The sequence below is a fragment of the Onychomys torridus genome, chromosome 1 (assembly GCF_903995425.1).
Source record: "Onychomys torridus chromosome 1, mOncTor1.1, whole genome shotgun sequence".
Lineage (NCBI taxonomy): Eukaryota > Metazoa > Chordata > Mammalia > Rodentia > Cricetidae > Onychomys > Onychomys torridus.
The window spans coordinates 8,726,650-8,870,828 of NC_050443.1; the positions used below are offsets into that span (position 1 = coordinate 8,726,650).

Genomic DNA, 144,179 nt, shown 5'->3' on the forward strand with positions numbered 1-144,179 from the left:
TCACAGGCCCTAAGTGGCAGATTACACCCATCTGTAGTTCCAGTTCTGGGGCATCTGATTCTGTGGCCACACGTGTACATTTGCAGGCAACAACACTCAAACACATAAAAACTTTTAAAATTACATTAATTTATCTTATGCCTGTACCATGGCACATGTATGGAGATCAGAGGACACCTTTTGGGAATTAGTCTCTCCATTCATCTTGTGGATTCTGGTGACATTACTCATGTCATCATGACAGCAGCAATCACTCTTATCCATTGAACTGTCTCAACTCTCCACTTGTTGTCCGCAGGTTCTCTACTTTTAAATGTTTTACTTTGGGGATACAATCTCACTGCATGGCCTTGGCTATCCTGCAGCTCATTATGTAGAGCAGGATGGCACACAATCTCACTTATCCCTAGTTTTCCAAGCTACAGACCTTCCTGCTCTCTACTCCTGAATGTGGTTGATATATTGTGCACCCCAATAAACTTAGGATTCGTGTTACATCTGAAGGCTTGGAAGATAGGAATGAGTCATCACACCTGGCTCTCCTTCTTATCTCAGTCCTTGGTAGGAATATCCAAACAAACACACTGTCTCTCCCTCTCTGAGCCAGCTCCTGCTGCTGGGTGGAGAGCTACAGCAAGGATTAGAATTTCCCATCTTCCTGGGATATCAAGAGCAGGTTGTTTCCCCTGTTTTGTCCTGGGGTGGGAGAAGATCTCTTATGCTAGTGGATGAGTGCCACACCCTAGGGCTGAGTGAGGAAGGGTGGTCCCCTGCTGCTCTCCAGACTCAACAACGCTTGGAGATAGGCTTAACTTACTTCTCACAGATACTTTGAACATACATCACTTGGGGACAGAGTTCTTTCATCAGAATTATGTTTCACCTTTTTACAGAGCTGTTCTAGACTCTCTCGTCTCTTTGTTTTATCACCTGAGAAAGGGTTTCACAGTGTAGTCCTCGCTGTCCTAGAACTCTCTGTGTAGTCCAGGCTGCACTTAAACTCCAAGAGATTTGCCTGCCTCTTCCACTTGAGCACTGGAATTAAAGATGTGCAACGACATATTTAGCTCTTTCTTTGATACAGGCTCTCATGTAGCCAAGCCTGGTATAGGGCTTATCATGTAGCAGAAAGTACAAGACCTTGTATTCCTGATCCTCCTGAGTCTGTCTCCTACTAATCTACTCTCCACCCTTATTTATTTGCTGGATATCTACTCATCAACATGCCAGGATACTTCTGAAAAAAAAAATCGTTCTTTATTTAGCCTGGGTGTCACTGAATATCTACCAGAGAAGAGTACTTAGACATAAATTCAATCCAAAAGAAAATGTTTGAGCTGGAGGATGTTTGGGATCCAAGTAGAGCACTTTGCATTTCTCAGAGTAAGATTTTGAGCGCACGTACACACACGCACACACACACGCACAGACACACTGTGAGTGGTCTGCACTCACAGACTTCAGATAACAAGAACAGTGTACTCAGAAGCCAACCTATAGAAGCCAAAAAAGCAAGGTTAGTATATTTAGAGATTATGCCAGAATTATAGACTTTGATATATTAGGTTTTTGTTTTTCATTTTGGCAGGTATGGTATTGTCTACTTTCTGAGTTTTGTGGGCTAAACGGTACTTCCACCATGGAGTCAGTTCTGCTAAGGTCTGGGGACCTACAAAGACCTGGGGTCCTGTAACAAGGGTCTCTTGTAGCACACGCTAGCCTCAAATACTATATATAGCTGAGGATGACCTTGAAATTTTGGTCTTCCTGCCTCTATGAGTACTGGGATTATAGGTGTTGCTAGATATTGAAAACAAAGCTTCATGGATACTAGCAAGCTCTCTGACAAACCCAAAAAGATGTATTGTACACATAGCAATCAATATGTGGAAGTAGGATGGTCAGTAGTTGAAGGTTACCATGGGTAATATTGTGAGTTTGATGCCATCCCATGCTATGTTAAAACCTGTCTCAAAAAGAAAACAAAAGCATTGAAAACACCTGGGATTGCAGGTGAGTATAATTGTTAGAAGATGTAACAAGATAATCACACACCTTTTGAGACAATAGCAGCTTCTTGACTTTATGTATGCTGATAATGAATTTCCCCAGAGCAGAGCAGAGACAGCTGCAGTCCAGTACAGAAAATGAACTTGGGCTCAGCCAGGGAATATTAGTGAATATTGGAGAATGGATTCAGATGGAGCCACTGGACCCATAAGAAATCAGAATCTTGGCACTCATTGAAAAACAAGTATAAATCATGATAGGGCAGACAGAGTGTAGATTCTGTCACACATAGGGACAAGAGTGGTAGGTTCTGAAAGTTATTTGCCTGAAGCTTTCTGTTACCTTGAGTTATAAGGTGTCATCTAAACTCAAAAGGCACAGCCAGCCATTGAGAGTGATGAGTCATTAAATTAACAGTGAAGAGGCCTGCCTTCATTTATGTACTGGTTAATATTTTTGTTGATGCGGCTCAAAACCAGTGAATTCTGTGTACTAGGTAGTTAAATGCTCAACCACTGAGTCACATTGCATCCTCTCACTAGGGGAATTCTGTGAAGGTGTTCTACACTGAGCTGGATCCCAGATTGTTGTTGCTGTATTCCGTGTAAAGGCTCTTTCACTGTATTGTATGCTAATCACTGGGGGTTTTTTCCTATTTATTTTGAGACAGTGTTTTTCTAAGAATCCCGGGCAATCTTAGTGGTTTGCCACCTTATTGTTTTAGTCTGAGTACCTGTAAATTTTGTTTTATAATTTACAGTTTTGTTCAACCAAGTCAAACCATAGTGGTTTTGAGAGAGGTTCTCTTTATACCCCAGACTGGCCTTTAATTTTTTACTCTAAAGGTGTTGAGAGCCACCCATAGATATTAGTATCTCATTTTAGACTGTGAATTTGATTGTCAGCGAGGATAAATATGACCAAGCACAGAGAGAGATTTTAGTATCACCAATAGATAACTATAGTCCAATTGATCATGCACTCTGGTAACAATGACAGATATCTCTGTTTGAGACAGAATGTAAGTGGAGATCAATAAAGATGTGCTCAGTGATTGTCTATTCTAACCCAGAGCATAACCTTATGTTCTTCCTTATGATGGCTGCATCCCATACAAAGCACAGAGTATGGGTTAAAAGGTCTGTGTATAAATGTCACTCTACTTCTGGCCACTGAATCTTTATTTTGGAGGCTTGTTTGTTATTAATTTTATTAGTTGCTTAGGATTTTGTACTTTATGTTTTAACTATACTTCTCCCATTCTCAAATCCTCCCCAATATCCTACTTGTCTGCCCACCCAACTGGATGCATGAAGGTTTAGGCTGGCCTTCCTCATGGTAATCCTCCAATCTCAGCCTCACACTTGCTGATTTCATGACAGGCTACCCATACTTAACTGACTGTTACCATCTCGAAGGTCTTCCTGTGATTGCTCAGTCTTTTGTTCTTGAGACAGGGCCTCTTGAGACAGGGCCTCATGGATCTAGGCTAGTCCTAAATTCACTGTGTATGAGGATTGCCTTGAACCTCTGATACTTCTCTGATACCCTACCTCCCAAGTGCTGGGTCTATTGGTATGTATCAACATACCATATACCTTGATGGCCTTTTTTACATTTACTTATTTATTTATTTATTTGTTTTTTATTTTAATTTTGTTATATTTACTTTTATTCTTTGTAGATTTTATATAATGCATTCCTATCCAATTTATCTTCCCATCTCCTCACATCTGCCCTTTGCCCTTGCAACCTCCTCCAGTCAAGACCAATTTTAAAAGAAAAACCAAAATCAAACAAAACAAAACACCAAAGCAAAAATAAAAGGAGGAGGAGGAGGAAGAGGGGAAAGAAGTGGAGGAGGGGAAGGAGGAGGAGAAGGGGGGAATAATCTTGTTCTGAAAACTGTAGTGTACCCTGTTGAGATACAGTTTATCCTTTCATCCATTAAGCTTTATACGCAAGTGTTCATTGCCACAAATCATTGGTCTTGAGGCAATCTGGCTCTACTGGGGCTCTCCTTGGATATTCTATTGGAGCCTGCCAACAATCAGCTGGGCATCTGGGTGAGAGCTTGCAGATTGCAGAGACAAGAAGAGGAACAAAAGAGTCAGGAGTGCTGCCAGTCAATGCAGGACAGGCCTGAGTTTATTTCACAGCCAGCTTATATACAGTCTTGAAGGGAAGAGGTAGAAAAATGCACAGCACAGGCATTCAACCACTTTCTTTCCCATCCTTCCTTCAAGGAGCAAATAGTTTCATTTTCTATCTCAATGTACTTCTGGATGGCATCAGTAGCCTGTGTCTAGCTAGAAGTATGTTCCTTCCTATGGGCTAATCAGGACTTTCTCACAGCCCTGGAGCAAGCAAACCTGAACTCTATTGACTCAGAATAGACTTCATATTCAAACTGAGTCAGTTGTAGGCTCCCACAATATTCTATTGTCCTCTGTTATGTAGATACTGCTGTTTTGGATATGTAGGTTTATCCCCTTCACATTATCCAACAGTTCATAGGTTCAGTGGATATTGGGGCATGGAAACACAGCCCTGGTTCTGGGCCTGGGTTGTAGCTGGGTTGGACAGCTCACTAGCTGTCCCTCATCATCACTAGCTGTATGAGCTCTCCAGCATTGGCTGAGCTAGCTCACCAAATGCAGTCTACAGCAAGGAGAGGCCAATCCTCCTGCTCTCAGGCCATCAGAACCAGGTTTCCCTGATTCACCTTGCCAGGTACAGCTCTACTACTTCACCTAGACAAGGTGTAAGGCCCTCTCTTCTGGTTGCTATAGAGGGGATATGGTAGAGGAAGGTCAGCTCTTCTACTCTCATACCCTCACACTGGTTCATCTGGGCCCTGATGACAGGGTCAGCTCTATTATGCTGCCCAAGAGGGGTGCAGGGTCTGTTCTCTTGTTGGCTATAGCTGGTGTGGGCCAGGATTAGTTCTCTCATGCTCACGACTCTGGGGAAGCTCTCTCATCTGCCACAGATAGCAAGGGGCAGAGAAGGAAGTACATCTTTCTGTCTCCTAGGCCACCACATGACAGACAAGGTTGAGGCAGGGTCAGCTCTGTTGTTCTCATGCACTCAAGACTGTCTGTGTCCCGGGTTACAGGGTCAGCTCTAGTGTGCTTCCCAGGTGAGGTGCACACCTATAATGAGGGTAGAGCCATCTTTCCCATGTGCAAGGTGAGCTCTTCCCTGAGGGGTAAGGTCAGCTCAACTGTTGCAGCATCCACTGAGGAGCAGGACCAGCCATCCCAGGGCCAGTGAAGGGCAGGGACAGCTCAGCACATTATGCTTCCAATGAACGCATTGCTAACATAGGCCATGGACATTACCAACTACCCCATCTACAGCAGGACCATGGACACAGACATGGCCCTTGGCAGCACCTCAGGCCTGGATGTCACCACAGCCTTGGTGGTAGCACAGGCCACTCATGTCACTACAGCTGTAACAGCAGCATGGCCTCTGGGCACCAACATGGTCCAGACACTAGGCATCTGCAGAGCCTTCTGTGACAACTGGAGCTATGGACACTACCACAGATAGTGGCCTCCAAAGGGCCATGGACCCAGACAAGGGCCTATGTAGCAGCCTGTGCCCAGATGTCTCCATGGCTCTAGGAGGCCTCATGCCCTCAGACACCATCATGGCCTCAGGTTGTGGACTAGATATCAGGCATCTATATCACCTTTGTTGGTAACATAGACCACAGACATTAATATAGAATCTGGCAGTGGCAGGACCATGGACCCAGACATCATCCTAGGCAGCATCCCAGGCCTAGATGACAGTGCAGGCCACCCACACCATCATGGGCCTTGCAGCAGTGTAGTCCTCATACACCAACTCAGTCCCAGGGGCCATCCCAAACCTCTAGCATCAACATGGTTTTTGATGGTCTCAGGTGCCACAGACATCATCACAGACCATGGTTGCAGCAGGACCTCTGACCCCGACATGGCCATGGGCCACAGCTTTGGTCTGGACAATACCATGATCCCAGTTGACAGCCATGGTCACCCAAATTGGATTGGCTCTAATGTCAAAACAGTGCTTGGCACATATTGTAGACCAGACCCCAGTCATCCACATGGGCCCTGCCATCAGCATGGGCCAGCAAAGTAAACACAGACTCTGGCCAAGGCAGGGCCATAGACCCAGACCTGGTCCTTGGCAGCAGATTGTTGCCATACCCCAGGTGGCTGAGCAGGCCACCAATATTGGCATGGCCCTCATGGCAGCAAAGAGGGACAGATGGATTGCCCTGAGAAGGGGAAACAGATGAGATCTCCATGAGCAAACTGGGATGAGTGGGGGAAATACAGGGTAGAGGATGGGGGATGAGAACATAAAGGGAACAGGGTGGTCAAGCATGAACAGGGACAGAGTGGGAGAGCAAGGAAAGAGATACCATAATAGAGGGAAACATCAAGGGAACAGGGAGAAACAGTATTCTAGAGAATTTCCTAAGAATTCACAAGTAATACCCCACCTTAGACTACTAGCAATAGTGGAAAGGTGCCTGAACTGGCCTACTCTAGTAATCAGATTGGTGAATACCTTAACTGTCATCATAAAGGCTCCATCCAGTAACTGATGGAAGCATATGTAGAGATCCACAGTCAAACACCAGGCCAAGCTCATGGAGTCCAGTTAAGAGAGAGAAAAGGAAATCTATGAGCAAGAGGCATCAAGATCATGATAGGGAAACATACAGAGACAACCAAACCAAACTAGTGGAAACTCATGAAGCATGAACCAATAGCTATGGAGCCTCTACAGGACTGGACTAAGCCCTCTACATAGGCAAGTCAGTTGTTTAGCTTAACTTGCTTAACAGGCCCCTAGCAATGGGATCAACATACATCCATGGTGTATGAGGCAGCTTTTAGGAGCCCAGTGCCAATGGTGGGATACTTTACACAGCCTTAATTCAGGGGGAGGGGCTTGGACCTGCCTCAACTAAATATACCAGGCTCTGCTGACTCCCCATGGGAGCCCTTGCCTTGGAGGAGATGGGAATGGTGGGTGGGTTGGGGGGAAATCTGGGAGGGCAGGGGAAGGGAGGAGAGGTTCATCTGTGGTTGGTATGTAAAATGAACAGGAAATTGCTTAATAATAAAAAGGTTTATAAAAAGAAATAAATGTTTTAGATATATTGGCATTACCAAAGCATATACTGTATTCTACTGTACTGGAAACCTCATTGTAGAAAAAGGAGTTAACAGGTGTATGTAAAACAGCTGGAGTAGACACATGCCTTATTTTTGTGTTAAAAGCATAGTCATGTTTTCCTCTATCCAGAGAGCTAGATATTTCTAGACTGTACTGAGATGATTTCAGCACAGTGAGAATCACTTTTACGTCTATACCTAGGAAACAACAAAGGGAATTTTAGAATTTTCACCTTATGACTATGATAAGAATAATCAGTGGTTTACTAGGGTTAAATTAATAGATTATCAGAACACCATTGGTCAATGCTAAATCTCTGAATCTTTAAAATCTTAGTATAACAATATTATAGAATGAGGGAAAGAAATATGAATCAATTCTCATTTCTTATATACTTTTACATACCTTAAATCAATTTCTTAGACCCTTACAACTTAAGCACTCAAATCCTCATGCCTTTACAGTATACATTTACACACCTGAAATTACTTAAATTCTCACAATTTGAATAAACTTTAAAGTTTTTCTTTTTTTGACCCAATTATTGAAGATGAGTCATAAGAGGTTGATTACTCTCATTGTAAAGTAAGCTCTTTTAAATAAAGGAGCAGTAAAGGGTTAAATTGAAATCTGTTTTGTGAGTTTATCTCTTTCAGTGTGAAGCCTGTGAACAAGGTAAACTTCTTGCATGCCTTTTTCGGCAGGAGACCTAGAAGCTATGGGGAAAAAAATTAATGACTGATTTTACATATGAAATAAACTGACTGGGAATCTGAAGCTGTTGGGAGGAGCAAAGTGCTTCCTGCTGTTAAATAGATAAAGCTACAGCTAACAATTACCAACATCAGATGTCTGATAAGGATAAATTAGATCAGGAAGTATAATTCAAATACAAATTTAGTAAAAATGCAGAGACTTACCCACTAACTGGATGGGTTCCCGAGGCTCATAGAGGTTTATGTTGTTGGCAGTGGGCAGCAGTCTTCAGATGTGACACCATACAGCATTAGCCTTCTGCTGACAGACTGATGTCTGAGAAATTTTCCTGTGGAGGAGGGAATTGGGCAAAACTGACCTGTCTTGGCAAGGCAGGGTAGTGCGGTCAATCCAACAGTTAGCACAGTTTGTGCAGGGCCCAGATGACAAGTGAGGCATGGGGGAATTTTGCCATTTTAATGTTACCGTAATCAAGGTGGAGTCACCTGTGCTTCATCATCTTCTTTAGAATCCTAGAGACAGCTCTAGGATAGACATATTGCTGTCTCACAAAGAAGGCTTGTTCATTAAACATTGAAATATCATATTCAACAAATATTTGAGGAGCATTAGTGTCAGGACCTATTATGTTTACCTGATTTTTATACAAACATTATTTATTTTTAGTTCCTTACTTTGGGATTGGTCTTCAAAACATATACAGAAGGCTAAATAAAGTTTGTTCCTGTAAGCGAATTACATTTTTATTTATCATGACCATGAACACATTAAAGAATTTGATCATTTAAATGTGACTGGCAATTAACTCTCATGTCTTAATTATCTTTAATAATTTTAAAAAAAATAGTAGCTTTTTAAAAGATTAGGATTTTACCGTTTTTTCCCCTGTTAAGTTAAGGCCTTACAATTTTGAATTGAAGATCATTTAGTATCAAACTTAATCTTTAAACCATAAATAAAGTTGCAATAACAAAGAGAATAGATATATAACTTAAAGACAGTTTCCACCAGCCTGGGTAGAAATTAAGAATTTATAAACCTTATACATGAACATTTTATTCACCAAGCATATGTTATTCCTCATTTAACATTTTCTGGAAGCCTTGTAATGAACAGAACAAAGAGGTTAGTGGAGGAGCCCTTCATAACTTCAAGAATTTATGAAATTTATTGATCAAATATTCCTATTATTCATTCATTTCCTGTAACGAATCAAAATTTGGCAGAGGAAAAAAATATGGATATGTAATAAGCTTTAATGAAATGCCAAAAGAAATTAAATGTCTTATTTAATAGGAAAAGGCTATGGAAACTAACAAGTAAAAGTTTTGTGAGAAACACAATAGAGCAGATCCGATAGAATTAAGGACACAATTCCATGAAGACAACTGTCATTTCCTCTTTTCCATGTAGACTCTTCCAGGATGAGACCACGTTGAGATTTTAGTGAATTTTCTCCAAAAAATAGTATTTTTAATGTAGGTTGGTCATAAAACTTGATCTTTCTCCATAAGTCTTTTATAATTTATCATAGCGAATATACAAAACATCTGTTTCTTCAGCATTTAAACATAACTTTTACTCTGGGAAATAATTTTTCTTTTACTCACACTCATTATAAGCCATGAGTCCACGGGAGACCAGGTCATTGAAGGGGGAGACCAACTTCATTACTTGCCCAATCCTGAGTCATGACTTCATTATAGAGGATGCTGAGAAAGGTATCTAGGAAACACTTTCGAAAGAATATGACACATGAGGATAATGATAGTCTTTTCAATTCCTACATAAGAATGGTTCCTTTTTTAATCATGAAGTTATCAGCAATCAAAGATTAATTCTAAAATGAGTTTAATTACTTACCAGTAGATACCTAATTCCCAAAATCATAATGCATGAAAAGCTTTGCTAACTGTTGGACTAGCCTTAAGCAGGAAGAATTCTCTAGACCAATTTTCACTGTCCTTTAGTTGCTCTTCTCAGGACCCAGGAAAAATACCTTTTCTTACCTCTGGAGAGCTACTCTGAAGTGCTACTCCTTACCCGGGAGACTCAATATGTGGCTAGGTGGAATGAATCTGGTTTTAAGCTTTAAGCAATAATTATCTACAAACAGTTTTGACCATTATGATTCCATTTTTAGATACTGCAGGAAATAGAGATCAGGGAGCTGGTCATTCCCATCCATCCACTGTTTAGTTGACAGAACTTATATAAAGACATTATGACAATCAAGACATGATGAAGGAAACATATTCTGACAAACTTCAAAGGTTTTGGACCTCAATACTTCACAGTGAATGATTCCTAAATAGAATGCCATTAATCATTTTCACTGGTGTCCTTAGAAGGCATTAATCTGACACACAGAGGGAAGAAGACCTAGAGAGAAGCCCACTGTTTGCAAGCCAATAAAAAGCCAGGGAAGGTCTGGACAACAACATTTTGTGAGACCTGCCTCCTCAAAGACTATGAGGAAGTTCCTTTCCAACAAGAGTTAAGCCAAAAAGATTTAGAGTTATCCTGGCCCTGACACACCAGAGTGTGAGGAGATTTTTAGAAAGAATGAATGAAGAGAAATATATGTGCTTGTAAGGTGCACAGGATTTTGCATAATTAGACTGACAACTTCAAGTGTGTACCTTCAAAGACATGTTCCTCTCTTCTGGACTGATTGAAGTGGGCAGCCATATTGAACTTACTGAGATTCTGTTAGCTCAGCATCAAGTCTGGCTTATCAAGAGCCAGTGTGCTGTGGGAAACAATAGAGAAACTTGTTCTGATAATGAAGATATAGGAAAGCTGAGGGTAGAAATGGATACCTACAGTTTACCTTCTTAACAGATGACACTTATAGTAATATCAATTAATGGCATATTCTTTGAATATGGTATATCAATAATTACAACTTAATTCTGAATACATTATATTATCTTTAGTAATGCCACTGGGAATTTAAAGTTAACTTATGTGACACATAAGGAATATGATGTGATAAGGAAAAAAGCAGACTTCTACAGTCAGTCTTTTTGGCTTCAAGTCTACACCCATCACTATCATGCTGGGTAACATCTCAAGGTATTGGTGAAATTATTAAGGCCACTCCACATAGTTAAAAGGGAGGTTTATTTTGTGGGGTACTTACAAATGAAGGGGTAGGTTGCAGGGTCTGGCAAAGGTATAGCGCAGTCCAGTGGTATTCTCTGGAGAACTCTGCTCAGTCTACCTCCAGCATCCAGGGTCCCGGAACCAAGAGAGAGCCCTCCTCCCGATCCTTGGTCTTCCACTTCCTCCTTCGCCCTGCCTTGTGGGTGTGACCATTACCGAAGCCTCAATGGGGCCTGGAACTTCCAGGCCAATGCTGGGATGGCTATCCACTACATCAAGGACTAATTTTTTTCTCATCAGCAAAATGGAAACAAGGCCTGTACTTTCCTCACTCTTTTATGAATGCTTTCATCAATTCCATACTGAGTAAGCTCTATGTGTCTGATACGATTTGATGAATGAATCCTTTGCCAATGAAAGAAACATTTTGCTTTTTAAATATATTAGATACATATTTCAGGTATCTTTACAAAAAGGAAATTCATCAATGTGTCACAGTTAGGAAATAAAATACAACAAGGATGTGGCCTGCAGAGTTCTACATGGAAAGAAGATAGGAAAAGTTGGTCACTGGGGCATAAATTAGGAAACAAAAGAAAAAAAAGTGAGTACATGGAAGACATCATTACTCCAAAAACAAGGAACACACAATTCAATGAGAGCACTTGCACAATTTGTCATCTCTAATGTCAAACCAAAAGTCATACTAGAATGGAGCGATGAGAACCAAAGTCTGATAAAAGGATACTGTAAAAAGATCATGTGGGTTTTGATGCATCACCAGACACCATGATGATTGAAAACAGAAATTTTGGGATGTTCTCAGTATCTGGGTCTCCTGCACGTGATGAAAGTATCAATATGATTGACATGTAGCTCACAACAGTGTGCATCTTCAGCTCAAGGGGATCTGATGCCTTGAAGCTCTGCAGGAACCTGCATTCATGTACTCTACACACACAATTAGCATAATTTTAAAAATCTTTTAAAAGTTGCTTGCATGTTTTGCAGAACTTTTATAACTAATCACTAAAATTTAAAAAGAAGAATTGAAACCTGTTTGGATAATTGAGATGAGAAACTCTGTTGGACTGGACAATGTGATGGAATCAGGGGTAGTGGGAAAGCAGGAATAATCTCAACATCTAAAAGGTAGTGCTAGTGTGGAAGCTATTAGAGTGTGTAGCTGATATGATGAGATAAGAGAAGGGGGGATATTATTGCCACAGAGGTAGAAGATTGTTGTATATTATTTCAAGGGAATAAGATGTATTCTACAGGATGTCACTGGTACTTCCACTTTATTAACTGTGTGGTCCTTGTCAAGCAGATGGTAAGAGCATGTGAAGAAAGGACTTAGAACAGTGTTGAGACCATCATTAACCCATCTATGTGTCTGCTTCACATTTTCTAGGCATGACTGGACACTGGAAGAATCACTTTACAATAACCCAACCTGAAGTCTTTAATAAAGTATTCCAGGAAAAAATGGCTGGTTTTCCTCCAGGGCTGTTTCCATGGGAATAAATTTTTAAAACTATATATATATACACAGAGAGAGGGGGGGTTCTATTCTTGAACATTTGAATGACTGGGTGTTGTCACAGAATAAACCCTGATATTGAATTGTAGACTTTGGGTTTCTTTTTATATATGAACTGATGGAAGTATTAGAAGTGGTAATAGTAGTGGCAATAGTTGTAGTGTGTGTGTGTGTGTGTGTGTGTGTGTGTGTGTGTGTGTGTGTGTGTGTGTGACCATATTTCTGTGTACAGTGCCTTCAAGGTCAGAAGAGTGCATTGCTTCCCATGGAGTTACAGTTCTATATTGATTGCTATTAGCTGCCTGCTTTGTGTCTTGGGACTGAACTCAGGTCCTCCACAAGGACAGTACAGTCCTCTTGACCTCAGAATCATCTCAGAATCAGCTCTGAATCTTGGAATCTTGAGTCATCAAATAGGTCTTCTTTTATTATACTTTGTTATACATTATCAGATAACTGCAATATGCTTCACAGAATTCCAGCTTAAAACAATCCTTCTAACATTTTAAACATTAAAAAAAACTATAAGAAAAATTAAGTAATTTTTACTCTGTGACTTTTGTGCAAAAGAAATTAAAAATGTATTTTTAGAGACTTTGAAACTTCATTCAAACAGCCTAAGGTATAGTAAGACCTTTTATATTTCTGCTCAGAATTTTATATCTGTGTTTCACTTTTTCTATTTTTGGAATTTTAGTGGGTGTTTAAAATGTTGTGTTACATTATGAAACTTTGATACAGACATGCATATCATTGTAATTTATTCAGTATTTCTCCTCTATTGCCCAGTCCTGTCCTTATGCTCCTGTTAGTAGGTTCTGCTTCCACATTGTCCATTCTGCTTATGTGTCATAGAGACACACTTACACTTAAATCCAGATGTGCAGATGGGAACAGAATGCATTATTTTCTCTCCTTTTAATAATAAGTGGAAAGTTCTTCTGATAGACATGGTGGAGAACACAGCCAGGGGCATCTGGAAGATTCCAGAGCAGGGACAGAAAGAGGTAGACTGTACATGGCCAGCAGAATAGGCCAGGCCATGAGGTAGGGATCAAGAAAGGAGGACCAACAGAGAGGAGCCAAGAGAGAGAGAGACAGAGACAGAGACAGAGAGACAGAGACAGAGAGAGAGAGAGAGAGACAGAAAGAGAGAGAGAGAGACAGAGAGACAGAGAGAGACAGAGAGACAGAGAGACAGAGACAGAGTAAAAGTCAAAGACGACCAAGAGAGCCAAGAGGTGCATAGTCAAAATGTCAGGGTTATATATGAATTAAAAGCTGGGGAAGGGAAGCCCATGAGCTGGAGAAGTTTATGGTAGGGCCTGGGATGAGAAGAGCTGAGAGAACCCAAGATATCTGAGTGACCTCTAGCAAATACTTGCCCAAGGTGCTTGGAAGACAGTATGCACTTTATTATGCTAATAGGCACCAAAGTTAGCCATTTGCCCTGAGATTCCTTTGGTCCTGACATATCAGCCTATTTGTTGATGATGATGTTATCTATTCTGTAACTTCTTCTTAGCTGAAGTTAGGACACTGTCAGGACCTGGGCAGTTTAAAGTGCTGACAAAGGTTGGGAGGAAGGAGAGGAGTGTAGGCTTCCCAGGTTCTGTGAGACCGTCTGGGGCTAGCAAGGTGCAGGGAGCTTTGGAAACGTCTGAAAATTCTGATTAAGTCAGAGGCTCAGCCTGGGATACATATGGAAACATTGGTTCAATACAGAGACAAATTTATATGATTATTCTATAGATCACAATAGCAAGCCAATTAAACTTGAAAAAGAAAAGTCTCTGAGGAACTTCCAACTCCTGTCCAATTCTCAGTCAGTAGCTAGTATCCCAGCATTCAGGGGACCAAACAAATGAGTTCATAAAAAAATGTCCAGGCATACTTGCTAAAATAGAGTTGGAACCAGTGTTAAAAACAAACAATGTGATCTGCGTGTGGTGGCAGCTATTGCCTCTCACCCCTATACTCTGTAAGGGGGAGGGAGGAGTGTCAGGAACTCCGGGATAGTCCCTCCCATGTAAAAGACAAAAGAAATAATTCCTCAGCCAGGGCACAATTAAGTCATCAGGTAAAAACAGTGTAAAACAGGAGTGAGCTACTGACTCTATGTACAAACCTTAACACAAGGATGAGACCTGCAGTACTTAAGACAAAGGAGCATCCAATCCCCAACTCTCACATTCAGAAATTTCAAAAATGTCCTGGTCCTTGACTACATGGCCACTTCTTCCTTGGAATTGAGTGGTTTGTTGTTGTTGTTGTTGTCTTTTTTTTTTTTTTTTTTTTTTTTTTTGGCTAAGACCAAGGATTCTTGTTCCAGGAGTAAGAGCAGTTGTGTGGAGTCAGGATGTAACTCCAAGGCTGTGAATCTCCTGAAGTGTTCAGGTGTTCATGGGTTCATTGCAAGAGCTGCTCAGAAAATGATCTGAATCTTGAGTACCCTCTGTAACTCCGGCGGCTTCAGCTCTTGGAACTGGACCTTCAGCTGAGGCTCGACCCTCAGTAACTGTGGGAGACAGTCAGGGCTTCAATTGTTTCAGATTGACCAGAATCTGTAGCCCCAGATGGGACTTGAGACTCAAGCAGATCCCCTTGAAGATGACAACTGGAATAGTCCTGGTCGGATAACTGTGGGGATAACTGTCCAGGCTGGGGTTGACTTTGCTAATGGAGCCCACAGGGGATGTGCCTAGAGACTTGATATCTACATTGACAAAGAGAAGGACAGTTAAGTAATCAAGAAAATGGGATGACTTAGAAAACACTTTCAGTTTCCACTTCTCATAAGCTCTCCTCGGGAATATCGTGAGAATTCTCCACTTTGTATGTACCACCATGGTTCTGGATCCAGGCCTAGAAAGACAAAGGAGAAGTCAGAGGAATAACAGAGTGCCCCAACCTGGGCCACATGGTGAATATGCTGGATGGAATGCTGGCTGTAGCCACACACCCACGCACAGAGTTCTGAGGCCTTTGATGTCAAAAAGGAGGTAGCAAGGGAGGATGAGTAAGACTTGACACCAAAGGACTAAGGGAGGTTCAGCTAAAACAGTGGTTATAAAGCTGTGCATAAGGACCCCTATTGGAGTTGATGACCCTTCATAGGGGTGGCCTTAGAACATTGGAAAGATCAGATATTTATATTTATGATTCACAACAGTAGCAAAATTACAGTTATGAAATAGCAATGAAAACAATTTTGTGGTTGGGAGGAACCACAACATGAGTTCAAGGATAGCAGCATGATGAAGATTGAAGACCACTGAGACAGAGAATATATTAGACTGTGGCAGGCGATAATTTGACTCCATGGATGTACCTCAGTTGAAGCAGAATGCAAGGAACAGACCCAGATGCACATACATATATTCTCTAACTGTCCCAAGATGACATATGCAATAAAGTATCACAGGGACGGTAGGATTCTGAAACGTGTACTGGTAGCTAATGTGAGAGTAGTTATTCCAGCTTGAGGAAAGAGGAATAAGAGGAGGTCAGACCTGAATTTGGTGTGCAGTCATGAGATTCCTATCTGCCAGTTCAATGCATTGCTCCAGGAAGGGATACATGCATGCACTGAATAGCAAAATATTCTTGAAGCAAAAGTTTTGTTCCTTGGTGTACATATGGTTTCATTAGAGTCACGTGTTTGTCTCTGTGCATTAGAGTGCCCATGGAACCCTACCAAACATAAATCATTGGGGAACACAAGGACATTGCTGGACTTGGGGACACCTGGGAACTTTCCCTGTGTTTGAGAACCTGGGCAAGTATGCGACATGAATGCTCATGAAAACATTGTTTCTCGTGTGTTCCTGGGAGTGCTTGGAGTCCAGGGGACCTTTCAGGGCCATTGGAAACTTGGTAGTATTTGGGTTCCTGGGGACACTAGAGGATTTTAAAATATTAGGACACATAATTTCCTTATGAACTCTTAAGAAATATACAATGGGAAAAAAATAAAGCATTTTCAACAAATGCTGTTGGTCTTACTGGATTTTGCCCTTAGATAAATACATATAGATCCATATTTATCACCCTGCACAAACTCAAATCCAAGTGATTCAAAGACCACAACATACAACGAAAAACACTGAACCTTGAAAAATAGAATGTGGGGAATAGCCTTGAACTCATTGGCACAGCAGACAACTTTCTGAACAGAACACCAATAGCAGAAGCGCTAAGATTGGCAATTAAAACTGGGACCTCATGTAACTGAAAAGCTTCTCTAAGGGAAGTATACCATCAATAGCACAAAATGACAGCCTACTGAATAGGACAAGATTTACACCAACTCCACATCTGACAGAGGGCTAATATCCAAAATATATAAAGAACTTAAGAAACGACATCAACAAACTAAATAATATGAATTTAAAAACTAGGTATACATCTGAATAGAGAATGCTCAGCAGAGAAAACTCAAATGGCTTAGAAGTACTTCAAAAATGTTTGGCACCCTTTATCAGCATGAAAATACAAATCAAAATGACTCAGGGATTGCAGCATACACCCCCCATAAAGGCTAAGGTAAAAAATACAAGTGGTAGCAAGGTGTTGTGGCATGTGTCTTGAGTTTGAGCACTAAATAAGCAAGTACAGGAACATCTTTGTGAGTTCAATGCCAGCCTGGTCTCCAGGGCAAGTTATCAGACAGCCAAGTCTACAGAGAAACTCTGTGTAGAAAAACAAATAGATTTTAAAATAAAAATAAACCTTAAATGACAGCTCATGCTGGCAAGTATGTTCATAGCAGCTTTATTCATAATAGCCAAAAGGTAAAAACAATGTAGATATCCCTCAACCAAAGCAGGAATAGAGAAAATGTACTACATTTACACAATAGACCATTACTCAGCTGTTAAAAAAATGACATTATGAAGTTTGAAAACAAGTGGATGGAAATAGGAAAACTATCATCCTGATTGAGATAACTGAGACCCAGAAAGACAAACATGTTATGTACTTACTTATAAGTATATATTAGCTGTAGAGTATAATAATGCTGCAATACACAGAACCAGAGGCTAAATAACATTATAGTCAGAGGAACATTACACAAAACATTCTCAGCCATTACAATACTTTCTGGTTTTCCATGAATATTTCATGACTGAATTTGTGCAAAGAATCTAAGATCCTACACAAAAAGCAACTCCATCAATCTCAAATCACAATCACTGCTTAATGCAAATGATTATTTCAAAAACTAGTTGTGTCATTGCTCCTGAGTTTATGTCAGGCACAATGGCTCTACTATATTTCCCACAGGAGCCTGTGTGTCTGCTGCCAAGTGACTAGCTATTTTAAGGTCCTGTGCCTTGACTTCCCCACAATGATGTGCTGTGTCCTGGAACTATGAGCCAAAGCATCTCTTTCTCCTTCAGGTTCCTTTTCTCGGGGTGAAGTATCACAGCACAGGAAATGAAACTGAGGCCGATTTCTTGGTCTGAGTTAATGCCTCAGCCCACAGGACCTGGAGGAATATAAGACAGATGCTGCCAGACTCCAGCTACAATGCGCACTTTAAAAGGGGCCTCAGCTTAGACACCCAGGAAAAGAGGGAAGAGTGCTTGTGATGATAAAGAGGAACACAGACATCAGAGATGTCCTGACAGGAGGGAGAAAAGGCTGTATGGTGCTGTTCCTCCTCTGCTCTAGGAAGTTAGCAGGCTGGAGATGAGATGGAAGACAGGATTCAGGGCTTCAATCTCTTGTCTTTCCAGTACCGTGGTTCTCTAAATACCGTGTGATGGGAACCTCTGTTCAAGTTCCTGCTTGTACACAGTTTGTGTTCACAGACTATGTGGGTTACATGGACTGGCCACACAGATGGCATGGCTTCCATACTCCGTGCTGAGACATTAAAGAAGAGCACTGGCTGACACCAGGGCTGGTGATTCCTTGGTGTGGGCTTGGAGATATGGGATGGGGAGCTGCCTCCTATCAATTTCACTCAGTGACTTTCCTTGTGCTAGGACCTTTCATCTGACAAGATGAATTGCTGCCCTTTACTGTTTTGCTCCAGGATTATTTTTTGGCCTCTTATTTAACAATACTTGATTTTTTTATGTGAGAGTATGTGTGCATGCATATATGCATGAATGAGTGCATTGCAGGAATGCATATGTATATGCAAATATATGTACATGTATTCATACCTCATTTATCATGATTGATTATAGACACTCCTCAAGGTCTTTACTAAAAGAAGATAAATATAGAAATTGGATATGAGTAGGAAAATAGTCAGATGATCCCCTCTCACAGATATTGCCTCACATGTCACAAATCCTAAAGACTCCTCCAAGAAAACACTTGGACCTAATAAGTACTATCTACAAGGCAGCACTTTCAAATAACAACAATGAACATGTTGAGAAATAAGCAAAAAAATGCTGTTCACAATAGCTTATAATGTAATGGGACTAATGCTTACAGCCAAGAAATACAAATTAATTTCCCACCTGGCACTGAACAGGTTAACCCAGCAGAGCCCCTGGTTAAAGCTAAAACTTCAGGAGTTTTGGTGATTGGGTTTTGAATGTATTAGCTGTTTCCTGAAGTAAATTTCTTGTGTGCTTTTATAGCTTTCCCCTCTGCTTCTTTCTCCAAAAATTTTTAACAGTTTGATTAATCATTTATTGGGCACAGCTTCCCCTATGCATTTGGGGTATTTGGATAACATCCCCAGCTGTGTATGGAAACAGTGACGTTATTAAATTGCAAAAACTCTAGGTTTGGTGTCCCAGGTTTCAGCACAAAAATGTTAGTAAATTGCATGTTTTGCAACTCTGTGGGTTTGGTGCCCTGGTTTTCAGCACCAAAACGTTAGTAAATTGATGGCTGAAACTGCAATGAGACAGTTCATAACCCAGAAACCTTGAGCTGCTCAGAACAAGAGCTCTGCCCTGAAAGGGTCCTGAAAACCTGGAGTTGTGTAGCACAGCTCTGATGGCTGAAACTGCAAGGAGACAGGTCAGTCCTGGAGAAAAACATATCCTGGACACCTTGAGCTACTCAGAACAAGAGCTGTGCCCTGATGGTGTCCTGGACACCTAGAACTGTTTTACACAGTTCTGACAGATTTTCTGCAAAGAAACAGCCCAACCTTGGAGAGGATTTTTTTCTGACTTCTCAGGAGAGTCAGGTCTGGAACTGCCTCAGCAGGAATGGGTGTCCTGACTCTTTGGGATGTCCTGATGTAATGGGGGATGGTCTCCCTGCAGGATATAGCAATCCTGCTCTTCTCCTAGAGATTCTCTATAGCTGAGCTTTGCTAAGCCCCCACTTAAGGGGGCTTCCTAGAAGAGCTTTGCTTCTCTGGCCTAAGATGTTGCTTCTTTTGCTACACTCTGCAAAAAGGGGAAACCCCTGCAGAAATGTAGCAATCTCCTCGGCTCCGGATAAAAATGTTACTTATAGTTCTCTCTGTCCACTGAGGGACATCTTAGCAAAGATCTTCTGTTTACCTCCTCCTTGCCCTACCCTTTCAGCACTCTCTCTCTGTCTCTCTCTCTGTCTCTCTCTCTCTCTGTCTCTCTTCTCTCTGTCTCTCTTCTCTCTTCTCTCTGTCTCTCTTCTCTCTGTCTCTCTTCTCTCTGTCTCTCTTCTCTCTCTCTCTCTCTCTCTCTCTCTCTCGTTTTGTCCACTGGAGGACATCTCATTGAAAGACCCCCGAAGAGATCTCCCTTCAGGAGAGACCCCCGGCTCAATGAGCACGCAGCGACCACCGATCAGATGCAACAGCACGAGGTTTATTCAAACACAGGTACCTGGGGCAACAAAGCCTCTCGGAAGACCTGCGCGCCTCTGGGTTGGTGGGATGGGTTTTTATAGCAAGAAGCGCGGGAAAGCATTAGTCAAAGGGTTCTGATTGGATAATTTAAACAAGGCGCGAATGGTTACAAAGCTCTGATTGGACAATTCAAGTGAGGCGCGAATAGTCAAAGGGTTCTAATTCTAATTGGATAATTTAAACAAGGTGCGAATGGTTACAAAGCTCTGATTGGACAAATCAAGTGAGGTGCGAATATATAAGCATAAATCAAATGGGGCGTGAATTCAGGCTCAGGGTGGTTTGTGGGTTTCCTTGGTAACCAGATATGTGTGTTGACTCAACCCCTATCTAGAATTCCAGCTGCTCTGGCCCTCCCGCACTGACGCCAGGCAGTCTGCCCCTGACATCCTGCTTATCTCTACGCTTTTGCCTTCTAGCTGAATTCCTTTGTTCCCCTACGTGCCTCACAAGCTGGGGATTTCTAATGACTCTTAGGGGGTTTGCACAACAGGGCATTGACGAAGGTCTGGCTGAGAACAATCAGTATTAATCATAGGGTTGAGCAACATTTCTTATCGGCTATCTGGGCTGCGGTGGGGCCATTCTATTTCCTGGAACTGTCTTTTGTTCCCTTATAAGCCTTGCAAACATAGCATTACTATAGGGGTGCCGGGGGGGTCTTTCATCATCAAGATTCTTCTCCATGCCAGTGAATGAAGATTTTCACACCCCAAAAACTCTTTTCAGAAAGAGGTTTATTAGGAAAGGAGGAGTCCAGGAGAGTAGCTGCCTCTACCAGGGTAGAGAGAACAGCCTTCCTTTTCTAACTGACAAGACATGGCTGTTTTTTTAACAAGAAGTCCAGGGGTGGAGTCAACCCTGGGCCCAGGGTTCTACTATCCTGCTCTGTGACTGGTTGGTTTCACAAGTCAGTTGGGTAGGGCAGAGAGGGCTCTCATCTGGACTAAACTGTGTTTCTCTCACTGACCTTATCTGATCCATCCTTCCCTAGTTCCAGGGTCAGGGTGGGTTTTTTTAGCCAGCCCCTTTTCCCTACTAATCACATGGTCAATACTTGTTTCCCATAGCCAGGTCTTTGCTCCTTTCCCCAACATAAAGTTAGACATCTGCCTTCTTGCAGTTATCTTCATTGGCAAACATTTGGTCAGTGCTAAGTATCTAGGCAAAAGAATCTCATTTGAGACATTTGGTAGAAACCCAAGGACATAGCATTCCATCTTGTCTGACTTTGTTGATTCACAGCCTTTAGATAGATAGGGAGCAAATGTGCCCTGGGCTCACCCCATCTGAAGATAGGAAAGTGCTGCCCCATGCTAACCTCAAACTAACAAATTCTTAACTCCTATTTCTTTCACCTTGGTTTACAAATCAGCTTGTTATCTAATCACACTTATGAATGCAGTATTACACACGGATTCCCCCTTTTCCCTTCTTAGATTTCCCTAATTGATTTACGATCCCTCTCCCCCTCATTTGACCCGCTTCCCTTTAAGAGTTCACTGAGTTTACAAATCACCACCTCTCTGAGTCATAAGGAAATTCTGAGTGCTGATGGGATGTGTATAAAACTGGAAACTTAGAGACTCATGGAGAACTAAGGCAGAACAAAGAGAGAACTGCAGGGAAAGGTACAGAGAATCAGGCAAGAGAGGAGCAAAGTATGAGCGCTGAAAAGGGCTGTACAAAGAGAACAAAGTATGGACAATAAAGAGAATGGAATGAAAGAGCTCAGTGTACACAGACTCTTTTTATATCACTCAGATTGAATTTGCAGCTGGTTGTTCAATTCTTTCACTAACCCTGAGAGAGAGTTATTTGGGTCTGGACCCCAATAGCTCTTGTTAGACTAATTCTTAAAAAGGAAGTGAAAGTCATTTACAGCAAAGATTTAAGAAACCAAAAAAGCACCTAAAAAGAACAACATAAACTGGGATGAGCACCCCTCCTCCCACCCCACAATGCTCTCTTCACAGATGGGCAAATTTAGTTTTATAAAAATGGCTAAATTACCACAGGAAATGTACAGTGCATTTGTGTCCAATTATTATTGCATTTCTTTTTTGATATGTTTTAAGTTTATTTTATTGTAAATTTTGAGTGTTTTACTTGCATGAATATCTGCACCTTATGTATTCCTTGTGTTTGTTGAAGCCAGGAGCAATCACTGGATTCCTTGGAACTGCACTTACAGATGGATGAAAGTAATATATGGGTGGCAAGAATGGACTTGGGTCCTCTGGAAGAGCAACAAGTGCTCCTAACCACTGAGCCATAATGTGCCTCTCCCATTTTATGGTCTGCTTATAAATAAGAAATATGGTTTCCCACAAAATCTATGGAATCCTGACATCTCATAAGTCTAATCTCTTATTTCTCATCACAAACAAGATTTGTGTCTTAGTGTTTCTATTGCTTTGAAGATACACTGTGACCATGGCAACTCTTAGAAAACATTTAATGGGGTAGCTCAATTACATTTCAGAGGTTCAGTAATTATTGTCATGGTAAGAAACAAGTAAACAATCAGGCAGACATGGTGATAAAGCTAAGAGTCCTTATATCTTGATCCAAAGACAATAGGGAACAGTCTGAGTCACTGGAAATGGCTTAAGCATATATAAGACCTCAGAGCCTACCCCACAGTTCCTCCATCAAGGTCATACATACTCAAACAAAGCCACATCTGCTAATACTGTCACTTCCTTTGTGGGGCCATTTTTTCCTAATGACCAAAATTTGGTATATCAGATGAATTCAAAATGTTTTGTGGAATATTACTTTTACTATGGGAAGATGTGTTACATTTGTTTATGTTGCAGAATATTACATTATCTATGTAGATGTGTGTTACAATTGTTTATGCTGCATTTGTTTAAATATCTACAGATGTATTTTATTTGTTTTTTCTTGCCTCACTAAGAAACGTCATTGGTCTAACAAAAATCCAAACAGCCAGTAGCTATGCAGGAGAGGTGTAGGTGGGGCTGGTGGGAAGAGAGAATACATAGGAGGAGGAATCTAGAAAGAAAATTAGAGTGGAGAGAATGAGGAAGAAGGAGAGGCAGGTACCCAGGACCAGACAGACAGACAAGCAGGTCAAGTAGGACATACAGGATGAAAGAAAGGTAAAAATACTGAGGCAAAATATAGATAAGAGAAACAGGTTAATTTAAATTATAAGCGCTAGTAAGACAAACATAGTTAAAGCCGAGCACTCATAAACAATAATGAGTCTCTGTGTCATGATTTGGTAGCTTTTGGTGACTCAAAATAAAGCCTACTACAAAAAACAATTATGTTCTATAGTTGCTGTAATTATTCTGTACTGTTAGTTTCCATTATTTCCACAATCTTATGCAATATCAAAATAATAGGCCAGATCAAATTTTTATCCATAAGCAATTAAAATTTTATATATGCCTAATGTTTCCTATAGTTAATAATAAAGACATTTTGAAAAGCCATATGGAAACTTACTATTGTAGAAACTCCCTAAAGTTAATAAGATTAATTATATTTCATTATGATATATGGAGGAGATAATGCTCCAACTACAAAATTTAAGTGAATTGGTTGCAACAACTCTGGGTTTGCTCCCAGGTTTCAGCACCAACAATGTAAGTAAATTTGTTGCAACAGCTCTGGGGAAAGGAGTCCTCAATACCTGGGGAGTCAAGCAACATCTTGAGCTGCTTAAGACAACTCTGACAAGTGGAACTGCAAGTGGACAGTTCAGCCATGGAGGGCAAGGTATCCAGACACCTGGAGCTGCTCAGAAAAACAGCTCTGCCCTGAAGGACCTGGTCCTAGACACCTGGAACTGTTTAGCACAGCTCTGATGGCTAGAACTGCAAGGAAAGAGCTAAACTCTGGAAGGGACATTTTTCTGACTTTTCGAGAAAGTCAGGCCTGGAACTGCTACAGCACTGAAGGGTATTGTGACTGTTTAGGGAAATCAAGGTATACCTACATGGTTTGATACAGGATGGTCTCAGCTCAGGATATATCAATCCTGCTCCTCTCCTGAAGAGCCACTACAGCTGAGCTTTTCTCAGCCCCCACCTTAGGGGGCTTCCTAGCAGAGCTGTGCTTCTCCAGCCTAAGATGTTGCTTCTTTTGCTTCATTCTGCAAAAGGGGAAACCCCTCAGAAATGTAGCAATCTTTTCTGGCTCTGGGGAAAAGTGTTACATATTCAGCTCTTTCTTGCTCTGTCCACTGAGGAACCTCTCAGCAAAGTTCTTCTATTAAGCTCCACTTTGCTCTGCACTTTTAGCTCTCCCTTGTTTTGTCCACTGAGGGACTTCTCAGCAAGGATCTTCTTTATGCCAGTGAATGAAGAGCTTCACACCATAAACTCTTTTGAGAAAGAGTTTTATTTGGGAAGGATGAATCCAGGAGAATAGCTACCTCTAACAGGGTGAAGAGAACAGCATTTTTATTATTATTATGTGTTTTAATTTTACACATCAGCCATGGGTTCCCCTGTCCTCCCCCCTCCTGCACCCACCCCCACCTTCTCGCCATCCCCTCCCCTCCATTCTCATGTCCTCCAGGACCAAGACTGCCCTGGGGATTCATTTAAACCTGGGATTCAGTACAGGCAGGTCCTGTCTCCTCCTTCCAGGTTGAGCATGTGTCCATGTGTAAGCCCAAGGTTCCAAACAGCCCAGCTCATGCACTAAGGACAGGTCCTGGTCCCGCAGCCTGGATGCCTCCCAAACAGTTCAAGCTCTTCAATTGTCTCACCTATCCAGAGGGCCTGACCCAGCTGGGGGCTCCACAGCCGTTGGTTCATAATTCATGTGCTTCCATAACTGATGGAAGTGGATGCAGAGATCCTCAGCCATGCCCCAGGTAGAGCTCCAGGTGTCCACCTGGTGAGAAAGAGGAGGGACTGTAAGAGTGTGAATTGTTGAATCCAAGATTGCAAAAAGCATAGGGACAAAATAGCCAATTGAATGAGAACAGCATTTTTTTAAACAACTAGATAGGATGGTTTACACAGGATGTTTTGGGGGTGGAGTCAACTAGGGATTGACTTGAGGCCCAAGGTTCTACCATCCTGTTCTGTGATTGGTTGGTTTCACAAGTCAGTTGGCCAGTGGCAGAGATGGCTCTGATCTGACTGAGCCAAACTGTCTTGCTTTCTGCCCTGGTCTGAGCTATCTTTCCCTAGTTCTGGGCTCCAGGGTCAAGGTAATTTTCTTTAGCCAGCCTCTTTTTCCTATAGAAATCATATGCTACCAAGTAAAATCTCAAGTACCAGGGATTAGTTACATCTTTTGAGTAGTTGGTCAAAGGGGTCTCAAAGACCCCCTCCCCCACAATATAGGCAATTGACAGTGTTATTGGTTACCTTCCACAACCTTATAGTAAGGCTTATTCCTGAAGACAGAACTTAACTTATATCATTGAATATGGAGAAAAGGATCTGGTATACAATAGGAAGCTTCATCTAGACTGATTATCATTAATAGTACTGGAAGGTATTATGCAAACTTCAGGAGAAGAAAATCAATCATCAGTATGACACATCTACAAAAGTGAGCTGTCTTCAAGATATACTGGTGCAATAATGGCACAAACATTGTAGGAGAAATGAACAACTTTTTAGTTGAATTTAATTCCAGCTCCATCAGATAAAACCCATAACGAACATTGATTATGAGGCCAAGAACCTGATTTTACATAGGTTATAGACGTATAGCAAAATCTATTACTATAATTCTTTGAAGTGAGCATGGCAGTAATATGAATCCTGATTGCATATTGCTATTCCCATAGATCAGTGCACTGCTCAACTGTCATCATAAATGCTTTTTTTGGCAGTAGATTTTAATTAATACAGACACTCAAAACTGGACCATGTGTGTTAAGTGAGAAACTTGGAAGACTCATTCCAAATCAGAATGTTTTCATAAATTCCTTCTACCCATGGCTCTGAAATCTATGAAGAACTGGAGATGGATCAATAGTAGGAGCCAGTAATGTTGAATGAATTCAGTGAAACAGAGAATTCCAGAGACAAGAGAGTTTGTACATATATACACACATAGAAACCAGACAAATTTCTAGCATGGAGAAAGGTGTACACAAGGTCTAACTCCTAACCAAGAAGCTGTGTGCAATTGTTACCTTCTAGGAAAGGGAAAGTCAGTTTTCTCTTATGAAGTGTCACTGCAAGTATTAACCTTGATCAGCCTTATTCTAGTGTAGCCCTCATACTCAAGTGTAGTTGACAAATGTAAAACAAACTCCAGGTTTATTTAATGGGGGAGGAGAGGCTTCATTTAATTTTGGTTATGGGTTTTTTTTGTATTTTTATTTGTGCTTTTCTTTTTAGAAACGGGATAAAGTTGAATAGGTGGGAAAGATGGTGTGATTTGTAATATGTTGGAGTATGGTAAAAATTATGATACAATATATCACATTAAAAATTAAACAAAATATGTCAAAAGAATTTTTTAAAAGTACAAAAGTGTTGTAAGAAGGAGATTATCTGTGTAAAAACTATGCTATATTTAAAACTGGTCAGTGTCTCTGACACAAAAGTTCACAAGAGAAGAAATTAAAACAGCTAAGAAATAACTTTTCAATTGGTAAACATTTTTAAAATTAAGAAAATGAAAATTAAAACAACTTTGAGATTTCATCTTACTCCAGTGAGAATGGCTATTATCAAGAAAACAATCAACAACAAATACTAGTGAGAATAAATGATGGTGAAGGTGTGGGGATGTGAGAACCCTCATTCACTCTTAGTAAGATTGTAAACTCTGGAAATGATGTGGAAAACTGATCATACCACCCAGATACACTACTCATTGGCATATGACCAAAGGACTTTATATCCTAACCCACACATTCTTTCTTAGACATGTTCATTACTTCTCTGGTCACAATAGCTAAGAAATGAAAACTACCATATAAACAAACTGAAAGAAAAAACCGCATGATCATCTCATTAGATGCTGCAAACACCTTTGACAAAATCCAACACACCTTCATGATAAAGGTCTTAGAGAGATCAGGAATACAAGGAACATTCCTAAACATAACAAAGGCAATTTACAACAAGCTAACAGCCACTATCAAATTAAATGAAGAGAAACTCAAACTGATACCACTAAAATCAGGAATAAGACAAGGCTGTCCACTCTCCCCATATTTATTCAATATACTACTAGAAGTTCTAGCTAGAGCAATAAGACAACAAAAAGAGATCAAAGGGATACAAATTGGAAAGGAAGAAGTCAAACTTTCACTATTTGCAGATAATATGATAGTATACATAAGTGACCCCAAAAATTCTACAAGGGAATTCCTACAGCTGATAAACTCCATCAGTAAAGTGGCAGGATACAAGATCAACTCAAAGAAATCAGTAGCTCCCCTATACACAAATGATAAAAAGGCTGAGAAAAAAGTCAGAGAAACATCACACTTTATAATAGACACAAACAATATAAAATACTTTGGGATACCACTAACTAAACAAGTGAAGGACCTTTTTGATAAAAACTTTAAATCTCTAAAGAAAGAATTTGAAGAAGATATAAGAAAATGGAAGAACCTCCCATGCTCAGGGATAGGTGGGATTAGCACAGTAAAAATGGCAATTTTACCAAAAGCAATGTATAGATTCAATGTTATTCCCATCAAAATCCCAACACAATTCTTCACAGACTTGGAAAGAAAAATACTTAACTTCATATGGAAAAACAAAAGACCCAGGATAGCTAAAAGAATCCTGTATGATAAAGCAACCTCTGGAGGCATCATCATTCCTGACCTCAAGCTCTACTATAGAGCTATAGTGATGAAAACAGCTTGGTACTGGTATAAAAACTGACATACAGACAAATTGAATTGAATTGAAGACACTGACATTAATCCACACACATATGAACACCTGAATTTTGAGAAAGAAGCCAAAATTATATAATGGAAAAAAGGAAGCATCTTCAACAAATGGTGTTGGCATAACTGGATGTCAATATATAAAAGATTACAAATAGATCCATATCTGTCACCATGCACAAAACTCAAGTCCAAGTGGATCAAAGACCTCAACATAAATCCTGTTATACTGAACTTAATAGAAGAGAAAGTAGGAAGTACTCTTGAATGCATTATCACCAGAGATCACTTCCTAAATATAATACCAACAGCACAAACACAGAACACAACAATTAATAACTGGGACCCTTTGAAACTGAGACGTTTTTGCAGGGCAAAAGATACAGTCAATAAGACAAAAAGACAGCCTACAGAATGGGAAAAGATCTTCACCAACCCCACATCTGACAGAGGACTGATCTACACAGTATATAAAGAACTCAAGAAATTAGACATCAAAATACCGAACAATCCAATTACAAAATGGGCTAAAGAGCTAAACAGAGAATTCACAAAACAAGAAACACAAATGGCTGAAAGATATTTAAAGAAATGCTCAACATCCTTAATCATCAGAGAAATGAAAATCAAAACGACTCTGAGATACCACCTCACACCTGTCAGAATGGCTATAATCAAAAACACTAATGACAGTCAATGTTGGAGAGGATGCAGAGCAAAGGGAACACTACTCCACTGTTGGTGGGAATGCAAACTTGTACAACCACTGTGGAAGTCAGTATGTCAGTTTCTCAGAAAATTTGGAATCAGACTACCTCAAGACCCAGCCATACCACTCTTGGGCATAGACCCAAGGAATCCTCAGTCATACCACAAAGATACACACTCAACTATGTTCATAGCAGCATTATTTGTAATAGCCAGAACCTGGAAACAACCTAGATGCCCATCAACTGGAGAATGGATTAAGAAAATGTGGTACATATACACAATGGAGTACTGCTCAGCAGAGAAAAACAATGACAGCATGAAATTTGCAGGCAAATGGATGGAACCAGAAAAAAAATCATCCTGAGTGAGGTAACCCAAACACTGAAGGACAAACATGGTATGTATTCACTAATAAGTGTATTCTAGATAGAAATCAAAGAACAATCAGACTGCAACCCACAGAACCATAAGGCTCTCTATATATGGCATGGGGGACCCTAGGATGACTGTTGCTTATAATAAGATTTGGTTTTTACCAATTACTGTGCAACCCTGAATGAAACATTACACTATTAAGATAAGAATTTATACTGTATCAAGCTGATAATAGAAAAATAAATTAATTAATTAATCTAAAAAGATAAAAAAGAAAAGAAAAATTTGAACTATTAAAAAAATAAACTGACATATTTGGCTAAAGCAAAAAGGGGAAACTAGGGGCTCTTCATTCTTCTCCACATTCTATTCTTTCCCTTGTATTATATTTTTTAAACTTTTTTTATCAGTGAATTCTCCTGGAGTATCCACTATAGACAAGCACTGGAGGGCTCCTGATGTAAATCACCCTCTATAGCAATGGGAGGATCTTTCTACTGACACATGGAGGGGACCCGATCTGGTGTTGGTTGGTCCCAGGGTTCTGCTTATGTCTTTCCTCAGGACAATGAAATTCCTCATTGGGTTTCTGAGCACTGAGTGCACCCTGTGGCTGTAGCTGAAGCCCAACATGACAGAGACCTATTGGGGCTTTTTGAAAAACTCTCCCCTTCTGATGCCAATGGGGATTGACAGCCCTATATAGCCAGCTTTGGCAAGCATTAATGTAAGTCTAGGAACTGCAGCCATGCAGTTGGATTCTCCAGAAAGTAATGTATGCTAACTGCTCTTTCAAGCATGATTGAGAACATGCACCCAGACACATAGGAATTAAGGATAACACAGAAGATCACTGACCTCCGTTTATTAACAGTAGCATGCCAGCTAAGCATTTTCATTCTCACAATCCTTTTCAAGCTGGAGCAGTACCTACTTCTCAGGAATGACTCTGTGCAAGATTTGTGGCCTCCTGAAATTCATTTAGCCCTCATTGAAGATACCTTAAAATTTGTGAGCCTGAATGTAGTTCTGCCTGTGTTTTCTTTATGGTTCTTAGTTGTTATTTTGCAGAGCTGCCAGCTTAAGTCGTGCTGGGATCAAGAATAATGGACCTTGGCCGTTTGTGTTCCTGGAGTTGTGTCCATGCCAATGGATACCCACATGCTCCAGAAGAGAATTTGACATCACTGCTGCCATTGTTGCTGTTATAACAGTAGCGACCACAGCTACTACTGTTTCTGGGATTGCAACTTTATAATTGGTTACTGCTTCTAGCACAGTGGAGACCCTGGCATCAAAAGTAGCTACCACATTTAATTACTCTTTCATTCTATTGGGCATGACAAATTTAAATCAATAGTTATGTACATTTCGATTGGCTTTGAAAGTTATAAATTTACACACTCAAGTTCCATTTGCTTTTGGGATACCATCTTACAAGGACTCCAATTTGTAATAAGGCTCATTAAGGAAGGGAAGACTCAGTTGCCTTTAGCCTACTGTCTATGGGTGGGTTAAGACTTCAGTTGGTCTTTTCTGGGTCAAACACACAGACTTCAAGCCCAGTGCCACTTAGAGATCTTTGGCAACAGTTAACTCTGCAGCTCTCACACGATTGTGCCTGTATGATAATAAGTATTCCGAGACGGGTAATAAATACCTGGGGGGCTCCCACCAACCTAAGACAGAATGCCTGTGTGGCCTGGACAGGTGTCTCCATGATGGGTAAGGGGACCTGCTGACATCCCACGCAACCTAAGTCAGAAGCTCATTTTTTAAGTAAAAGGGAGGCGACCTGTAGGTCCCTGGCCCCCATTTTGGGTGACTGTTGCCTTGCTTGCTGACCTTGACCTTCATATCCTCCCTATGCTAATTCCCTGCGAGATTCCACCCTTCTGAATGCTTAATGGATGTTCCTTGTCTGTGTATCCAGCATATTGGGCATTAACAGCTTATATGCAAGATTATAAAACATCAGAAGCAGGGTTGTGGTTTTAGCTCAGTGGTGGAGCGCTTGCCCAACAAGTGCAAAGCCTGGGGTTTGATCTCAGCTCCAAAAAAAAAAAAAATCAGAAGCAAACTTCTGCCCTCCAGGGTTCTCCGGTTGTGCTGTAAGCCTGTATTTAAGACCTCCTCCCTCCTTCAATAAATGGTATTTGGCATTCAAAAAAAAGAAGGAAAGGGGTCAAGGTCATGATGGGGAAACTCACAGAGACAGCTGACCGGTGCTAGCTGGAGCTCACTGACTCTGGACTGACATCTTGGGAACCTGCATGAGACTGAACTAGGCCCGCTGAATGTGGATAACAGTTGTGTGGCTTAATCTGTTTGTGGGGTCCCTGGCAGCAGGACCAGGACTTATCCCAGGTGCATGAACTGGCTTTTTGGAGCTCATTCCCTGTGGTGGGACACCTTGCTCAGCCTTGATACAATGGGGAGGGACTAGGCTCTCCTTCAACTTGATATGCCAGACTTTGTTGACTACCATGGGAGGCCTTACCCACTCTGAGGAGTGGATCTGGTAGAGTGGGAGGGAGCAGAGGAGGCAGGAAAGGCCTGAATGAACTGTCCAAATCTGAGGGAGAAGGGATCTCCAGTCACTTCTACAGCACCTCCCATTGTGAGTGGGGTCAGCAGTAGTTCCAGTGGACTAAGCACCACTAATTACAGCTCCTTTTCCATTTCATCGATGCCTCAGATCCCTGTTGCTTCAGTTACTCCTACAGCATCTTTGTCAGGAGCTGGCACTTACACTACCTCTTCTTTGAGTACAAAATTTACAACCACATTGGACCCTCCTAATATTTGTAAAGTAATACCCCAACAATTACAGACAAGCAGCCTACCTTCTGCAAGTCATTTTTCACAGTTAAGCTGTGTGCCTTCCCTGATCGCCCATCAACAGCGGAGTCCACAAATTTATGTGTCTCAGTCAGCAGTAGCTCAAATTCCAGCCTTCTATATGGACACAAGTCATCTATTCAATATCCAGCATGCATGATTGGCTCCACATTCCCTGGCTCAGCAGCAAGGTTGCCAACCAGGACTCTCTCAGCCAACATCAGTTCCACAAATTACAATCACTATGCCCCACTGCAAGGGCAGCATCAAGCCCAGCTGAGTTTGGGGGCTGGACCTGCTGTTTCCCAGGCTCAGGAATTATTCAGTTCTTCAATTCAACCATATAGATTGCAGCCAGCCTTCATACAAAGCAGTCTGTCCCAGCCTTCTGTGGTCCTTTCTGGTATGGCTATCCACAACTTCCCAATGGTTCCTGTACCAGGAACTTGCCAAGGCACAATCAGGCCTTGCCTCTCAGCAGACTTCAAATACTCAGCCTATCTCCATACTGTATGAGCATCAGCTGAGGCAGACATCAGGACTAGGGAGTTCTCCGCTGATTGATACACATCTTCAGGCAAGAGCAAATCTTACCCAGGCCTCAAATCTTTATTCTGGGCAAGTACAGCAGCCTGGTCAGACAAATTTCTATAACACTGTCCAATCACCAAGTGCTCTCCAGCAGGTTACAGTACCTTTACCAGCATCTCAGTTTTCCTTGACTAATTTTGGATCTACAGGAAAGCCTCTGATTGCTTTGCCTCAGACACTTCAGCCCCAGTTACAACACACAACTCCGCAAGCACAGGCCCTGAGTCTGAGCCGTCGTGCACAAGTCAGGCAGCCTTTCAGAGGATTAATCCCTGCTGGAACACAGCATAACATGATGGCAGCCACAGGAAAGATGTCTGAAATGGAACTAAAAGCCTTTTGGAGTGGCATTGATATCAAACCAGGGACACCTCCAATTAGTGGCCAAGGCACCATGCCAATGTCTAGTCCATTCCAGGCTACTTTAACAAGTCCAAACAGCCAGTCTAGCAAAATGAACAGCATTGTTTATCAGAAGCAATTCCAATCAGCCCATACCACAGTGAGAATGACTCAACCATTTCCTGCACAGTTTGCACCCCCAGAAGAGAGCTGTGGGAAGAGCACTTAGCCACAAGATATTTGGTCCTAGGTGTTGGCAAAGGAGAGAGCAGAGGCTCTTCAGTCCATGCAACGGTTCTTCCTGAACAGCAACAGAGCAAACAGATAGGAGGCAAAGCCCAGAAAGTGGACAGTGATTCAAGTAAACCTCCCGAAACACTGACGGACCCTCCTGGTGCCTGTCAGGAAAAAGTAGAAGAAAAGCCACCCCCTGCACCCACCATAACAACTAAGCCTGTTAAAACTGGACCAATCAAACCTCACGCGATCAAAACTGAAGAAACAAAATCTTAAAAGCTTTCATTTATTTCGGGGCATTGGGGATGGGTGGGCAGGGAAAATGAAGTCAAATGATGCCAGCACTCATGGGGGTAAAATGGTCTGTGACATTATCCTGTGTAGAGCTTGAAGATGCACAAGGGGCATGGAGCACTGTACACTGATAGAGCTGCTACTCCAGTTAAAAGGAGGCTTTACAGGCTTGCACCTACTGTGTAACGTGTGCTTGGTTGACATGCATCTTCAGTCAGTTTATATAAAAGTGTGTCCACACATGTGTAAGTGCATACAGTTTAGACCTACGGAGCTTTGTGATTCAATGAAACACCAGAAATAGAAGGAAAATGACACCACCATGGCTCAGCTGGGCGCTGGGTGGTCCCATTGATAGATCAGCTGTGGTTCTTTTGCTCCCTTGTGTTCTTTGAATGTGTCTGTGGCTTGAAAGTAAAATGATGCTAACTGGTGCTGGGAAGAGTGAGAAAAAAATTAGAGATACATTTTACAATTGCAAATTGCTGACTTTGCTTCTGTAAACTTGCTTGCGTTAGACACTGACCCATCCTCTCCCTGGAAATAAGTAAAAAGTTTAAGAGTCCAGCCGTCAGCCTTGGGACAAGGTCTGCAATTATAGATTAAAATAATAATAAGTCTCTGTTTAAAAATTCCCCAAAGGGGACCCAAGATAAGAACCATCTGGCGAGTCCAGCAAACTAGGTCAAATGTCAGCCAATCATAAGCCTGTAACTATGCAAACTCCCCTCCAGAGTAACCGCTCCCCCTAGACCTCCCCTGAGCCAACCATGTTACAAAATTTCCCACACAACAAAATGATTACTGAAATATATGATGATTTTTAAATTGGGCCAAACCCGGGGCACCTGGTATCTTATGCTAATTTTGTAGTTTCTGCATTAAAAAATGCTTGTAACCGGGGTTGGTATTTAGCTCAGTGGTAGAGTACTTGCCTAGCAAGTGCAAGGCCCTGGGTTAGATCCTCAGCTCAAAAAAAAAAAAATGCTTGTAACCACTGCTCAGGGCTCTCTGACTGACCAGGACAGAGAGCCCACTTGCACCAGTGCTGAATACATTCCTCTCATGCGTGTTGCATCTGCTGGTTTGGAATCTTGGTTTCTGGGGGAGCCCTCTCATAGACGAAAGTACCCCAGGGGTCTGGGGTCTTTCAAGAGGAGCCTTATTTTTATTATGGCAGCTTGTTATTTTTGTAACATGGTGATTTGGTTAAACACAATAAAGTACAGTAGTGACTGATCTCCCCTTCTTCCTGGATGAGTGAGCAGATGATTGAATACTGATGTCAGCATTCTCAAGTGTATTCAAGTAGCAACATTTGACTTCTGCTTCTGTTTAAAATAATGCTGTGTTTTGATTGTGGTCTGAAGCTTAGAAGCACTACTTGGCATTTCCTTCCTTCCTTGGAGGTCTCACCATTTAAGCATAACAGATTTGATAAAGTGTTGGTAAGGTGAGGTCTTTCTTGTTTCCACTAGGTCATCTTCATATGAATCCAGTGGTTATAAGGTTTTGTTTTAGGGGTATTCTTTCATTTCTTTTCTTTTTTTTATTATATTTCTGTTTTAATTTTACACATCAGCCATGGGTTCCCCTGTCCTCCCCCCTGGACCCCACAGCCCCACCTTTCCCCCATCCCCTCCCCTCCATTCCCATCTCCTGCAGGGCCAAGACTTCCCTGGGGATTCATTTAAACCTGGTGGATTCAGTACAGGCAGGTCTAGTCCCCTCCTTCCAAGATTGGAGAGGCACAGGGACAAATAGCCAAATGAATGGAAGCACAATAATTATGAACCAAAGACTGTGGAGCCCCCAGCTGGATCAGGCACTCTGGATAAGTGAGAGAATTGAATGGCTTTCATTTTTTAATAACAGGTTTTAGCTGATGTTCATGAGAATGAGACCTTAGAACTGTGCCACTAGGTGAAAGGAAATCCTATCTAAAAGTGTGTTTCTCTACAGAGCTTATCATACCATCCTTTGGGCCCTCTGCTGGAAAAGTAGAATCAAGTCTCAAATAATGCCTTTTCAATTGTATCCTCTAGTATTATAGGTGTAGGACAGTACTGTATCATACCTCTGTGAATGTAAAATAGCTTGTACCTGCTTTATGATACATAGTAGTGACTGTGCTTTATCAGAGCTATTTTTGATGATGTTACTCAGAATGTTTTCTTTCCAGATGATAATTGAGAAAACAAAATGGTGCCAGGTACCGCAAGAGTAACAGGACTGTACTGTTTTCTGGGGTTTTGTTTTTTACTTTCTTTTTTTATGGAGTGTGCTGGATGTCTCTACAATATTTTTCAAGTGACTGCAGAACCTGGAAATTGGTTGCTGCTATAGATGCCTAACATTGGACTTTATATATATATACCTTTTGAATTTTTGGAAACTACCTGTTCTGTCAACTTTGGAAGAAAGTATCCCAGTTTACTGTATTGAGTTGGCATTGTACAGAAATTAACAGCCATATTGGTCTAGAAATATTGAACTTAATTTTTTTTCCATTTGTACAGGGGTAACACAGTGTATTAATTACATAAGGTCTTATCTATGTGGGTTTGATTACAAAAACTAATAAAATATTCTCTAAATTAAAAAAAGAAAGCTGAATTAAATTAGAGAGCATTATAAATTAAGTCCCATTGTTATGTCGTAGTACTTGTTATTGACTTTCTGGTTTGTGGTCATGAACTCAAGCTAACAAATGTTGCAGAATGTTCTCTGAATGTGTTCACAATCGCTTATGACAACAACCTTTGACTGGTTATTACATTATTTCTTCTTGTCAGTAGCTAGTATTACAAGGAACTGTGGGGTGTGAATTATTTCTTTGCCTGCACTATAAATATTACCACTCAACATTTGCTAGAAGCTGAAAAGGTGGATAAAGCTATAATCCTAACAGCACTCACGAAGATCTCTTTGCTCGGTCAGACTACCTTTGGTTTGAAGGGATACCTTTCCCTAATGTCAGTTATGAAAAAGAAAGACTTGAAGAACTTCGTGATAAGTTTGTGATCAGAGATGAAGATACAATCATCCTGACTTACCCTAAATCAGGTAAGAACTGTTAGTGAGAATGATCCTGAGAAGGATAGGGCTTTGATCCTCATTCATTTGGATGATGATTGGAGTGATCTATATATCTGATGTTTAAAATATTTGTGGGCATTGAGGGCTGTGTGTGAGTGCATTTTCACTCAGAAAAAGACCTCCAGCCTGGTCTGTGTGGGGAGAGGGTCTCTAAGCCATGTAAGCAATGCCAGTGGATCCTAAAGCAGACTCTGGCATTGTTCTGTCTCTGTGGAGGAGAATGGAAGGTGGAAATGAGGAAAATAAACAGAAGAAATAGCACCAAGATATAAAGGCATGGATGTAAGAACATGTGGAATATGTGGAGAAGAGGACAATGTCAGGAAGAAGAAGAATTACTGTGGACCTTGTCTAGGGAGTGAAAACAGTCTCAAAACTCAAGAAACCAAAAAGAAGCAGCATGGGATTTGGGGGAGAGATGTTTGCTGGGTGGCAGAAGCACTGGACAGAGGAAAGTTTTAGGTTGCTGGCACTGACAGTGAAAGAACCTGGAAAAGCCAAGGGCAGTGGAATGCATGAAGAAGGTTCATACAATGGCCCAGAGCAGAGAGCTAGAGAAATACCCAAGGACAAGTGAACATGTAAACATAAATGCAAGTGTGTGTGGAAAAGAGACAGATGGGGATTTATTCACTAAAGAGAAGCAATTCTCATACATATACTGCAGCATGGATGCATCTCAATTGCTTTGTATTAAAAGAAAGGAGCTCCTCTCAAATACAGAGTCCACAACTACATTGCTGTGAAGTATCTGGGAAAGTAGAACTCACAGCACCAGAGTGTAGAATGATGATGGCCTAGGGCTTGAGGGGATGTTCAGGTGGAATTAACTGAGTATAGTGTCAGTTTTTCCATGTGAAGCATTGGCAATGTACTGGATGAATATACTTTGTGCTTATAGCATGTGAACATAGTGAACACCACAGGTCTGTGTGCTTGGAAACAGCTGCACTGTAAATTGTACAGGTGTATACTTTTCTACTTGAGGCTTTTTAACAAGTACTGTTGAAATGAGTGACCATTACTTTTCCTTCTTCAGGAACTAACTGGCTATTGAGATTGTCTGCTTGATTCAGACCAAGGGGGATCCCAATTGGATCCAATCTGTGCCTATCTGGGACCGCGCACCCTGGATTGAGACTCAAAATGGATATCCACTATTAATCAGTAAGGAAGGACCACGTCTCATCAGCTCCCACCTTCCCTTCCATCTTTTCCCCAAGTCTTTCTTCAGTTCAAAGGCCAAGGTCAGTGTCCACTGGTTGAGAAATCTTTGACCAAATGTTCTTTGAACTTTATCTATCTTGATGGGCCTTGGAGATCTTGGTGAAATGTACTCAGATTGTGTAGGTTGTGGATTGGAAGCCGAGATTCTCATGCAGTAACTAAGTGATGCAGATGTGTCTCTACCTCAGAGTACCAAAATGTCAAGTACCACACAGTGGTCCTGGGCAGATATATAAGAGAAAGTGAAATATCAACTAGAGCATTCAGGAACTACACATACAAGTCAAGAAGAGGGCAAACTGTAGTGTACAGTGGACATTACTGTTTTGCTGTCATCAAAGTCAATTAGATAATCATGATTCTACATACATCCCATGAGAAGTGTGTGAATTAACACAGAGAGGGTTTCTCAAAGAAGAAGCAACCTGACCAGGCATCAGTGCTCTAATCACGGAAATTGTTCAGCAGTCATGGCTCAGTTGTACCCACTGTGTGTTGCTATATCTAGCTTTCCATTGAGATCAGTAGCCACAGATATCACACACACCCCTGATAGAGGATCTCCAGAAGGGAAAGAGATATGCAGGTTCTGACGTATCATAGTTTCTAGTTAGTAAGAAAGTTTTCTGATGCCAGGCGGTGGTAGTGCATGCCTTTAATCCCAGCACTCAGGAGGCAGAGGCAGGTGAATCTCTGTGAGTTCGAGACCAGCCTGGTCTACAAAGCGAGATCCAGGACAGGCACCAAAACACCACACAGAAACCCTGTTTCAAAACAAAAACAAAAGAAAAAAAATGAGTATATCTTCTTTAACCGGATGGTGTTGGCCCATGCCTTTAATCCCAGCACTCAGGAGGCAGAGCCAGGCGGATCTCTGTGAGTTCTAGGCCAGCCTGGTCTACCAAGTGAGTTCCAGGAAAGGCACAAAGCTACACAGAGAAACCCTGTCTCAGAAAAAAAAAAAGATTTCTGGAATTTTCTGCACCATAGAACTTAAAAATATTTTATACGTAAAATACAAAGACAAACGTAGAATTATTATCTCTTTGGATAATGTCAAAATAAAGTTGTGACATTATGTATATGTGTGTTATGTGGATTTGGCAAAATCTTGGCTGTAGAAATTGAAGTCTATGAAGTTGAATTCTAGAATAATGTTTCTAAGAGCATGGTAAAAAATATGAATTTCTTTTTAGTAAAATTATTATTTATTATTAATTTGTTTTTAATTGTTTGTGATTATAACATAAATACATGCAACATTCCTCCTTCTTCCTCTCTCTAAGCTTTCCTCCTTTCCTTCTTTCAAATTTGCAGTCTTTTTTTTCATTAATTGTTGTTACATCTGTATATAAATCTATGAATTTCTCAATATTTAAATACAATCTGCTCAGTAAATAAAATGTTACTTGTATGTATGTTTTCAGGGTTGAGCATTTGGAATTGCATAACCAATTGTTTTGCTTTTCCCAGGGAAAGTCTATTTTTCCAACTCTCTGCATTTCTGAGTTGCCTGTAGGTCTTTGAGTTCACTATTGTGCAATGACACACTGGTTTTGAAGATCTGCACCATGATTCTTTGAAAGTTATATTTGGTAATTACAGTTGTAGAAAACACTTTGTTTCTCATATTGAAGATATATTTAGCACAGTACTCATCTCTGTGTATATAAGATGTTCTTTCATAGTGGATGGATGGTTTTTCACACTGTAAGATTTTGATCTTTTATAACTTTAGGATCAGTCTTGAATTTTTGTTATTGTGGTTTTGTTTTTTAGTGTGTTAGTGACTTGAGCAATTTTGCTGTTACATGTTTGTAAATGAAATAAATTTATAAAACAGGATTATTACTATAGATAGTTTGCACTTATGTAAATATTTTGTCCAAATAAAAATAATGATTTTAAAAACATCATAGAGATTTGATAGACATTTCATATAAATTGTGCCAGTTAAAAGTTTTGAAATGGCAATTTTGACCACCATGTATATGTTTTTCTATTTAAGGTGATCTATGTCATCAGAAATCCAATAGATGTTCTTGTGTCCAGTTATTTTTTCTAGAGTAAGACAAAATTTGTTAAGTATCCAGAGTCACTGACAACTTATTTTGAATGGTTCCTCAATGGAAATGGTGAGTGTCCTATTAAATATAGGACTTGGGCGAGGCTTAGAGTCATTTTAATGACAAGGTGAGATATAGCTCAGGTTGGTCTTGAACTCTGTATAGCCAGGGACAACATTGAAACTCTGTTCCTCAGGCATCCACTTTTTGAGTTCTAGGACTAAAGCACCTATTACCATGTTCGATCAATTTAATGCTGCGTCTCACTCTCAAGATCATGTGTTTTATTTAACTTAATTATATCCCTAGCATTTTGTATATTCTGTAGTCTTCACTTAGCTCCATCTTATCCTTCTGTATGCAACCAATCTGTGGTTCCAAGTCTCATGACAATTATAAACCTAATTGTGAAGTCTTCCTGTTTTCACACACCACTACATAACAGGGCACAGCCACAGCTTGCCCCACAATACACCATCCCAACAACATTTGGAGTATCTGGTCTTTCCAGTACTAAGGTAGGTGTTATAATTTGTGGTATTCAATGAGAAATGCCTCAAATAGACCTTGACGTTTGAACACCTGTTTCCCACTTGATGACACTGTTTCAGAAGATTTATGAGGTACACTCTTGCAGGATGGTACATCACTGAGTGTGGACTTTGAGAGGTTCTAAATTCTTTTTTAATTAAATTTATTCATTTATTCTATATCCTGACCAGTTTACCCTCCCTCCTTTCCTCCAATACCCTCCCCGACCACCTTCCCTACCCCACCACCCAATCCACTCCTCCTCTGTTTCTGTTTAGAAAGGGGCAGGCCTCAGCACTGGTGTCAACAAAGCATGGCATATCAAGTTCAGGTGGGGCTAAACTCCTCTCCTTGGAGGCTGGACAAGGCAACTCACTCTGAGGAATAGGTTCCTAAAGGCAACCAAGGAAATAGGGATGGACCCCACTTTCATCACTAGGAGACCCACAAGCAGATCAAGCTACACAACTCTCACATATATGTAGAGGCCCTAAGTCAGTCCCTAGCTGTCAGTCCAGAGTCTGGGAGCTCCTATGAGCCCATGTCATTTGTTTCTGTGGGTACCCTTGTGATGACCATGCGCCACTTGTCTCATCCAATCTTTCCTCTGTCTCTTCCACAGGATTTCCTGAGCTAGTTCCAGTGCTTGGCTCTGGATCTCTCTATCTCTCTATCAAACACTGGAGGAAGGCTCTCTGATGACAATGTGGGTAGTTACAGACCTGATTACAGGAGATGGCCAGTTCAGACTACCTATCCACTATTGCTAATAGTCTTAGCTTGAGTCATCCTTGTAGATTCATTGGAGTTTCTCTTACCAGGTTTCTACCTGACCCCAAAGGCCCACCATCAAGATGTCTTTTTCATTACTCTCCCACTCCAACCATGCCCCCAACCTAATCTACCATGTTCCCATCCCAGTCAACCCAGGAGATCTTTTCTATTTTCCCTTCCCAGGAACATCCGTACATCACCATCCCCTGTGGCCCCTCCTTGTTACCTAGTCTCTATGGGGCTGTGGATGTAGCATGGTTATCCTTTAATTTACAGCTAATATCCACTCTTGAGTGAGTACATGCCACATCTGTTTTTTTTGTGTCTGGGATACCTCACTCAGGATGATTTTTTCCTAGTTCCTTCAGTAGCCTTCAAATTTCCTGATGTAATTGATTTTAACAGCTGAGTAATTCTCCATTGTGGAAATGTACCACATTTTCTTTGTCCATTGTGTGGCTGAGGAGCCCCTAGGTTGTTTACATGTGAAAAATGCTGCCATGAACATAGATGAAAAACTATTCTTATGGAAAGATTCAGCATCCTTTGGGTATATTCCCAAGAATGGTATCGCTGGGTCTTGAGGTTGAATGATTCTCAGCTTTCTGAGAAACATCCATATTGATTTCCAAAGTGGCTGTTCAAGTTTGCACTGCCACTAGCAATGGAGGAGTGCTCCCCAGATCCACATCAAAAGGTTAAGTTCTTAAGTCACTTCCAGTTTCTTGTCTCTGCTTCCAGCTTGTAGTTGAGATGACCTCTCAGCTTCCTGCTGCTATAGTCCTGCCTGCCACTTGTTGCCATTGTCTCCTTTCCCGCATTGTTTATTCTTCTCCCTCTAGAATAATAAGCCAAAATTAAGCTCTTTCTGCTTACTTAAGTTGCCTTTATTCATGAAGTTTTACCACAGCAGAAGAAAAATAACAAAAGTGCTTGTCCTCCTACCACACAACTGATTTGTGGATTCTCTTAGTCTTTTTTTTTTTAAATTGGCTTCCCATACATTATCCTGACTGTCCACTGTTTTGTTAAGGCACATCTTTTTTTTTTTTTCATCATGTCATATTTTTAATAGTTGAGTAATATTCCATTGTACAATGTACTGATTTTTTTGTTTTGTTTTGGTTTGGTTTTTGGTTTTTGGTTTTTTGTTTTTTGTTTTTTTCAAAGAACTTTTAATGAAATTATTTAATTTTATTCATATTATTTTAGTATGCAAAAACCTGAATCAAGATCGCTTTATGAGCCTCAGCAATTATTTACATTACATATTCTGCTGTGTACATTTTCTTTTTTATTTAATTTAATTTTACATATCAGCCATGGGTTCCCCTGTCAATCCCCCTTCCACTCCCAACTCCACCTTCCCTCCAGCTCCCCCTCCATTCCAATCTCCTCCAGGGGAAAGACTCCCCTGGCAAGTCAGATCAACCTGGTAAATTCAGTACAGGCAGGTCCACTCCACTCCTCCCAGGCTGAGCAAAGTGTCCCTGCTTAAGCCCCATGTTCCAAACAGCCAGCTCATGCACTAAGGACAGGTCCAGGTCCCACTGCCTGTGTGCCTCCCAAACAGTTCAAGCTATTCAATTGTCTCACTTATCCAGACGGCCTGATCCAGTTGGGGGCTCCACAGGTTTTGGTTCATAATTCATGTGCTTCCATTTGATTGGCTATTTTTCCCTGTGCTTTTTCCAATCTTGGTCTCAACAATTCACACTCTTACAGTCCCTCCTCTTTCTTGACAATTGGACTCCTGGAGCTCCACCTGGGGCCTGGCCAAGGATCTTTGCATCCACTTCCATCAGTTATTGGATGACAGTTCCAGCATGACAGGGTGTTTGGCCATCCAATCATCAGACTTAGTCAGTTTGGGCTTTCTCTCGACCACTGCCAGTAGTCTACAGTGGATGTATCATTGTGGATTTCTGGGGACCTCTCTAGCACTTTCCTTCTTCCTATTCTCATGTGGTCTTCATTTGTCATGGTCTTAACAAATATTGTAAATCCTATTTTCTTTATTGTCTCAAAAGCATTTTTATAGGCATGGATTCTTAACACTTTGCATATAGTTCAACTTTTATTGAGTTATAATAATTATATATAATAACCAGTTTCATGATGATATTTTCATACACGTGTGCAGGAATTTTTGATCAAATTAATGGCCCACTAACCTTTCTCTCCTGTTCTCACTCTTGCTGATTCTTTTCCTCTTCCCAAGTAACTCTGCTTTCTACTTCCATGTCCCTTTTCAGCATGTGTCTGTTTGTGACCCAGTGATGTCCATTGGGGTTGCTTACTGGAGCACAGGGAAGGAATCATTTACAGGAACATGAGTATTACACCAGTAGCTACTACACTGAAAAAAATACCTCTCCCTCCCCAGCAACCTCTAACTGCCTATAGACCATGGAAGAAGGAGGTCTCATGGACCCTCCCCTAACTACACTTGACTGCTCATAAAGCCACAGGAAAGTGGTGGTTGCTTGGGAGAAATTTTTCTCTCCTTGAAAGAGTATTTTAGGACCCAGTCTTGTGCAGTAATCGCAGCTATTAGGAGTGAAAGTGTACTGTGGCCTTGTCATGCCTGGAAGACAATATTCTACATCATTCTACTCCATATTTAAGATTTTACATCATTTCCATACCTTCTCCCTCCATTTTTCTTAAGGCTACATGGGCAGGGGAGTCTAGATCATATCATTTGTTGAGCAGTCAGCATTTTGGCCAACTTTGAGTCTCCAAAACTACCACTGCTCACTAAGAAAGGAATCCTTTTTTTAATCAAGCTAACAGTAGTGATACATAAGGAGAAACACAGCTATTTAGAGAAGAATTTGCTATGCATATCAAGTCCATTCAGCAGAACAACAGTGATAGCTTCATCACTAGAAGCTATTCCCATCCCAGCATAGATATTCAACCACATTGACTACACCATATTTGAACTCTTCTCAATCAGAAAATGATTGGTTACCCTGATACCACGATTCCCATTATTGCACTAGTGGACATATCTTATAAGGCTGGTTGAAGTATAGATCACAGTGTCCACAGCTGTGTAAGACTGTTGATGACGGTCTCCATTAGACTGCACGCTTCCTGGCACTATGAGAACTATTGCACAGGAAGGCATATTTCAGCCCATTCCCAGATTGTTTTCTTTATGTACTGTGATAAGAATATGAGGATGTGTTTATAAATAGGGTCTTAATAACTAGTTTTAGGTGACACTGACAACAGTGATAATTGCCTATATTATTTGGTTCCTCAGGTCTCTCTAGGCCACAAATTCAAGGGAGGTATCCCACCACTAGCAGTGGAGTTTTCATTTAATAACATATGACTCTTGGAACCAGTATTGTAGCTTGACTTATACTTTTTAATGAGCTTACAAACTAATGAGATTCCATAAGGCATTGTCATATAGTCTTGGTTTTGTTTTTTTGTTTGTTTTGGGTTTTTTGTTGTTTATGTCAGGGGGTGGAGTTTTCATTTTATTTATTTATTTGTTTGTTTGTTCGTTTTTCGAGACAGGGTTTCTCTCTGTAGATATGCACCATTCCTGGAACTCACACTGTAGCCCAGGCTGGCCTCAAACTCACACAGATCCACCTGCCTCTGCCTCCCGAGTGCTGGGATTAAAGGAGTGCACCACCGCCGCCCTGCGGTTTTGGTTAATTTTACCCTCATACTCTCACCTCATCTTCACCTTAACCTACTAAGTCTCTTGTTCCCTCCCTCCTCATTCATACCAGAGGTATTCTAGAATTTCTCTTTTCTTTAAGGTCTCTTTTTTCATGTTCCGCTTCTAATGCCCCCTTTCCAGTTTCTTGTCCTTAAAATGTACATCAAGTTAAACACACTAAGAATTTGTCTAGGATTTTTATATGAGAGAGAGTATGCAATAGTTGTCTATTTGTGCTGGGGTTACCTCATTGGGTATATTTTCCAGTTCTATCTATTTTACTAAAAATTACATAATTTCATATGTATGGCTGAATGAAATTTAATTGTGTATACACATTACAGTTTCATTATCTACCTTTCAATTGATGGCATGTAGGGTGAACCTGTTTCCTAGCTATTGTGAGTAGAGCTGCAATGAAGGCAGATGTTCAAACACCTGTATAGTTGTATCTAGTATATAGTAGATATAGTATATATAGATATACTATATCTACTATATATTCTAAATAGTTTGAGTATATACCTAAGAATTGGTAGTTGGGTCATATTTAACTTCTCTCTTCAGTTTTATTGTAAACTCCACAGTGTTTTCAGTAAGGGTTGGGTCAGATTGCACTCCCACCAGTATTTCTATTTCCCCACATTGTCTTCTTAAAATTTTAATAAACTAAGCTTTGTTATTAAAAAAACATGTAAATAAGTAAAAAAAAAAGATAAATCCAAATTAATGAGACTCTAAGCCTATAAACTTAATGAATATAAATTGAATATAAAATACAGTAAGATTTGACACTCAGAAGAGAAGCTGCTAAGAGCCACATTAAATGTTTCACTTTTAATATCACTTATATTGCATTCAATTTTCCATCATCATTACCAAAAATCCATGACAAATTTATAACTAGAACACAGTAGCCTCACATTGTCTTTCAACACTCTCATCCATTATCTGCATCTACTCCTTTCTCAACACCTTATATTTGGATTTTTTCTCTGTGCCCCACACTTCAAACATTTGTTGTCATCTGATGTCTTTCTTTCCCTTCTTTTCTTTTCTATTCTTTTCTTACTGTTTTTAGATAGGGTTTCTCTCTGAAACTTTGTAACATCATTTGTTTTCTTGACAATAGCCATTCTGACTGGAGTAAGATGAACTCTCTAATTAGTTTTATCTGTATATTCCTGACAGCTAATGATGTCGAATATTTAAAATGTTAAAAATGCACACAAGGCATGTTTTTTCTTTTTTGGTAACAGTGTTGAGTTCTATGGCCCAAATTTTGCTCCAGAATTTTTCCATAATATTGAGGGTTTGTTTTTTGTTTAGTTTTGATTTCTTCATAGATACTAGATACACATTGTCTTAGATCAAGTAGCTGGCAAAGAATTTCTTCCATTGTATGTTGCATAGTCACATGATTAATGATTCCCTTTGATTGATAGAAGTCCTTTAATTTCATGAGGTCTCATTTGTTTATCTGCCATATTTTCTGAGTGAGATGAGTATTATTTAGAAAGTCCTTAGCTGTGATTCCATTTCAAAGTGGATTTCCAATCTTTTTCTCTACCAGATTCAGAATTATGGATCTGCTATTGAGGTTCTTGATCCATTTGGAATTGAGGTGAATGCACGTGTGTGTGTGTGTGTGTGTGTGTGTGTGTGTGTGTGTGTGTGTTAAGAAAGATTAAGATATAAATAAACTCTTCTATACATAGTAATCTTGTAAGTAAATTGATTGCAAATGTGTGCATTTGGCCCTGGGTTCCAGTACCAATGTTGTGAGTAAATTTGTTGCAATAACTCAGGGAAAAATGCCCTTACTACCTTGGGGTCAAGCAACAACACCTTGGGCTGCTTAGGACAGCTCTGATGTCTGGAGCTACAAGGAGACAGTTCAGCTCTGGATGGCAAGGTATCTGGCCACATCAAGCTGCTCAGATCAACAGCTCATTCCTGAAGGTATCCCAGATACCTGGAACTGTTCAGCACAGCTCTGATGGCTGGAACTAAAAGGAGACAGTTTAGCCCAGAAGGAAAAGTTACCCCAGACTCCTCAAGGTGCTCAGAACAACAGCTTTGTCTTGAAGGTGTCCTGGATACCTAGAGCTGTTTATCACAGCTCTGACAGTAGGAACTGCAAAGAATCAGCCCAACCCTGCAATGGAAATTTTTCTGGCTTCTTCAGGAAGTCAGGCCTGGAACTGATTTAGCAGGGAAGCATATTCTGACTGCTCGGGAAAGTCAAGGTATACCTACCTGGTGTGATGTGGGATGGACTCTCCGCTGGATATATCAATCCTGCTCCTCTCTGAAGAGCCACTATAGCTGAGCTTTCCTCAGCCCCCACTTAAGGGGGCTTCCTAGCAGAGCTCTGCTTCTTGGCCTAAGATGTTGCTTCTTTTGCCTCACTCTCTGAAAGGGGAAACACCTGCAGAAATTTAAAAATCTCCTCCAGCTCTGGAGAAAACTGTAACTTTTCAGCTCTCTCTTGCTCTGTCTACTGAGGTCTTTCTCAGCAAAGATCTTCAGTTCAGCTCCTCCTTGCTCTGCTCTTTCAACTCTCCCTTGTTTTGTCCACTGGGAGATGTCTCAGGAAGGATATTCTCTGTGCCAGTGAATGAAGATCTTTACACCCAAAACTCTTTTGAGAAAGAGATTTATTGAGGAAGGAGGAGTCCATGAGAATAGCAACTTCTTCCAGGGTTGAGAGAACAGCCTTTTTCCTGACCAGAAAGAGTGGTTTACACAGGATGTCTTTGGGGTGGAATCAACCAGGGCTTTACCTGGAACCCAGAGTTCTACTGCCCTGCTCTGTGATTGGTTGGTTTCACAAGTCAGTTGGCCAAGGGCAAAGATGACTCTGATCTGAATTATCCAAACTGTTTCTTTCTGCCCTGATCTGTGCCATCTTTCCCTAGTTCTAGGCTCCAGGGTTAGGTTTGGATTTCTTTAGCCAGCTTTTTTCCCCTACAAATCCAGTTTTCAAAGAACTATTTACTAAATATCTTGTCTTTATTCCAATGAATATTTTTGATATTTTGTCAAAATCAGTTGCCTGTAGTTATGTGAACTTGTGTCTTCATTTTCTATTCCATTAATCTACATGTCTGTTTTGTATCAGCACAGTGCTGTTTTTAATACTATATTGCTATGGTATAACTTGAAAGAGGGTACTATTTTTTTCAAAGATTGATTTGATCATCTGGGGGAGGTTGTGCTTTCATATGAATTTGTAATTGAATTTGTTCTTTGGAAATTTCATACCTTGTATAAAATATTTTCTGATTATTGAAACCCTTCACCCTTTCTAATCATCCTCTGATCAGTATTAATCCCCATTCCCTAAATTTCTCTTTGAAAACTTTATGTCTCTTTATTTGTGACCCAGTTAGTTTAATCATGATTAGGATCATCTGTGGGACTGTGGGTTTTGTCCTACCATTTGTAACCTAGTTACAGCAGTGGGACACAACTAAAGACACTGACTTCTCATCACCTAGAATCCTCATCACTCAGTATCCAGCACTGCAGTAGAGAGCAGTAGTGTCCCATGAGTGTCCTCCTCACCCATCATGCATCATCAATAGGCCAGTCTTGTGCAGTCCCATTGCAAGCAGCCTCAGTACTATTGAGATCATGCTACATTTGAACTGTCATGCCACAAGTCAGCATTTACCAGCTCTTTTATTTCTCTTTCTACCTTCTATGTTCTTTCTACTCCCTCTTCTGCAGAGGTCCCTAAGCCTTAGAGGTAATTGCATAATGTTCCATTTAGGAGTGAGCATCAAACCATTCTGTATGAACTTTAAAATTTTTCTTATTTTAGTGTATATTGACACTAAGTTAATGATAGAGATTGTGTTGAATCTGGACATTGCAGTAGGATGGTCATTTAGATACCATTCATACTTCTGGGTACATTTTCCATGTCCTAATATCTACATCAGTTTCTGTCTTTAGTGTGATGAGGTTTCCCTTAAAGAAGACTGAATACTTGGTGCATTCATTACTTTACTATTGCTGTGACAAAATATCATTAACTAGTTAACTTATAGAAGGAACGGTTTGTTTGGAATTTATTGTTCTAGAGAGGGAAGAGTCCATCATCACTATGACAGGAAGCATGGCCCCAGAAGGAAAGGCATGGCAGTACAGTAGCACTGAGATTTCACACCTCAATCCACAAAAAAGGAAGCATAGAACAGTTGTAATGGTGCCACTCATTTGAAAACTTCAATCCTATCCAGTGACATATTTCCTCAAGTAAGTTTACACCTGCTAAACTTCTCAAAATATCAAGCAACAGGGAAACAAGTATACAAATGCCTAAAAATTATATGGGGCATACTTTTCAAGCTAGCATCCTTGATTAAATTTATTCTGATCTATTTTCTAAGGCAATAGTAAACAGACTTATTCTTATAATTTAGTTCTTAGTTTATTTGTCATTGGTATATAGGAAAAGTTTTGATGTTTATATGACATTATTGTACCCAGGAACTTTCGTAAAAGCCTTTATGAGATCTAAATGATTCCTGGTAAACTCTTTCAGCTCTCTTATTGATAGAATTGTATTATCTGAAAATAAAGATACTTTGACTTCTTTTCTTATTTGTATCTCTTTTGTTTGTGCCTTTTGTCTTTTCCTTCTAACATAGACTTTGGTACTACATTGAAAAAGAATAGCGGGAACATAGGAAGTATATATGCTTCTTTTCTTCCAGTTTTTACTGAAAATGCATTGAATTTCCCCCTTCTAAGTGGAACATTAGCTATATTTTCTAACATAAGGCAAATATTATGTTGAAATATATTTCTTTTATTCCAGATTCTTCAGGACTTTAGTCCTAAAAATGATGTAATTTATACAAAAACATTTCTGTTATCCAGCATGTTTCCTGTTTTTGGGTCCATTTATGCTATTTAATTTACATTTATTGATATGTGTATATTGAACCATCCCTGAACTGCCTCTCTGGAATAAAGTCAACTTGATTATGGTATATGGTTATTTAAATACACACACACACACACACACACACACACACACACACAAACACACATACATGTATATGTATATGTATGTATGTATGTATGTATGTATGTATGTATGTATATATGTAGGAATGAATGTATATTGTGTGGGTACACGTTAAACCAGGTATGCAGTTGGATAGTAGAGAACAACTTACAGTAATGTGTTCTTTCTTTTCATTATGTGGACTTATGTCATCAGGTTTGGAGTCAAATGACTTTACCTGTTGAGCCACTTAACTGCTCTTTGATGTATTCCTGATTTTAGTTAGAAACTATCTTGTTGAGAAGTTTTGTATCTATGTTCACCATGGATCTTGGTCTGTACTTTTCTTTTTTGTTGAATATGTGTCTGCTTTTAGTATCAAGATGATACTTTATAAAAGTGCTATGGTGGTATGCCCTCTTTTCCTTCCTTTATGGAACATTTCAACAAACTTTGGTCAAGTTCTCTGAAGGACTGAGAAAATTTATCTGAGCCTGAACTTTTTTAATTTAGAGATTGTTTTAAGTACTTCTGTAAAATCATTACTTGCTACAGGCCTGAGTATTTTATAACATAATTTTCATTGATTCCTTGGGAATTTATCATCATGTACCCCATTCCCACTCATTTCCTACATCTTCCATACTTGTCATCTACCCCTGTAACTTCCCCCCAAAAGAAAACAAAAAAATAATTAAAAAAAAAAGAAAAGTTGAATATTTGTTCTTTACTAAATAAGATATCAGAAGAGGTAAAAATCACCATGCTCATGGATATATAGAAAAAGCATAGAAAAAAACTGGTCATCTTCCTAAAAACAAGATACAGATTCAACATAATTCCCATCAAAATCCCAAAACAATTCTTTACAAAATTGAAAGAACAATACTCAATTTCATATGGAAAAACAAAAAATCCAGTATAGCTAAACCAATCCTGTACAATAAAAGAATGCCCAGAGATATCACCATTCCTGAGTTCAAGCTCTACTACAAAGCTATAGTTGTTAAACAATATTGGCTTAAAGAGAAAGACAGATTAGAGTAATGGAACTAAAGACCAAGACGTAAATCCATACACTGGTGAACAGCCAATCTTCAACAAAGAAGCCAAAAAATATACAAAGGAAAAAGGAAAGTATCCTTAACAAATGGTGCTGGCATAACTGTATATCGACAATTAGAAGAATGCAAATCGATCCACAGCTATAGTCCCACACAAAATGTAAGTCCAAGTGGATCAGGGAACTTGAAATAAGACCAGATGCACCGAATCTTATACAAGAAAAAATGGGGAACAGTCTTGAATGCATTGGGACAGGAGAAAATTCTTCCTAAACAGAACAATGAGAGCACAAGCACTAAGATAATAACAATTAATAAACTGGATATTTGCTTTATAGAAAATCTTCTGTAAATCAAAGGACACCATCAATGTGGACATAATTGCAACCCCATAGATTGGAAAAAGATTTTCAACAAATCCACATCTCACTTAGGGTCAATATTCAAAATATATAAACAACTCAAAAAACTAGACACCAACAAACTAAAGAATCCAATGTAAAAATGGATTTAAATAGAGAACTTTCCACAGAGGAAACCAAAATGGCTATGAAACACTTAACAAAATGTTCAAAATCTTTAGCCATCAGAGAAATGCAAATTAAAATAACTCTCAGATTCCACCTCAACCTGTCAGAATGGCTAAGATAAAAAACACAAGTAACAGTTCGCTCATGCTGGAGAGGAGGTAGTGTGAGGGAAAAACTCCTCCATTGCTCATGGAACTGCAAACTTGTAGATCCATTTTTAAGTCAGTGTGGAGGTTTCTCAGAAAACTGGGAATCAACCTACCCCAAGACCCAACTATAACCACTCTTGGGCTCATATACAATGGATGTTCCATCCTAAAATAGGTATATTTGCTCAACTATGTTCAAAGCAACTTTATTTATAATAGACAGAACCTGGAAACCCAGATGTCTCTCAAGCAAGGAATGGATAAAGAAAATGTGGAATATTACTCAACTGCTTAAAACAAGGACACCAGGATATTTGAAAACAAATGGATGGAACTACAAAAAAAAATCATCTTGAGTGAGGTAACCCAGAGAAAGACAATAATGGTATGGGCTCACTGATATGTTGATATTAGCCAATAAATAAATGATAATAGTGCTATGATCCAGAGACCAAGAAAGACTAGGTAACAAGGAGTCATGGTGGGGACACACAGATATTTTTCTGCAAGGGTAAAAAAGAAGAGATTTTTTGAGTGAACTAAGGGCAGGTGGGCATGGAAACGTGAGCGATCAAGTTGAGGGGATAAAGAGAGTTCTGAAAGATAATATAGAAAGGGATACATTTCATGGTCAGTCAAAAACATTGCCAAGAATCTCCAAAGAAGACTCTAATTTAGACTTCTAGCAATAGCAGATATGTTGTCTGAACTGTACATCTCCTGTGACCAGATTTGTGCCTAGCCCAACTGTCATCAGAGAGACTTCATCCAGCAACTGATGGAAACAGATGCAGACTCACAGGCAAATATTAGGTGGAGTTCAATGAATCCTGCAGAAGAGGGGGAGAAAGAATACTTGGAGCTACAAGGGTCAAGGACATCACAAGAATACTCACAGACTCAACCTGGGATCATAGGGGCTCACAGAGTCTGAAATGCCAAGCAGGTTGCCTACAAGGGACTGATCCTGACCCTCTATATATGTGCTATCTTTTGTATATTGGTGCCCTTTTAGGACTCCAAACAGTAAAAACAGGGGCTATCTCCAATTCTTTTACTGGTGTTGGGACCCTTCTCCACATGCTGGGTCACATTGCCTGTCTTTAATACATGGGAAAGTACTTAGTCTTATTGCAACTTGATATGCCATATTGATATTAATGAGAGTCAGGTTCTTTCTTAAAGAGAAATGGAGGAGGAGGTGTGTGGAGACTGGGAACTGAGGAGGATTCTCCTGGGGGAGATAATGGAAGGAGAGGACACAAGGGAAAACTATGACTATAAAGTAAAATAAGTACACAAATACATTTATTTTAAAAAGAAAAGGAAAACAAAACAAAGCAAAAATCAAACCATCTTTCTGACCCCTGTGAGTAATGACATGCTCTATCAATGGAAGTCTTCTCTCATATCAGCCCTACATGTCATGACTCCTATTACAACATACTTGTTCCACTTTGCTACTTCATCTTTTCCACCTCTCCATCAAATATTTGTTCATCATAATGGTATTGGGAGCGGAGGTGTTTCATGCAGTATACCCTTTTGACCAGACAGCTTTATTTGCAAATGTTGATTGCAATAAACTATTGGTCTGGTTCAGGACCTTTGGCTTCTACTACACTATCAATACTGACTCCTCTAGACTCTTCTCAGATATCCTACTACTAATTTTCAGAGTCATGGAGATCCTGTGGCTATGCTTCTGTAGGACCAGCTCCCCAGCTTCACCAGCAGCTCATAGATTAGGTAAATATTTGCTTGAACCAACTCAAAGCCATTAGATCTGGGCCTTGGTGGTTGCTGAATTATTTAGCACTAGTTTTTGCTCTGCCTTCCCCTGCCCCAGAGGTAACAGGTTAGGGGAAGACTAGTCCTGACTATTTTTAAGGTTCTTTTAATTTATATGTAGAAGTATTTTTCTTGTATGTTTGTGTTTGTTGCATATGTGTCTGGTGCCTATAGGGGCTGAAAGAAGGCATTGTGGGTTATCATGTGGGTTGTAGCTGGAAAGTTTCTATCCAGGTCCTGCCAAGCACCTGCAGTCCCACAGCCTACTTATAAAATAATCACTTAGAAGCTTATATTAATTAAAAATACTCATCTATTAGCTCAGGCTTATTATTGACTAGCTCTTACATTTAAATTTACCCATAATTGTTATTTATGTTTATCCACTTGGCTTAGTACCTTTTCTCAGCTCTGCCTTCACATCTTGCTTCCTCTGTGCCTGGCTGGGAACTCCTGACTCTTGCCAGAATTTTGTTCTCTACTTGTCCCACCTATGCTTCTGGCCTGCCTAATGGCCAATCAGCACTTTATTTATTAAGCAATCAGAGTAGCATGTTCACAGCATACAGAGAACTATCTGTGGGTAGAAGAAATTAAGCCCTGTTTCTCTAAAAGAACAGTGAACGCTTTTAACTGCACATGCATCTCACCATCCCTACTTGTTTATTTGTTCAAAATGTCATCTTAGTTTAATTTTGGTAATTTGTAATCTATGTAGAAATTCATCCATATGTTTTATATTTTCCAGTTTAGTGGTATGTTCTTAAGATAAACCCTAATAATTTTCTGATTTTCACTGGAGTTTGTCATAACGACTCCATTTTCATGTCTTACTTATTAGCTTTGGCATTCATTCTTCCTTTTGGTTAGTTTATTTAAATTTTTCAATAATGTTTATGTTATGAAAGAACCAGATCTGTTTCATTAACTCTGTGGTTTGTTTTGTTGTTGAGCTGCTTTGGTTTCACTAATTTTCATTACTGTCAGTGTTGTTTATTTTTTTCCAGCTAATGATCTTGGGTATGTGACTTGTTTTTTTTTTTTTTTTCCTACAGCCCTAAGGTGAATCATTAACTAAATTATTGGACATCTCTTTGATTTCTTAATATAGGAACACTGCCCTTTAAACATCTCTTTTAGTACTATTTACATTGCATCTCACAGATTAATGGACGTTGGGGTTTAATATCCATTTTATTGAAGGAGTCTTTCTGCTCTAGATTTTTTTTCAAGAAATCATTCATAATTACACTGTGAGTTGCTTGATGTACATGAGTTTGTTTACCTTCTGGAGTTTCTCCTGTTTGTATGTAGTTATCTCATTGTTGTAAGGTAGAATGTAAGGAAATATTTCAGTTTCCCCATATTTGCTCAGACATTCTTTCTGTCCTAATATATATTCTATTTTAGAGAAAGTTCCATGGATTGCTAAGAACAAGGAGTATTTTGCAGTATTTGGATACAATATTCTATAGATATTTTTAAGGAAATTTTACCTGTAATGTCATTTAATTATGTTTCTTCTATATTGGGATGAAGCTTTAATTGTTGGGAGTGGACTACTATGACACCTGGTGATAGTCTCTGGCTTTATACCTAATAGTATTTTCTGTATAGAACTGGGTGCACATGTGTATGGAATTGTATAGGTCTTCTCATGAACTGTTGCCTTAACCAGTAGGAAGTAAAGTTTATCATTTATCACTAGATTTACTTTCAAGTCTATTTTGTCAGATTAGATCAGCAACACTTGGTTGTTTTCAAGCTTCATTTTCCTTGAACACCTTTTTTCATCACTTCATTGTAAGGTTATATCTGTCTTTGATGACGGAGTACAACAAATATATACTTCCTACCTTTGTATTCCAAACTCCTAGCATGTGTTTTTTAATTGGGAATTGACATTAATATTCAGTTACTTAGTGATAGGTGCCTATTGATTACTGTCATTTTGATAATTTTTCCAAGGGTCTCAAGTTGTTTTCTTGTTTAACTGTTGTTCTAGTTTGCTTTATACTTTCTATGATAAGATGCTCTTGTCAGAAGCATGTAGGGAAAGAAAGTGTTCATCTGGCTTCCACTTTCACATCACAATCTATCTATGGGAGGTTTTAGGGCAGTATCTCCAGAAGGAACTTAAGCAGAAACTATTTTACTAATCTGCTTGCTAACTCATTCAGTGTTTCAGGCTAGGTTAGATTCTTCATACATCCCAGGACCTATGCTGTGGGCCCTAACACATCAATCATCAATTAAGGCAACAATTCCAACCCTTGGTCACAGGCCAATCTGATAGGGACAAAACCTTAACTGAGACTATCGCAGATAATTCTGGGCTGTGTCAAGTTGACTGGTAAACTTATGGTTTTGCAGTCTTAGGGACACATCTGTTTTTCTCTTCATTCTAAAAGGATCCTATAAATTTATTTTGTAAAGCTGTGTTGATGGGTATACATTCATTTTGCATAATTTTACCATGTAAAATTTTATTTCTCCTCAAGTTATGACAAGCAGCTTGGATGGGTACAATATTTGTTATTGATTGTCTTTTATAATTTGAAATATAGCTTTCCAGTCCCTCCTGCATCTTAAAAATCTGCATTAAAAAACTGTTATTCTGACAGACTTTCCTTTACATTAGACTTGGTGTTTCTCTCTTGTGAATTTCAATGTCCTTTGTTTCTTTAATTATAATATTAAGGGGGGAAGTTCTTTTCTGGTCTTGTCTATGTGGTGTTTGAAATTCTGCCTGTTAGCATCTGTTCTAATAAAAAGCAACTTAGAGAGGAAAAAATTTGTTTTGCTTACAACTCCAGGTTACAGTTTATTATTGATTGAGAAGGCTTGGCAGGAAGTTAAAGCACTATGTTCAGTCAAGAGCAGAAAGACAATAAATATGTTTACCCTTGCTTTCTTGCCCACAGCTAGCTTTCTCTTTCCTTATGCTTTTCTGGGCCCCTCTATTTTAGAATTATGCTCCCCACAATGTGTTTCATCATTCTACATTATCAATAAACTATCTGCACAACCTTTGAAAGATGTGCCCATAGGCTAATGTAATCTAGACTATTCCACATTAAAATTCTCTTCCAAGTTAGCTATAGGTTGTGTTAAGTTAGCACTAAAAGCTACTAAACACAACATCTGTTCATAACTACAGGGAATGATCTTAATAAATGTTTTCTACACCTATAAACTTTAGATTTCCTCTTTTCATAGAGTGAAAGATATATTGGAATTCCCACTCCTATCGTCTTATTATATTATCTTTGTTATTATTGCATTGTCCCAAGTCCTCCACCTTACCTTCACACTGTGATTTTGTCCTTTAAAATATCTTATTTATTGTGATCTGGTGTGTATGTATGCATGAGTATCTGTGTGGTGACACACATCTCACAGAGCATTTGTGAGAACCTGAGAACAACTTTGTGGAGCCAGTTGACTATTTCTAATTTATGTGGGTTACAGAGACAGTTTGGTCATCAGGTTTGCATAATAAGCACTTTTTTACCCACTATTGTTTCACAATGCCACCATTCCCTTTTGTACCTCTATTTCCTTCAATTACTGTTTATTTGTTATGTAGATCACATGTGCTAATTTCTACTCTTCCTTGTGCAATGTTTTCATAACTCACTTTTCAAAATTACGTCTTTAGTGGCTGGAGAAATGCTTTGGTGCTCAAAAGAACTTGGTATTTTTAGAGGAGGGAATTTTATTTGCCAGTATCTACATCAAGTGGCTCACAGTTTTCCATAACTGCAGTTTCTCATCTCTGCAGACACACAAACACACAGACTGATACTCATGTAGAAACACACAATTATATATAAAAGAAAATATAAAATAAATCTTTCAAAAATTATTTCATTAACTACAAGTTTCTAGGGCCTTGCATATTCTCTGAACATTCATATATAACATTCTCTGTCTCTGCCTCTGTCTCTCTCTTTCTCTCTCTCTCTCTACCTCTCTGTCTCTCCCTTTCCCACTCCCTCTCCACTTTCCCCTCCTCTCCCTCTCTCTCTACTTGTTGACTTATTTTCTTCATTATTTTAATTGTATTTATTAATGGTGTCATACACCCTTGATTCATTCATTTGGTTTTATTCAACTGCTTGTTGTACTGATGAGAATTATTCTTCTCAATGTGATACAAAGCACCATTCTTCCCATCTCTGTCTTTGAATCTCTCTGTTTTTCTAAGACCAGGGGACAGTAATTTACATTCCTGCTAAATGAACATTAATTACCACTCAGATCTTGTGATTGTTTATTTTTGGATACAGCCACTAGGTCATATCACTTGATACACATCAACAAAAAGGAAACAAAATGGTCAATACCCAGGCTGATTAGTATGGTGCAAGTCTGCAATTACAATATTCATGAGATAGATTCAAGTAAATCAATAGTTCAAGACCATTCTTGTCTATATACAAAGATAGAGTCAAGCTTGTTGAGATATCCTTTATAATCCCTTCCTCCAAGTAAACACTTATCTTTTAAAATGACTTCCAAGACAGAACCACTATTAATTTCCAGCTACATACATGTAATTAGCTTATTTTTGGTGCTCTCCCTAAAATGCTTTTGGCTTTTTTTCTTTGTTTCCAGACAGGATCTATTGTATCCCAGATTGGCCACAAATTCTCTATGTACTGGAAAATGACAATGAACCTCTGATCTTCTCTTGTCTTCACCCTCCGAGTTTTTGTATTGCAGATGTATGCCCCATTTGGCTTGGCTTTTAGGTTTTCTTTGAATGTGAATAGGTATGTGTGTTTACAATGGTGTGGTTACAAATGTGCGAATGTGGCTGTTCTTGTGCCAAAGCTTGAATGTGGAAGACAAGCAATAACATCAGGTTGCCTTAATTTCTACCCTGTTGGAGACAGAGTCTCTTTCTTCTTTTTCATCACTGTGTATGCCAGCTTAGCTGGTGCCAATATTCTGGACATTCTCCTTTCTCCCCCTTCCATGTCATTGAAGAAGCACTAGGGTAACAAAGAGAAACTTGAATTGCCATCTTTGAATGGTTCCTGAGGATTCAAACTCAGGTCCTCACACATGTACAGCAAATGCTTTCCTCTGAGCCATCACCTGAACCCAGCTTTCAATTTCTCTAAGTGGCTTAATTCTGTCTTGTATTATGAAATTTATCTCTCTCTACTGCTTCTCTGTAGATCATTTACCCCCAGCTTTAATCAAATTTTAGATTCCTTGAATTTATGTGTCCTACTACTGTGACCCTTGCTTAATTCTTAGCTTCACTCCTGACTTGATTCAGTTAGTTCTTCAGATAAACATGAACAATGCAAATATGCAATGGAAGCTGAGAAATGCAGGGAGAGGCCTAAACTAAGAACAGTGAAGACACTGTGACTGTTGAGAAAACATCACAATAGCCCTAGGAATGTAAATGAAGCTTTAGGGTGAGTATCAGGGTCCTGTGCTGTTGTTCCCTTTTGGGGAGGGGTCTAGTAAGCACAGAGTCAATGATATAGACTCTGGGAGAATGTTGAAACATGTCCAGTTTATTCAGAAAGAGGCAAGTCTTACATACACTCTACCCCACCCTGGAAGATGGTCTCAGGAATATGCATCTGCTGGTGTGACATAGCTGCCTCTCATTGGTCCAGGTCATCTCCAGATCATGTTTCAGCTGCTTTAGCTAAGGCCCTAAAGCAGACCCAGGTTGGCTTTTAGAAAGTATCTTTTTTTATTGATTTGGGCCAGCTGGCCCTCAAGCCTATTAGGGCTGAGATATTTCACAGGGGTGAAGGTGGAAGTCTATGCCTGGAAGGTCTCTAGTAGTCTGTGTTTAGGAGGCTAGGGTATTGAAGAATCAGTATTGAGAAGTGGTGGAAGCTTAGAAGTGGATGCCAGGGTGAGGAGATCTCCTTTAGAAAGGATTAAGATAGTTCTTTAGACATGATAGTAAAATAAAGTTCAACCATGGCCATGCAAAGTCTTACTGTATTGGTATGATTGATTTTCCCCAAAACATGCCTCCATCACTAAATCCAACCTGAAGGATGTCTCCATGAGACATCAGGAGTAAAGCTGTAAGATGATAAGATTACTAATGAACTTGATTTAATTAGCTCATTATCTGTGTGTATGTGTGTGGTGGTATTGTGTTCCCTGAAATATTGTGCACCCTAATAAACTTATCTGGGGTAAGAGACAGAACAACCACAATATTAAACATAGAGGATAGACAGTGGTAGCACATGCTTTTAATCCTAGCATTCCAGAGGCAGAAATCCATATGTTCAAGAATACAGCCAAGCATGGTGATTCATGCCTTTAATCCCAGAAAGCAAGCCTTTAATCCCAGGGAGTGATGGTAGAAAGAAAAAGATATATAAGTTGTGAAGACCAGAAACTAGAAGCATTTGGCTGGTTAGCTTTTAGGCTTCTAGCAGCAGTTCATCTGAGATCCATTCACAGAGGCTTCCAGTCTGAGAAAACAGGATCAGCTGAAGAACTGGCAAGGTGAGGTAGCTGTGTCTTGTTCTGCTTCTCTGATCTTCCAGCATGCACCCCAATAATTGGCCTGGGTTTGTTTTTATTAATAAGACCATTTAAGATTCCTCCTACATATGTGTCCAATATCACATTGTATATTTTAAATACTAGTTTTATTTTTCTTAGTAAAGCTGTCTGCCAATTACAGAAAAGTGAAGAATATCAGGAAGACATGACTTTCATTCTTTGTAATCAATATTTTCCTCTTCCCTTCCCACAGTGATATATGGATCATGGTTTGAGCACACCCGTGCCTGGCTATCCATGAGAGAAAGGGACAACTTCCTGATACTGAGCTACGAAGACATGAAAAAGGTAATTGTCATTCTTACAGAAATCACAGAGCCTTTCACAAACTCACCCCATGCAGAACCCCATATTTCTCGGTATCCCCATGTGAGTTTTAGATTGATGAAGAGTCAATAAAAGAGAAATTATGCCCTAGGTCCTTTATTGACATGCACCTGGAATTTTCTCTGCAGTCACATTATTCATCACCCACATCTTTACCTTATCAATCATCGGGGAGTGTGGGGTAGCTCACACTTGTGATATAGGCTTATTAATTCTGCCTGAATTAAATAAATTTAATTTATTTAATGTGCCTGCAACATATTTAATAACCTAATAACCCAGTAGTTTGTGGGAAATAGGTAAAGCACTTTCATTGCACTATTGTGCCCAACTGTATGTCATCCTCCCATAAAGGCAAGAAGAGGGACAAAGGCATGAAATCCATCTGTGAATCCTGGGAGATCACAAGTGCTGAAGTCACATGAACAGCACTAAGTGATACACACATCTGACTAGCAATGTACAGGATGCAGCCAGTCAGGGATGATTGTATCCTGTGCTCTGCAGTACAGAGAGTTCTGCATGATGACCTAGAATACATTGGAGATTTCAAAACTCTTCATAGAGAATATCTAAAATGTTTCAACATTTTGTAATGACATATGTCTAAATAAACTGATAGGCCATGTCCTTATCAGATCACTGCAGGTTTCATTTCATTGAAATGCCCCACAGAAATACCTCTTATTTTAAAAATTAAAAAAAAAAATATCTTGGCAAGGCATCACATAACTCTAAAACTAGCAATGAGAGAGAAAGAGTCAGAGTCAGAGGTTCTAGGTTATCCTTGTTTGTATTGTGGGTTTGAGGTCAACTTTGGCTAAAACAGGCATTGATTCAAAAGATCATTAATTTAAATAATTTTAAGTTCATTTATGTATTTTATTTTCATTTAGTTAAAAAATTCTCCCACTACTGATGGACACATAATAATGACACAAAGCACATAAACCCAAAGACAGTCACATTTGTTGAGCCACTCAAAAGTTTTAGTAGTTTAGAAGCTATCAGTGAAAGATAACCATCATTTATATATCACAGATTTTTTAAAAAAGGAATTTTTTTACTGAACAAGAAATAATTTGTGCAATCTGTCAGAAAGAGAAAAGAGAAAACACTTGCCCATCCATCCTTTGAATAGTTCAAAAAATTTAGTTAAGGAGGAAAAGAAGCAGTCTTTCAGCCACTGTGTACCTTTCAGAAGTAGATTCTGATGATGATGATGAAGGTTAATGAAAGCTGTAACTTCTTTGTCTTCATTTTTATTTCTCTTAAAAATTTTATTAAATAAAACAATTTTTAAATTTAAACATATTTTGATCATATTCTTTCTCTCCAAAAATTTCTTCCAAGTTTTCTCCTGCTCCTTCTCCACACAACCTTAAATTCTTTCTGAAAAACAAACAAAATCCAAATAAAACAAAACTCCCCCTGAAAGAAAACAAAGTAAAACAATAAGCAAAAAGAATAAAAACACAAAACTGCTACCAAATACATCCAAATAAACTGGAGAAAGAGAGAGAGAGAGAGAGAGAGAGAGAGAGAGACAGACAGACAGACAGACAGACAGACAGAAAGAAAGAAATATGGAGTCTATTACATGTTGGTCAACTACTCCAGTACATGAAGACTTTCCTGGAGTGGTTGATATATCCAGTGTCATTTCATTGAAGACAGTGGATTTTCCCTCTGCCAGCAGGTACAAATGACAGTTCCATTGTTAACCTTTACCCTAGTGGCTCGATTTTCATTTATTCATTTTTTAAAAATATAACAAAACTAAGTACAATTTGATGAAATAATAGTATCACCTCAACATTGGACATGATAAACCAAGGAAAGGAAAACAGCACAATAGAAAGCACAAGCAGAGACCCACATGCTTTAATACCAAGGAAGACCACAAAATTACTAAACTGTAGACCCTAACATATAAGCATAGGATTGGTGCAGACTGGTGTGGAACTTCCCATGCTGCTCTAGTCTGTGGGTTCATTTCAGCTTTTCTTGAATTTATAAGGATTGTCATGTTTTCTTAGTGTCCTCCCTCTTCTCTGGCTCTAACCCTCTTTCTTCTTCTTTTGAAGAGTTATCTAAGCTCTAAAATGAGAGATTTGATGGAGACATATCACTTATGGCTGATTGTTCAAAAGTATCTCAAACTCTATATATTCTCTGTGGATCTCTATTTTTCTTCTCAACTGTTTTGGGAGAAATCTTCTCTAATGATGGTTGTACAAGGCACTAATCTGAGTTAGCAGAACACCATGGAGTCATTATGTCACTAATTTTTCAGACCAGGAATATTTGATTTTACTCTAGGTCCCCAGACTATCTAGTCTCTGGTCAACAAAGCAGTGTCAGCTATGTGTTCCATCTCATATAGTAGGCCTTAAATAAAATCAAGTATTTGTTGGTTATTGGTGAAGTTATTAAGGCCACTCCATGTAGTTAAAAGGGAGGTTTATTTTGTGGGGTAACTTACAACTGAAGGAATAAGGTAAAGGGTCTGGGAAAGGTTCAGTGCATTCCAGCAGTGTTCTCTGGAGAACTCTGCTTGGTCTTCCTCCAGTGTCCAGGGTCCAGGAACCAAGAGATCTGGTACATTCGGTTCTTGGGTCTTCAAGGTTCTCCCTTGGCCCCACCTTGTAGGCATGACAGTTACTGAAGCCTCAGTGGGGGGTTGGAACTTCCAGATCAAAGCTGGAATGGCTACCCACTATAGTTGGCTACTCTCCTGAGCTTTGTGGCATCATTGCCTCAGTGTATCTTGCAGGTAGGACTATGTAATTGTAAGTTCCTGTCCCAACCACCTGGTCCCAAATAACCACCTCAGAGGTTGAATGTGATCTATAAATGCACAGCTAATAGCTCTGGCTTGTTACTAGATAATTCTTACCTTTATATTAATCCATTTCTATTCATCTATGTATTGTCAAGTGTCTCATGGCTTTACCTGTACTCTAATATGTCTTGTTTCCTGATCAGCTGGCTGGCATCTCTCCTGAATCTGTTCTCCTTCTTCCCATCATTCTCAATTTTGTTTTACCGCCTAACTTCCTGCCCGGCTACTGGTCTGTCAGCTCTTTATTAATGAATGTGAGTAATACATATTCATAGTGTAAAAAGTTAGAGAGAATTCTCCCATTTTTGTCTAATTAAAAGGAAGATTTTTCACCTTAATATAGTAAAACTATATACAACTAAAACAGTTATTAGATAAGAAGTACAGTAATAATATCTGATCCATTTACATTTGGCAAAATTAGAGAAAATATGTAATTATCTATCTTATCTTGGTTTGTCTAAAGTTTTGTTTCTAATTTACATTCTCTTATAACTAAGAAAAACTATGATTCTAACTCTTTTGTCTTTAATGCCATCAAAGACCCCAGAAGGGTGAAAAGTTACCTAATGGCAGGGACATCAGGTTACCTAGACAGTAACCCAAAGTTCCTCTGTAACACTGGGGCATCCAACTCTGGCATACAGGCTAAGCATATCTTCGAGGCTTTCCTGTTAAGCAGAGAATATTGAAAGACTGTCCCACACTATCTTGGCAAAGTGCACCAGTCCCCTTTCTTGCATCCTGCTGGTCCAGCTTAGACAGTAGCTGTCAGCAATTGAGGCAGTTACTTTACCTCTGTGGCTAGCTTTGGCCATACAGAAAACAAACTCCATATGGAATTTCTTTGATGTCAAACATCCTCTTTGAAGTAGTTGGTGCTTCCAGGAACAGACATGTCTCACTGTCAAGAAAAGTCTATGTTCTTAAAACATTTTAAATGTCATATTCTGTAAATCTTTGAAGTGTTTGAAGACTGCCTATCAATCTGAAATGTACCTATGTATACCTAGAAGACCTAACTAACACGACTATAAGTGTGTTATAATAGATGGCTATTAATCTGTATTTCTTAACTATATATTACATTTTAAAATTAGCTGCACAAACATAATACCTGAAACAAGTGATGAAATATACACAAATTATAACAAAAATAACTTTAAATTTGTATCAATAAACCAAAATCCATATCAACATAAAATACATATGATTAATACTTGTTTTTGTGATAAAGTAGATTCAATAGTCTACCATTTTATCTTATCATTTCTATATCCCTCCTTTTTCTTTTCAGAACAAGATTCCTGAATCTAATCTTATTGTTTAGCTTTTTTTCTGTCCATTATGTACAACCAACCTTTCAAATGATGACAATCATAATGTGTTATTGGGAGTGTGGGTGTAGTTCTCTAGATTATTTTCAGTTGATTTGGGGTCCTGGTGATCTTTTATGAGTCCTGGGATAATTTTGGATTAAGGTGAGTTCTGACTGAAGTTTTCTGTGAGGCTGAATCATCTCAGCCTGCTTCTTCGAAGTTGTTCTGATGCAGAACTCAGAGGGAACTGCAACAGAGGCACTCTCAAACATTGCATCATCAGGATAATCCTTTCCTATTGGAGATTTTTCAGGGGTCTTCCTCATTCAAACCTGATTTTTCTTAACCCCAAATGAATCCAGAGCTTTTTATTTCCTGTGGAAATAAAAGCAGAATATTTTTTCTAAAGTAATATATCTTTTGACCTAAATTTTGATGCCAAGATATTTTGAAAATATATAGCTTGGTATTAACTACCAGCTTTCAATATCAAATGTTTCTTTGCAGTTTTCATTTGTTGAAGAATAGTCAAAAATTTTACATACAACACAATAACATACAGTGTCCAGACTCTCTGTGTGTTTTCCATATTTATGTGGCTTATTGTTTAAGGAATTTACTTTATTTTAATACCATATTTTTTAATCAAGGACTACATATATTTTTCTCTCCCAAGCCTATGCATATTTTTAAACATACTGTGACCTGTTTAGAGTCTCTTTCTTTTGAATCTGTCCTTACTGCACATCTATAAACTTTTCTGTATGCATGAACAAAGAAACCTCTATGTAACATAGATCACAGAATGCTGGTGATAGCTCCTCCCCCTGGGTTCACTGAGAGTCTAGCGTCATGGCAGAGGCATATTTCACCACCAATGGGAGTCATGTTTGCTTCTTGATCTCTGGCAAGTTTCTGGGTCCATGCTGCTATAGAGTATCATGCTGCCAGTTGCTCATAAACACCATATAAGAGTTTAGGACTAGGGCCTCTTAAACAAACAACCACCCATTTTTGCTGCTAGCACTTAGCCTGAAAGCCATCTCTTAAAGGAGCTATGCATGTGCTCACTACCAGGAAACAGAATTCGCTGGAGAAAAAGTTGCTATCAAGAAGCCATGCTTGATTATATTCTTGTGTGTCTAGGATCCATTTTAATTATTACTAAGAATTTTTTTCACTTTTCTTTATTAAGAAATTTTCTACTCACTCCACATACTATCAACAAATCCCCCCTCCTCCCTCCTCCCATCCCCCAGCCCTCTTTCCCAAGCCACCCTGCATCCCCACATCCCCCAAATTGAGGTCTCCCATGAGGAGTCAGAAGAGCACAGCACACTGAGCCTAGGCAGATCTCATGCCCTTCCCACTGCACCAAAGCTGTGCAAGGTGTCACACCACAGGCACCAGATTCCAGAAGCCTGCCCATAGACCAGGGACAGATCCCGACCCCCCTGCCTGAGTGCCCCCCAAACAGTTCAAGCCAAACAATTGTCTTCCATATCCAGAGGTCCTAGTCCAGTCCCATGGAGGCTCTACAATCACCAGTCCACACAATTCATGGGTTTCCACTAGTGTGTCTGGTCATCTCTGCATGTCCTCCCATCATGATCTTGACATCGCTCACCTGAAGTATCTCTCCTCTCTCTCATCAATTGGATACCCAGTACTCAGCCTGGTGACTGGCCGTGAATCTCTGTATCTGCCTCCACCAGTCACTGGACAAAGGCTCTATGATGAATGCTAGTTTATTTGCTAGGCTGGTCACCAGAGTAGGAAAGTCCAGGCACCCTCTGAATCACTGGGAGAAGATCAGGGTGGTGTCAACCTTGTGGATTCCTGAGAGCCTCCCCAGCACCCTGCCTCTTCCTATTCCCATGATGTCCTCATCTATCATGGTATCCCCCTCCCTACCCTCCCACTCTGTCCCTGTTCTAGCTTGACCTTCCCATTTCATAAGTTCTCTTCTCCCAATACTTGCCCTCAGCCAGCCGCACACCCATTCCACTCACGTAGAACTCATCCAGTTTTCCTTAACAGGGTCATCCATGTGTACCTTTCCCTGTTAGCTAGCCTCTCTGGAGTTGTGGGTTGCAGTCTGGCCATCCCTTCCCTCCCATTTAATATCCACTTATGAGTGAGTACATACTATGTTTGTCCTTCTGAGTCTGGGTTACCACACTCTAGATGATATTTTTTAGATCCCACCCTTTGCCTGCAAATTTCATATCATTGTTTTTTTACTGCTGAGTAGTACTCCATTGTGTATGTACCACATTTTCTCTATTCGTTCTTCAGTTGGGGGGCATCTAGGTTGTTTTCAGGTTCTTGCTATTACAAATAATGCTGATATGAACATAGTTGAGCATGTTTCCTTGTGGTATTATTGAGCATTCCTTGGGTATATGCCAAGAGTGTTATAACTGGATCTTGAGGAAGACTTATTCCCAATTTTTCTGAGAAACCACCATACTGAATTCCATAGTGGCTGTACAAGTTTGCATTCACACAAATAGTGGAGGAGTGTTCCCCCCGATCCACATCCTCTCCAACATAAGCTGTCTCTTCAGTGTTTTTGATCTTCACCATTCTGACAGGTGAAAGATGGTATCTCAGAGTTGTTTTAATTTGCATTACCCTGATGACTAAAGATGTTGAGCAATTCCTTAAATGCCTTTCAGCCATTTGAGATTCTTCTGTTGAGAATTCTCTGTTAAGCTCTGTAGGCCATTTTTAATTGGATTGTTCCGTATTTTAATGTCTAGCTTTTTGAGTTCCTTACATATTTTGGAGATCAGCCCTCTACCAGAAGTGGGGTTGGTGAAGATCTTTTCCCATTCTGTAGGCTCTCATTTGGTCTTTTTACCATGTCCTTTGCTCTACAAAAGCTTCTCAGTTTCAGGAGGTCCCATTTATTAATTGTCACTCTCAGTTTCTCTAATACTGATGTTATATTTAGGAAGTGGTCTCTTGTGCCAATTTGTTCCACACTACTTCCTAATTTCTCTTGTATCAAGTTCAGTGGAACTGGATTTATGTTGAAGTCCTTGATTCACTTGGACTTCAGTTTATTCATGATGACACATATGGATCTATTTGCAATCATCTCCATGTTGATATCCAGTTATGCCAGCACCATTTGTTGAAGATGCTTTCTTTTTTCCATGGTACAGTTTTTGCTTCTTTGTCAAAAAGCATATGTTCATACAGTTTTGGCTCCTTTGTTGAAAATCACATGTTCACAGGTGTGTGAATCCACAGGTGTATGGATTAATGTCATGGTCTTTATTTTGAGTCTAATGGTCCACATGTCATTTTTTATGCCATTACCAAGCTGGTTTTATTACTATTTCTCTATAGTAGATCTTGAGGTCAGGCGTCATGATGCCTCCAGAGGTTGCTTTATTATACAGGATTCTTTTAGCTATCCTAGGTTTTTTGTTTTTCCATAAGTTGTTAAGTATTATTCTTTCCAAGTCTGTGAAGAATTGCATTGGGATTTTGATGGGGATTGCATTGAATCTGTAGATTGCTTTTGGCAAGTTTGCCATTTTTACTATGTTGATTTTACCTATCCATGAGCATGGGAGATCTTTTCATTTTCTGATATCTTCTTCAATTTCTTTCTTCAGAGACTTAAAGTTCTTGTCCTACTGGTCTTTCACTTGCTTAGTTAGAGTTACTGCAAGGTATTTTATATCATTTGTGGCTATTGTAAAGTGTGATGTTTCTCTGACTTCTTTCTCAGCCATGTTTTCATTTGTATATGGGAGGGATACTGATTCTTTTGAGTTAATCTTGTATCCTGCCACCTAACTGAAGGAGTTTATCAGCTGTAGGAGTTCCCTTCTAGAACTTTTGTGGTCACTTATGTATACTATCATATTGTCTGCAAATAATGAAAGTTTGACTTCTTCCTTTCCAATTTGTATCCCCTTGATCTCCTTTTGTTGTCTTATTGCTCTAGATAGAACTTCAAGTACTATATTGAATAAGTATGGGGAGAGTGGACAGCCTTGTTTTGTTCCTGATTTTAGTGGAATTGTTTTAAGTTTCTCTCCATTTAATTTGATGTTGACTGTTTGCTTGCTATAAATTACCTTTATTATGTTTAGGTATGTTTCTTGTATTCCTGGTCTCTCCAGAACCTTTATCATGAAGGGGTGTTTGTTTTTGTCAAAGCTTTTTCAGCATCCAATGAGATGATCATGTAGGGTTTTTTTTTGTTTCAGTTTATTTTTATGGTGTATTACCTTGACAGATTTTCATATGTTGAACCATCCTTGTATCCTTGGAATGAAGCCTACTTGGTCATGGTGGATAATTGTTTTGGATGTGTTCCTGGATTTGGTTAGCCAGTATTTTATTGAGTATTTTTTCATCAATGTCCATGAGGGAGATTGTCTGTAATTCTCTTTCTTTGTTCCATCTTTGTGTGATTTGGGTATCAGGGTAACTTTAGCCTCATAAAAAGAATGTGGTAATATTCCTTCTATTTCTATGTTGTGGGATAATTTGAAGAGCATTGCCATTAGCTGTTCTTTGAAAATCTGGTAGAATTCTGTGCTGAGACCATCTGATCCTGGGCTTCTTTTTGGTTGGGAGACTAGTAATGACTATTTCTATTTCCTTAGCAGTTATTGGTCTATTTAAATAGTTTATCTAATCTTCATTTAACCTTGGTATGGGATACCTATCCAGAAAATCATCTATTTCTTTCAGATTTTCCAATTTTGTGGAGTACAGGTTTTTTAATATGACCTGATGATTCTCTGGATTTCCTCATTGTCTGATGTTATGTCCCCCTTTTCTTTTCGGATTTTGTTAATTTGGATGCTCTCTCTTTGCTTCTTGGTTAATTTGGATAAGGGCTTATCTATCTTGCTGATTTCCTCAAAGAACCAACTCTTTGTTTCATTGATTCTTTGTATTGTTCTCTTTGTTTCTATTTCATTTATTTCAGCCCTCAATTTGATTATTTCCTGGTATCTGTTTCTCCTGGGTGAGTTTATTTCTTCTTGTTCTAGAGCTTTCAGTTGTACTGTTAAGTCGCTGGTGTGAAATTTCTCCAACTTCTTTATGTGGGCATTTAGAGCTATGAATTTTCCTCTTAGCACTGCTTTCATGGTGTCCCAAAAGTTTGGGTATGCTGTACATTCATTTTTATTGAATTCTCAGAAATCTTTAATTTCTTTCTTTATTTCTTACTTGACCCATTGGTGATTCAATTTGGCATTATTCAGTTTCCATAAGATTGTAGGCTTTCTGTAATTTTTGTTATTGTTGAAGTCTAACTTTAAGCTGTGGTGGTCTGATAAGACACAGGAGGTTATTTCAATTTTTTGTATCTGTTAACATTTGCTTTATAACCAAGCACATGGTCAGTTTTGGAGAAGGTTTCATGGGGTGCTGAAAAAAAGGTATATTCTTTATGTTAGGGTGGAATATTCTGTAGATATCTATTAAGTCTATTTGAGTCATAATGTTTGTTAGTTCCCTTATTTCTTTGTTAAGTTTCTGTCTGGCAGACCTGTCTGTTGGTGAGAGTGGGGTGTTGAAGTCTCCCACTACTAGTGTATGATGTTTGGTGTGCGATTTATGCTTTAGTAATGTTTCTTTTATGAATGTTGGTGTCCTTGTATTTAGGGTATAAATATTCAGAATTGGGACTTCATCTTGTCAGATTTTCCCTGTGATAAATATATAGTATCCTCCCCAAACTATTTCAATTGATTTTAGTGTGAAGTCTATTTTATTAGATATTAGGATGGCTACACTGGCTGGATTCTTAAATCAATTTGATTGGAAAGTCTTTTCCCAACCTCTTATTCTGAGGCAGTTTCTGTCTTTGAAGTTGATGTGTGTTTCTTGTATGCAGCAAATGGATGGATCTTGGTTTTGTATCCATTCTGTTAGCTTGTGTCTTTTTATAGATGAATTGAGACCATTGATAATGATGGATATTAATGACCAGTTATTGTTAATTCCTGTTATTTTTTTGGTGGTAGTGTTGTATGTTTCCCTTCTTTGGTATTTGTTGGTATGGGACTATCTATTGCCTGTGTTTTCACGGGTGTATCTAACTTCCTTAGGTTGGATTTTTCCTTCAAGTGCTTTCTGTAGGGCTGGATTTATGGAACAATATTGTTTAAATCTAGTTTGATCATGGAATATTTTGTTTACTCTATGTTGATTGAGAGTTATGCTGGGTATAATAGTCTGAGTTGGTGTCCATGGTCTCTTAGTATCTGCATAACATCTGTCCATGACCTTCTGGGTTTTGGAGTCTTAATTGAGAAGTCAGTTGTTATTCTTATTGGTCTGCCTTTATATGTTAGTTGTCTTTTTCCTTTGCAGCTCTTAATATTTTTTCTTTATTCTGCATGTTTAGTGGTTTGATTATTATGTGGTGTGGGGACTTTTTTTTGATCCAGTCTGTTTGATGTTCTGTAACCTTGTATTTTTATAGCCATTTCCTTCTTTAGGTTGGGAAAGTTTCCTTCTATGATTTTGTTGAATATATTTTCTGTGCCTTTGAGTTGGTATTCTTCTCCTTCCTCTATCCCTACTATTCTTAGATTTGGTCTTTTCATGGTGTCCCAAATTTCCTGGACATTTTGGGTCATGACTTTGTTGGCTTTGACTGATGAATCTATTTCTTCTACCATATCTTCAATGCCAGAGATCTGCTCTTCCATCTCTTGCATTCTGTTGGTTATACTTGCATCTGTATTTTCTGTTCGTTTACTCACATTTTCTACTTCCAGCATTACCTCAGTTTGTGTCTTATTTATTGACTCCATTTCAGTTCTGAAATCTTGAACTGTTTCCCTCACTTGTTTAATTGCTTTCTCTTGGCTTTCAAGGGATTTACTGGTTTCTTTCCATTTTCTGTTTGACTTTTCCTCAATTCCTTTCAGGGAACTTTTCACTTCCTCTTTTAAGATCTCTAATATCTTCTTAAAGTTATTTTTATGGTAGATACTTCTGTTTCTTCTGTGTTGGGATGTTCAGGTCTTGCTGATGTAGGTTCTGATGGAGCCATATTGGTTTTTATGTTGTTGACTGTATTTTTTCACTGGCATCTACCCATCTCTTTCTCCACTTTGTACAAGCAGTGTCTGTGTCTGAGGGAGCCTCTCTTGGTCTTATTGATACTCTTGATCCAGTGGGAGCTCTTGGTCTAGATGATGCTGATGGACTTTTTGTCTTAGGGAGCACCTCTTTGTTCAACTGGTGCTAGTGGGCTCTGTCTAAGGGAGTAGCTGCAGTCTTACTATGTGGTAGATGGTGGTAGTCTGACCTGTCTGCACGAGGTCTGCCAGCCAACTGGCCTCTTAGTCTAGTTGGGTGCTGGCAAGCTCTGTCTCAGGTAACAGTTTCAGTTTCAGAGGGTGGGTGGGATTTGGGGGAGATGGGGCTTGGGTTATAGGATCTGCTGATGGATGGTGGTAGTCTGTCCTGTGTGCAGGAGGTCTGCCTGTCAACTGGCCTGAAACTGGAACTACAATGGGTGGTAGTGTAGGGACACAGGTTTGTGCCCATGGGCCCAAAGCCTAGGGGCTGGGGTGTTTGGGTATAAGGATGAAGACTCACTCTTAATCCAGTTGAGTGCTGGCAGGCTCTGTCTCATGGAACAGTTGCAGTCTTGGAGGCTGGGTGGTGAAGGGGCACTGGTTTGTGCCCATGGGCACAATGCCTAGAGGCTAGGGTATTATGGTATGAGGATAAAGACTCACCTCTTAGTCCAGTCAGGTGCTGGCATACTCTGTCTCAGGGAACAGTTCAAGAAATTTTTATTATTAAGAAATTTTCTTTTTACTTTATATACCAACCACAGATCCTCCTTCCAACCCCCAGCCTCGCTCCCCAACCACCCATCATTACCACATCCTACAAGGTAAGGTCTCCTAGAGGGAGTCAACTGAGCCTGGTACATTCAGTTTATACAAGCCCCTTCTCCCCTCCACCAAGGCTATACAAGTTGTCCCACCATAGGCACTGGACTCCAAAAGGCCCACTCGTGCACCAGGGACAGATCTTGATCCCACTGCCTGGGAGCCCCACTAAACAGTTCAAACTAAACAACTCTCTCAACAGAGAGCCTAGTCCAGTACCATGAGGGCTCCTCAGCTATTGGTCCACAGTTCATGCATTTCCACTAGTTTGGCTGGCCATCTTTGTATGTTTCCCCATCATGATTTTGGTGTCATTTGCTCACAGATTCTCTCCTCTCTCGGCCTGGCTTTTGGCCATGGATCTCTGTATCTGCTTCTATCAGTCATGGGATGAAGTCTCTATGATGACAAGGAATGTAATCACCCATCTGATAACCAGAGTAGGCCAGTTCAGACACCCTCTTGACTTAGCCAGTAGTCTAAGGTTGTGTCATCCTTGTGGATTCCTGGGAACTTTCGCAATACCTTGTTTCCCCCTATTCCCATGATGTCTTCATTTATCATGGTATCTATTTCATTGATCTTCCAATCTATCCCTGTTCTAGCTCGAACCCTCTGTTCCCTATGTTCTCATCTCCCATCCATTACCCTCCTTACCTTGTTCAACCCTAGTTTGCTCTTGAAGATCTCATTTATTTCTCCTTCTCTGAATGACTCATGCATCACTCCAAAGAACCTCAGTAATATCTAGTATCCCTGAAAATGTAGGTTGAAATCTGGTTATCCTTTGCTTTACATCTAGTATCCACCTATGAGTGAGGACATACTATTTTTGTCCTTCTGAGTCTGGGTTACCTACAGTCAGGATAATGTTTGCTAATTCCATCGATTTGCCTGCAAAATTCATATCATTGTTTTTTAGTGCTGAGTAGTACTCCATTGTGCATATGTACCATATTTTCTTTATCCATTCTTTGGTTGAAGGACATCAGGTTGTTTCCAGGTTATATCTATTATAAACAATGTTGCTATGAACATAGTTAAGCATGTGTCCTTGTGGTATTATTGAGGATTCCTTGGGTATATGCCCAAGAATGCTATAGCTGGGTCTTGAGAAAGAATGATTCCCAATTTTGCAAGAAACTGCCATACTAATTTCCAAATTGCCTTTAAAAGCTTGCATTCCAAAGAAAAGAGTAGGAGTGTAGAGAGCTGCGTACAGCCATGCCTCAAAGATGGCACCGGCTTCCACCCTCCACCTTCCCGATGGTGAGCGCTCTCTGTGATAAACAACTCCATATTTGGCTAAGGCAGAGATTCTGGCTTGCTTCCACACACCTGGACCTATTGGTAGTGCCCACGTGGTGTATCAGGGTTGGCTACCCAGTGATTACTTAAGGCTGTGAGCGGGTTTCCCTGGGGTCAGAAGATTGTTCAAGGTTCCTGAATAAACTGATGAAAGAAGAGCCTGGTGTTGCATCTTCCTTGCTGGTCGAGGTGGTCATGGCTCTCTGGTGCCAATGCATTCAAGACTACTTCCTACTTTGTCTTCTATCAAGTTCAGTGTAACTGGATTTATGTTGAGGTCTTTGATCCACTTGGACTTGAGTCTAGTGCATGGCAACAGATATGGATCTATTTGCAATGTTCTACATGTTGACATCGAGTTACGCCAGCACCATTTGTTGAAGATGCCTTCTTTTTTCCATTGTACAATTTTGGCTTCTTAGTCAAAAAGCAGGTGTTCACAGGTGTGTGGATTAATGTCAGAATCTTCAATTTGACTCCATTGGTCCAGATGTCAGTTTTTATGCCAGTACCAAGCTGTTTTTATTCCTATAGCTCTATAGTAGAGCTTAAGTTCTGTGAATGTGGTGGCTCCAGCACTCGCTTTATTGTACAGTATTCTTTTAGCTATTCTGGGATTTTTTGTTTATCCATATGAAGTTGAGTATTATTCTTTACAAGTCTGTGAAAAATTGTGTGGCAATTTTGATGGGGCTTGCATAGAATCTGTAGATTGCTTTTGGTAACGTTGCCATTTTTAGTACATTAATCCCTCCTATCCACAAGCATGGGATATCTTTCCACTTTTTGATTTTTTTTTCAATTTCTTTCTTCAGAAACTTAAAGTTCTTGTTGTGCAGCTCCTTCACTTGCTTAGTTAGAGTTAGCCCAAGGTATTTTATATTATTTTTGGCTGTTGTAAAGGGTGAAGTTTCACTGGTTTCTTTCACAGCCCATTTATCATTTGTATATAGGAGGGCTACTGTTTTTGTTTGTTTTTGTTTTTGTTTTTGTTTTAGTTAATCTAGTATTTTGCCATGTTACTGCAGGAATTTGTCAGCTAAAGGAGTTCCCTGTTAGAATTTTTGGAGCCACTTATATGTACTCTTGTATCTTCTTCAAATATTGAAAATTTGATTTTTCCTTTTTGATCTCCTTTTATTGTCTTATTGTTCTAGCTAAAACTTCAAGTACTATATTGAATTAATATGGGGAAAATAGAAAGCTTTGTCTTATTTCTCATTTTAGTGGAATTGTTTTGAGTTTCCTCTCCATTTCATTGGATGTTGACTGTCAGCTTGTTGTAAATTTTCTTTATTATGTTTAGGTATGTTCCTTATATTCCTGAACTCTCCTGCACCTTTACCATGAAGGGCTGATGGATTTTCTCAAAGACTTTCTCAGCATCTAATTACATACTAGTGTGGGTTTTTTTTTTACTTTCACTTTGTTGATATAGTATATTACTTCCACAGATTTTCAATGTTGAAATATTCTTGCATGTCTGGGATGAAGCATACTTGCTTATGGTGAATAATTTTTGATGTGTTCTTGGATTAGGTTTGCCAGTATTTTATTGAGTATTTTGCAAGAATGTTCATGAAACACTGGTCTGTAATTCTCTTTATTTGATGCATCTTTCTGTGGTTTGGGAATCAGTGTAACTGTAGACTCATTAAAAAAAGTTTGGTAATGTACCTTCTTTTTTGTAATTCTTTTATTTATTTATTTTATTTTATTCTCCTTTTTTATTTATTATATTTGTGTTTTAATTTTACATATCAGCCATGGGTTCCCCTGTCCTCCCCCCTCCTGCCCCAGGCCCCATTTCCCCCCAACCTTTCTCCTCCATTCCGAACTCCTCCTGAGTGAAAACTCCCCAGGGGATTCAATTCAACCTGGTGGATTCAGTGCAAGCAGGTCCAGTCCCCTCATTCCAGGCTGAGCAAAGTGTCCCTGTGTAAGCCCCAGGTTCCAAATAGCCAGCTCATGCACTAAGGACAGGTCTGGGTCCCACTGCCTGGGTGCCTCTCAGACAGTTCAAGCTATTCAATTGTCTCACTTATCCAGAGGGCCTGATCCAGTTGGGGACTCCACAGCTTTTGTTTCATAATTCATGTATTTCCATTAGTTTGGCTATTTGAGCCTGTGCTTTTCCAATCTTGGTCTCAACAATTCACATTCTTGCAGTCCCTCCTCTTTCTGACAATTGGACTCCTGGAGCTCCACCTGGGGTCTGGCCAAAGATCTCTGCATCCACTTCCATTAAACATTGGATGAGAGTTCTAGCACCACAGTGAGGGTGTTTGACCATCTGATCACCAGACTAGGTCAGATCAGGCTTTCTCTCGACCATTGCCAGCAGTCTACAGTGGATGTATCATTGAGGATTTCTGGGGACCTCTGTAGCACTTTGCTTCTTCCTGTTCTCATATGGCTTTCATTTATCATGGTCTGTTATTCCTGTTCTCCCTTTCTGTTCTTGATCCAGCTGGGATCTCCTGATCCCCTAAGCTCTCTTTTCCTCGAACCTTGCCCTTCATTACTCCCACTGTCATCCATGTTGTTCATGTAGATCTCATCCATTTCTCTGTCATTGGGTGATCCCTCGGTCTTTCCTAGGGTCCCGTTTTCAAGGTAGCATCCCTGGAGTTGTGTAGCAGTCTAGTCATCATTGTTTTACATCTAGTATCCTCCTATGAGTGAGTACATACCGTGTTTGTTGTTCTGAGTCTGGATTACCTCACACAGAATGATTTTTTCTAGATCCATCCATTTGCCTGCAAACCTCATGATGTCATTGTTTTTCTCTACTGAGTAGTACTCCAATGTGTATATGTACCATATTTTCTTTATCCATTCTTCAGTTGAAGGGCATCTAGGTTGTTTCCAGGTTCTGGCTATTACAAACAATGCTGATACGAACATAGCTGAGCACAGGCCCTTATGGTATGATTGAGCATTCCTTGGGTATATGCCCAAGAGTGCTATAGCTGGGTCTTGGGGGAGATGGATTCCCAGTTTTCTAAGGAAGCACCATATTGATTTCCAAAGTGGCTGTACAAGCTTGCATTCCCACCAGCAGTGGAGGAGAGTTCCCCTTGCTCCACATCCTCTCCAGCATAAGCTGTCTTCTGTGTTTTTGATCTTAGCCATTCTGACAGGTGTAAGGTGGTATCTCAGAGTCATTTTCATTTGCATTTCCCGGATCATTAGGGATGTTGAGCAATTCCTTAAATGTCTTTCAGCCATTTGAACTTCCTCTGTGGAGAATTCTCTGTTTAGTTCTATAACCCATTTCTTAATTGGACTGTTGGGCATTTTGATGTCTAATTTCTGGAGTACTTTATATATTCTGGATATCAGCCCTCTGTCAGATGTGGGGTTGGTGAAGACATTTTCCCATTCTGTAGGCTGTTGCTTTGTCTTGTTGACTGTGTCCTTTGCTCTACAAAAGCTTCTCAGTTTCAACAGGTCCCACTGATTGATTGTTTCCTCTCAGTATCTATTTTACTGGTGTTATATTTAGAAAGTGATCTCCTATGCCAAGGCATTCAAGAGTACTTCCTACTTTCTCATCTATCAAGTTCAGAGTAACTGGATTTATGTTGAGGTCTTTGATCCACTTGGACTTAAGTTTTGTGCATGGTAACAGATATAGATCTATTTCCAGCCTTTTACACATTGACATCCAGTTATGCCAGCACAATTTGTTGAAGATGCTTTCTTTTGTCCATTGAACATTGCTGTAAATTCCCTTTATTATGTATAGGTATGTTCCATGTATTCCTGATCACTCCAAAACCTTTATCAAGAAGGGGTGCTGGATTTTGTCAAATGCCTTTTCTGCATCTAGTGAGATGATCATGTGGTTTTTTTTGTTTGAGTTTGTTTATATGGTGTATTACATTGACAGATTCCATATGTTGAACCACACTTGCATCTCTGGAATGAAGCCTACTTGATAATGGAGGATTATTGTTTTGATGTGCTCCTGGAGTCCTGTTGCCAGTATTTTATTGAGTATTTTTTGTGTCAATGTTCATGAGGGAGATCGATCTGTAGTACTCTTTCTTTCTTGCATCTTTGTTTGGCTTAGGAATCAGGGTAATTGTAGCCTCATAGAAGGAGTTTGGTAATATTCCTTCTGCTTCTATTGTATGGAACAATTTAAAAATATTAGTATTAAGTCTTCTTTGAAGCTCTGGTAAAATTATGCAGGGAAACCATCTGGTCCTGGGCTTTTTTTGGTTGGGAGACTATTAATGACTGATTCTAATTCCTTGGTGGTTATTGGACTACTTAAATGGTTTATCTGGTCTTGATTTAATTTAGGTATGTGGTACCTATCCAGAAAATTATCCATTTCATTTAGATTTTCCAGTTTTGTGAAATAGAGGTTTTTGAAGTATGACCTGATGATTCTCTGGATTTCCTCATTGTCTGTTGTTATGTCCCCATTTTCATTTCTGATTTTGTTAATTTGGATGCTCTCTCTCTGTCTTTTGGTTAGTTTGGATAAGAGCTTGTCTATCTTGTTGATCTTCTCAAAGAACCAACTCTGTTTCATTAATCCTTTGTATTGTTCTCTTTATTTCTATTTTATTGATTTCAGCTCTCAATTTGATAATTTCCTGGGATCTGTTCCTCCTGGGAGACTTTGTTTCTTCCTGTTCAAGAGCTATCAGGTGTGCTGTCACATCACTAGTGTGAGATTTCTCCAACTTCTTTATGTAGGCATTTAGTGCTATGAATTTCCCTGTTAGCCCTGCTTTCATAGTGTCATGTAAGTTTGGGTGTGTGGTGTATTCACTTTCATTGATCTCTTGAAAATCTTTAATTTCTTTATTTCTTCCATAAGCCATTAGTGATTCAGTTGAGCATTATTCAATTTCCATGAGATTTTAGGTTTTCTGTAGTTTTGTTTTGTTTTTTTTTTGGTTGTTGTTGTTGTTGAAATCTCACTTTAAACCATGGTGGTCTGTAGTTGGAGTTTTCCTGCCTGGCCCACAGTCAGGACAAATCTCTCTTACCCGCCAGTCCCACAGTCGCTCAGACCCAACCAAGAAAGCACACAGAAACTTACATTGTTTACAAACAGTATGGCCGTGGCAGGCTTCTTGTTATCTACTTCTTCTCTCTTAAATTAACCCATTTCTGTTAGTCTATACTTTGCCACATGGCTTGTGGCTTACCAGTGTCTTTACATGTTGCTTTTCATGGCGGCGGCTGGCGGTGTCTCTCTCCAGCCTTCTACTTCCCAGAATTCTCTTTTCTCTTGTCCCGCCTATACTTCCTGCCTGGCCACTGGCCAATCAGAACTTTATTTACACAGAGCGATATCCACAGCATTTCCCCTTTTCTTTTTTTTTTTTTTAAGGAAGGTTTTAACTTTTACATACTACAATTACATATAACAAAACAATTATCAAGCAAGAATTACAGTTACATTATTAAAGAAGATATCCTATCTTATATTGGTGAGTCTAAGGTTTTATATCTAACTTATCTTTTATCATAACTAAGCAAAATCATAACTATCTAGTCTTCAACCACTTCAAAGACCTCAGAAGGATATAATATTACCTGAGAACCGGGAGAAGGATGCAAGCAACTTTCGGGAGTATTGCAGGGTAGACAGAGACAGCTGGCAGCCTGAACAGTCACCTAATGTTCCTTTGTAATGTTGGGGCATTTGTCTTCAGCCCACAGGGCTAGAGTCTCTCAGTCACTTTTCTCAGTGTCCTGTAGAATGTCTGGCAGTTTCCTCTGTGAAGCAGGAACCTGAAGGACCATTTTGTCAAGCAAAGTTCAGTGGTCACCTTTCTATGGGTCCTGCATGTCCAGTCGATCAAGCAGTCCAGGCAAGAACAGTTTCTTGCCCAAATGGCTATTTTTGCCAAGGTGAAGATAAGATATGAAGTGTCTTCAATGCCCATCCTCCTCTCTGAAGTAAATCAGTGCTGCCAGGAGCAGACATGTCTCACTGTCCAGAACGTCTAAAGTTTTAAAAATATTTTAAATGCCATATTCTGTAGGTCTTTAAAGTATTTGAAGATTACCTATCTATCTGAAATATCTCTATGTATACCTAGAAGACTTAACTAACATGGCTACAAGTATGATTATCATAGATGACTAATTATTAATCTATTTTTAATTATCCATTACAATTTAAAATGAACTATATAAACATAATACATTAAACACGAGTAGAAATATATACACAATATAACAAATTAGCTTTAAGTTTGTATCAATAGACTAAAAACTATACCAATGTAAAACATTTTGAACAAGTTATTGTTCTTTAGAAGATCCTTAATCTACCCTTTCATCCTATCATATCTATATCATATCCCCTTTTTATCTTTAGAAAGAGATTGCATAAATAATCAACCAGTTTTAAATAAAAATGTTGGTTTTTCTCTGTCCCACACCAGAGGGTTCTTCTGATCTGGGACACAAGAATCTCTTAAACTTTTCTTTTAGCAATATGTCTGGGTTTAGAGAAGGAGTGAGCCAATTCCATCTCCAAAGCCAGCTTGATAATTTTGGGAATGTGGGCGTAGTTTCTCTTACTACTTCCTGCTGGAGGGGCACGCTGTATCTTATGAGGACACAAAGAAAATTTTAGGATTATGGAGTAGTCCGTGAGGGTAAACCTCTGAGCCAGTTGCCTTGAAACCATTCTGGATGTTGGATCATCTGGGCCATGGTGTCATTGGAGACCTTTCAGGTGGTCTTGGCTGATCAAACCTGATGTATCTTAATCTGGAACAAATCCATAGCCTCTGGCTTTCTGTGGAAACAAAAGCAGAGACTCTTTTCCAAAGCAACATATCCTTATTTCCAAAATTTACATATTTGTTTAACTCAACAGCTTTTACGGTCAAATCTTTTTTTGCAGTTAAAAATCCCAAAAACAAGACAAACCAGATTCTCTGTGGAATATCCATCTTTGTAAGAGTGAAACACTGCTGTGGCTGCTGGCTCCGCCCACCTCAGCTTCCCAACATGGCTGTGGTACAGTTTACCGCCAGCTTTGGGTCTGGAGCCATGTGTACCATCAACTATCAGAAGCAGTTCTATCAAAGCAGTGCATAACCCAGAAACCTTTAAAAAAAAAAAAAAAAAAAAAAAAAAAAAAAACTAGCAAAGGCTAAATCCACCATGCAGTAGAGTAAAGTGTCACTTGTAGACTCCTCATTCCCGCTGCACTACAGGTCAGATGCACACACCAGGAACCCGCCTTAGTAGCTCAAACAGGCAGGCTGCCTCTAACTTAAGAAAGACAACTAGGAAGCTGTTTTTAGCTCCGGTTTAATCTTTTTTTTCTCAGGTTTTAGGTGGAAACTCTTGACAACATGTTGGGTGCCATTTGTAGTTGGAGTTTTCCTGCCTGGCCCACAGTCAGGACAAATCTCTCTTACCCGCCAGTCCCACAGTCGCTCAGACCCAACCAAGAAAGCACACAGAAACTTACATTGTTTACAAACAGTATGGCCATGGCAGGCTGCTTGTTATCTACCTTTTCTATCTTAAATTAACCCATTTCTGTTAGTCTATACTTTGCCACATGGCTTGTGGCTTACCAGTGTCTTTACATGTTGCTTTTCATGGCGGTGGCTGGCGGTATCTCTCTCCAGCCTTCTACTTCCCAGAATTCTCTTTTTTCTTGTCCCACCTATACTTCCTGCCTGGCCACTGGCCAATCAGAACTTTATTTACACAGAGCAATATCCACAGCAGTGGTCCGATAGAACACAGGAGGTTATTCCAATTGTTTTGTATCTGTTGGGATTTCCTTTGTGGCCAAGAATGTGATTGATTTAGAGATGGTTCAATGGGGTGCTGAGAAGAAGGTGTATTCTTTTTCATTTGGGTGGAATGTTCTGTAGATATCGATTAAGTCCATTTGAGTCATAACATCAGTTAAATCCATTATTCCTCTGTGAAGTTTCAGTTTGGCAGATCTGTCCAGCAAAGAAAGTGGGGTGTTGAAGTCTCCCACTATTAATGTGTTGGGTTTTATAAATAATTTAAGCTTTAGTAATGTTTCTTTTACATATGTGGGTGCCCTTGTGTTTGAGGCCTAAATGTTCAGAATTGAGACTTCATCTTGGTGGATCTTTCCTACAATGAGTATGTAATGTCCTTCATCATCTCCTTTCATTGATTTTAGTTTGAAGTCTATTTTGCTGAATATTAAGATGGCTATACCAGCTTGCTTCTTAATACCATTTGATTGGAAAGTCTTTTCCCAGCCTTTTATTCTTAGGAAGTGTCTGTCTTTGAATTTGAGGTGTGTTTCTTGTATGCAGCAGAAAGATGGGTCCTGTTTTCATATCCATTCTGTTAGTCTGTGTATTTTTATAGGTGAATTAAGTCCATTGATATTAAGGGATATTAATGACCAGTGATTGTTCGTTCCTGTTATTATTTTTATTTTGGGTGGTAGTGTGTGTGTACTTCTCTTCTTTGGGGTTTACTGCTGTGGTGTCATCTATTGCCTATGTTTTTGAGGGTGTGTCTGACTTCTTTGGATTGGAATTTTCCTTCTAGTGCTTTCTGTGGGGCTGGGTTTGTAGATAAGTATTGTTTAAATCTGGTTTTGTCTTGGAAGATCTTGTTCACTCCATCTATGATGATTGAAAGTTTTGCTGGGTATATTAGGCTGGCATCCATGGTCTCTTAGTGTCTGCATTGTATCTGTCCAGGTCCTTCTGGTCTTCAAAGTCTCCATTGAAAAATCAGGTGTTATTCTGATGGGTGTGCCTTTATAAGTCACTTGGCCTTTTTCCTTTGCTGCCCTTATTATTCTTTCTTCATTCTGTACATTTAATTGTTTAATTATTATGGGGCGAGGGGACATTTTGGGAGTTCTAGTCTGTTTGGTGTTCTATAGGCTTCTTGTATCTTCATAGGCATTTCTTTCTTTAAGTTGGAAAAGTTTTCTTCTATGATCTTGTTAAATATATTTTCTGTGCCTTTGAGTTGGTTTTCTTCTCCTTCCTCTATCCCTATTATTCATAGGTTTGGTCTTTTCATGGTGTCCCAAATTTATTGACTTTGTTGGTTTTAGTGTTTTCTTTGACTGATGAGTCTATTTCTCCTACTGTATCTTCAAAACCAGAGATCCTCTCTTCCATCTCTTGCATTCTGTTGGTTATACTTGCATCTGAAGTTACTATTCATTTACTCAGATTTTCTATTTCCAGCATTCCTTCTGCTAGTGTCTTCTTCATTTTTTCTATTTCTCTCTTCAGGTCTTGGACTGTTTCCCTCATCTGTTTCATTGCTTTTTCATTATTTTCTTTCATGGACTTACTGTTTTCATCTGCTTTATTTGTCCTTTCCTCTACTTTTAATAGTGTTATTCCCATTTTTTGTTTGTCTGTTCCTCCACTTTATTTTTTATTTCTTCTATATAAGGTTCTAGCCTCTTCATGATGTTTCTTATAAGGTTGTTTTCTTCTGATTCTTCTATTCTATGCTGTTCAGGTGTAGCTGTCGGGGAAGTGCTAGATTCTGGTGATGCTGTATTGCACTTTATTTTGTTGTAAATGCTTCTGCCTTGACATCTGCCCATCTCCTTGTGGATTTGTTCTTGGTCTTATCAGTGCACTTTGTCCAGACATAGCTGACAGATTTAGGGAGCCTCTCTCTGGTCCAGAGGGAAGCTCTGGGCCAGATGGGAGCTGGGTGCTGGTCTTTGAGTCTCAGAAAGTGGTTGGGATCTCATTATCTTGTCCCAATGGGAGCTTGGACTGGATGGGTTCTGGAGGCTGGTCTCTGAGTCTCAGGATGTGGCTGGGGTCTCAAGCCGATAGGTGTGGGGTCAAAGTGTGGAGATTGCAGGGTCTGTCTACAGTCTTGGAAAAGGGGGACCTTCCCGCGGGGCCAGAAACTGGGGCCAAGTTTGCAGGTCTTCCCGTATGGCTGGTGCCCAGGGGTGGGACCTAGAGCCGGGAGGCCTCTCTGACTATAACCCCATGCACTCACCTCTGGTCCAGATGGGAGTTCCCGGGCAGGATGGAAGCTGGGGGCTGGTTTCTATGTCTCCAGAAGTGGCTGGGGTCTCAGGCAGATGGGTGTGGGGATAGAGAGTGGAGGTTGTAGGGTTCACCAGAGGGTCTTGGAGAGGGGAAACCTTCCAAGTGGGGTTGGGGGGTCCTGTCCTATGGCCAGAACCTAGGACTAAGTGGGGCAGGTCTTCCCTGGAACAGCTGGTGCCCAGGGCTGTGACCTAGGTGCGGGCCCCTTGGGTGTGACCCCAGGCACTCACCTCTGGTCCAGGACGGAGTTCCCTGATCTGTAATACTTAGCTCCAAATCTTTGTGTGCGAGTACATATGCTTGAGTAACATCACACCAGGTTCGAAGTTGTCCCTGCTGCTCCTTGAGCCACCAATGAAGATGTCCTCCTCCTCATCCCGATGGCTCTCAGCTGAACTGCTGCTCCAAAGCCTAAAATCTTAACCAGCCAAATGCTTGACTAGCCAAATGCTGCTAATGTACCTTCTGATTGTATTGTGTGGAACAATTTGAAGAGTATTGTTATTAGTTCTTCTTTGAAAATCTGGTAGAATTGTGCTCTGAAATCATCTGGTCCTGGGCTTCTTTTTTGGTTGGGGGACTTTTAATGACTATTTCTATTTCCTTGGGGGTTATTGGTCTATTTAAATTGTTTATCTGGTCCTGATTTAAATTTGGGATGTGATATCTATTCAGAAAATTGCCAATTTCTTTGAGGTGGAGTACAATTTTTTGAAGTATGACCTGATGATTCTCTGTATTTCCAGATTGTCTGTTGTTAGGTCTCCTTTTTCATTTCTAGTTTTGTTAAATTGGATGCTCTCTCTCTCTCTCTGCCTTTTAGTTAATTTGGATAAGGGCTTCTCTCTATTGTTAATATTCTTAAGGAATCAACTTTTCAATTTTATTGATTTCAGTACTCAATTAATTATTTCCTGGTATTTATTGCTCCTGGGTGAGTTTGATTCTTTTTGTTCTAGAGCTGTCAAGTGTGCTATTCAGTCACCAGTGTAAGATGTCTCTATCATCTTTATGTGGGCATTTAGTGCTATAAATCTTCCTCTTAGCACTGATCTCATAGTGTCCCCCAAGTTTGGGTATTTTGTAGCTTTCTTTTCATTGGATTATAGGAAATCTATGATTTGTTTATTTCTTCCTTGAATCAGTTGGGTATTATTCAATTTCTTTGATATTGTAAGCTTTCTGTAATTTTTTGTTGTGGTTGAAATCTAACTTTAAGCCATAGTGATGTGATGAAATACCATTTTTTTCCAATTTATTGTATCTGTTAAGATTGGCTTTTGTGAGCGAGCATTTGTTCAATTTTAGAGAAGGTTTCATGGGGTGCTGAGAAGAACATATATTCTTTTGTTTTAGAGAGGAATGTTTTGTTGATATCTATTAAGTCCATTTGAGTCATAATGTTTATAGTTCCATTGTTTCTCTGTTAAGATTCTGTCTGGTATACCTGTCCATTGGTGAGAGTGGGATGTTGAAATCTCCCATTGCTAGTGTTTAGGTTTTGATATGTGATTAAAGCTTTAGTAATATTTCTTTTTTTAATTTATTACATTTATGTTTTAATTTTATACATCATCCATGGGTTCTCCTGTCCTCCCCCCTCCCGCCCCCGACCCCACCTTCCCCTCAGCTCCTCCCCTCCATTCCCATCTCCTCCAGGGCCAAGACTCCCCTGGGGATTCATTTAAACCTGGTGGATTCAGTACAGGCAGGGCCAGTCCTCTCCTTCCAAGCTGAGCAAAGTGTCCCTGTGTAAGCCCAAGGTTCCAAACAGCCAGCTCATGCACTAAGCACAGGTCCAGTTCCCACAGCCTGGATGCCTCCCAAACAGTTCAAGCTATTCAATTGTCTCAGCTGGGGGGCCTGATCCAGCTGGGTGCTCCACAGCTTTGGTTCATAATTCATGTGATTCCATTTGTTTGCCAATTTGTCCCTGTGCTTTTCCAATCTTGGTTTCTTTTACAGATGTGGGGGCCCTTATATTTGGGCATAAATGTTCAGAATTGAGTCTTCATCTTGATGGATTTTCCCTGTGATAAATATGTAGTTCCTTCTTGATTGCTTTTGATTGATTTTAGTTTGAAGTCTATTTTATTAGATATTAGGATAACTACACCTGCTTGATTCTTAACTCCATTTGATTGGAAAGTCTTTTCCCAGCCTATTACTCTGAGGAAGTGTCTGTCTTTGAAGCTGAGGTGTTTTTCTTGTATGCAGCAGAAGGATGGGTCCTATTTTCAGATGTATTGTGGTATTGTGTTCCCCCAAATATTGTGCACCCTAATAAATTTATCTGGGGTCAGAGAACAGACAGCCACTAGATACAAAGGCTCGAAAATGGTGGCACTTATGCCTTTAATCCTAGCATTCTAGGGACAGAAATCCATCTGTTAAAGGATACAGCCAAGCATGGTGAATCATGCCTTTAATCACAGAAAGTGAGCCTTTAATCCCAGGGAGTGATGGCAGAAAGAGAAAGATACATAAGGCATGAAGACCAGAAACTAGAAGAATTTGGCTGGTTCAGCATTTGGCTGGTTAAGCTTTTAGGCTTTTGAGCAACAGTTCAGCTGAGACCCATTCAGATGAGGACACAGAGGCTTCCAGTCTGAGGTAACGGGATCAGCTGAGGAATTGGCAAGGTGAGGTAGCTGTGGCTTGTTCTGCTTCTCTGATCTTTCAATGTTCACCTCAATACCTGGCTCCAGGTTTGTTTTATTAATAAGACACTTTAAGATGTATGCTACAACATTCGTGGTATGAATTCATGAAAAGCTGCTTGCCTGTGGCCTTGTTGGCCCCTGCTTAGACCCAAGCTACCCTCAGCCAGTTGTGGTGGCACACTGGTTGGATTTGCTGAAGAAGGCACAGGCAGGAGGATCCCAAGTTTGAGGCTGGCCTAGGAGGCTTTGGCTGGGGCCTCGCTGCAAAGGTGGCAGCTGTGGAACTATGGAGGCAGCGACTGCTGCTCCAAGTTGCCGGCTTCTTCTCATCCTGTTGGTGACTATGGTTATGCTGCTACTTGGGACAAAGGGTTTACTACTGCTTGTTCAGAGAAGAATTACCTGGACCACTGTGTTACAAGAAAACACTAACAAAGGTCAGTTTGGAAAAGTTTGGCAAGACAAAAGGTGGGGAGAAATTGCTGTGAAGATTTTCTCATCTAGGAAAGAATGTTCATGGTCCTGAGAGACAGAAATTTATCAGACTGTGATTGCTCCAAACCACAGAAGAAGCACAAAAAAAAAAGAAAGAAAGAAAAAGAAAATCTACAGGGAACAATGACCACGCCTAACAGCAGCTTTGAAATCTTCAAAAGGAAGACAGGACCCCTCAAAGATGATTCCACATGGACTGTGGTCAAGCCATTAAGCTGATTAACACCAAGGAAAGATCAACTTTGGACTACAAACTACTCAGGACACTTTTGAGATGGCTAGCTGAGGTGATCCTGACAGGCTACTTGAACAAGGACTTGAAACAAGCCCTGCACTTTCTCATTATGCAGCAACTGGACAAATGATACAGGACTTGACAATTAACCCAAAAAAAATTCTTTTCAGTATCCCCTAAAGATGTCTTTACCCCCAGAAAGCATGAAGTTATTTTAGAAAACAATTCCCACATTCCCAAGATGTGGGGTGGGTAGTTTTTTGATCGTTCAATGACTTGTGGATATTGTCATTGTTTATGATGGTTGGTTACAAGTTGTTGATTGTTAATGGTCAGGAAAAGAGCTGAACAAGGAGATTAGATTCAGAGTGTTTGCTAGAAAAAAAGAGAAAGAAAAACGATAATATAGATATGAAGTAGATCATCGAATCTACTCTGAGAAAAAAGATAAAGAAATAATAGGATAAAAGGGTAGATCATTGGATCTACACTAAAAAGAAAAAGGGGAAGATATACAAAGTTACAAAAGGTAGACTACTGAATCTATCCTGAAAAGAAAAAAGAGAGAATATGAACATGATAAGATAAGAAGGTCAATTTTTGAATCTACTTTTAAAAAGGAACTACTTATTTTAACTAGGATAAGTAATGAAATTTTTTTTCTTTTTGAGTTTATCAGATGTTACTGGACTGGACATTGTTAATATATATAATGGAATTTTTATCTGAATTTTTCAAATGTTAATGGACTAGACATTGTTAATGTAATTCTTGACTGTATATATTGTATATACTTATTGGATAGTTTTTCTTGTATTAGTTATGTTTTTTCTTAATTTTAGACAAAAAAAGGGGAAATACCTGGCTCCAGGATTGTTTTATTAATAAGATTCTCTTTTCTTTTTTTTCTTTATTATTATGTGTTTTAATTTTATACATCAGCCATGGGTTCCCCCTGTCCTCCCCCCTCCCGCCCCCATCCCCAAGCCCCTCCCCTCCATCCCCATGTCCTCCAGGACCAAGACACCCCTGAGGATTCATTTAAACCTGGTGGATTCAGCACAGGCAGGTCCTGTTCCCTCCTTCCAGACTGAGCAAAGTGTCCCTGTGTAAGCACAAGGTTTCAGATAGCCAGCTCACGCACTAAGGACTGGTCTGGGTCCCACAGATTGGGTGCCTCCCAAACAGATCAAACTATTCAATTGTCTCACTTATCCAGAGGATCTGATCCAGCTGGGGGCTACACAGCCTTTGCTTCATAATTCATGTGCTTCCATTCGTTTGGCTACTTGTCCCTGTGCTTTTTGCAATCTTGGAATCAACAATTCACACTCTTGCAGTCGCTCCTCTTTCTCAAAAGTTGGACTCCTGGAGCTCCACCTGGGGCCTGGCTGAGGATCTCTGCATCCACTTCCATCAGTTATTGGATGAGAGTTCCAAGACGACTGTTAGGGTGTTTAGTCATCTGATCACCAGACTAGGTCAGATCAGGCTTTCTCTCGACCATTGCCAGCAGTCTACAGAGGATGTATCATTGTGGATTTCTGGGGACCTCTCCAGCACTCTGCCTATTCCTGTTCTCATGTGGTCTTCCTTTATCATGGTCCTTTATTCCTCATTCTCCCTTTCTGTTCTTGATCCAGCTGGGATCTCCTGCTCCCCTAAGATTTCTTTCCCTCAAATCTTGCCCTTCATTACTCCCACTGTCGTCCAGGTTGTTCATGTAGATCTTATCCATTTCTCTGTCATTGGGTGATCCCTGGGTCTATCCTAGGATCCCATTTTCTAGGTAGCCTCCCTGGAGTTGTGTAGCAGTCTAGTCATCTTTGTTTTATATCTAGTATCCTCCTATGAGTGAGTACATACCATGTTTGTCCTTCTGAGTCTGGGTTACCTCACTCAGGTTACATCACTCAGATGATTTTTTCTAGATCCATCCATTTGCCTGCAAACCTCATGATGTCATTGTTTTTCTCTGCTGAGTAGTACTCCATTGTGTATATGTACCATATTTTCTTTATCCATTCTTCAGTTGAAGGGCATCTAGGTTGTTTCCAGGTTCTGGCAATTACAAACAAAGCTGATACGAACATAGCTGAGCAAATACCCTTGTGGTATGATTGAGCATTCCTTGGGTATATGCCCAGGAGTGCTACAGTTGGGTCTTGGGGGAGAGGGGTTCCCAATTTTCTAAGGAAGTGCCATATTGATTTCCAAAGTGGCTGTACAAGGTTGCATTCCCACCAGCAGTGAAGAAGAGTTCCCCTTGCTCCACATCATCTCCAGCATAAGCTGTCTTCTGTGCTTCTGATCTTAGCCATTCTGACAGGTGTAAGGTGGTATCTCAGAGTAATTTTGATTTGCATTTCCTGGATAATTAGGGATGTTGAGCAATTCCTTAAATGTCTTTCAGCCATTTAAACTTCCTCTGTGGAGAATTCTCTATTTAGTTCTATAGCCCATTTCTTAATTGGACTGTTGGGCATTTTGATGTCTAATTTCTGGAGTTCTTTATATATTCTGGATATCAGCCATCTATCAGATGTGGGGTTGGTGAAGACCTTTTCCCATTCTGTAGGCTGTTGCTTTGTCTTGTTGAACGTGTCCTTTGCTCTACAAAAGCTTCTCAGTTTCAACAGGTCCTATTGATTGATTGTTTCTCTCAGTGTCTGTGCTACTGGTGTTATATTTAGAAAGTGATCTCCAGTGCCAATGCGTTCAAGAGTACTTCCTACTTTCTCTTCTATCAGGTTCAGAGTAGCTGGATTTATGTTGAGGGCTTTGATCCACTTGGATTTAAGTTTTGTGCATGGTGACAGATATGGATCTATTTGCAGCCTTCTACACATTGACAGTCAGTTATGCCAAATAAGATTCTTTAAGATGTATGCTACACACATCCATTCTGTTAACCTGTGTCTTTTTACAGGTGAATTGAGACCACTGATATTAATGGATATTTATGAGCAGTGATTATTAATTCCTGTTATTTTTTGGTAGTAGTGTTTTGTGTTTCTCTTGTTTGGTATATGTTGGTGTGGGACCATCTATTGCTTGTGTTTTCATGGGTGTATCTAACTTCCTTAGGTTAGATTTTTTTTTTCTTCTAGTGCTTTCTGTATGGGTGGATTTGTGGATTGTTTTAATGTGGTTCTATCATGGAATATTTTGTTTACTCCATCTCTTAGTGTCGGCATAACATCTGTCCAGGACCTTCTGGACGTCTCCATTGAGATGTCAGGTTTTATTTTGCTTGGTCTACCTCTATTTGTTACTTGGAATTTTTTCCCTTGCATCTCTTAATATTTTATTCTTTATTCTCTCTGTTTGGTGGTTTGATTATTATGTGGCCAGTGTTTTTTATTATTATTATTGTGTGTTTTAATTTTATACATCAGCCATGGATTCCTCTGTCCTCCCCCCTCCTGCCCCCACCCCCATGTTCCCACTTGTTTGTTTTTGTTTGTTTGTTTGTTTGTTTTTTGATGCAGTCTATTTGGTGTCCTGTAAGGTTCTTGTATCTTCATAGGCCTTTCCTTCTTTAAGTTGGGAAAGTTTTCTTCTATGATTTTGTTGAATATATTTTCTGTGCCTTTGAATTGATAGTCTTCTCCTTCTTCTATCCCTATTATTCTTAGGTTTAGTCTTTTAATGGTGTCCCAAATTTCCTGGATATTTTGTGTTATGACTTTTTTGGCTTTAATGTTTTCTTTGACTGATGAATCTATTTCCTCTATTGTATCTTCAACACTGGAGGTTCTCTCTTTCATCTCTTGCATTCTCTTGGTTATGCTTGCATCTGTAATCCCTGTTCATTTACACAGACTTTCCATTTTCAGCCTTCCCTCAGTTTGTGTCTTCTTTATTGCCTCTATTTCAGCTTTCAAATCTTGGATTTTTTCATTCACCTGTTTCATTCCTTTTTCTTGGCTTTCTTTAAGGGATTTATTGATTTCTTCCAATTTTTTGTTTGTCTTTTCTTTGAATTCTTTAGGGGCAGTTTTCATTTCCTCTTTAAAGATGTCTATTATCTTCTTAAAGTCATTTTATGATCTATTTCTTCTGCTTTGAGATGTTCAGTTCTTACTGATCTATCACCACTAGGTTCTGTTAGTGCCATATTGGTCTTTATGTTATTGAGTGTATTTTTGCACTGTTGTCTACCCATATCATCCTCCACTCCATGCAAGTGCTGACTGTGTCTGATGGAGTCTCTTTTGGTCTGATTAATACTCTTGGTCTAATATGAGCTCTTGGTCTAATCAGGCTCTTGGTCCAAGCTGTTCTGATAGATTCTGTGTCTCAGGGAGCAGATCTTAGTCCAATGGGCACCAGTGGGCTCTGTCTCAGGGAGCAGCTATTCCCAATTGCTGTAGAGTGAGACCTGTTTCCTGCTCCCAATCAGTGCAGGGTGGGCTTATGTCTCCCGTTTTCACTGGTGTCACAAGGAGCTGTTTTCTTGGTGGGGGGGGCAACTAGCCAGTCCCTGGGGCTCCAATGACTTGGGAGAGGGGCACAGGATGTGCCCCCAGGGCCAAGGGGTGAGGGATCTGGTCTGCCAAGTCCAGAAATGGGGCCTTACCTGTTCCAAATTGGTGCAGGATGGGCTTATGGCTCCAGTGGTCACTAGTGCCACAGGGAATGGTTGTCTTGGTGAGTTGGTGAGGCTTTAGGATTCTTTTTTAAGCTTTGTCAGGTTTTATGAGAAAATTTTGGTATACATTAGAATACTATGTGTAAAGGGACATTTCCTATTCTAACTGCCTAGTCCCAAATAACTGACTTAGAGATTGAATATAAATGATAAATGTTCAGCTGAGAGCTTAGGCTTGTTATCAGTTCAATCTTACATTTAAGTTAATCCATTTCTATTAATCTATGTAATGCCATGTGGCTTGTGGCTCTACCTGTCTTCTAGCATGTCTTGCTTTCTTGGTGGCTGGCTGGCATCCCTCCTGACTCCACTCTCCTTCATCCCATCATTCTCAATTTTTTGCTTTCCCATATAAGTTGCTGCCCAGCTAACTGCCTGTCACATTTTCATTAACCAACATGAGTAATACATATTCATAATGTAAAAAAGGATTACTCCATGGCAGACACCCTTGTAGATCAAAGGATTTGTGGCTGGCTTCATCTTTACATTTCTCTTTTGATATTGTGCAAAGCACATTCCTGTAACAAAGATGCTAGAAAGTAGGGATGAAAGCTCTATGTAGTCACCAGCTGAGCATCTCCATGTCCACAAGTTATGAAGGTGTTGTCTTCAGCAATGGCAACTTGCTGTCAGTTTGTTGAAAACAACTTATAGCCTGTGTTGTTAGGAGTTCTCATGAAATCTCTTTGGGCAACAACTCAATTAGGTGTAAACTAATCTCAGAAATAGAAAATTTCTTTGGTGACAAGAGATGAGGCCATTTGCAATACCATATCCCACATTATTAGGCTATATTATTTACATGGTCCTTATATGTGTGTATGTATGTGTGTGTATGTGTATATATGTGTGTATTCATTCATAGATATAGATATAGATATACACATATATAAAGAAGTTACTACTGTATTATGTTGCATATGTTCCCTCAAATGTCCCTTAGTTTTAGATGTATCACCTCATAGTCCCTCCTCCCAGTCTCCCTCCTTCCACCCTCCCTGCTTGATCCTACCATTGCAGCACTTAACTATTGATCCATAACTTGCCCTCTATGTTTTGATTTTTTTATAATCATTACATGCTGTAGGGACTTTCTTTCCTGATTCAGCCTATTTGGTGTTCTATATGCTTCTTTTAGTTTGATAGGCATTTCCTTCTTTAGGTTAGAGAAGTTTTCTTGTATGATTGTGTCGAAAATATTTTCTGTGCCTTTGAAAAGGGTTTTCATCTTCTTCCTCTCTTCTTATTATTGGATTTACTCTTTCTGTAGTTTCCCTGATATTCTGAACATTATATGATGGGTATTCTTTAGATTTAACCTTTTCTTTGACAAATGTATCTATTTCTTCTATTTTGTCTTTAATGCCTGAGATTTTCTCATCTGTTTCTTGTATTGTATTCATGAAGCTCACATATGAGGTTACTGTTTGAGTTCCTAAGTTTTTCTTTTGCAGATTTCCTTCAATTTGAGTTTTCTTGATTTATTTCATTTCTACTTTCAGGTCTTGAATGGTTTATTCATTTCCTTCCACTGTTTGTGTTTTCATAGATTTCTTTATGATATTTAGTCTTTTCCTCTATCATCTCCCTACATGCTATTTTAGGGTCAGTTTCTTATTCTGTATCTGTGGTGGAATATTCAGGGCCTGTTGTAGTATGGTTTCTGGGCTCTAGTGAAAACATGCTGTCTTGGGTGTTATTGACTGTGCTTTCAGGTTGGCATCTAGGCATCTAGGATTGGGAAAATTGTAATTCTACATGCTGATATCTGGTCTTGTCTTTATTGGGTTCATGCATTCTTCCTTAATTTTTGTTGCTCTGTCTGGTACTTAGGAGAGTGTAGTAGCTGTGTGTTGTATGGTAGGAAATTCTTCTGGGATCATGAGAATTGTGGCCACTGGGAGTTCCACCTAAAATGTTTCCAGATATAGAAAGCTGAAACTTAGGAATGAGGATAGTCTAGGAGGTTGTTATTATAAGGTCCATAGGAGGGAAGAGAGAAGCATTTTCCACAGGAGATGCTTAGTTAGTCACCTGAGAATGGGGCCACTGAAAGAGGTCAGGTCACAGCAGAAGGTTCAATATAAAGCTGTGAATGAGACTGAGGAGTAGACTTGGAAAAATGGAAGGAGAGATGAAGATCTGCATTTAGCCTATTTGCTTTCTTTGTCAGAGTGGCCTGTAGGTGCTTAGGGAGTGTCTTCTGGATTTCAGGATTCACTAGGACAAAACAATGAGTATAGAGAAGGAACTTTGGAGCTTGAGACTTGTGTTATCCATATGAAACAAGGTCATTTGGTGGAGGAGAGACTGTAGCAGGAGTTCTATACAGAGCTGAGAAGGAGACTAGGAGACTGGACTTGAAGGAGCAAATAGAGAGGGAAAGATATGCATTTCGCTTAACTGCTTCCATGCCCAGTTTAGTCTGTGGGTTACCAGGGAATGCATGATGGAGTTCAGGTATGGAAAAAATCAATGCATTGGTGTTGGGATATTAGGATGGGTCTGGGAAATACACTAGCTATGTGGGTGGCTGAGACAGGTGTTCTGCAGTAGAGCTGGTGGTAACACTGGGGAATTTTGCGTAAAGGAATGATGGGAAAGAGATGTGTAGTTACTTTACTTCTTCCCTGACCAGAATGATCTCTGGTTTCACAATGAGGGCCTGTTGGAGTTGGATGGTGAGATAGTACAATAAATTACAGAACTAAGGTTAGAAGATCTGTGGAATCCGTTCTAGGTTGGGGGAAAATTGCTACAGGTTTTCTGTGGCATAACTGGGCATAAGACTAGGGAATTGGATCTGGAGGAGCACAGTGAAAGGTAAAAGTCTACAGTCAACCTACCTGCTTCCCTGGCAGGAGTCAAAAAATAATTTTTAATGAAATATATTAAGGAGCATCAAAACCAGGAAAATTGGATTATTCAAAGGGAATTTGATCTCTTAATGATATCATCCAGGAACAGAAATTTTCCATATAAGTAGCAATACAAAAGACTCTTTTGTCTTCTGTAAAATATTTTACTTTCTCATCATAAAATTCAATATTCTCCAAGAAGCTTCCTTACTAAGATGTCTTTTTTGCATGGAAGTGCAGTCTCCCATAAGTTTTCTGTCCAACCATTCCACACATTTTTTTTCTGTTATTGCCATGGTTATTTACCTTCCCATGAAATATTTCCTAAATCTGTGATAAAATATGTAATAAAAGTTTTGAGACAATGATACCTTTAGAACCCCAGGAAAAGAGCTGAAATTCAAAGCAAAATCCAAGACTGTGCCTTCTTGTGACTAATTCCTAGTGTTAATCCAGTTGTGGCAGTGCACTTTTGTAATTCCAGAATATGGGTATCTGAAGTAGGAATATTGTGAAAGTGATGCCAATCTGAGTTACAGCATGAGGTAAAACTCAAAACAAACTAATAGCTCCCCAGAAGTATCCCCAAGTAATAATTATTGAAATCATTCTTATGAAAGTTTAAAACGATTATTTTCACTTACCCAAAGGGTGCAGTTTTACATGGTGTAAGCATTAACCTCTCTCAAATTCTTTTTACACATTGTCTTCTTTCCTGTGGATCATTGTCTAGAATTATTCCTACAAGTTTCTTTGGACATCACAGGGAGGTGGGGGGCGACACCTTTAACACCAGCACTTAGGTGACAAAGGCATGTAGGTGGATCTCTGACCTCTTTGAGCTTGAGGTCAGTCTGGTCTCCAGAGCAACTTCAATCCCACCAGAGAGGGCTCCATATTGAGACACCTCTAAAGAAAAACATCTCAATACATTTAGTAGGTGGGTTGTCACACACCTATGAACACATAACTGCAAAGATGGGAACAAGAGAATCAGCTGTTCAATGAATTCATCCACCATGAAGTAAGTTTGAGAACAGCATTGGTTATATGAGACCTTGTCTCTAATATCCTCTCCTCCCTAGAAGAAATTCTAGCCTCTGTCTCTTAGGGGTATACATCAGTCACATTGCAAGCCCACTCAATATACAAGTGCTGTGTGCAATTCCAACCCTCTCAACATTTACTGTATCTTTCCTAAACCTTTTTCAATGCTTTCTCATTTCATGTTGCCATTTCTTTCTTCACGTCCCTTTCTCATCTTCTATCCATAGTTCCTATCTCTTCATCTGCTCTCTCAGAGTTTTTTTCTTGATAACCTTCATTTTTGTTTCTTCTTCTTTTAGGACACAAAGAACACCATAAAGAAGATTTGTGACTTCCTAGGAAAAAAAATAGAGCCAGATGAGCTGGATATGGTCCTCAAGTACAGTTCCTTTAAAGCCATGAAAGAAAATAAAATGTCCAATTTCAGTCTCGTCACAGAAGTTATAGCTCCTAATGGTTTGGATCTCTTGAGAAAAGGTGAAGAAGTTTTTGAGCTTTAAATGATGTCAGGAGATGGGGAGGGCTTGTTATTCCAGTGAGACTATAGGAAAGAGTTGGGAATGTTTCAGAAGTCATTGCTCATCACATCATAGTTTCACACAGACCTTACAGAAGATTCATTCCATGGTGATGATGTGGGCTTCAGTAGCTCTGGAACAATTGATTTGTTCTGGGAGAGGATCTTGGGATTGCAGATAGTTGTGTCCAGTACCATAAATAGGAAATCAAAAGGGTAGACATGTTGCAATGAGGCTTAATAAGGCCCCCTATATCATAGAAATCTAAAGAAAATACGTAATACATGGGATCAAAGATATATTCACAATGATAATCACAGAAAACACTTCCATTCATGGCTGGACAAGATGTTGAACATATCAAGATTTCTGTCCCACACAAGGCTGAGAGTAGACCCCATAAAACTAAGCAAATTATTCATCAGTGTTACACCTCATGGTATTTACCAACCTATATTTGGATTGCTTCAGGCTCAGAGCTACTCAGTTTGTTCTGAATTGCCTCTCCAGAAATGGGAATATCCATATTCTCTATGTCTGTGCTGCCTATCAATGCTGGGTCACATTGTGGGTGTGGTTTCACAGCTGTAAAGTTGAGGGGCTACTGTACTAAAAAGAACCACGCTTAGAAGGTCACCTTTTCCTAATTACCAAATAATTGGTGAAATGGGACTTGGCATTGAAGAAGGAATGAATCACATGTCAGGTCTTTGGGGACAAGTAAAAAAAATGGTTATAGACTCAGCAAGTGGAGAGTTATTGGTTATGGGTTTAATTTTCTTCTTCCAATAATTTATATGCTTCAGTCTTAACCTCCAATTATCCTCCACCCTAGAGAGTAAGGATCAGGTCATAGAACATAAAGATATCAGGAGTATACAGGGAAGTAAGTTAAAATGGTTAGCAGATTGCAATTAACTAATATACCTGGTGTCCTCACAAGAGGAAGTTTGGACTCCTATGAGAGCACACATACATGTCACTTCAAGAATATCATCATCTATACACTATGGACTGAGACCTCTGGAGAATCCACTGCTATTGACTGAGATAACCTCAGACTGCTGTGCTCCAGACAGAGACAGAGTTGTCTGCACTAGAACTAAAAGTCCCACATAAGAAGAGAAGTTTCCCATTCTTAGATTTCCTGTAATGAATCAGAATTGGGAGGAGGAAAAACAGTATGTATACATAAAAAGCTTGAATGAGATGCCAAAAAGAATGAAATGTCTTATTTAATAGGGAAATGCTATGGAAACTAACAAGTAAAAGTTTTGTCAGAAATATAATGGAGCAGATGCAATAGAATTAATGACAAAATTCCATGAAGACAACTGCCATTTCCTCTTTTGCATGTAGACTCTTTCAGGATGAGACCACAGTGGGATTTTATATAATTTTCTCTAAAACATAGTATTTTTCATGTATCATATTGGTAGTTGTCATAAAACTTGATCTTTCACATAAGTCCTTTGTAATTTATCATAATGATTATATATGACATCTGCATCTTCTGCATTTGAAGATAACTTTTACTCTGGGGAATTACTTTTCTTCTACTCACACTCATTATAAGCCATGAGTCCACTGGAAACAAGGTCATTGAAGGGGAAGACCAACTTCATTACTTGTCCAACCCTGTTTCATGACTTCATTATTGAGGATGCTGAGATGGATATCTGGGAAACACTTTTGAAAGAATATGATGAATGAGGGTAATGTTGGTCTTTTCAATTCCTACATCCAATTGGTTCCTTTTATTTAATCATGAAGGTATGAGCAATCAAAGATTAATTATAAAATGAATTTAATTACTTACCAGTAGGTACTTAATACCCTAAATGATAATGCATGAAAAGCTTTGCTAACTGTTAGCCTGGCCTTAAGCAGGAAGAATTCTCTAGACCTATTTTCAGTGTCCTTTAGTTGCTCTACTCAGGACCCAAGAAAAATACCTTTTCTTGCCACTGGAGAGCTACTCTTTACCTGGGAGACTCAATCATCTGGCTACATGGAATGAATCTGGATTTAAGCTTTAAGCAATAATTATCTACAAACTATTTTGATCATTATGATTCCATATTTAGATACAGCAGGAAATACAGATCGGAGAAATGGTCCTTCCCATTCATCCACAGTTTTGTTGACAGAACTTTTATAAAGACATTGTCATAATGAAGACATGAGGAAGGAAATGTCTTCTGACAAACTTCAATGGTTTTAGACCTCAATACTTCACAGTGGATGTTCCCTAAATAGAATGCTTTAGTCATTAATAATTTTCACTTGTGTCCTTAGAAGGCATTAATCTGAGACACAAAGGGAAAAAGACCTAGAGAGAAGCCCACTATTTGCAGGCCAATAAAAAGCCAGGGAAGGTCTGGACAACAACCTTTTATGAGATATGCCCCCTCCAGGAAGTTCCTTTCTAAGAAGAGTTAAGTCACAAAAGAGTTTAGAGTTATCTTGTCCCCTGACACACCAGAGTTTGAGGAGAGTTTTAGAAAGAATGAATGAAGAGAAATATATGCTTGTAAGGTGCACAAGATTTTGACATAATACTTCTTACAACTTCATATGTGTACCTACAAAGACATACTCCTCTCATCTGGACTGATTCATGTGGGCAGCCATATTGAATTTACTGAGACTCTGTTAGCTCAGCATCCAGTCCAGCTTATCAAGAGCCAGGTGTGCTGTGGGAAACAATAATGAAGATATAAGAAACCTGAGAGTAGCAATGGATACCCACAGGTTACCATCTTAACAGATGACACTCTCATAGTAATATCAATTAATGGCATATTATTTGAATATGGTGTATCAATAACTACAACTTAATTCTGAATATGTTATTTTTTATTTATTAATACTACTGGGAATTTAAAATTAACTTATATAATACATAAAGAACACAATGTGATAAGGAAAAGCATACTTCTACAGTCAGTCTTTTTGGCTTCAAGTCTACATCCATCACTATCATGCTGGGAAGCATCTCAAGGACTAATGTTTTCTCATCAACAAAATGGAAACAAAGCTAGTACTTTTCTCACTCATTCATAAATGCTTTCAAAAATTCCATACTGAGTATGTTCTATGTGTCTGATATGATTTGATAAATGAATTCTTTACCAATGAAAGATACAATTTGCATTTCTATATATTAGATACATATTTCAGGCATCTTCACAAAAGGGAAATTCATCAATGTGTCACAGTTATGAAATAAAATACAACAAGGACATGGCCTGCAGAGTTCTACATAGAAGGAAATAGGAGAAGACGTTCACAGGGACAAAAGTTAGGAAACAAAAGAAAAAAGTGAGTATATGGAAGACATTAGTACTCTAGAAAGAAGGGACACACAATTCAATGAGAGAACTTACACAGTTTGACATCTCTAATGTCAAACCTAAAGACATACTAGAATGGAGTGATGAGACCCAAAGTCTGGTAAAAATGCATGGTAAAAAAAATCATGTAGGTCTTGATGCATCACCAGACACCATGCTGATTGAAAACAGAAATCTTGGGATGTTGTCAGCTGGCAGTATCTGGGTCTCCTGTATCTGACAAAAGCATCAAGATGATTGACATGTAGCTCACAACAGTGTGCATCTTCAACTCAAGAAGATCTGATGCCTCAAAGCTCTGCATGAACATGCACTTGTGTGTTCCTACACACACACACAATTTAACATAATTTTAAATATCATTTAAAAGTTGCTTGCATGTTTTGCAGAACTTTTATAAGTAAACACTAAAATTTAAAAAGAAGAATTAAAATCTGTTTGGATAATGGAGATAGGAAACTCTATTGGGTTGGACAGTGTGATGGAAGCAGGTGTAGAGGGAAAGCAGGAATAATTTCAACATCTAAAAGGTAGAGCTAGTGTTAAAGCTGTTGGTATGGTTGAATAGGAGAAGGGGGGACATTATTGCCAAAGAGGTAGAAGTCTGATGGATATTACTTCAAGGCATAAGATGTGTTCTCCAGGAAGTCACTGGTACTTCCACTTTATTAACTGTGTGGCCCTTATCAAGAAGATGGTAAGAGCATGTGAAGGAAGGAGTGAGAGAAGTATTGAGATCATCACTAACCCATCTATGTGTCTGCTTCACATTTTTTAGGCATGACTGGGGACTGGAAGAATCACTTTACAGTAGCCCAAGCTGAAGCCTTTGATAAAGTATTCCAGGAGAAAATGGCTGGTTTCCCTCCAGAACTGTTTCCATGGGAATAAATTCTTAAAACTGAATATATATATATATATATATATATATATATATATAGAGAGAGAGAGAGAGAGAGAGGGGGGGGGGGGGGTTTATTTTCCTGTCCTTGTACATGTGAATGACTGAGTATTGTCACAGAATAAACCCTGATATTGAATTGTAGAGTTTTGGGGGTTTTTTTAGATATGAAGTAATAGAAGTATTAGTAGTGGTAATAGTAGTGGAAGTAGTTGTAGTGTGTGTGTGTGTGTGTGTGTGTGTGTGTGTGTGTGTGTGTATGTATGTTTCCATATTTCTGTGTACAGTGCTTTCAGAGGTCAGAAGAGTGCATTGGTTCCCATGGAGTTACAGTTATATATTGCTATTAGCTTCCTGCTTTGTGTCTTGGAACTGAACTCAGGTCCTCTATAAGGACAGTACAGTCCTCTTGAACTCAGAATCATCTCTCCAGCTCTGAATCTTGGAGGCTTGAGTCATCAAATATTTGCTTCTTTTATTATACTTTGTTTATACATTGTCAGTTAACTCCAATACACTTCATGGAATTCCAGCTTAAAACAATCCTTGTAATATTTTAAACATTAAAAAAACTACAAGAAAATTTAAGTACTTTTTATTCTGTGATTTTTGTTCAAAAGAAATTAAAAAATTGTATTCATTGAGATTTTGAAACTTCATTCAAATAGCCTAAGGTGTAGCAAGAACTTTATAAACATATTTCTGCTCAGAATTTTATATCTCCATTTCACTTTTTCTTTTTTTGGAATTTTAGTGGGTGTTTAAAATGTTGTATTACATTATGAAACTTTGATACAGACATGCATATCATTGTAATTTAATCAGTATTTCTCCTCTATTGCCCATTCCTGTCCTTATGCTCCTGTTAGTAAGTTCTGCTTCCTCTTGTGTGTCATAGAGTCACACTTATATTTAAATCTGGATTGCACATGGAAAAAGAATGCATTATTTTCTCTCCTTTTATGGTTAAGGGGAATGTTCTTCTGATAGACATGGTGAAGAATATAGCCAGGGGCATCTGGAAGATTCCAGAGCAGGGACAGAAAGAGGTAGACTGTACATGGCCCGGAAAATGGGCCAGGCCATGAGGTAGGGATCAAGAAAGGAGGACCAAAAGAGAGGAGCCAGGGGAGAGAGAGAGAGAGAGTGAGAGAGAGAGAGAGAGAGAGTCAAAGACGACCAAGAGAGCCAAGAGGTGCATAGTCAAAATGTCACAGTTATATATGAGTCAAAAGCTGGGGAAGGGAAGCCCATGATATGGAGAAGTTTATTGAAGATCCTGGAATGAGAGGAGCCAAGATTCCAGATATCTGAGGGGACTCTGTAACAAATACTTGCCCGGGATGCTTGGAGGCAAAGTCAGTATGCACTTTATTGTGCTAATAGGCACCATATTTATCCATTTGCCCTGAGTTTCCTTTGGTCCTGACATATCAGCCTGTTTGTTGATGATGATGTTATCTATTCTGTAACTTCTTCTTAGCTGAAGTTAGGACATTGTCAGGACCTGGGCAGGTTGATGTGCTGACCAAAGGTTAGGAGGAAGGAGAGGAATGTAGGCTTCCCAGGTTCTGTGAGACCATCTGGGGCTAGCAAGGTTCAGGCAGCTTTGGAAACATCTGAAAATTCTCATTAAGTCAGAGGTTCATCCCAGTTGGGAATTCCATCAGAAGCATCTAATTTACATTGGTTTTCAGAAAGTCTAGGACTAGCTCTTTTTAATTTGTAGCACTTTGCAGTTTTTAACTGATTGGAAATCTGCTTGGACAGGTATAGACTAGAGAAATAAGGTAAAGTTAAGGAGTTTAGTGGGAAAATCTTTTTCTTTGGTGTACCATTGAATCTTCCAGACCTGTCCTCTTAGTAGTTGGGATGTGAAAATAGCCTGAAGACTAGGAGTAGCAAGAAGAGAGAGAGAGAGAGAGAGAGAGAGAGAGAGAGAGAGAGAGAGCGAGAGAGAGAGAGAGAGAGAGCTCTTAAGTACAGGCAGTAGGTAAGTGGGGAGGCTTAAGCTGTTGATTGAGAGGAGTACATTTACATACATACCTGGAGTCCGTTTGACCTGTGACAGGTGGATCCAAGTCATGACTCAGTGAAGCTTACATGAAATTTTTAAGTTTACACAAAGAGATAAAAGTTTTGTTGATATATTAGCATTGCCACTGCTTATAATCTGTACTGAAATTCTCACTGTAGATAAAGCAATTAACAGGTGCCTGTAAAATACCTAGAGTAGACTCATGCCTTAGAGTCAGGAAAGCTATTGTTTTGGGTTCAAAGCATGAACATTTTTTCCTCTGCAAAGGGGGATTGACATATAAAGATTAGAATGAGATGTTTTCAGCAGAATGAGAAGCACTTTTAAGTCTATACCTAGAAAGCAACAAAGGGAATTTTAAATTTTGAGATTGTGACTATGATGATAGTAGTCATTAGTTCACTAGGCATAGATTAACAGATTATCAGAACTCCATCTATAAACGTTAAAACTCTTATATTCATAAAACGATAGCATACAAAGAAAGAAATATATAAAGCATTTCTCATTTTTCACAATCCTTCTCATTCCTTAAATCACTTTTTTGGACCCTCACAGCTTAAGCATTCTCATCCTCAGACCTTTAAAACTTACATTTACACACTTGAAATGACTTCCTAAGATCTTCTGCCTAGGTGATGCTTTCTATTGCTGTGAAGAGACACCCTAGCCATATCAACTTTTATAGAGGAAAGCATTTACAGTTTCAGATGTTTAGTCCATTATCATCAGGTGGGAAGACATGGAGGTGTGTAGGAAGACATGGTGCTGAATAAAGAGCTGAGAATTCATCATCTTGATCTGTAGAGTACAGGAATTAAACTGTCTCCCATGCTGGAGATAGCTTGAGCATATACAAATAATATCTTTAGCCAGCTCCAAATCAGCCAACAGTGAAAGTCATATATGTTCCAAACATCTGTGTCCAAAATCCTTGAGGGAGAAATGTTATGACAGAAAGAAATGTGCAAGTTTAATGTTAAAATGTTAAACTTAATCCAACAAGGAAAACAAAAAACCAAAATGTAAACAAAAATTGCAGTTGAGTATAAGATAGCCATATTAACCAAAAAAAATGATAAGGCTCTTAAAACAAGCCTTCATAGTTAACTCATTCTTGGTGTCATATGGACAAAATGTTAAGCAAATATACTTCATATTTTGTACATTCATTTAATAAAGATTTAAAAACCCTATATCAACACATGACCATCATTAGGGTCAAATATAATGTACATTTCATTGGTAAATTTCACATGTTAAATTTTCATGTGCAAACCTGCACTCACACACACATTTATATGTAATTAAAAACTAAAATTTTTGTTTGTTTTTCAAGACAGGATTTGTCTGAGTATCCCTGGCTATTTTGGAACTTGCTCTGTAGACCAGGTTTTCCTCAATCTTAGAGATCCATCTGATTCTGCCTCTCAAGTTCTGTAATTAAAGGCATATGCCTCCATCACCCACCTAAAATAAAATATTTTAAGAAAATATATATTTTAGAGGGACACACAGAATGTCTTCTACCATTATCCTTGTGTTCTTCTTGTTTCATGTGAGGGCATATTTATGGAACTTGCACTCCATTATAGCACCCCGAATCACTCCAGATTGAAGTCTAAAATCAAGAGGGGAAATGTAATCACCCTAGAAGGAAAGGTTATATTATAACTCTGGAGTGTATGGAAGAAATCCATTTTTTTTTACAGGATATGTTAAGAATATGTTAAGGGAACTGGAGAAATGGCTCATTGGTTATAGAGGAATTATGCTCTTGCAGAGGACCTAAGTTCCATTCCTATTACCCATTTCAGGTGGCTCATAACTGCCTATCTGCAACTCTAAGAGATCCATCAACTCCTCCTTTGAACTATACATACACACACACACACACACACACACACACACACACACACACACACACACACAATTAAATATTAAATGTTTTTGACAAGTACATAATGAACTCCAATGGAAAAAAGTGAGAGGGATCCTTCAGACTTTAAATGTTTTATTTACACTGAATTACTTTTATTTGTATATCTGAGTGTGAGTATAAAGCATTGTGCATGAGTAGAAGTCAGAAGACCATTTGCAGGATCAGTTCTCTCCTTCCACATAATTTCAGGGGATCAAACTCTGATCCTCACAACTGGCCACTTCTGCCTTTACCAGCTGAGTGATGTTGCCTGTCAAATAGCATGAGGAGCCATGAACTGTAGCATGGACGTCCTAATTGTTGTTACAACCCCAAAAGGAATCTCTCCCAAGCAGTTAGCGCTGTTCAGTATGGGACTTGTCCTAGAGATCATGTGTCCCATTGATGGCAGACTTCTGCTGTTTGACACCCTGCAGGTGTCCACAGCTGCTGTGATTTCACATTTCCTACATCATGATGAACATATTAAGATATACTATGAGGACTTTTGGAAATTATTTGTTCAACAATTGTTTTCTTCTTGGTTTTCCTATAACCACTGACCCTTAACCCATTTCTTACTAAACATCCATAACATAAATATTCTCTTTATCCAGAACCCTAAGCTTAGGTCTGATTTTTTCTATCATCCTTAGTCTAGTAGTTCCTTTTAATTTTATATACTATAATTTGATATATTCTCTTCATTACATCAACTGGGGACTTTTTTTTGTTAAATGATTTTTGAGACAGGAACAAAATAACTATATAACCCTGGCTGGTTGTCAAATCTCAATGAAGAGCAGGCTGCCCTTGAATTCATAGAGATCCTCCTGCCTCAACATTTTAGGTGCTGGTTAACCATGCCAGGCTGTTTTTAAATTATAGCTACAGGGTTGAGGGGGTTTTGGAAGAAGGCTTGTTCACATGAGTACGTTTGCACAGGAGACCAGAAGAAGCCCTCATATACCCACAAGCGGTTCTTATAGAAGGTTGTGAGCTGCTCAACCTGGGTTCTGGGTATTGAACTCTGGTCTACAAGAAGAGCTGCAAGCAATCTTCACCTCTTAGTCATATATCCAGTCTCAGTATATTTTATTCTTTAAACAATTTTATCTATCAAAGCATTAGAGCATGAAGTCCATTATAAACACATTTAAAATGATACAAATTTTGATAATTCTGAGAATCACTTGAAATTCTGACATAATATCCAAGAAGAAGAATTTGAAAATACTGGGAAACTTTTTCCCACATTGTTATTCTTAAATGTATCAGTATTTGATGACTAGAGACAATTCTTATAAATTAAAATTAATATTAATACTGTGTTATAAGTAATCTGAAGGAAAATCATGGGAAAAGAGTGTATAATAACCACAGAAGGGATGTAGATCCATATAAGGAAGGAAAGAGAATGATAAATTAAGAGTATGTATAAAATATCATAAGGAATCATACTACAAAGAAATCAACATATAACACATAATTATATAGAGTTTTCTATGAAACTTTCTTTTTTATAAATGTGGGGGGAAAGGTCTACATTTCATTTTTGCAAAATTTCAAAACTCTGAAACTGCAACTGTTTCCTGAGACATAGCCTGCCAGTACCTGATTGGGCTTAAGAGCCCACAAGAACCAATTGAAGTAAGAAAAGCTCCCTGAGACAAAGACTAGACCAAGAGCAGCCACTGGACCAAAACTATCGATCAGACCAAGAGAGCCTCCCACAGACACCACTTGCACTAAGTGCAAAAATAGTCAAGAACAAAAAAACAATATGGCTCCATCAGAAGAGGATATGATATAGATATAATAGAATGAAAGGGTAGATTAATGAACTTACTTTTAAAGAGCAACAACTTGTTTAAAATGTTTTACATTGGTATAGATTTTAGTCTATTGATACAAACTTAAAGTTAATTTTGTTATACTGTGTATATATTTATTTTTTATATGTGTTTGTGATTGTATATTTGTGTTAGTGGGTATGTAGTTTGTGTGCAATTGGTTTGAGTTTAAATGTCTACATTGTATATTCATAAGTATGAATGTGTGTACTTGTTTATATCATGGGTATATGTGTACTCATAAGTGAACTTGCATATGTGTGTTTGTGTATGTGTTTATATATGAGTGTGTGTGCACATATATTTCTACTCTTGTTTAAGGTATTATGTTTGTACAGCTCATTTAAAATTCTAATGGATAATTAAAAAATAGATTAATAATTGGTTATCTATGATAATCATATTCATAGCCATGTTAGTTGAGTCTTCTAGGTATACATAGATATGTTTCAGATAGATAGGTAATCTTCAAACACTTCAAAGACCTACAGAATATGGCATTTAAAATATTTTTAAAACTTTAGACGTTCTGGACAGTGAGACATGCTTGCTCCTGGCAGCACCAATTTACTTCAGAGAGGAGGATGGGCATTGAAGACACTTCATATGAAGTTTATCTTCACCTTGGCAAAAATAGCCATTTGGGAAAGAAACTGTTCTTGCCTGGACTGCTTGATCGACTGGACCTGCAGGACCCACAGAAAGATGACCACTGAACTTTGCTTGACAAAATGGTCCTTCAGGTTCCTGCCTCACAGAGAAAACTGCCAGACATTCTACAGGACACTGAGAAAAGTGACCGAGAGACTTTAGCCCTGTGGACTGAAGACAAATGCCCCAACTTTACAAAGGAACATTAGGTGACTGTCCAGGCTGCCAGCTGTCTCTGTCTACCCTGCAAGACTCCTGAAAGTTGCTTGCATCCTTCTCCTGTTTCTCAGGTAGTATTAAATTCTTGTGAGGTCTTTGATATAGTTTCTGTGTGTTTACTTGGTTGGTTCTGAGCGTCTATGGGCCTGGCGGGTGAGAGAGATTTGTCCTGACTGCGGGCCAGGCAGGAAAACTCTAACTACATAAATCAGGAAGAAGGACATGTGGAATTTGAATAAAATCTCTTTATTGATTGAAAGATAAATGAAGAACAAAGTAGATTAATACAATTCACTAATAAAGAGAGAAGTTCATAGACCAGATATATTAGCTGTGGGAGCCCGTTTTCTGGTTCCTTGTGGCTTTACCCAGCAGGTCTGCATAGAGGATGACAAGGGCCATGGGCCTGAGTGCATGTGTCTGAAATGGTCTGCACTTGGCTGTGCTGGGGGAGGGGGGTCTTTTGGTCCAGCCCCTTGGCAACTCTATAAATACCCTGAGGCAGAGACAGTCAGGCCCATTGGGATAGCTTCCAGGCCCTCTCAAATCTGTCCTTTATTTTCTATCTGTTTATCTCCACAAAATCAATCATTCTATCTAATATTTCCTGCTGCTCACACTCAAGAAAACTCTGAGGAGCTGCGGGGTTGGTGGGTAAACACCCCACAATTAGCCTACACCTGGAATATCATAACTCAAGGGACAGAAAAGAGGTAAGCCAGAATATGTAGTCTAAACTGATCTACATCAAGGAAAGCTCTCACATGATATCTGCACAATTGTTACATATTGCATGTACATTAGAAAGTTAACTCCAAAATAAACAAAAACAACCAAAAATACTGTCACTGAAAACTTCTAGTCTTGTGTCCAAATTCTCAGCCATTAATTGTGATCACACACATTCCACAATAAAAGCAGGTTGACCCTGAACATTAAAGGCCAGCCTGGGATACACATTATTATTATATACACCACTCCAGTGAGTCCTAATCTTACTGATTCAATTATAATTGGTTTTTGTTTTTTTTAATTCAAGGTCTTCCAATTATCCCAATTGACCTGCCATTGACAATGTTGACCAGCCTGGCCTCAAACTTATAGATATCAATAGTGCTCATGCTCCTGAAGGCTATCACTAAAGCAGTCGGTAACCAGGGCTCTGAGAGGTTTATTCACTATTTTCCAAATGATTATGGAAGGAGTGACAGCATTGTGTGAGAAATGGAAACTAAGAGAATATTGGTCCTACCATCTTGGCTCTGATGTCCAGAATGAATCTGTGCTCCAATGTTGCCCTGTTTGGCAGCCATTACCAAAACTGTTAGATCTTGGGAAAAAATATGGAAGTTAGGGCCAGCAGACTGGCTGTCCCAGAGCTTACAGTTCTTAAGTAATCTCTAAACACTCTAGTGACCTGTGTCTCTGGTCAATGATTGAAGAGATGCTGTTGGAGACAACAAGGTTTCACACGCCAACGTAAAAAATCTATGCAAGAGCCTATTCTTTCTTCTGTTTTATTGAGACTCGGGCTATCTACATAATTCTTGAGGCCCTGTAATCATGATATGCTAGGCTATATTCAAACCCAGATAGATCTCCTGACTCTGCATCCTTTCTGCTGGGATTAAATATTTAGTTCACACTCATCATCTTAATAAACCCTTTGAGATTACAATGGCCTGCTCAGGCTTCCACAATTTTAATTTAGTGGAGGAATACAGTTTGTGAATGTAGCATTGTAAGTGCCCACCAGGTCCAGAGGAGGGGTCAGACACCTGCAGGAAATTTTGGCCCACAGAACATGGATGCTGGGACTTAAAGTGGGTCCAAAGTACATGCTTTTTTCTTAGCCATCACATGAACACATCATGGATTTTAATTTGCTCAATGTTGTGGCCCATTATAAACCAGTAAGAAAGATATGTGGTATTTGATTAAAATCACTTTATTGATTGAAAGACAAGAAATGGATAACAAAGTAGATTAATACAATTCACTAATTAGGAGAGAACTTCATAGACCAGGTATATTAGGTTACACCTGGAATATCATAACTCAAGGGGTAGAGGAGGTCACCCAGTATATATAGTCCAAACTGATACAAATCAAGGAAAGCTCTCCCATGATATCTGCACAGTTGTTATATACTGCATGTGCATTAGACACAGTTAACTCCAAAAAAAAATACTGCCACTGAAAACGTCTAGTCTTTTGTCCAAATTCTCAGCCATTAATTGTGATCGCACACATTCTGCAATAAAAGCAGGCTGACCCTGAACATCCAAGGCCAGCCTGGGATACACAGTATTGGAATTTGGTCTCCACAAAGGAAAACAATGTGTGGTAGCAGCAGCCTGGGATCACGTTACTCCAGAAGTTGAGGACAGGAGTGTCAGGATGCTCAGGAACAAGAGTTCTTAAGAGAAATCAAGGAGAGAGAAGTTCTCAAAGAAGTCAGGTGGGGACACTGGGACTATGGAGGCATCCAATTCACACAAATGCTGCAGAAACAGCTGGTCCTGGATGGCAGTGGGGTCTTGAAAATCCTTAGTATCTGGAGTGCTGTTGTCTGATGGAGTCTCCTTTACTCTTTCATCCTCCTTGGTGGCTGTCTCTGGAGCTGCTATTGAGGATGTCCTGGATTCCAGAGGTTGTGTTGAGTCTGCATCATGGGCTGGAGTTGGGCTTGCGGGAAATGCACAGTCTGCTGACTGACCTGGGATTCTGTCGCCTGCTGCTGGGACTTCATTTAGAAGACACTCATTGGTCTGAGTAATGCAGGAGATAGATTCAGGTTCTGTGAATATGTGAGAGTTGAGTGGAGGAGGAGAGCTGACACCCAATGGTCTCTCCTGCGTGTGCTGTGAGCTGCTAGACCCAGGAAGAGGGACAGAAACTTTGCCTAGACCAGACCTACCACTTGATTGGTGGCCATTCCTCCTGGGTAGTTCACTATTATTTTGTGACTCCCTCTGCTCTCTGCTGGACTCCCCAGGGACCCTTTCAAGGGTGCACAAACTGGATTCCTGGTCTGGAGAATGCTGGTCAGGCTCCTGGCAGAGGAAACCTGCACTCATAGATGAGCCAAGAGAGTCACAACTAGCGTGGCAAGCTGGCCTATCGGGAGGTCCACAGCCAGGATTCACAGGAAGTTCTCCAGGATTCTTCTGTTTTGCCTTAGCTCGTCTCTTCTTGAACCACACCTGGAGACACAAGGGAGAGAGATCAGGAGAGGCCAGGCGCCCCAAGGAGGTCCCTATATGAAGATGATAGATGAAAAGCCTGGAGCTCGGTCTACCCAGCACCTAACACAGATCTCTAAGGTTCCTGGAATCAAGAAGTAGGAAAACTGGAAGAGATATGACCTGAGATATGAGGGAGCTTCTACTAGAAGCTTGGAATTTGGAGGGGATCCCTGATGTCTAGGCCAATAAGACACTTTGGGGCATCATTATCCCCCTGCATCACAGCATGCTTCTACACAAAGGGGCTGAGGGGCATTCCAATCCACCCTGGGATACAGCATCATTACCCTGATACAAACTGTTACTGGGTCAAGTAGCCCCACTAATGCACAGCTACAACTAATAGATGATTCATGGGTGTGTGGGAGGCTCCTGGGGGACAGGCTATCATAATGGAAGAAAGTGAGACATAAGGGGACAAACCTTGATAGTGTGCTCCTTTAAGCCAAACCTTTGAGCCAGGGCCATGCATTGCTCCTGGCTCACATATTTGGCTTTTTTAAAATGTTCCTCAAGGACAAGTTTCTGTTCCTGTGTGAACAGAGTGCGTTTCTTCTGCTGCTTCCTAGATTCACTAGGTGAATCTTGTGACCTTGGTGTGACCTGAGACTCCAGGAAACCCTGTTGAAATGGTGGAACTGAGGCACTCGGGGAACCTTGTGTATCTGAGTTCACTGGAGAACTGCCTGAGTTGTTACTAGGAAGTACACTGGGGCTTCCACTCACACCAGGCAGCAAGGAGGATCCTTGAGGGACTTGAAAGCTGGTGATTACAGGAGAGTTTGATTCCATTGTGAGATCTTCCTACACTGGAGAACCTGGGATTAAAAGCAGATCATAGAAGCCCCACAGTCATAAGTCCTACACTAATTCTTTGCCAAAAACTGCTACAGGCTTCTTGCAAACTTCAAACTCCAAACACCCATTTTAGCTCCACTTGCTACCAAGCCAGCTCCAATAGCTCCCACTCTCACCCATCACGGTACCCCCCCAACCAACCTTGAGGCCTCACCTCACCAGGAAATCAGGAGGTTGCTGCAACTTGCTCAGAGCCCTCTCAGTGTTTGAACACTAGTCTGAGAAGCAGGGCTTAAATACCTTCTCCAAGGTGAAAATTCAAAAAGCTCCACCCATCTTTTGGCTCCTCCCATACTGCAGGCCAGCTAATCCATTACTCCCAACCACCAGTATATGGCCCTCAATATCGGCATCACTCCAGTGAGTCCTAATCTTACTGATTCAATTATAATTGGTTTTTGTTTTTTTTTTTTTTAATTCAAGGTCTTCCAATTATCCCAATTGACCTGCCATTGACAATGTTGACCAGCCTGGCCTCAAACTTATAGATATCAATAGTGCTCATGCTCCTGAAGGCTATCATTAAAGCAGTCGGTAATCAGGGCCCTGAGAGGTTTATTCACTATTTTCCAAATGATTGTGGAAGGAGTGACATCATTGTGTGAAAAATGGAAACTAAGAGAATATTGGTCCTACCATCTTGGCTCTGATGTCCAGAATGAATCTGTGCTCCAATGTTGCCCTGTTTGGCAGCCGTTACCATGACTGTTAGATCTTGGAAAAATTATGTAAGTTAGGGCCATTTTTGTTTCTACATGCCGGTTTGGGACACCAGACCTGTGTGTATTGGAGATGGAGAAAGAAACTGCAGAAGTTGAAGACTAGCCTAGACTAATGACATATTAGTTCCAAATCCTGCCTTGGATACATGAGATCCTGTCTCAACAGGAAAAAGTCCCTCAAGCTGCCACAGACCATCCATAGGGAGACCACCATTGCGGGAGAACCAGGGAGAAGGCTCAAGGAGAAGTCAGGAATCAGTGAGGAGAATGACAGACAGACACATGTGTTGATGTGCTGCTGCAATTTTACTTCTGTATAGGCAATGCTTATATACTTTTACAATCGAGGAACTTGGCAGGGGGTTACATCAGGCCATTATTTTTTACAATTACTCAGAATCAGCAAGAAACAATAACAAGAGACATCCATGTCTATTTTTGTGTATCACTTCTGCAGCGGGAGTACATTGTGGCTATTGTCTGAGGGCATGATCTCAGAATTTTGTGAAATCTGTCTCGCGCCAGTGACCACATCTATGGGGAGCCAAACTCTTGCCAGCCTGGGTTATATTTTACTATCATATGCCCATTTGCTTTCCAAGCCGTTCTTCATAATTTACCCATCTGTTCCTAACTTTATCATAACTTCCTGTATATGGGAGCGGCTCTAGGTAACTTCCACCTTCAGGGGTCCACCTAGGGGCTGTCCACCAGCTCCCTCCTAAGAAGTACTGTGTATACTCCCCGGGAAGTGTGTGCTGGGGAATTTTCTCTAACTCTTTCTCTCTAGAAGGGTCTGGCACGCTATGTTTATTCCCTCGTAACATTTTTATTTTTACTTTCATTTTTGGGCTCTCTGGCTGTTTCTGACAAGAGCTCGCGCTGCTCTACTCTAAACAGGAACGACCCCAGAGATATATTTGAGGAAGTCTTTTGAGCTTCCTTATACACTGGTCTGATAAATGGAGGTGCTCCGGGTACAGGTGACCTGGGTCAGTCATGTTGGTGCCGACCTGTACTGGTTGTGCTGTTAACTGGAGAAGACACAGATAAGACATACAGAGAAAGATCGTGATTAGTGCCAACAAGGACTGTCGTCAAGGCCATTTCGTTCTCCAGGGCTTCCTGGGATCCTCAGGCTGCATGACGATTGCTGATTGTGAGGGGAACCGCCTGAGGCCACGCTCCGGGAAGCTCCAACCTCAACCCTTCAGCTGCTGGGCCCCAGCGCAGCGGCATACTTGCTACAGCTACACAGGTGTCACAGCTGTGGGCGTAGCATCAAGCAACAACAGACAAAAAAAAAAAAAACTCTCCATGAGTCTCGAGAATTTCACAAGAGAAAACAAATCATGAACCATTAGTGTTATCAAGCGTTACCTCATAGCAAAATCTGAGGACCTAGACCTGTAATCCCAGCTACTTGTAAAGCTTCACCAGGAGAACTGCCAGTTCACCAAGGACAGACTGGGCTAGTGTGACTTTGGGATCAACCAGGGATATGTGGCTTGAACTTTTCATTTGAAAAAAAAAAATGGGATCAACATTTGAAATTTATCTAGTGATACAGATGCCTCTTTGCATTTCCACTCTGTATAGGACCCTGATTCAATCACCAGTCTTTAGAACATCAGGAAGGGAAGGAGGAGATAATGCATGGTATTATTATGTTTTATGAGGAAGGCATGACAAGAAACAAATGAGATGGAATGTTTGAGGTGGCTTGAGATGAACATTCCAAACTCATCTTTGCTCCTATGCCAGCACCCTAAGAAGACTTTTTCATTTTTCTTAAGAAATTATCTACTCACTTCACATACTATCCACACATTTCTCCTCCTTCCTCCTCCCACCTCCCAACCCTCTAACACAAGCCACCCTGCATCCCCACATCCCCCAAATTGACATCATGGGAGTATGCAGGGCTCAGCACACTGGGCCTAGGCAGGTCCAAGCCACTTCCCACTGCACCAAGTCTGTTCAAAGTATCACACCACAAGTACCAGGTTCCAGAAGCCTGCCTGTAGACCAGGCACAGATCCCAATTTTCCTGCCTGGGTCCCCCACAAACAGTTTGAGCCAAACACCTGTCTACCATATCCAGAGGGCCTAGTCAAATCTCATGGGGGCTCCACAGCCACCAGTCCACAGTTCATAGGTGTCCACTAGTGTGGCTGGTCATCTCTACACATCCTCCCATCATGATTTCAAAATTACAGTATCTCTCCTCTCTCTCATCAATTGGATTCCCTTAGCTCAGGCTGGAGCCTGGACGTGGATCCATGTATCTGCCTCCGTCAGTCACTGGACAAAGGCTCTATGATGGCACCTAGGTTATTTTCTACGCTGTAGAGTAGAGTAGACTGGTCCAGGCACTCTTTTGACCACTGCCAGCAGACCAAGGTGGGGTCAAACTTGTGGATTCCCAAGATCCTCCCCAGAACGCTGCCTCTTCTTATTCCCATGATGTCCTCATCTATCATTGTATCCCAAGAAGATTTCTTTGAAAGTCTTTATATGACTTTGAAAAATTACATTTTATGTAATGTGTAGTTTCTGGAATCACTTGGGGAGGTCAGTGGACAAGATTCAATAATCTCTTTTTGGCAAGTGCCTTTAACAGTGAGCCATCTTGGTGGACACAGAAAAATAATTACTGGTTTTTATTTTTAGGAGAAAGTGTATTAAATATATTTAAATTACCTTGGCATAGGATCTACCTTTAATCCCCAGAATCAGAAGGAAGAGTCAGGTCGAACCCTGTGAGTGGGCTAGCCTGATCTATATAACACTTTCTAGGAGAGCTTGGAGCTCCACAGAAAGACACTGTCAAGCAACAAATGTATAGCAAGACATAGAAATGAAGCTAGCCTGAAGATCAGGAGAGAGACCTAACCACTAGATTAAACATAGAGGCCCTGCAGTGATGGCACACACCTCAATTCTAGCACTCTTAAGGCAGAGACCCATCTAGATCTCTGTAAATTCAAATTTACCCTGGATTACATGTGATTGAGTCAGTCTAAGAGAGAAACAGAGCAACGTACTGGTGGCACACACCTTTAATCCCAATAGTTGAGAGTCACAAGTCTTTAATCTCTGCTCTTCAGATTTAATGCCTTTGCTACTAGTATTTGGGAAGCACACACGCCTTTAATCCCAGCACTCAGAAGGAAGTGATGTGTCTGGGTGGAGAAAGGTATATGAGGAGTGAGGAGACAGGAACTTCGGCTGAGGACTCAGGGGCTTGCAGTCTGAGGATTTGTGGACACATGACCCGTCCAGCAGGTCAGGTTATTTGAGGGTCTCGAGGAGGGAACCACCTGAAAGCCAATGGGGGTGAGAGGAGAAGGAGACCAGGCGCATAAAGAAAGACAGAGTCAGTCTGAGTCGCGTCAAGGTCTCGTTTATTGGCAGGATGCTGCAGCTTATGAGGAGGATTTCAGGCAGGGAGGGGGAGCAGGGAAAGGAGAGTGGGGGTGTTTTTGGTCCCAGGCTCTTGCAGCTAGCTGATTTACAGTTTATTCCAGGTGGCCTATCTAAACATTTTTGTGGTTAGGCCAAGGACGCCCTGCTTTTGCAAGACTCCAAGAAGCACAGAAACTCAAGACATAACAGTCCTGGGTCAAACAGTCCTGGGTCAGTCTCCAACAGACACACAATGTCCCACCCATTAGGAATGAGGATTCTGCAGTGGTGAGAAGTTCCTCTAGTGACTGGTTCCTTTGTCTCTCATCTTTCCCCATTTACCCCACTATCTGGCTCCGGATTTGGCATTATAAGAACTTTAGAATTTGGGCAATAGCTTTGTGTAGAAAAATCACCTTTGCTACATTTTGAAGCTCTTCTCAGCCCACTTGCAAGTTTCTCTGCTGTAAAGATGCCTCGGATTGTGATCCTAGGGGGCTGGTGGAGAAATACCAAGGATGATTTTTTTTTTTTTTTTGCCAGACCTGAGGACCGAACCCAGGGCCTTGCACTTGCTAGGCAAGCGCTCTAACACTGAGCTAAAAACCCAACACTCTTTAAATTGTTCCACATACTAGAAACAGAAGGAATGTTACCAAACTCCTTCTATGAGGCTACAATTACCCTGATTCCCAAACCAAACAAAGATGCAACAAAGAAAGAGAACTAATCTCCCTCATGAACATTGATGCAAAAATAGTCAATAAAATATTGGCAAACAGACTCCAAGACACATCAAAACAATTATCCACCATGATCAAGTAGGATTCATACCAGGGATGCAAGGGTGGTTCAACATGTGTAAGTCCTATAAATGTAATACACCAGATAAAAAAAAACTGAAAGAAAAAAACCACACAATCATCTCACTAGATGCTGAAAAGGCATTTGACAAAATCCAATACCACTTCAATGATAAATATCCTGGAGAGATCAGGAATACAGAGAACATACTTAAACATAATAAAGGCAATATACAAAAAGCCAACAGCCAACATCAAATTAAATGGAGAGAAACTCAAAGGAATACCACTAAAATCAGGAAGAAGGCAAGGCTGTCCACTCTCCCCAATAAGACAACCTAAGGATATCAAGGGGATTCAAATTAGAAAGGAAGAAGTCAAGCTTTCAATATTTGCAGATGACATGATAGTATACATGAGTGACCCAAAAATTCAACCAAGATATTCATACAGCTTATAAACACCTTCAACAGTGTAGCAGGATACAAGATTAACTCAAAACAATCAGTAGCCCTCCTATATAAAATTAACAAACAGGCAGAGAAGGAAATCGGAGATACATCACCCTTTACAATAGCCACAAATGATATAAAATACCTTGGGGTAAATCTAACTAAGCAAGCGAAAGACTTGTATGACAAGAACTTTAAGTCCCTGAAAAAAGAAATTGGAGATGATGTCACAAAATGGAAAGATTGATTATGCTCGTGGATAGGCAGGATTAACATAGTAAAAATGGCAATCTTACCGAAAGCAATCTACAGATTCAGTGCAATCCCCATCAAAATACCAACATACTTCTTCACAGACCTAGAAAGAACAATACTAAACTTCACATGGAAAAACAAAAAATCCAGGATAGCCAAAAGAATCCTGTACCTCTTGAGGCATCACAATCCCTGACTTCAAGCTCTACTATAGAGCTACGGTAATAAAAACAGCTTGATGCTGGCATAAAAACTGACTTGTGGACCAATGGAATCAAATTGAAGCCCCTGACATTATTCTGCACACCTATGAACATATTTTGGTTTTTGGGGGGTTTTTTTTGGTTTTTTTTTTTTTTTTTTTTTTTTTGTTTTTTTCGAGACAGGGTTTCTCTGTGTAGCTTTGCACCTGCCCTGTAACTCACTTTGGAGACCAGGCTGGCCTCGAACTCACAAATATCCACCTGACTCTGCCTCCTGAGCACTGGGATTAGAGGCATGCACCACCACCATCCAGGGAACATATAATTTTTGACAAAGAAGCCAAAACTGTACAGTGGAAAAATAAAGCATCTTCAACAAATAGTCCTGGCATAACTGGATGTCAATATGCAGAACATTGAAAATAGATCGCTATCTGTCACCATGCACAAAACTCAAGTCCAAGTGGATCAAAGACCTCAACATAAATCCAGTTCCAATGGACTTGATAAAGAGAAAGTAGGAAGTAGTCTTGAATGCTTTGGCACAGGAAACTACTTTCTAAATATAACACCAGCAGCACAGACACCAAGAGCAACAATTAATCAATGGGACCTTTTGAAACTGAGAAGCTTTTGTAGGGCAAAGGACACAGTCAATAAGACAAAATAACAGCCTACAAAATGGGAAAAGATCACCACCAACCCCACATCTGACAGAGGGAATATATCCAAAATGTATAAAGAATTCAAGAAACTAGATATCAAAATACTGAACAATCCAATTTAAAAATGGACTATAGAGCTAAACAGAGAATTCTCCACAGAAGAGTCTCAAATGGCCAAAGACATCTAAGGAATTGCTTCACATCCTTAGTCATCAGAGAAATGCAAATCAAGACGACTCTGAGAGCCATTCTGGCAGGTGTAAGATGTTATATGATCAAAACCCCTGATGACAGCTTAAGTTGGGGAGGATGTGGAGAAAGAACACTCCTAGACTGTTGGTGGGAGTGCAAATTTGTACAGCCACTCAGGAAATCAGTATGGCTTTTCTCACAAAATTGGGAATCAATCTACCTGAAGACACAGGTATAACACTATTGGGCATATACCAAGGAATTCACAATCATACCACAAGGACACATGCTCAACTATGTTCATCACAACATTATTTGTAATAGCAAGAACCTGGCTGGATACACCTAATACCCCTCAACCAAAGAATAGATGGATAAAGAAAATGTCACACATAACACAATGGAGTTTTTACTACTCAGCAATAAAAAACAATGACATCATGAAATTTGCAGGCAATTAGGTGGAACTAGAATATATCATCCTGAGTGAGATAAACTACATAGAAGGACAAACATGTTATGTACTCATTCATTCATAGATGTAAAGTAAAGGATAACCGCACTACAACCCCGAGCCCAGAGAAGCTAGCTAACAAGGAGTATCCTAAGAAGGATGCATGGATTGCCCTTTGAAGGAGAAATAGATGAGATCTCTATGAGCAATTTGGGGGTAAATGGGGCAATTTAGAGTGGGGACTGGGGGATGAGAACACAAGGGAATGGCAGGTTTGAGCTGGAACAAGGACAGAATGGGAGAGCAAGGAAAGAGATACCATGATACATGGAGATATCATGGGAATAGGGAGAAACAGGGTGCTAGGGAAGTTCCCAGAATTCCACAAGGATGACCCTACCTTAGACTACTAACAATAGTGAAGAGGATGCCTTAACTGGCCAACTCCAGTAATCAGATTGGTGAATGCCGTGTCATCATAGAGCCTTCATCCAGTAACTTATGGAAGCAGAGGCAGAGATCCACAGATAATCACCAGGCCAAGCTCCAGGAGTGGAGTCAATGAGAGAGAAGAGGGATTCTATGAGCAAAGGACATTAAGATCCTGATGGGAGTTCCAAGACAACTGCTAGGGTGTTTAGTCATCTGATCACCAGACTAGGTCAGATCAGACCCTCCCAAGATGATAGAAGAAAACTTTCCCAACATAAAGAAGGAAATGCCTATGAAGATACAAGAAGCCTATAGAATACCAAACAGACTACACCCAAAAGAAAGTCCCCTTGCACATAATAATTAAACAACTAAACATACAGAATAAAGAAAGAATATTAAGAGCATCAAGGAAAGAGGCCAAGTGACTTCTAAAGGCAAACCCATCAGAATAACACCTGACTTCTCAATGGATACTCTGAAAGGCAGAAGGACCTGGACAGATGTAATGCAGACACTAAGAGACCATGGATGCCACCCTAGACTAATATACCCAACAAAACTTTCAGTCATCATAGATGGAGTAAATAAGACCTTCCAAGACAAAACCAGATTTAAACAATACTTATCTACAAACCCAGCCCTACAGAAAGCACTAGAAGAAAAATTCCAACCTAAGGAAGGCAGATACACCCATGAAAACACAGGCAATAGATAACACCACAGCAGTAAACCCCAAAGAAGAGAAGGAGACACATCACCACCACCAAAAAATAAAAATGATAACAGGAATGAATGATCACTGGTCATTAATATCCCTTAAAAACAATTGACTTAATTCACCTATAAAAAGACACACACTAACAGAATGGATATGAAAAGAGGACCCACCTTTCTGCTGCATACAAGAAACACACCTCAAATTCAAAGATAAACACCTCCTAAGAATAAAAGGCTAGGAAAAGACTTTCCAATCAAATGGTATTAAGAAGCAAACTGGTGTAGCCATCGAAATATCCAGCAAAATAGACTTCAAACTAAAATCAATCAAAAGAGATGATGAAGGACATTACATACTCATCACACAAAAGATGCACCAAGATGAAGATTCAATTCTGAACTTTTATGCCCCAAACACAAGGGCATCCACATATGTAAAAGAAAGACTTACTAAAGCTTAAATCACATATTTTAAAAACCCCACACATTAATAATGGGAGACTTCAACACCCCACTCTCACCACTGGACAGATGTGCCAAATTAAAACTTAACAGAGAAATAATGGACTTAACTGATGTTATGACTCAATGGAATTTATCAATATCTATAAAACATTCCACCCAAACAAAAAAGAATATACCTTCTTCTCAGCACCCCATGGAACCTTCTCTAAAATCTACCACATACTTGGCGACAAAACAAATCTCAACAGATAAAAAAACAATTGGAATAACCTCCTGTGTTCTATCAGACCACCATGGTTTAAAGTTAGATTTCAACAACAGAAAAAAAAAAAAAAACTCCAGAAAAACTATGATCTCATGGAAACTGAATAATGGTCAACTAAATCACAAATGGGTTAAGGAAGAAATAAAGAAAGAAATTAAAGACTTCCTAGAGATCAATGAAAATGAATACACCACATACCCAAATTTACAGGACACTATGAAAGAAGTGCTAAGAGGGAAATTCAAAGCACTAAATGCCCACATAATGAAGTTGGAGAAATCTCACACTAGTGACTTGACAGCACACCTGAAATCTCTTGAACAGGAAGAAGCAAAATCTCCCAGGAGGAACAGATGCCAGGAAATTATCAAATTGAGAGCTGAAATCAATAAAATAGAAATAAAGAGAACAATACAAAGGATTAATGAAACAAAGAGTTGGTTCTTTGAGAAGATCAACAAGATAGACAAGCCCTTATCCAAACTAACCAAAAGACAGAGAGAGAGCATCCAAATTAACAAAATCAGAAATGAAAGGGGGGACATAACAAAAGACAATGAGGAAATCCAGAGAATCATCAGGTCATACATCAAAAACCTCTACTCCACAAAACTGGAAAATCTAAAAGAAATGGATAATTTTCTGGATAGGTACCACATACCTAAGTTAAATCAAGACCAGATAAACCATTTAAATAGTCCAAAAACCCCTAAGAAAATAGAATCAGTCATCAAAAGTCTACCAACCAAAAAAGCCCAGGACCAGATGGCTTCAGTGCAGAATTCTACCAGATCTTTAAAGAAGAGTTAACACCAATACTCTTTAAATTGTTCCACACAATAGAAGCAGAAGGAATATTACCAAACTCTTTCTATGAGGCTACAATTACCCTGATTCCTAAACCATACAAAGATGCAACAAAGAAAGAGAACTACAGACCGATCTCCCTCATGGACATTGATGCAAAAATACTCAATAATATACTGGGAAACAGACTCCAAGAACACATCAAAACAATTATCCACCATGATCAAGAAGGCTTCATCCCAGGGATACAAGGGTGGTTCAGTATATGAAAGTCCATCAATGTAATACACAATATAAACAAACTCAAAGAAAAAAACCACATGATCATCTCACTAGACACAAAAAAAGTCATTTGACAAAATCCAACACACCTTCATGATAAAGGTCTTGGAGCGATCAGGAATACAGGGAACATACCTAAACATAATAAAGGCAATATACAGCAAGCCAACAGCCAACATCAAATTAAATGGAGAGAAACTCAAAGCAATACCACTAAAATCAGGAAGAAGGCAAGGCTGTCCACGCTCCCCATACTTATCCAGTATAGTACTTGAAGTTCTAGCCAGAGCAATAAGAGAACATAAGGAGATTAAGGGGAGGCAAAGTGGAAAGGAAGAAGTCAAGCTCTCCCTATTTGCAGATGACATGATAGTATACATGAGTGAACACAAAAATTCAACCAAGGAACTGGTACAGCTTATAAACATCTTCAGTAACATAGCAGGATACAAGATCAACTCAAAATATCAGTAGCCCTCCTATATACAATAGACAAACAGGATGAGAAGGAAATCAGAGATACATCAGCCTGTACAATAGCCACAAATGATATAAAATACCTTGGGGTTACACTGACTAAGCAGGTGAAGGACCTATATGACAAGAACTTTAAGTCCCTGAAAAAAGAAATTGAAGAAGATGTCAGAAAATGGAAAGACCCTCCATGCTCATGGATAGGCAGGATTAACATAGTAAAAATGGCGATCTTACTAAAAGCAATCTACAGATTCAACGCAATTCCCATCAAATTACCAACACAATTCTTCACATATCTGGAAAGAATAATACTCAACTTCATATGGAAAAAGAAAAAACTCAGGATAGCCAAAAGAATCCTGTACAATAAAACAACCTCTGGAGGCATCACAATCCCTGACCTCAAGCTCTAGTATAGAGCTACTGTAATAAAAACAGCTTGGTACTGGCAAAAAAAAATGACATGTGGACCAATGGAATTGAATTGAAGACCCTGACATTAACCCACACACCTATGAACATATAATTTTTGACAAAGAAGCCAAAAGTGTACAATGGAAAAAAGAAAGCATCTTCAACAAATGGTGCTGGCATAACTGGATGTCAATGTGTAGAAGGCTGCAAATAGTTCCATGTCTGTCACCTTGCACAAACCTTAAGTCCAAGTGGATCAAAGACCTCAACATAAATCCAGTTACTCTGAACCTGACAGAAGTGAAAGTAGGAAGTAGTCTTGAATGCATTTGCATCACACCAGTAGGACAGACACTGAGAGAAACAATCAATCAATGGGAGCTCTTGACACTGAGAAGCTTTTGTAGAACAAAGGACACAGTCAACAAGAAAAAGTAACAGCCTATAGAATGGGAAAAGGTCTTCACCAACCCCACATCTGACAGAGCGCTGATATCCAGAATATATAAAGAACTCAAGAAATTAGACATCAAAATGCCCAACAGTCTAATTAGGAAATGGGCTATAGAACTAAACAGAGAATTCTCAACAGAGGAAGTTCAAATTGCTGAAAGACATTTAAGGAATTGCTCAACTTCCCTAATTATCTGGGAAATGCAAATCAAAAGGACTCTGAGATCCCACCTTACACCTGTCAGAATGGCTAAGATCAAAAACACAGAAGATAGCTTATGCTGGATAGGATGTGGAGCAAGGGGAACTCTCCTCCACTGCCTGTGGGAATGCAAGCTTTTACAGCCAATTTGGAAATCAATATGGCACTTCCTTAGTAAATTGGGAATCCATCTCCCCCAAGCCCCAGCTATAACACTCTTGGGCATATACCCAAGGAATGCTCAATCATACCACAAGGGCATTTGCTCACCTATGTTCATAGCAGCATTATTTATAATAACCAGAAACTGGAAACAACCTAGATGCCCTTCAACCAAACAATGGATAAAGAAAATGTAGTACATATGCACAATGGCATACTACTCAGAACTAAAAACGAATGACATCCTGAGGTTTGTAGGCAAATGGATAGAACTAGAAAATAATCATCCTGAGTGAGGTAACCCAGACTCAGAAGGACAAAGAGGGTATGTACTCACTCATAAGTGGATACTAGATGTAAAGCAAAGGATAACCAGACTGCAACCTACAGCTTCAGGGAGGCTAGCTAGCAGGGAGTACCCTAGGAAGGATGCATGGATTGCCCAGCAATAGAAAAATAGATGAGATATACATGAGCAAACTAGAGCTGAGGTCGGTAATGGAGGGCAACAGATGGGAGATGAGCACATAGGGGAATAAATGGTTCAAACTGGAACAAGGACAGAGTGGGAGCGCAATGAAAGAGATACCATGATATATGAAGACATCATGGGAATCGGGAGAAACAAGATGCTTGGGAAGTTCTCAGTAATCCACAAGGATGACCCCACCTTAGACTACTGGCAATAGTCAATACAGTACTTGAACTGGCCTACTCTGGTGATCAGATGGGTGATTACCCTAATTGTCATCATATAGCCTTCATCCAGTGACTGATGGAAGCAGATACAGAGATCCACATCCAGCACCCAGGCCGAGCTCCAGGAGTCCAATTGATGAAATAGAGCAGAGATTCTATGAGCAAGGGATATCAAGATCATGATGGGGAGACATATAGAGATGGCCAGCCAAAGTGGTGGAAACTCATGAACTGTGGACCAATAGCTGAGGAGTGTAGGGGAAAGTGGCTGGCTAAAGAAACTCACTATGACCCTGGAGCCAAGAATTAAGGATGAATGGCTCAGAAAAGCCGTGAGAGAAACACAGTTTAGCTCAGATCAGAGCCATCTCTGCCCCTGTCCAACTGACTTGTGAAACCAGCCAATCACAGAGCAGGACAGCAGAATCCTGGCCCTAGGGCCCAGGACCAGGGAAAGAAACACAGCCTGTGTCTGGGACCTGAGCCAGAGAAATGAACCAAGGAAACATGCCGTGACCCTGAAACCAGTACCAAAGAAACACTCTTGGATCCTATAATCAGAGTCAGTGAATGAGATGTGCCCTGGTCTTAGAGGTAGTTTCAAAAAACTAAGTAAGGCCAGTGAGAAAAACACAGTTTAGCTCAGATCAGAGCCTTCTCTGCTCCTGTCCAACTGACTTGTGAAACCAGCCAATCACAGAGCAGGACAGCAGAATCCTGGCCCTAGGGCCTAGGACAAGGGCAAGAAACACAGCCTGTGTTTGGGACCTGAGCCAGAGAAATGAACACTTTATCCCCAAACCCAGAACCCAGGAAATATGCCCTGACTCTGAATCTAGTACCAAAATAACACTCTTGGTCCCTAGAATCAGATTCGGTGAAATAAATGTGCCCTGGCCTTAGAGGTCCTGTCAAAAGGCCAAGAAAGGCCAGTGAAAGCAACACAGTTTGGCCCTGAAATCAGGGCCATCTCTGCCCGTTGCCCACAAAACTGGCCAATCTCTGGGCAGAAAAACATCATAGTTGACTCCGCCCCCTAGACATCCTATATAAACTGCCCTGCCCAGTCAGTTGTGAGCTGTTCTGTCCACCCAGGTAGAGGCAGATACTCTCCTGGACTATCCCAAATAAATCTCTTTCTCAAAGGAGTTTTGGGTAAAGACCTTCATTCACTGGTACACAGAAGAACCTTGCTGGGACATCCCATAGTGGATTGAGCAAGGGAGAGCTGAACAGAAGAACCTTACTAAGACATCCCATAGTGGATTGAGCAAGGGAGAGCTGGTAACACTGAGACAGACATTGTGGCTCTCCAGGAGAGGAGCAGGAATGCTGTGTCCTGCAGGGAGACCATCCCCCATCACACCAGGTATATCTTGACTTCCTGAAGAGTTAGGATACCCTTCCTTGCTGAAGCAGTTTCAGGCCTGACTCTCCTGAGAAAAATTTCCCTTCCAAGGTTAGGCAGGTTCTTCACAGTCCCAAGTATCAGAGCTGTGATAAACAGCTCCAGGTGTCTGGGACACCTTAAGGGCAGAGCTTTTGTTCTAAGTAGCTCAAGGTGTCCGGGATACCTTGCCCTCCAGGGCTGAATGTTTCCTTGCAGTTTCAGCCATCAATTTACTAACAAGGAGCCCCCATGGTACTGGACTAGGCCCTCTGGATAGGTGAGACATTTGTTTAGTTTGAACTGTTTAAGGGGCCCCCAGGCAATGGGATCAGTATCTGTCCCTGGTGCACGAGCCAGCTTTTTGGAGCCCAGTGCCTATGGTGGGACAACTTGCATAGACTTGATGCAGGGAGGAGGGGCTTGGACCTGTCTAAACTGAATGTACCAGGCTCAGTTGACTCCCTATGGGAGACCTTGCCTTGGAGGATGTGGGAATGAGGGGTGTGTTGGGGGGAAAGCTGGGGGTCGGGAGGAGGGAGGACAGGGGGATCTGTAGTTGGTTTATAAAATGAATAGAAAATTTCTTAATAATAAAAATTTCTTAGTAATAACAAAATAAGGATCCTAGACACACAAGAATGTAGTCAAGCATGGCTTCTTGATAGTGACATTTTCTCCAATGGGCTCTGTTTGCTGGCAGTGAGCACGTGCATGGCTCCTTTATGAGATGGCTTTCAGGCTTAGTGATAGCAGCAAACATGGGTGGTGGCTCTTTTAAGAGACCCACTACCAAACACTTATATGGTGCTTATGAGCAGCTGGCAGCATGCTACTCTATGGCAGCATGAACCTAGAAACTTCCCAGAGATCAGGAAGTAAACATGATTCCCAATGCTCTGCCTCTGCCTCTGCCTCTGCCCTGAAACTAGACTCTCAGGGAACCAAGGGAGAGGAGCTAGTGCCAGCATTCTGTGATCTAAGTTACATAGCAATTTTCTGGTTCATGCAGACAGAAAAGGTTATTGATGTGCAGTAAGGACAGATTTTTTTAAAGAGCCTCTAAACAGGTCACAGTGTGTTTAATATGCATAGGTTTGGGAGAGAGAAAAAAGAATAAGTATGGTCTTAGATTTAAAAATATAGTTTTAAAATAAAGTAAATTCCTTAAACAATAAGCCACATAAATACGGAAAACACACAGAGAGTCTAGATACTGTATGATACTGTGTTGTCTTTAAATTGTTTGTATACTCATCAACAGATGAGAACTGCAGAGATACATTTGATTATGGAAGCTGCTAAATTAAACCAAGCTATATATTTTGCAAATATCTTGACGTCAAAATTTAATTCAAAAGATATGCTACTTTGGGAAAGAGATTCTGCTTTTATTTCACAGGATATGAGAGGCTCTGGATTCATTCAGGGTTAAGAAAATCAGGTTTGGGGCTGGAGAGATGGCTCAGCCATTAAAGGCTAGGCTCACAACCAAAAATATAAGAAAAATCAGGTTTGAATGAGGAAGACCCCCTGAAAAATCTCCTACGGGAAAGGATTACCCAGCTGACACAATGTTTGAGCGTGCCTCTGTTGCAGTTCCCTCTGAGTTCTGCTCCAGAACAACTTCATGACTGCTGGCTGAGATGATCTAGCCTCACAGAATACTTCAGTCAGAACTTTACATTAACCCTAAATTTTCTCAGGATCCCCAAAACATTACCAGGACACAAAATCAACCAGAAATAGTCTAGAGAACTACACTCACATTCCCAAAAACACATTATGATTGTCATTATGTGAAGGGTTGGCTACAAGTTGTTATACATAAATGGTCAGAAAAAATGCTAAGCAATGAGATTAGATTCAGGAATCTTGTTCTGAAAAGAAAAAGGGGGATACAGAAATGATAGGAAAAATTGGTAGACTATTAAATCTACTTTAATAGAAAAACCAAGTACTAATCTTATGTATTTTACATTGATATGGATTTTGGTTTATTGAAACAAATTTAAAGTTAATTTTGTTATAGTGTGTATATTTCTACTCTTGTTTCGGGTATTATGTTTATGCAGCTAATTTAAAATGTAATATATAGTGAAGAAACACAGATTAATAATCATCTATAATATCAAACATGTAGAGGTGTTAGTTAGGTCTTCTAGGTATACATAGGTATATTTCAGATAGATAGGCAATCTTCAAGCACTTCAAAGACCTACAGAATACAGCATTTGAAATGTTTTAAGAACATAGACTTTTCTTGACAGTGAGACATGTCTGCTCCTGGCATCACCAACTACTTCAAAGAGAATGATGGGCATCAAAGAAATTCTATATGAAGTTTGTTTTCATTATGGCAAAAGCTAGCAATAGAAGTAAAGTAACTGCCCTTGCCTTAATTACTGACAGTTACTTTCTTTTTTTTTTTGAAATTTATTTATTCTTTATCTTATTTATTTATTTATTTATTGGTTTTTTGAGACAGGGTTTCTCTGTGTAGCTTTGTGCCTTTCCTGGAATTCACTCAGTAGCCCAGGCTGGCCTTGAACTCACAGAGATCTGCCTGGCTCTGCCTCCCAAATGCTGGGATTAAAGGTGTGCGCCACCACTGCCTGGCGAAATTTATTCTTTTATAAGCATGTTCTTAAACTGTATTAGTCAGGCTTCTCTATAGTCCTAGAACTTATATAGAATATAAGTAATGACTTACAGGCCTCAGTCCAACTAATAAAACAATGGCTAACTTTGACTAGAAAGTCCAAGAATCTAATAGTTGCTCAGTCTCACAGAGCAGGGTGTCTCAGCTGGTCTTCCGTATTTGCTGAATCCCAAAGAAGTAGTTATCAATGCCTGTGAAGGAATGCATGTGCTGGCAAGGTGAGGCTTCCAGACACAGGTGTGGCCCAGATTACAGGTGTGTCTTCCAGCCTCAAGATCTTTATTAAAGATGTGTGTCTTCCCACCTCAAGATCCAAATCAGAGGTGTGCCTTCCTGCATCAAAGGTCTAGACTGGAAGTGGAGTCACAACCCTCAAACTAAGCAGAAAATCTCGCACAGTTGTGCCCTCCATGTCTGGATTGTAGTTCATTCCAGATGTAGTCAAGTTGGCAGCCAAGAATAGCCATCACAAGTCCACCTGCTGTCAGCTTGACATGATCATATTATCCTTCAGGTGTGATTAATTTCCAGATGAAAATAATAACCAGGTTATAATAAGATGCCAGAACATAATATAACTTTCTCACATATAATCAAAAATGCATTATATATAACCAGGTCATAATTAACCTAACATGATACAACTATCTTTCATACAATGCATCATAAATTTAGAATGTGGCAATGTCCCATAAGTGACATACTTCTAATATTCTCTTAATTGATGCATTTGTACAGACATTTCTGGGTTTTTTTTTTCAATTTCTTTATCATATGCTAAGACAGTTACTTTTTAAACTGGACCAGCAGGATGCAAAAAAGGTAACTGCTGAACTTTGCCAAGACAGTGTAGGAGAGTCCTTCAGCATTCTCTGCTTAACAGGAAAGTCTGTCAGATATGCTTGGCCTGTAGGCCAAAGTTGGATGCCCCAGTGTTACAGAGGAACTTTGGGTGACTGTCCAAGCAACCTGATGTCCCTGCCATTAGGTAACTTTTCACCCTTCTGGAGACTTTGATGGAGCTGAAGACTAAATAGTTATAGTTATAGTTTTGCTTAGTTATAATAGAAAATAAATTAGATACAAAACTTTAGACAAACCAAGATAAGATAAATAATTATTTTCTCCAATTTTGCCAAATATAAATGGATCAGATACTATTACTGTTTTAGTTGTTCAGAGATTTACTATATTAATGTTAAAACCTTCCTTTTTAGTTAGACAAAAAGTAGAAAATGGTCTGTAACAATCTTTTCTACACTAAGAATATGTATTACTCATATTGGTTAATAAAATGCTGACTGGCTGGTAGCTGGGCAGGAAGTTAGGCAGTAGAACCAAATTGAGAATGATGGGAAGAAGGAACAGACTCAGGAGAGATGCCAGCCAGCTGATCAGGAAGCAAGACATGTTAGAGGACAGGTAAAGCCATGAGACACGTAACAATACATAGATTAATAGAAATGGGTTAATTTAAAGGTAAGAATAAGCTAGTAACAAGCCTGAGCTATCAGCCGAGCATTTATAGTTTACATTCAGCCTCTGAGTTGGTTATTTGGGACAATTACATAGTCCTACCTGCAAGATACACTAAGGCAATGATGCCACAAAGCTCAAAAGAGTAACCAACCAATAACAGATTTTACTTAAGGCCTATTCTATGAGATGGAACACATAGCTAACACTGCTTTGGTGACCAGAAACTAGATAGCCTGGGGACCTAGGGTAAAACCAAATAATACTGGTCTGAAAAATTAGTGAAAATGACTCCAGATGATATTCTGCTATACTCATATTAGTGCCTTGTACACTCATCATCAGAGAAATTATCTCCCAAAGCAGCTGAAAAGAAATATAGAGAAGAAATATAGAGACAGAGAATACGCAGTGTTTGAGATACTTTTAAACAATCAGCCCTAAATGGTATGTCTCCATCAAATCTCTCACTTTAGAACTCAGATAACTCTTCAGAAGAACGAGTGTTAGAGACAGAGAAGAGGGAGGACACTAAGAAAACATAACCATCCACATCGACATAAGAAAAGCTCATATGAGCCCACAGACTGGAGTAGCATGGGAAGTGCCACACCAGTCTGCACCAATCCTCTGCTTATATGTTAAGGCCTACAGTTTAGTGATTTTGTGGTCTTCCTAGATGTTAGAACATGTGGGTCTCTGCTTATGCCTTCTCTTATGCTGTTTTCCTTCTGTTGGTTTGTCTTGTCCAACTTTGAGGGGATAATATTATTTCATCAGATTGTACTTTATTTTGTTGTATTTTTTAAAAATGAATGCATGAAAATCTAGCCACTAGGGTAAAGGTTAACAACTGAACTGTCATTTATACCTGCTGGGAAAGGGAAAATCCATTGTCTCCAACGAAGTGACACTGGACATATCAACCACTACAGGAAAATCTTCATGTGAAGGAGTAGTTGACCAACATGTAATAGACTCCACAGTTTTTTTTTTTGTTTTTTGTTTTTTGTTTTTTTTTTGTTTTTGTTTTTGTTTTTTTTTTTGTGTGTGTGTGTGTGTGTGTGTGTGTGTGTGTGTGCCTTTATTTGGTTGTAGTTCAGTGGGTATTTTTTGGTTATTGTTTTATTTTGTTTTCTTTCAGGGGGAATGCTGTTTGTTTTTTCAGAAAGAATTTAAGGTTGTGAGGGTAAGGAAGAGGAGAAACTTGGAAGAAATTGTGGGAGAGAAAGAATATGATCAAAATATACTTAAATTTAAAAATTGTTTTAAGTAATAAAAAAATTTGTAAGAGAAATAAAAATTAAAATGAAGAAGTTACAGCTATCAGTAACTTCATCATCACCAGAGTCTACTTTTGAAAGGTACACAGTGGCTGTAAGACGCTTCTTTTCCTCCTTAACTAAATTTTTTTAACTATTCTAAGGATGGGCAAGTATTTTCTCTGATAGACTGCACAATTTTTTCTTGTTCAGTAAAAAGTACAATCAATACTTTTACCTGTAATGTATAAATGATAGTTACCTTTCACTGATAACTCCCAAACTACTTAAACTTTTGAGTTACTGATCAAATTTTAATATTTTTGTGCTTATATGCTTGGTGTCATTATTATGTGTCTATCAGTGGAGGGAGAATTTTTAACTAAATGAAAATAAAATATACAAATGAACTTAAAATTATTTTTAATTAATTATCTTTTGAATCAATGTCTCTTTTAGACAAGGTTGACCTCAAACCCACCATACAAACAAGGATAACCTAGAGCCGCTGAATCTCTCTCTCTCTCTCTCTCTCTCTCTCTCTCTCTCTCTCTCTCTCTCTCTCTCTTTCTCCCAGTGCTAGTTTTAGTCATGTGATGCCATGCCAAGATATATTTTTTTAATTTTTAAAATAAGAGATATTTTAGACACATACACAGTACTTCAATATGCTGCTGTCTGTGGGGCATTTCAATGAAATGAAACCTGCAATGATCTGATAAGGATATGGCCTAACAGTTTATTTAGACATATGTCATTACTAAATGTTGAAATATTTTAGATATTCTATACTAAGAGTTTTGAAAACTCTAGTGTATTCTAGCCCACCATGCAGAACTCTTTGTACTGAAGAACACAGAACACAATCATCCCTGACTGGCTGCATCCTGTACATGTCTAGTCAGTTAAATCACTCATGCTTTTCATATGACTTCAGCGCTTGTGCTCTCTCGGGATTCACAGATGGATTTCATGCCTTTGTCTCTCTTCTTGCTTTCAAGGGGGGATGATATACATTTGGGCACAACAGTGGAATGACACTGCTTTACCCATTTCCCACTAACCACTGGGTTATTAGGTGTATGGAATGTGTTGCATAGACAGGATTAAAAACCGTATAGTGCAAGTGTGAGCTACCCCACCCTATACCAGGGTGGATTAGGGTAAAGAAGTTGTGGATGATGCACAAGGAGACTGGAGAGAAAATGCCAGATGCAGCTAAATAAAGGACATAGGGCATAATCTCACTTTTACCAACTCTTCATTGACCTAACACTGACATGGGGATATATAAGAATATGAGGTGCTGCATGGGGTAAGTTTGTGAAAGACTTTTTAATTGCTGTAACAGTTACCTTTTTCAAGTCTTCATAGCTTAGTAGCAGGAAGTTGGCCCTTTCTCTCATGGATAGCCAGGCGCGGGTGTGCTCAAACCATGATCCAAATACCACTGTGTGAAGGGAAGAGGAAAGCATTGATTATAAAGAATGAAAGTGAGGTCTGCCTGATATTTTGTGGAAATGGCAGAGAGCTTTACTAAGAAAAATCAAACCAGTATTTACAGTATACAATGTGACATTTAACACATACACACAGATATTGAACTGATTAAATCAAGTTCATTAGTAAACTCATCATCTCACAGCTTTACCCCTGATGCCTCATGGAGACATCCTCCTGTTGGGCTTTAGTGATGGAGGCATGCTTTGGGGGAAAGCAACCATACCAATACAGTAAGCCAGAGTGGTCTTGGCATAGCCATGGTTGGACTTTATATTACTATCATGTCTAAACAACTATCTTAAACCTTTTTAAGGGAGATCTCACCCTGGCATCCACTTCCAAGCTTCCACCACTTCTCAATAGTGATTCTTCAATACCCTAGCCTCCTAAACACAGACTACTAGAGACCTTCCAGGCATAGAATTCCACCCTCACCCCTGTGGGATGACTCATCCCTAATAGGCGTGAGGGCCAGCTGGCCCAAATCAGTAAAAAAAAAAAAAAATACTTTCTGAGAACCAACCTGTGTCTGCCTAAGGGCCTTAGCAACAGCAGCTGAGACAAGATCTGGAGATGACCTGGACCAATGAGAGGTAGCCATGTCACACCAGCAGATGCATATACCTAAGACCTTCTCCCAGGGTGGGGTAGAGAATATGTAAGACTTGCCTCTTCCTGAATAAACTGGGCTTGTTTCAACTTTCTGCCAGAGTCTGTGTCACTGACTCTGTGCCAACTTGGCCCCTCCCCCAAATGGAATAATAGCACAAGATGATGATACACACCACAAAGCTTTATTTACATTCCTAGGGCTATTCTGATGTTTTCTCAACAGTCACAGTGTCCTCTTCACTGTTCCTGGTTTAGGCCTCTCTCTACGTTTCTCAGCTTCCATTGTACATTTGGTTGTTCACCATTATCTGAAGAATAACTGAATCAAGTCAGGAAAAAAGTTAAAAGTTAAGCAAGGGTCAGAACAGTAGGATGAATTCAAGGAATCTAAAATTTGATTGAAAGCTGAGGTTAAATGATCTACAGAGAAGTAGTAGAAATAAACTGCATAATACATGATGGAATTAAGCCACTTAAAGAGATTGAAAGCTGGACTCAGGTGATGGCTCAGAGGAAAGAATTTGCCTTGCATGTGTGAGGGCCTGAGTTTTAATCCTTAGGAACCATTCAAAGATTGTGATTCAGTCTCTTTTTATTACCCTAATGTGCCTTCTATGGCATGGAAGGTGGAGTCAGGAGATGTCCAGAAGCTTGGGACCAGCTAAGCTGGCACACACAGTGATGAACAAGAAGAAGACTCTTTCTCAAACAGGGTAAAATTAATGCTCAATGCCTGATGTTGTTGCCTGTCTTCCACACTCAAGCTTTGGCACAAGAACAGCCACATTCACACATTTGTAACCACACCATTGTAAACACACATACTTATTCACATCCAAAGACAAGCTAAAAGCCAAGCCAAATGGGGCATACATCTGCAAAACTAAAACTCGGGAGGTCAAGACAAGAGAAGACCAGAGGTTCATTGTCATTTTCCAGTACATAGAGAATTTGTGGCCAATCTGGGATATAACAGATCCTGTCTGAAAACAAACAAAAGCCAAAAGCATTTTAGGGAGAGCATCAAAAATAAGCTAATGACATATATGTAGCTGATAATTAACAGTGGTTCTGCCTTGGAAGTCATTTTAAAAGATAAGCATTTATTTGGAAGCAGGTATTAAAAGCGGATATCTCAACAAGGCTGCCTCCATCTTTGTATGTAGACGAGGATGTTCTTGAACTGTTGATTCACTTGAATCCATCCCATGAATGTTGTGATTGCAGGCTTATACCATAATAATCAGCCTGGATATTTATTATTTTGTTACATTTTAATTGATGTGTATCAAGTGATGAGACCTAGTGGCTATATCCAAAAACAAACAACCACAAGATCTGAGTGTTAGTGGGAAGTAATGTTCAATTATCAGGCAAGTATGTACCTATCTTTTGGTCTTAGAAAAACAGAAAGATTCAAAGTCATAGATGGGAAGAATGGCATTTTGTGTGACATTGGAAAGAATGATTCTCATCAATACAACCACCAGTTGAGTGAAACCAAATGAATGAATTAAGGTTGTATGACATCATTAATAATAACAATTAAAAGAATGAAGGGAATAAGTCAACAAGTAGAGAGAGAGAGAGGTTGGGAAAGGGTAGAGGGAGTAGGAAAAGGAGAAAGAAACAGAGAGAGAGAGAGAGAGAGAGAGAGAGAGAGAGAGAGAGAGAATATTATAAATGAGCATACAGAGAATATGCAAGACCCTAAGAACTTAGAGTTAATGAAACAACTTTTGAAAGATTTATTCCATTTTTTCTTTTTGTATGTTTGTATGTTTTAATATGAGTGTGAGTCAGTGTGTTTGTGTGTCTGCAGAGATGAGAAAAGTGTCAGTTCCCCTGAAGCTAGAGCTATGGAAAATTGTGAGAAACTTGATGTGGGTACTGGGAAACAAACTTCCCTCCCATAATAAGCATCAAGTTCTTTGAAGCACCAAAGCATCTCTCCAGCCCCTAATGACATAATTTTAAAAAGTAAGTTATGAAAACAACTTTATTTCACAAGGAAGAGTAGAAATCAGCAAAAGTAATCTACACAACTAATAAATAATAAATGAAGTAAATATAGATACAAAAAGGAATGGTAGAATTATGAAATAACAATGGATAAAAAAAAGTGCTTATCATATAAACCTGATGACCAAATTGTCTCTGTAACCCACATAAATCAGAAGTAGACAACTGACTCCCCAAAGTTGTTCTCAAGTTCCCACAAATGTTCTGTGAGATGTGTGTGCCCACACAGACACTCATGCACACATACACATAAGATCACTATAAATAAGGTATTTTTAAAGGAAAAAAATCACAGTGTGAAGGTAAGGTGGAATACTTGGGACAGTCAAATAAGAACAAAGATAATATAATAATAAGAAAGGAGTGGGAATTCCAAGATATATTAGGATGCAAAGAACGTCTGAGCAAATATGGGGAATCTGAAATATTTCCTTATATTCTGCCCAACACCAATAAAATGACTATAAATGAACAAGAGAAACTCTAGAAGGTAAACAAATCAATGAACATTAAACAACTCACAATATAATTATGAATGATTTCTTAAAGAAATCAAGAACAGAAAGAATCCTTCCATAAAATGGAAAAAAAAAGCCCAACATCCTTCAATCTGTGAGATGCAAAGTAAACTCTCCTAAGAGAGATGTTTAAAGGTCAGTCTTCCTATGTTAAGAAATCCGAGAGATGTCCAATAATTTAGTTAATGATTCACCTTAAGGCTGTAGAAAAGGAACAAGCCAAACACCAAAATCATCAGCTGGAAAGAAAACACTGACGTTAATGCAATCAGTGAAACAAAAAACAGCTCAACAACAAACCAAACCACTGAGTCAATGAAACAGGTTGGTTCTTTCACAATATAAACAATATTGACAAACTTTAGATAAACTAACCAAAAGGAAGAATGAATGCCAAAGCTAATACAGTAAGACATGAAAGTGGTGTCATTATAACAAGCTCCAGTGAAATTCAGAAAATTATTAGGGTTTACCTTAAGAACATTCCACTAGCCGGGTGGTGGTGGCACACACCTGTAATCCCAGCACTCGGGAGGCAGAGGCAGGTGGATCTCTGTGAGTTCGAGGCCAGTTTGGACTACAGAGTGAGCTCCAGGAAAGTTGCAAAGCTACACAAAGAAACCCTGTCTTGAAAAAAAAAAAAAAGGAACATTCCACTAAACTGAAAAATCTAAAACATATGGATGAATTTCTACAGAGATTAAAAACTACCAAAATTAAACTAAGATGACATTTTGAACAACTAAACAAGTAGGGATGGGGAGAAGGCTGAGCAGTTAAAAGCATTCACTGTTCTTTTAGATAAGCAGGACTCAATTTCTACTACCCACACTGCATTCTTCCTGCCCCTCTGGGCACCAGACACGTATTCAACAAACACATGCAAGAAAAATACATCTATAAATAAAATAAAATCAACCTTAAAAGTAATCAGGACTGGTCCTGCCCCTTGCCTGCCACTTCTGGGGCAGGAGAAGGCAGACCAAAGAGCAGTGCTGAATTACTCAGCAACCACAGAGGCCCAGACCTGGGGCTTTGAGTTGGTCCACCTCAACATTTGTCATCTCTCTGATCTGGTGGAGAAGGTGGAAAGGGCTGGTCCTGCAGAAGCATAGCCACAGGATCTCCATGACTCTGAGCAACTGAAGGATATCTGAGAGGAGTCTAGAAGAGCCAGTATTGATGATGTAGCAGAAGCTAGAGGCCCTGAACAAGACCAACAGCTCATTGCAATGAACGTTTGCAAGCAAAGCTGTCTGGGCAAAAGGGTATACTGCGTGACACACCTCACTCCCAATGCGATTATGACAAAGCTCACTCTGTAGTCCAAAGATTATGGAAAAGATGGAATAGCAAAGTGGTACAAGTAGGTTGGAATAGGAGACAGGACGTTTGACTGGTATGAGAAAAAAGACTGCCATTGATAGAGTATGTCATTGCCCAGAGGAGTCTGCAAGATGGTTTGATTGTTTTTTTTTTTTACTTTTCCTTTTAAAATAAGTGTATTTGTGTACTTATTTTACATTACAGCCATAGTTTTTCCTGTGTCCTCTCCTCCCAGTATCTCACCCAAGAGAACCTCCCTCTGCTCCCATCCCCCAAACTACTCCTCCTCCATTCCTGTTTAGGAAAGGGCAGGTCTCTTGTGAATATCAACATGGCATATCAAGTCGCAATAAGACTAAGCACTTCCCCATGTATTAAAGCCGGGCAAGGTGACCCAGCATGTGGAATGGGGTCTCAACACCAGTAAAAGAATTGGAGATAGCCCCTGTTCTCACTGTTTGAAGTCCTACAAGAGCACCAATCTACAAAGCTATAACACAAATACAGAGGGTCCGGATCAGTCCCATGTAGGCACCCTGGTTGTCATTTCAGACTCTGTGAGCCCCTATGATCCCAGGTTGAGTCTGTGAGTATTCTTGTGGCGTTTGACCCTTGTAGCTTCAAATATTCTTTCTCCCCCTCTTCTGCAGGATTCGCTGAACTCCACCTAATATTTGCCTGTGAGTCTGCATCTGTTTCCATCAGTTGCTGGATGAAGTCTCTCTGACGACAATAGGGCTAGACACAAATCTAGTCACAGGAGATGAACAGTTCAGACTACATATCTGCTATTGCTAAGAGTCTAAGTTGGAGCCTTCCTTGGAGATTCTTGGCAATGTTTTTACCTGACCCTGAAATGTCCCCCTTTCCAGTAGTCTCTTTCAGAACTCTCTCTGTCTTCATCCCCTCCCTTAACCTGATCACTCATGTTCTCATGCCCACCTGCCCTCTGTTCACTCACAAAATCTCTTCTTTTCCCCTTTCACAAGGATATCTGTGTGTCTCCACCATGAATCCTCCTTGTTACCTAGTCTTTCTAGGTCTGTGGATCATAGCACTATTATCCTTTATTTTATAACTAATATCCATATATGAGTGAGTACATATCACGATTGTCTTTCTCTGCCTGCATTACCTCACTTGGGATGATTTTTTTCTAGTTCCATCCATTTGCTTTCAAATTTGCTGGTGTCCTTGTTTTAAGCAGCTGAGTAATATTCCATGTTTTCTTTATCCATTCCTTGGTTGACAGACATCTGGGTTTCCAGGTTCTGTCTATTACAAATAAAGTTGCTATGAACATAGCTGAGCAAATATCCATATTGTATGATTGAACATTCTTTAGGTATGTGCCCAAGAGTGGTATAGTTGGGCCTTGGGGCAGGTTGATTCCCAGTTTTCTGAGAAACCTCCACATTGACTTTGAAAGTGGCTGTACAAATTTGCATTCCTACCAGCAGTGAAGGAGTATTCCCCTCACACTACCTCCTGGCCAGCATGAGCTGTTACTTGTGTTTTTGATCTTAGCCATTCCGACAGGTTGGGGTGGAATCTGAGAGTCATTTCAATTTGCATTTCCCTGATGGCTAAGCAGGTTGAACATTTTGTTAAGTGTTTCTTAGCCATTTTGCTTTCCTCCAAATATAAGGGGATGAGAAATGAGTAGATGCAGATAATGGATGAGAGATTGAAAGACAATACAAGGTTCAAGTGTTCTAGTTATGAATTTGTCATGGATCTTTGGTTTTGGAGATGGAAAATTGAATGCAATATGAGTGATATTGAAAGTGTAACAGTTAGTGTGACTCTCAGCACCTTTTCTTTTGAATATCAAGTCTAACTGTATTTTATATACAATTTGTAGTCATCAAATTTATAGGCTTACAGTCTCATTAATTTGGGTGTACCTTGTTTTTATTTATTTACTAAGTTTCTTTATAATAAAGCTTAGGTTTTTTTTAATTTATGAAGAAAATGTGGTGAAACAGAAATACCGGTGGGAGTGCAAACTGACACAACCCTTACTGAAAACACTACGGAGTTTACTAAAAAAAAAAAAAAAGCTGAAAAGAGAACTTCCATATGACCCAGCTATCAATTCTTAGGTATATATTCAAACTATTTAGGTATAGTCTACTATGTACTTAGATATGCACACAACTATGCAGGTACTAAAACATATGTGTTCATTGCAGCTCTACTCACAATAGCTAGGAAACAGGTCCAACCTACATGCCCATCAACTGAAAAGTAGATAATGAAATTGTAATGTGTATACACAATTAAATTTACTTCAGCTACACATATAAAATTATGTAATTTTCAGTAAAATAGATGGAACTGGAAAATATACCTAATGAGGTAACACCAGCACAGATAGACAACCATTGTATGTGCTCTCTCATATAAGGATCCGAGACAAATTCTTACTATGTTTAACTTGAAGTACATTATAAGTACAGGAAACTAGAAAAGGCCATTAAAGGGGGAACATGAAAAAAGAGATCTTAAAGAAAGAGAAATTGCCCTCTGGATAAGTGAGACAATTGAACAGCTTGAACTGTTTGGGAGGCACCCAGGTTGTGGGACCGGGACCTGTCCTTAGTGCGTGAGCTGGCTGTTTGGAACCTTGGGCTTACACAGGGACACTTTGCTCAGCCTGGAAGGAGGGGACAGGACCTGCCTGTACTGAATCCACCAGGTTTAAATGAATCCCCAGGGGTGTCTTGGCCCTGGAGGACATGGGAATGGAGGGGAGGACCTGGGGGGGAGGTGAGGGTGGGGGTGGGAGGGGGGAGGACAGGGGAACCCATGGCTGATGTATAATTAAAACACATAATATTAATAATAATAAAAAAAGAAAGAGAAATTCCAGGAAACCTCTGGTATGAATGTGAAGAGGGGGGAATATGAGACTGGGTGGGTTAATGTGAAGATGGGGTGAGAGGATGAGGGGTAAAATTAACCAAAACCACCAGATGGTGGTGGTGCATGCCTTTCATCCCAGCACTAGAGAGGCAGAGGCATGCAGATTTCTGTGAGTTCAAGGCCAGCCTAGGCTACAGAGTGTGTTCCAGGAATAGCACAAAGCTACACAGAGAAACCCTGTCTCAAAAAATAATTAACCAAAACCAAGAATATATGATGATGCCTTATGGAAACTCATTGGTTTGTGAGATCATTAAAACATTAAAAAAAGATAAGTCAAGCTACAATACTGCTTCCAGAAGTCATAGGTTATTAAATAAAAACTCCATTGATAGTGTTGAGATATCTCCCTAGGATTTGTTGCCTAGAAAGGCCCAAGGAACCAAATAATATAGGCAATTGTCACTGTTGTCAGTGCCCCCTGAAACTAGTTGGTAAGACCCTATTTCTAAATACATCCTCATATTCTCATTACAGTACATAAAGCAAGCTGGGAATGGGCTGAAATATGCCTTCCTGTGCAATAACTCTCACAGTGCGAGAAAGTGTTGTGCAGTCTGATAGTAGGAGACTCTCATCAACAGTCTTATTCAGCTTAGACACTGAGATGTATACTTCAACCAGCCTTACAAGATATGTCCACTAGTGCAATAATGGGAATTGTGGTATCAGGGTAACCAATCATTTTCTTATTGAGAAGCGTTCAAATGTGGTGTAGTCAATGTGGTTGAATATCTATGCTGGGGTGGGAATAGGACCTAGTGTTGAAGCTATCATTGTTATTCTGATGAATTTACTTGATGTATGCATCAAATTCCCTTCTAAATAGCTATGTTTCTCCTTATATATCACTACTGTCATCTTGGTTAAAAAATAATAATTAAGAAAAAAAAAAGATTCGTCTTGTAGTGAGCATTTTTGGAGAGTCAAAAGTGGCCAAAATGCTGAATAAGTGTCTTTTTCAATGCTCACCAAATGAGATGATCTAGACCCCCATGAAGCCTTAAGAAACATGGAGGGAGAAGGTATGGAAATGATGTAAAAGCTTAAATATGGGTTAGAATGATGTGGAATATTGTCTTCCAGACATTACATGGCAACAGTACATTATAACTCTTAGTAGCTGGGATTACTGCACAAGACCTGCACAAGACTGGTTCCTAAAATACTCTATCATAGAGATAGGAAGTTCTCCCAAGTAACACCACTTTCCTGTGGCTTTATGAGCAGGCAAGTGTAGTTAGGGGCAGGGTCCATGAGACCCCCTCAGGTACTTTTTTTTTAAGTATAGGAGCTACTGGTAAGGTACCCATGTTCCTGTAAATGATTCCTTCCCTGTGCTCCAGTAAGTGACCCCAATGGAACTCATTGGGTCACAAACACACACATGTAGAAAAGGGACATGGAAGTAGAAAGCAGAGTTACTTGGGAAGAGGAAAAAGATCAGGAAGAGTGGGAACAGGACAAGAGAGGTTAGTGGGCCATTAATATGATCAAAAATACCTGCACATATGTATGAAAATGTCACAATGAAACTGGTTATTATATATAATTATTATAAGTCAATAAAAGTTAAACTATATGCAAAGTGTTAAGAATCCATGCCTATGAAAATACTTTTAAAATATTTGGAAAGATGCATCTTAACAAAATGGTGGACAGTCAGGACAATGTATGGGAAGCAAATGAAAAAAAGACTAAGAGAATCCATAAATGAGTGGTGTGGTAGGAAGACCAAGATTTTTGTTATTTTTATGTTGCTGTAATAAAACATCATGAACAAAGGCAACTTAAGTAAGCAGAGAGAGCTGAGTTTTGGCTTATTATTCTAGATGGATAAGAATAAACAATGGGGGAAAGGAGGCAATGGCAACAAATGGCAGGCAAGGTTATAGCAGCAGGAAGCTGAGAGATCATCTCAATTACAAGCTGGAAGCAGAGACAAGAAACTGGAAGCGACTTAGAACTTAACCTTTTGATGTGGATCTAGGGGAGCACTCCTCCACTGCTAGTGGTAGTGAAAATTTGTACAGCCACTTTGGAAATCAATATGGAGGTTTCTCAGAAAACTGAAAAATAAATCTACCTCAAGACCCAGTGATACCACTCGTGGGCATATACCCAAAGGATGCTCAATCTTTCCATAAGATTTTTTAACTATGTTTATGACAGTGTATTTCACAATAGCCAGAACATAGAAACAACCTAGGGGCTCCTCAGCCACACAATGGACAAAGAAAATATGGTACATTTCCACAATGGAGTATTACTCAGCTATTGAAATCAATTACATCAGGAAATTTGATGGCAACTGGAGGAACTAGAAAAAAATCATCCTGAGTGAGGTATCCCAGACACAGAAAAACAGACATGGTAGGTACTCACTCAAGAGTAGATATTAGCTGTAAAGTAAAGGATAACCATGCTAGAATAAACAGCCCCATAGAGACTAGGTAACAAGGAGGGGCCAAAGGGGATGGTGATGCACAGATGTCCCTGGGAAGGGAAATTAGAAGACATCACCTGGGATGACTGGGATGGGAACATGATAGATTAGGTTGGGGGCATAGTTGGAGTGGGAGAGTAATGAAAAAGACATCTTGATGGTGGGCATTTGGGGTCAGGTAGAAACCTGGTAGGAGAAACTCCCATGAATGTATAAGGATGACTCAAGCTAAGACTATTAGCAATAGTGGATAGGTAGTCTGAACTGGCCATCTCCTGTAAGCAAAGTGATAACTCACCACATTGTTATCAGAGACCCTTTTTCCAGTGTTTGATAGAGAGATAGAGAGACCCAAAGCCAAGCACTGGGCCTAGCTCAGGAAATCCTGTTGAAGAGACAGAGGAAGGATTAGATGAGCCAGGTGGGTCAAGGTCATCCCTAGGTACCAAGAGAAACAAATGGCATGGGCACATAGGAGCTCACAGACTCTGGACTGATATCTAAAGATCACACATGGAACTGACCTAGGGCCTCTACACATGTGTGTCAATTATGTAGCTTGTTTGTGGGTCTCCTAATGATGAAAGCAGAGCCCGTCCCTATTTCTTTGGCTGACTTTTAGGGACCTATTCCTCAGAGTGGGTTGCCTTGTCCAGCCTAAATACAAGGAGAAGAGTTTAGCCCTACCTAAACTTGATAAGCCACACTTGGTTGACACTCCTGCTGAGGCCTGCCCCTTTCCAAACAGAAACAGAGGAGGAGTAAATTGGGGGTTGGGAGTGGAGAAGGACTGGAGGAAAGGAGGAAGGCTAAACTGGTCAGGATATAAAATAAATGAATAAATTTAATTTAAAAGAAAATTTAAAACCCCTCAAAGCCCACACTCAGTGATGTACCTACTGCAATTATGCCTCATAAATCTTCTGAAACAGTGCCATCAAGTGGGAAACAGGTGTTCAAATGTTAAGGTCTATTTGAGGCATTTCTCACTCAGTAACACAAATTATAACACCTACCTTAGTACTGGAAAGACCATATGCTCCAAATGTTGCCAGGATGATGTGTTATGGGGCAAGCTGTAGCTGTGCCCTGTTATGCAGTGGTGTGTGAAAACAGGAAGACATCACAATTAGGTTTATAATTGTGATGAGACTTGGAACCACAGATTGGTTGACTATAGAGGGATAAGATGGAGCCAAGTGAAGACTATAGAATATACTAAAGCCAAGTTAGACAAGATACATGGTCTTGTGTGTGTGAGTCCCAGTATTAAATTGACAGAGCTTCAACATTATCCCTGGCTATACAGAGTTCAAGACCAGCCTGAGTTATATCTCACCTTGTCATTAAAAATGTCTCTGAGGCTCCCCCAAGTCTGATATTTAATAGGACACTCACCATTTCCTTTGAGGAACCATTCAAAATAAGTTGACAGTGACTCTGGATACTTAACAAAACTTGTCGAAGTCCAGAAAAAATAACCAGACACAAGAACATCTCTGGGATTTCTGATGACATAGATCACCTTAAATAGAAAAACATGTATATGATGGGAACATTGCCATTCCAAAACTTTTAACTGGCACAATTTATATGAAATGTCTATCACATCTCTATGAGGTTTCTAAAAACATTATTTTTATTTGGACAAAATATTTACATAAGTGCAAACTATCTATAGTGAGAATCCTGTTTTATAAATTTATTTCATTTACAAACATGTAACAGCAAAATTGCTCAAGTCACTAACACATTAAAAAACAAAACAACAATAACAAAAAATCAAGACTGATCCTAAAGTTATAAAGATCAATATCTTAGTGTGGAAAACCATCCATCCACTATGAAAGAACATCTTATATATGCAAAGATGAGTACTGTGCTGAATATATCTGCGATATGAGAAACCAAGTGTTTTCCACAACTGTAACTACCAAACATAACTTAGATAACATAGATCTCAAAGTCAGTGTGTCACAACAGTGAACACAAAGACTTACAGGCAACTCAGAAATGCAAGGAGTTGGAGAAATAGACTTTCCCTGAGAAAAGCATAACAATTGGTTATGCAATTCCAAATGCTCAACCCTGAAAACATACATACAAGTAACATT

General features: G+C 39.7%; 1 pseudogene; it reads left to right on the forward strand.

The window, feature by feature from the left end:
• The first annotated feature begins 33,745 nt into the window (after positions 1-33,745).
• LOC118572481 lies at positions 33,746-100,593 on the forward strand (annotated as a pseudogene).
• Positions 100,594-144,179: the final 43,586 nt, after the last annotated feature.